Below are 144,179 nucleotides of genomic sequence, written 5' to 3' on the forward strand. Positions count from 1 at the left end.
CCAAAGATTTCCTCCACTCTCCTTCCCCAAATTCCCCTTTTGGCCACTCCTGCCCCTGGTGCCCCTCCTCCACTACCTACCTTCTGCCACTACCTCTGAGGACCTCATTTCTGGAGATTCTGCTCTGTTTGGGGAGCCTCTGGATTCCTAGTGCTCGTTTCCCTTCAATTCTGGCACCCTCCTTTCTGGTTCCTATTTCAATCTCTCACCCTGGATTCTCCTGATCCCATTCGATCTCATCTCCCACCCTCTGGGAATGGACAGCTTCCTAAGACAGCACTTTGAAAGCTACAGCTTATGCTCATCATCCTTTCAGGGACCATTTGGGTATCCATCACCGGTCAGTCCACCTTTAGTGCGCGCTCATAACTTCCACCACAGGCAGGTTTATCGAGTAAATGGAAAGAGATTCTATTTGGCGGAGTTAATGACTTTCCCTTTAGATTTCAGCAGTGCAACATTTTTTATTTTTTCAGCTAAGCGGTAGCAGATTGGCAAGTTCTTTCCTTACATAAGGTACAATTGGCAGCTCACCAAGATGGCTGGTTTGGCTGGGAGACAGACAGCATTGGCAAAATTGCGAGATCCTCACCCTTTTTCCAGTTTTTCCACCTTAGGGAGAGGCTCCAGGTTAGGAGGTCCTACCACCCAGTCTGTTCCTTCTAGTTCCCCTTACTTTCCCTGCAAACTACCCTAAGCCTGTGCAAAGCCTTTCTGATCTTCAGTACTTCTGGGTGAAGACTGTCTCTTGCCAGCTGTCAGAAGAGTGTAGAAGAGCCACTTCTTCCCTTCAAGCTTCCTTTTCTTCCTTTCTAGGTGTGCCCTTTCCTCCTTTCTTGTTTTTTCTCTTGATTCCTCTTTTCTTCATCAATTTCCAATATTCTAATTTTTTCCAATATACACTAATCAAAGGAGAATACAAACCTAATACCTTGGATGTTCATAGACAATTCATTTTTATAGTTCATAGACAATTGCGTCACAGAGTGCAATCAGAACAGCTCAGCTTAAGAGGCTGATCATTTGTTAGGATTTGCAGTTGGTAAAAGCAATGTCTCTGCCTATTGCTTTGGGTATCTAATTCAATTACACACTATTCAGCTATGTAGCACTTCAGACTACTGAGCCGGCTCACTGACTCATTCTACTCAGGCAGCAGTCAGCTTTTTAAGCAACGTGTTTCATTGGATGATATCTGCCTTCGCGCAGCTACTTGAGCCTTCCTACCATACCTTTTTATTCTACAAGGGAAAGGTGGATGTTTTTTCCAGAGCCTTTGCATCCTTTGGCTCAGGTCGGCCATTCCTCCTCTTCCATTCAAGCCCCAAGATTCAGGGGACTGGGTCCTCTAGGTTAGGTTCTGATGAAGTTGCTGTACTTCTGTATTTAGGAAGTTATGTACTCACCATAACGATCCATCTGAGTGGTGACTTTCAGTGATGGCACCCATCCCTCCTCCCTCCCTGGCCTGGCTTATTTAAAGTATTTATGCTGTTTTCGTGTACTGTAGTTTTTATTTTGTGCTCAAATCTGAGGTCAGTCAGGGCCGCAAGGGGGGGTTATGGGTAAGAGAGGAGCTAGAGAGCGGAGCCTAAGCTTTTTAAAGGAAATGGGCTCGATCCGAGGGTCGGATCCGATCGACACAGGTTGCATCGTCAAAGTCACCTACTCAGATGGAACGTTATGGTGAGTACATAACTTCTAATTATCACAAACCCTGTTATTCTAGCAACTTTCTATGTTTATAAGAGCAATATTTAAAATCTTTCCCTATATTTGGGCCCTTGTCCCCACATTTTGTAGATTTCTTGCACAAAGAGGTTGAGAGGTATGGCTAAAACAGACAGTGGGAAGGCTTCAACCCCACAAATAAAATTAGTATTTTCACTGAGGGGTACATTGACTGTTTGGTCTGTTGATGAAGAGTGGTGTGACTATTTTTTTGACAAACTAATTTTTAGCTCATTGTCTATTCAGGGAAAATTGCATATGCATACAATGCTGCAGAAGACTATTTTTGACAAACTAATTTTTAGCTCATTGTCTATTCAGGGAAAATTGCATATGCATACAATGCTGCAGAAGAGTTAAAGTCCTAGGAATACATGGTACTAGTAAAGCAGTATTAAAAGCAAACGTTATTTCTAAGTTGCTCGATTGTTGTATCAGATTACTGGAATAGGACTGATGCTGCAAGTAAAATGAGTCATTCTTGCCTATAAATCAAATTCACTGTGCTGATTTACACTCAGCCTTGCCTTAAGGGATGTCATAAAATGGTTTTTATATATATATATATATATATATATATATATATATATATATATATATATATACATATACACATACATACATACATACATAGAGAGAGGCAAAACCCATCTAGTTACAAGAGAATGTAGTGACTTCACCACTAGAATGCATGAAACACAGGTTATTTTATGCAGAACAACCAGTTTAATTGCTGGAAGATGTTCAGAAAGTAGCACTACTGACTACTGTTAACTGATTTACGGACTTAAGTTTGTGATGTTATTTCAAAAATAAACCATCACCAGCTGATAAATGTGATGGAACATTTTTTGGTAAACGATGAACTTTGAATATTAATAGGATATCCTAAAAGTATGCCAGAATATTTAAAAACTGACCATATTGCACATTCTTAACATGAAACAAATATTTTTTTTTTTGGGGGGGGATTAGTATATGATGTGTATTTGAGTGACCTGTTAACAGAGTTAGAAAATCATCATTCCTCAAAAGCTAGGCTAATAAGATCAAAACTCGATTAAACTTGGAACTCCTCCAAAATTATAAAGATTGAGAAATATCAAGACACTGCTTAATGTTGAAAGTTGAACCCTTGTAAAAGTTTAATAATGTTTGGGAAAAAATCTGTAATTGCATAAGCCATACCATTTTAGGGCATCAGCATTAACAGTTATTATTGCTAATGGGAAGGGCTTTAAAATGATCCTTTCAACATTAGCTTATATCTGTCTCTCTAGTATCAGTCCATTCTGGTAAGTGCTAGCCCATGTAAGAAGCACAAAAAATGTGGTCACATTTTAGTACATGTTGATATAGATATGTACACACATGCATATGACAATTGCAGGAAACCCTGTTTAATTTAAGCAGTACTGCATTTTTAACAATAGGGAGGAGAGGTACTTAAAAAAAATCACTATTATAAATTGTTCCACTGGATACTTGGGAACAGTTTTGTGTAATTAATTCTTGGGGGAGGCCATTAGGACTTGGCACTCTGAATGACTTCACAAAGGTCGAAACAAGAAATGAAAGCGTGAGACAGTAGATGGCTAAAGGTCTCAGTTGCCATTTACAGTCGTGTGCATGGAGCTGGGGGGTTCATACTAGGCTATCTGCCCTAGGGCATTTATAAGCCTAGCCAGAGTATGTTGGGCTTTCGCCACCCATTTTAAATTAATTTTGCTATGCCCTTTTTCGAGGTTAGTATACTGTGCCTCTGTCTAACAGTGACACAGATGAGAGTACAGTTGTTAGAATTTAACATATTACTAGACTGTATATCTTACTAAAGTTTTGCAACACTGTTTTCATTCTGTAGTATACTATGATTTTTACTGATATCGGTTAATAGCAGTCAAATACAAATCAATACCTTTTCTGGAATCTAAATTTTAATACATGCTTTAAGCATAAAGAGAAGAAGGCTTAACATTATTATTATAAATGCTATAAGCAAAAATCCCTCCTTTGCATTCAGGGAAAAGGTTGGTTAACCATACCCACTGTGAACTATCAACTTCTTTGGCATGTGAATATTCAGCAACTTTTCCAGTATTATCAAGAATAAAAGAGCAGCACTCCATTTAAATGAGCATGCACATATCCCATTTAGAAGTGGTTGTATAGCACCACACACTGCACTGCAGTCAGTTCTTAGGTTATCAAATTAGTAGACTCAAAAGTAGAATTACTTCCAGCATCTTAGATCATCTCCTGCATTCCCTGATTAACTTCACTGCCCCATAGGCAGGTACAATACCTGCTGCAGAAATGAACCTATCACCAAGATCCATGTGAGCAAGCCCTATAAAAGCAGCTTGTTGTACAGTATTATGATTTACCAAGGAGGCATCTATTTCACCAGTGGGATTACGAATTGTCCTTAGTGCCTCTCTTGGGATGAACATTGTGAATTTTTCCTTTCAGTAAAGCAGCTGTATGTCAAATATCTGGAATAACACAAGCAATATAACAAAAGAACAGACCAGTCTGTAGGTAACCATGAATAAGCTTGATTTCCACATCCGTAATATTATTCACATAATGTTGCCTTGCCCTCTATCCCCATCATAAATGTTCCAAGTCAAACTGCCAAGTACTGATTTTGATAAAAAGTGTTACATTTTTATGACAGCAAACATATCCTTTAGCAGGTCTTGCTAGTTCATACTTTCGAAGGAGGTTGCTAGGCTAATGACCCTAGAGTCCTTATAGGCCTAGGCATATTTATCCAGAGTTGCCCCAATTGTCAGTGGTTAGGTGAGTGAAGTTCACAGAGGGTAACGGTCTATGGTAGTTAATATTGACTTTCTCTGTCCAAGAGGGACATGGGAAGGATCCCAGGACTGAATTTCCTGTCACCCATCCATTGATCTAAGTTGCATTTGAAGCGAGTAAGGGAGGGACTCTGTTTCACGTGAACTGGAAGCTTGTTGCAGATAAGTGGCAGTCTCTGGAAGATTTATCTACTTCTCCAGCATGACCTGTTCATGTCTGAGGCTAGATTAAGATCCCTGGAGCAAGTAACCCTCCTGATGTTTGATTTACAAATGTGCAGCATTTCCATCAATGCCATGTCAGAGACTGCCCTATAAGCCAAGCACAAGTCACCTCTTAGCAACCTATAGGAGACAGTATACAGTGACAGGGCTTTCAGTCTTTCAACATAAACCTTGTTTTGCGTGCCCTGTAATTTCTTGGTGAGGTACATGCAAAAGGGAGTACTGTACTCAATTATTGGTCTGATGAGGGCAGAGTATAATGGAATTGTAACATCCTTAGAGCTAGATGCGATGGCTACTTATAAGATGTGCCACATAGGATTTCCTTACTACTGTGGATACGTGTTGGTCAAAAATTCAGATTGCTATCAACCCGAGTACCCACATCATGTACTATTGGGTCTACACTTGAGGTGGGGGGGATGCTGTCTATAATGTAATTAGTAGGGATGTTTGCTTTCCCAAAGGGAATAATGCTTTTTTTCCCATTTAGCTTTAATCTTTGGCACCAATCGTTTGTCTGCATTAACCCTGTCTGCAGTATACTAACATCACTGGGGGACTTAGTGACTGCTCCCAATTTGCAGTCGTAGGCAATCGTGGTCAGCCAAAGGCCATCCAAGTTTGCCTGGACTAATGAGAAATTAATTCCAAAACTGTGGTATGCCACTCTTGACTGGTCTTTTGCTAGAGGTGAAATCACTCACTTTGATAGTATGTGTCCTATCGGTGAGGCAGTTGGCTACCCATCTGGTAATGTAGGGTTAATTTCCCAATTGTGAGAGTTTATCTATAATACCCGAGTGGGGGATTGTGTCAAATGCCTTGGCTAGGTCAAGATGGGCAGTATGCATAGTCTTTCCCTGGTCCAAGGTCTTGGTGATCTTCAAAAAGTCGTCAACCATGTTTAACAGGCATGATATATCTTTAAAGAATTGAAACTGAGCTAGGTCTAAAGTCTGGAGATTATTTATGTCCTTCTTAAGAAGGTCCACAATGATTCTTTTCATTGCTTTGCAGATGAAGCTAGTCAAGCTTATGGGCTTACGATTCCCAAGGTCAGTTAATAGTCCCCCTTTGCACACAGGGATTACTGTTGCCGTCCTCCATTCTGTTGGAACATAGTCAGTTCTCATGCTGTAGTTAAACAGGGATTCAAGTGGGTCTGACAGGTCATGTTTTAAGTTGTATAAAAGGCAACCTGGGATGTTGTCTGATCCCACTGATGCCATGTTTTTGGCCTTGGACAGCACCAAGATGACCTGCTCTCAAGGTAATAGGCTGAGGAGTGGTGGAAGGTATACTTTGGAAGATGACTGGAGGGGACAGGGGTGAAGTGTGTTCCAAATCTGTCCGCTAGCAGGTTGGCTATTACCTCCGAGTAGTGCCATCTGTGAAGAAATTAGACACTGCCATTTGCGCTAGCATGTGTGGCTGAGTTTTTGTACATAATGTCAGATTAGCCTGTGTATTATATGCCAGCATGGCAAGCTATGCTATTGTAAATAAGTTCTTACATGTTGATTTATAATGTTTGTACAGAATGTTTTACAGACTTGAGCAGTGTTCCTTTATATTTCTAACTTTGCATATTTGTGAAGAAGATTCTAACTGCAAAACTGTCTCAGAATCAGCTGATCTGCAGATGAGGTCATCAGGATGTTGACAGTTGCTATGTGTTATTGTCAGAGGCTGAAAGACAGGAAGGAACTTTAGTAAACAGTTGTTAGTTGATTTTCAAAATATGAAGTGAAAATTAGTACTGAAAACGTTGCAACAGTTAAGCTAGTCTATAAAAGAACCTGCTGAAGAGTAGTTGTCCGTTACCATTTGCAGTTGTTCACAGTTATACTGTGTAGTGGATACCCAAAAGAACTCACCAAGAACTATAAGCCTGCCTTTGCTCTGTTGTAATAATTTAGTTTAGATCAGGGACAGTGTTCTTTAGTCAGACAGGAAAATTATAACTATTCAGAGTTTTTCCTGAATGTTGGATTTCTGTCTTTCGGTACTGATTCAACTTTCCTGGTGTTTTATATTTTAATAATTTGCTCATTATTAAATATTTTTATTAACTTGCATTGTGGCTGATCTGAGTGCACTTATACAACTTTGATAACTTCCCAGACCACTACGAAAGCCTGGCTGCTTTAGGTCATTTGCTACCATTTGTTTTAACATTTAAGTTTCATAATTGGACACCCCTTTAAAAGGGCATGTAGGCTGTCTGATTAGTGGCAGCAGGTTACCATATATTTTGGGGAAGGGGCCCAGCTGGAAATCTGTGTCAGGCTTTTCCATAAGTGTTTGGATGTGTGAGATTTAATTTATTTAAGTGTGAGTGTATCAGAGGTCTTAAACTGGGGCACAATGTTCTGAAGTGTGTAATGAGGAGTTGCATTAAGGGTGGACAGAAGTATACAGCCCAACCCCGGGTTATAAAGCATGTTCCTATTGTGCTCTTATGGGAAATTGTGAAATATTACTCCCGTTTATGCGACATTCTCACATTAGAGCCTGCAGTGAGGATTGCAGCTCCATAGTTACTGACTAGGATAGTAAGGGCCATCACATTATTGTTGGCAGTCCATTGGGGTTTTGCTTGGATGTCACACCATCCACAACCAGTTCAGCACATAGCTGGGTATTCCTTTTAATTTTAGATTTAGTTAAAGAATGCCTTTTGATTATCCTTAGCTAGGGAGGCTATTTTTGTTTTGTAATTAGCTCTGGAGGACTGGACAAGATCTCTAATTTGTTTGTTAAAGCTAGAAAGGGATTTCTTCCTCTGCTGACCCAATTTCCTCTTTGTATAGCCTGTTTACTTTAGGGGTCTAACAGGGTGGCTTGTTTTTTCAGCAAGACCTGGCTTTAATCCAGTCAGGTACAGCCAATTCTGTACAACTGCAAGTGGTTATACACGGCACTGGTGTGTCTCTGCATAGGAGTCCGTGTTATCTGCATTCTAGGGGGCTTTGAAACTTCTTAATCCATCACTGGGTAACAAATAATTTGTTTTTGAAAAATTCTTTAGTGTTTTTGAGCTTGATGGGGTATCTGGTCTTATGATTACATTGAACGAGACTGATTTATGGTCCAATCTTACCAGGGAGGGACTCACACGGGTAGGGTGCAATGCTGTCCCATGTTGGTAAGTACTGTGACCAGGACATTTGAGCCTCTTGTGTGTGCTGAATAGCTGCTCCAGAGCATTTGCATGGACAAAAACCAACAACCTCTGAGCCAGCTTGTTTGTGGTCACGTATGTTTCCCAGGTGATGGTAGGATAATTAAAACCACCCATAAGTAAGGTGTTGGGCTGTATGGCAAGTGACTCCAGGTCTGTGATATGCTTTTCCTGTTTCATGGTGGGGGACCTACAGCTAGTTATGATGTGGTAGGGGGCTTTGCCTATAAATAATTGGACATGGAATAGCTCAAGAAAGTCAAGCTGTTTGACCAGTCTTGAGGTGTACTTATCCTTAATAAAAATGGATACACCTCCTACTTTGGTTCTTTCATACTCAATTTGTGGTCTGAATGTATGGAAGGCATTGTAGCCCTGCATGGCTGGAGTACATTCTACACCTTTGAACCATGTATCAGTGACTGCACAGATATCAGCATCTTACAAAGTGAGTAGTGCATCCAGGGACTGCAATTTCTAGTTTAGACCCCTAGCATTAAGCAGCAATACCGTGAGTTTATCAAGAGAGGATTTTGTTATGTTGGGAGGTTATTTTGCACTGCCTAAAAAGGCAAAATAAGGGTGGCTAATGCCTTTGCCAGTATCCAAAAGCCTAAAGGAGACAAGTGCAGACCCCTCTCTGTCAAACTAGCATACTGCTTCCTGCTGTAATGACACTGGGTCCAACAGGCCTGGATTTTGTGGTTGGGTTGCCACTTAAGGTATCTGCCTTTCTTTCCTTTTCTAACTTAACATTTAGTCTAGGTTAGGGCAAAGGACCAGGCTTTGATTGGATAGGTTCTGTTGAACCCTGGTGGTGGGACCTACAGAATGTCTCTGACTGCCTGCATGATCCTCGCCTACTTCAGTTTCATAAGCATGGGCTGATCTTGGGGCTCAAACTGGAAATCCTTGCCAAGTGGGGCATCTAAGATCTCAGCTTTAACATGCTCACATGAGCTATTCTCTCAGCCAAGCAAGTCTTGTGACTATTAACCCTGTGGCAGCTGACCTGCTAGATACATCCAAAGCATCAAAAGACATTTCAAGGAATGTCTGGCAACTTGGGTGCTAACAATGCATAGATCTAGTATCTCTTTCTAGAGACCCTTACCCTCAATTCTCTCTGCTTTAAATTTCATCTTACCTGAATGGATTGCTGGTATTTACTATGAATTGGCAATTTAAGACTCTCACTAACCATTGTTGCTGATGCATATGTTTTTCCCCAAATCAGTTGTGAGCTCTGCTATCTTTAGCATGGGGGGGGGGGTTGTGGAAAAGCAGCCATAGGACCCACTGGAATCTAAAGAGAACTTCAGGATCTGCAACAGGGTTCTTACAGGTGCTTGTGGGACACAAGCATGCTCCAAGGTGGTCAGATTTCCTAGGGGCAGGGGGCTGGACGTCTGGCTACAAGGATATGTCTGAACCACATCTACATTCTTCAACACAGGAGAAATAAAGAAGATTTGGTCTCAGGAAGGCCAAGAAACTGCCCGGATGTCTTCTTGGACTGGGAATATTCCTAAGCCTCACAGTTAAAGACTCTCTAATCTTATGCAATGTACCTCCAAAAGAAAGAGCTCCTCAGGTGATGAGACTAAGGCAAAGTTATTTTCAGATTGTGTTGGCACAGGATCTGGTAAATGCTGGTTCACATATACCAACTCTTCTCCCGAGGAAACAGAGGACTGCTATGGGAAATGGTCAGGCTTTCAATAACAGGAGAGATTCCTGGAGAAGGGTATTAATGTCTGGATTTTAAAATCTATGAGATTCTCAGCTAGCCTGAACAAATCCTGCAGACAGGCCTGTGAGAATTGTGGCTTAGGCCCACACAGCTGCAGCTAGGGAAAATCGGTGACAGAATTCTTTGTCTTCAGGGTTTGGGTCTGTATTTGGGTGTGGTGTCACTTAAAATGGCCTCCAGTCAAAGGCCGTCAGCAGTGATCTGGATGTAGTCCCATGGCACCTCCTTGCAAACAAACACACAAGGGATGACACCATCTCCCTCAGTAACCAGATTCCTGGTATCAAAAGCCAGTGCCTGCCCAATGGCTCTGGGCTCAAATGATGCTGGAAAAGTACAGTTGTGTATACCTACCATAAATGTAGATGTTAGAGTGTCTTCACTGTTGCAGTCATAACTGTAGGGTGTTCCTGCCGGCAGGCAGCCCGAGGTCGGCCAGAATTCCAAAGTCTGGGTCCGGCGTCGGCTGTACCAGCAAGTACCCTGACGTCAGAACGCAGAGGTATAAAGCCGTCAGCCGACGCCATCTTCTCCAGCCTTTCTTGCCCCAGATGTCAGAAGCCCCCAGTAAACCAAAAGGTGTCCAATAAGGAAACACAAATACACCACAAAAGAAGTGGAAGAGGGAACAAACAAGAATAAGAGGGGATAGGTGGGAGGGAAACACCGACTGCAACAGTGAAGACACTCGAACATCTACATTTATGGTAGGTGTACACAACTGTACTATGTTCTTCGTGTTTCACTGTTGCAGAATCCCAAAGCAGTGAAAGAGGGAGGAGGCTATGCAGAAGTAGGGGCAGCAAGAAGACCCTGCAAAACAGCAGAGGCAAAGCCTGCCCTAGACTTAGAATACAGAGGGAGATTATAGTGCTTGGAAAAAGTATGCACTGAACTCCAAGTGGCAGCTTCCAAAATATCTTTGGTAGGAACTCCTCTGAGAAAAGCTGCTGAAGTGGCAGCTGCTCTAGTAGAATGACTCCTCACAGTACCTGGAATCTGTTTCCCATAGTGAGAGTAACAAAACCTTATTCCATGAGCAATCCATTTGGAAATAGTTTGTTTAGAAATAGCCTTACCTACAGAACTGGAGGCATAAGAGATAAGCAATTGATCAGATTTTCTGAAATCTTTAGTTTTGTCCAGGTAAAATCGTAGCTGTCTGTGTACGTCCAATGAATGTAAAATCCTTTCCCCTTTATTTTGAGGATTAGGAAAGAAGGTAGGAAGGTGAATAGTCTGATTTAGAGCCACTTTGAAATCACCTTAGGCATAAATGTAGGATTGGTCCTCAAGGAAACTCTGTCTTGGTGGAAAATAATATATGGTTCCACAGCCATGAGAGCTTGCAACTCTGAAACCCTTCTGGCAGAAGTCAATGCTAACAAAATAGCTGTCTTCCAGGATAAGAACTTGATATCTGAAGCCGCAGCAGGCTCAAAAGGAGGCAAAGTAAGTTTCTCCAAGACATAATTAAGATCCCAAGCAGGAACAGGAGGAGTTCTGGGAGGCCTTAAATTCTTAGCCCCTCTCAAAAATTGTCTCACCAATTGGTGAGAAAAAAATGGGAGGATCAGTGTTGAAATGAGCTGAGATAGCAGAAGCATGAATTTTGATGGATGAAAAGGAGAGGCCTTTAAGCAAAAGGTCTGAGAGGTAAAGTAAAATAGTGGAAATATCAGGCACAATAGGGTTAGAACCTCGGTCCTGCATCCAAATACAAATTCTTTTCCATTTAGAAGCATAAGATTTCCTAGTGCTAGGTCGTCTAGCTTCTAAAAGAACATCCAAAACTTGTTTGGGGAGAGCAGAAGGAATCAAAGGCCCTTGAAGAGCCAAGCTGCCAGACATAGGGTCTTGAGTTGAGGGTGTAGCATCTGACCCTGATGCTGGGACAGAAGAGAAGGGTTCAGAGGTAGAATCCAAGGAGGTTCCAAGAACAGGTGTTTTAAGGTTGGATACCAAAACTGCCGAGGCCAATTTGGAGCTATCAGAATGATTATCTTGGGCTTGTCCTGTTTTATTTTCAGTAATAACCGAGGAAGAAGAGGAAGAGGAGGGAAGGCATATCCCGAAAGGTTCCTCCAGCTGAATGACAGGGCATCCACTTTCCAAGCTGTTTTGTGGAAGGACCTGGTGCAAAGGAGAGGCAGCTGATGATTGAGATGGGATGCAAACAGATCTATCTGAGGACAACCCCAAACTGCAGTAATCTTGCGGAATAGGCTGGGGTCCAGCATCCATTCGTGAGGATCCAAAAGGTTACTGCTTAGGCTGTCTGCTAACAGATTCTGTTTTCCTGGAATGAATTGAGCTTGAAGATGCAGATTCAGATTTAAAGCTGTATCCCATAACTTCATGGCTAGTCTGCAGAGGGGGTAAGAATGAGAGCCCCCTTGCTTGTTTATGTACCACATGACTGTGGTACTGTCTGTACGAATCAGAAGAGGCCCCGGATTTAGATGTTTTTGGAAGGCTAGAAGAGCATTTTGAACTGCTAACATTTCCTTCAAGTTGATGTGCCAGGCTAGATGCTTCTTTGTCCAAGAACCCTGCTGGCAAAGATTTTGAAAATGAGCTCCCAAAGCATAATCTGATGCGTCCGTGGTTATGGTCTGAGAAGGTTGAGGCAGACGGAAAGCACAAGCCCTGGACCACCAAAGGAACTCCTTCTGGAGGCAGGGAATCAGTGGAATCATTGTGTCCAGACTGTGGTAATGCTGTGACCATACACTCTTTAGGTACCATTGAAGTTTTCTCATGTGAAGCCTTGCATTTGGAATCAACAGAATGCAAGAAGCCATGTAGCCCAATGCCTGCAGGAATTTCCTTGCAGTGAGCCGAGTTAAAGTAGCCAAGGTTTTGAAAATTGAGGCCAGCTGTAATTGTTTTTCTGGAGTGAGGAAGGCCCTTTGCAAGTTTGTGTCTAGAAAAGCTCCCAAAAAGATCATTTGCTGAGAGGGGATCAAATGTGACTTTTTTGTGTTCACTGAAAATCCCAGTATAAGGAGAAGACGTTGAACAAAATGCAGATGCTGAAGTAAAAGGTATTTGCTGTCCGCCTGAATCAGGCAGTCGTCCAGGTAGGGGTAAATTTGAATCCCTTGGAGTCTGCAATAAGCTACTACTGGAGCCAGGCACTTGGTAAAGACTGGGCGCAGTAGATAAACCAAAGGGCAATACAGAGAATTGAAAGTGCCTTGAAGCTGAGGTATTTCCTGCGTTCCTGCCTGATGGGAATGTGTAGGTAGGCTTCTTTCAAGTCCAATGTCACCATCCAGGCATCCTGGGAGAGCATTGGAAGAAGTTGTAAAGTAAGCATCTTGAATTTTGGAATTTCCAGGAAGGTGTTTAATACCGAAAGGTCCAGAATCAGTCTCCATGAATTTTGCTTTCTTGGAACCAGAAATAGTCTTGAGTAAAAACCTTTTCCCATCTCTGAAAGTGGAACAGGCTCTATGGCTCTCATGCCCAATAAGGCGTCCACTTGATTTAAGGCCTCTGACCACTGATGTTTTGGCAGATCTGGCCAACCGATAGACCTTGGCAGAGTATGAAAGTGGAATTTGTAACCTCTTAAAATCACGTCTAAAACCCATTTGTCCTGGGTAATCTGAGTCCAATTTTGGTAGAAAAGAGAAAGTTTTCCTCCAAGAGGGGCTTCCAGGCAAAGAGGACCTGTAGCCCAGCAGAGGGAGTCATTGGGTCTGCTTCCTTTGTGATTGAGATATGTCTTCACCCCTTCTAGGTGATGAAGCAGTCCATTGTCTGGACCTGTAAGAGGCCTGTGTCTGAGCTCGACCTCTGGGGCGTCTATATCTTCCCCTTTGAGGCCTGTCAGACGTGGGAAAGGACCAATTTTTGGAGGGCCAATTCCTGGAAAATCTAGGAGGCTGAACCTGTAAGAAATCTTTCACAGTCTGCATAGATTTTGCTTTTTCTTCCATCTTTTTAATAACCTCCTCAGCCTTGGATCCAAATAAAACATCATGCTGAACAGGGGCATCTAACAGTTTAGCCTTAACCTGCTCAGGTAAATTCTACTCACGAAGCCAAGCACGTCTCCTGATAACAGTTCCAGAGGCTGCGGCCCTGCAAGAAGCTTCCAAGGCATCAAAACCACAATGTAAACTATGTTTGCTAACTTGTTCAGTTGCATGCAATACATCCTGTAATTCATTGTCCTCTGCACATGCAGGAAAGGTAGAAAGCCTTTGCTTTAAAACAGACAAAAGAAATTGCTGATACTTGAACATGTGAAACTGGCAATTTAAAGCTCTAACAGAAAGAGTAGCAGAAGTATAAACCTTGTTGCCCCACCTGCCCAAGGCACGAGAATCCTTTTCAGAGGGAATAGGATTTTTAGATGAAGCGGCCTTAGCAGCCTTAGAACCCTGAGAAATAGTTTCAAGATCTGCAGAAGGATTCTTAAATAAGAATTGATGGGAATCAGGGACTCTGTAAAATCTATCAGGCTTAGAAGGAGCAGGCGGCAAGGAATCAGGATTCAGGTTAGCTTCAGAGAAAGCATCATCCACAATATCAAGTACAGGAGGAATAGCCAAAGGCCTGTGTTGAGGGAGAAGGAGAAATTCCCTAAGTCTCTTCTTGGAAGCAGAGTAATCCTGACCTTCCCAATGAAAATGCTCTCTCATCTCATGTAACGTTTCCCCAAAAGAGAAATCTTCAGGGGGAGAAGCAGAGGGTATAGAGTCCTCTGCATCAGAATCTTCATAAGGAGGAAAAGAATAATCCTGTTCAGAAGAAGAGACAGAAGACATAGAAGCCTGATCAGAGGAATCATAAGGTATATCCTGTCTAGGCCTTTTTTCAGGAGGAGGGTGAGAACCCCTAATCATTGTAAGCAAATCCTCAGCCATCCGTAGTAATTGCTTCTGAGTCTTGGGAGCTGTATCCGAAGCAGCTTGAGAAGAAACCCTTGGTTTAACAGGAGTCTTTGATTTTGCCTTTGTAGAAATGGTGATATGAGAAAGGCCTGAAAACCCCCTCAGAAGCCGGTACCTGCACAGCGGTTCCGGACCCATCTGAAGGAGAGACGTCCGAAGGTCCTGCAGCAGATAAAATACTAGGCCTAGATGGCTCCCCATGGGAATCCATGTCGGCCATCTGTTCCGAAGTGGCGGACGACAGGGGCTGCAAAAGTGCCTCACTGACGACCGCCGAACCCGAAGCTGGCTCCGGCTGCAAAGTATCCTGTTTGGACCTCGAAGGCCTATCCTTGTCCTTGCGTTTCTTTTGAATTCCGGTTGTCTGTAAGGTATCCAACGACATCCTGTAATTGAATCGTCTACCGAAGTAATTTAAGGCCCAATCGTACCTACGCTTGATAGTGCGAGAATTAAACCTGGCACAGAACCGACAGCAAGAAACGTCGTGGTCAGGGCCTAAGCAAGGTAGACAGTAAGAGTGGAAATCTTTGAGGTATTTGTTTTCCACACGATATACAATTATTAACTTTTTCTGACATCGGAGGAGCAAGAAAAAGATTCCCCAATGGGGTACTTAGCTTGAGAAGAGAAGTAAAAACTTAGAACCGATGACAATCAAAGCACGTTGTCCTGAATGTGCCAACCAACAACTTGCGAGCTGCTTTCCACCGCACGGCAAGAAAGACTGGAGAAGATGGCGTCGGCTGATGGCTTTATACCTCTGCATTCTGACGTCAGGGTACTTGCTGGTACAGCCGACGCCGGACCCAGACTTTGGAATTCTGGCCGACCTCGGGCTGCCTGCCGGCAGGAACACCCTACAGTTATGACTGCAACAGTGAAACACGAAGAACATCTGCTTAGCCCAAATGGACTTTAGCACTGCTCTAGAGTGGTCTGCTTAGGGGTCTCAGCAGCATGAGATGTCATTAGTGGAGGCAGTGAAAGCACCTCACCTCCTTCAACTTATATAAAACTTGGGAGAGTATCAAAAACAAAAATCATGTCATCAGCTCTTCTAGCACTCCCATCCTTGGGACGTTTCTCTCCTTTTTTGTAGCAGCTACGAATAGGAATCAGTGGACGCTACAGCAAATCTGGGACACAACAGTGAGCCTCTTCTGTGAACCTGGGCCATAAGCATAATCATTTCTAGTCTGAATGTCTTTGCAAACGTTCAGACTTATGCTTCACTGATTGTGAATTAAAGCAGGTGTGTTGGGGACACCTGGGCATGTCATGCTTCAAACCCGGGTAGATCAGACGAGTAGAAATCCCTGTTGGTAATTTTTTTTTCAAACTCAATTACTGGTACTTTTTTTCTGACATCTGAAGATCACTCATTAAAAAAAACGTAGTGCTCTCCAATGAGGTACTTACCTGAAAATCTTGTAGCTTCAGGATACTAAGAGAACTAAAGTTGGCTGAGGAGTGTTTTATGGTGCCAATGTTGAATGGGGTGGTATTCTCCAGACTGTGCGGGAAGGTGAAATTCTCTGGTATTCAGGTAAGCTTCAGGTTTAGCAAGTCATGAATTCCAAGAGTTATTACTGGGACAGTGAACTACGAAGGACATACTTAGTTACCAGGAGAGAATGAAAGCCCTGTCCTTGTAATACTGTATCTTAGACTTCCAGAGGTGATCTGTGCCTTGCTTAACACGCAGTTGGATATCCTGTGGTCTTTGACCTCAGTTATCTCAATAAGTCAAACAGTTCAGCTAATACTAGAGCCAGAGATATAAACCTTCATTCGCAGATAAAATGTGATGGATAAAGAGATTCATCATACAACGCATCCCTCTTCTCTGGAATAAACTTCTTATGTAGGTTAAACAATGTAATTCAATATCTTCTTTCAATCTAAACCCAAACTGGATGGGTGCTCTCAAGCCTACCCTGGGACTAACTGGCCTCTCCCTCCTTTAGGAAGGAGGTAAAGCCTCAGGGTAGATACTGGCTGTTGGATGGGAAACTGTGCTGGTGGCTTCCCTAACACTTTTCTCCTTTAGACATTTGTTTTTCGTAGCAAGCTCAGAGGAGGGCCCAGCAGATGCCATCTCATACATAGACCAACCATGGGACCTTGTTGTAAAAACCCAATTCTGCCCAATATTTTATAGTTCTGGAGTTAAAGCAAGCACACTGGGAACAACTGGGTACATTGTACTCTCTGCACAGGCAGAAAAGAGAAAACAAATGGAAGTCTCTGCACAGAATTTGTTTCAAACATTTAAGACAATTGTTATCTATCTCTTAACATCTACAACGTCAATAATCAGGAAAGGATAGAATGAACATTTTCCACAATAGGATACTTTTCTGGAACTCTGATTTCAAGCTGACCTGACAGACCTATGATGCAGAGATAATAAACAAGATGGTCACTGGATTTTTACAGTAAGAAAGTAATGAAGATGGGTCCGACCAACCACCCCTTATATCACCAACACTCTGACAGCGGAAGATGTAGCTGTCTTTCAGGCTATGGGGAAAGGTGAGAGAGAGCTCTGGTATTTAGGACAGCCCCAGGCTATTGCAGGCAGGAAATCCTAAAATACAGTACTGCATCATTAAACTACAAAGAATATCATGCCATGTTCTCTGCTGCCATTTGGATTACTGTGTACTCCTACATTTTAATGTATGTACAAGTTACAAACACTCAAAATGCTGTTTAAAACTAGCAAATGTCATACCACCAAGATGGTAGTCCAACTGTGACTAATGTTAGAATATACCCAAAATGGAACAAATGAGCTGCATTCCAAAATGTTACTGAATAAATTCTCACACTTAACGGGGCACACTGAATCATGACAGTATTAGTGAGGGAGGCTTTTAAGCTGGTTATACTACCTTTGTTTAAACAGTAATGCACCTGTAAAATTAATACACATTTATTGTGTGCCTGTGACAAAATGAGGTACTGCCAGCACAGCTAGCTGGAATTTTGTAAATAATTATATGTCATTTGTGAATATCAAACTGATTTATACAAGATGCTTGTGTTACAAATGTATTAGAACTGTGGGTCATACAAGATGCTGGTGTTACAAATGTATTAGTACTGTATGTCATGTGTACATCAAACTGACTTGTACAGATCTTTGTGCTGAAAAAGTATTTGTAAAGTGCTTGTGTTTGAAATGTATGCACAGTGTGCCTTACTGGAGAGAACAGAAATGTACATACACTGTTGTAACTGAATGTATATGTTTGGAGGGTTAACCTCACTCTAGCAAACATTAGAAAAATATCTGAAATTAAATCACTTTATAAGCTAAGCCATAAAGATGCTATCTCACAGGTTTCAAGGCAGCCAGAGACACAAAGTCTGTACCAGGAAGCTTTCTGTATTGTCTTTGGGGTGAACAAATTACTACTTTGAAAGCATGAGGTATGCAATTGTCTTAGGACTTCCAGCACCTGCCAAAGATTAGAGCATAAGCCCTTGTGTGTGTATTTTTACAGGTAAGTGCTAAGTCCTGCCAGAAATAATGTCATTCTGCAAGCCATCCCAGCAGTAGTAGTTTAGACATTATTTTGAGAAGTGTCTTAGTGAGACAGAGCATTCTGTGTTTGGTCTTGGGCCTGATAACAAGAACCACCATTCACCACATCATCATCTGCCTTGATCTAAGCAAGTTGTTCGGGTATAGTAACTCTCTTATTCAGTCAGGAATATAGTGACGCTTAGTTTAGATATTGTTTTTATTTGTGTGAGCCTATACTGAAATGTTATTTTAAACATTTCCTGTGGTTTTGAACTCGGATGCCACTGTGACTATATACTTACTATTGTCTTGTTCTTTTATTAAATATGTTGGTAAGCCTTTCATTGTGGCTGATCATTGTAGAGATATTTAAGTTCCGAGAGTACTGCATATTTATTTGGTGACACTGTGTGGGCCACTCCTAACAGCCTTGCTCTTGGTCAAAGTACTATTTGTATTAATATTAAATTTCACTCCATATACTGGGTACCCTTGGAACAGCCATAAGGTAGCTCACAGGTGCCAGTGAAGATTGAGGCTCCTTGATTACTGGTCCAGTGGTGGGTCATCGCACTGCTAATGGTGCTGTTTGCACCTGTGTCCTCAGTAAATGGGCAATATTCAATAAAAGACAACCTGAATACCAAGGCGTTATTAAAAAGCAAACAAAGTAAAATGAATGAACAGGTAGAGATCACACAACAAATTAGGTTATTAATGCTTTTAGTAATATGTAATTACACTTTATTCAAAAATATTATAAACCAACACAGCTGAAAGTATAATGTTCTGTTTTTACATATTCCAATTTGCTGTCTTAATTTGCATTTTATACAATGAAGTTCTTGTTGAAGCACAGCTCTAAAAGGACAGTTCTGTACATGATATGTTCAGCTTTCAAAGCTAAGTAGGGGTCATGTAAGTGTGAGAAGAGGCACAAAATTCATCAATTTCTGACTAGTGCACTAAGCATTTTCTTAGTTTAATGTTAACTGTTTTCTAATAATTAACACAAGAAAGGTGATGTGCTGTACCCCTTAGAAAACAGGTGACTTTCTCACGTGTCAAGACTCAAATTTCACACACACATCTGTAAATACAGTAGACAGTATCAGGAAAGTGGCCAACAGACTGTGGTCTTTACGCCAACCTGTCCACAGTATACCGCATCTGTGATTCTTAAAATTCCCCTCTTCCACCATTCATTATCTGCAATCTTTCATGGTGCCCACTCTCATCACTTCTGATGATGAGTTTCAGGGTCTCATCAATCTTCATTTCTGTGGAGGAACTGAGGGTCCGGAATGAAAAAATCTACAATTGTAAACCCTTCCTAATTAGAGTCTCAAAATATTTTGAAAATGCATTCAGATTCTGTACAGAAAAACTCCACTGCTGTCATAAAATTCATTCCCCTTCTGAACAACTTCAGTTTTGTCACCTACTCCGCTTTCTGCAAGTAGTTCCAATTCTTCTTCACATAGGACCATCCCATCCCATACCTCCTCGTTCTGAATTTCATTTTCCACTTCCTGTGGATCCACAAACTCATCTGAGAGTCTGTCTTGCACAATACTGCCTTCTTGCATTTTAGACTGCTTGAGTTTAACTCCACTGTCCATCAATGAGGCACTTGTTCCAGTTTTTATGGTCTGACCAACAGCTGTTGTTTGCTGTAATGCGGAAGTCATTAATGACACATTCAAACCTACCTGTTTCTCTTTATACACATTCATTTTAGAACGTTCTTTGTGCTTTTCACTGATAGTAACAGCTGTCTGACTGGCTGACAGCTGCTGCATTCCTGGAGGTAGCTGCTTCCTACGTTCACTTCCTGGGGCGACTAATTTTGTTTCTTTATTTACAGTGGCTGCTTTTATTTTGGAATCCTGTTTCTTCTGTCTCTCAAGCTCTGGTAAAAACTTGCTTTTTAAAATTCTATGTATAATATCAGGACTCACATTAAACCCTTCAGCCAGGCGTGCCACTGTCCACTCTTCTGGCAATTCCTGCTTTAAAAACCTGAGGACAAGAGTCAAGTAAATATTAAGAAGAACTGCATCAAAAATAATAAATACATTTTAAGAATGCATGTAAAATAATCCACATTTTAATACACATAAAAATGACAGTTCCTTCTAACTGTTCCATCCTCCCCCCAAAAAAACAATAATAAGCAGTTTAGCCAGCTCTGTGACTTTCTTATCAAACATAACTTCCAAAGGACTTGGCTTTATAGGTGAAAATTTATAATGTTGAGAAATTAAGGAATGTAACAAAAGAAAGACAATGAAGAATTCCAAACAAAACAGAAGGAAATGGGTGAGGCATTCATAAAAGCAATGGCATATGCAGAAGAGCTACTTTAAGGGAATTTCTCTTTCTATAAAAGAGAATGAAACAAGACTATGGGAAAGACAGCAAATGGAAAATGGATGAAAGTTGGGAAGATCAGAAGACAAAAAAACCGTCTCGCCCACTACGGCCTGTTCGCCTGTAAGCCCTTTCCAAGCCGCCAACTGCGGATTACGTCGGTCGGGGGTTGTCTCTCAACAGTTTTTCGTTTTTTTCATCAGCGTACATTTATTCCGGATCTACTCGACCCACCAAACGTTAAAAAAAGCGCGAAAGCCGACCGACGCGGTCGTCCACGGTCGGACGAAAACCCCCACGAAGCAGCGGGTCGAGTCTAAAAAAGTCTAATCCAAGCCTAATCCATGACTACTACCGAGACTACTGCTACCTCGCACCTTACTCTTTAACGGCACCCTGAAGTACTTGCTGTGGTTCCTAGTGATTTATCAGACACCATCCCCTTTTGATGTTCCCAGCCCTACCCTGCAGCCACCCCTAGCTGCAGCCTGCTAGGCTAAGGGCAGGCTATGGGCCAAATCTGTTAAATCAGTGCCTGTAAAGCCCAGCCACACAGGCCCTCACAGGCCCACTTCAAGTTCACAAATGCTTACTTTGGCAGAAGATTTATTTAATTATCTGCCCCAGACCCAATCTCCTCAGCCCCCAGACCCTCAGCCCCAGCAGAGAGAGAGAGAGAGAAGAGCCCCGAGCCAGAGTCCTCTGATGATTCAGATGATTACAGACTCAGACATAGACCAGCCAGAGGGCTTTTTTTTCTATGAGAGATTCATGTCCCTGAAGAATCATTCCTGCCTCTCCCCCAGAGAGGAATTTTCCCTTGGGAAAACTTACACACCATGAGAGAGAGGGATTCCAACAGGAGGGAAGAGATTTCAGATTCAAGAAAAGGCTGCACTTACTACATGCACTTACCACTAGGCCCCCTTAGCTATACCTCCTGTACTGCCTGTGACGCATTTAATGATGTTTCTGCTGCACTGCTTCTGATTCTCCAGCTCCAGCCCTGCCCAGATAGATTTTACAGGGTGCCAGACACTCATCACCATCACCACAAGGCCCCACTTGCAGATCCCCCAACTATATCCCAGGGGGGCAAGGCAGTAACCTCCGACCACAGCAAAAACCCTATTCCTTCTGAAAGGGAAATCCAGGTTAGAGAGATGGGGGAAAAAGTTTACACCTCTGCTTACATCTTCTTTCTGAATATCTCTGCTCAGCATGCATGAAGACAGGCAAGGGTCATTAGCCAATATTAATGCCCAATGTAAGACGTCTGATCTCAGTTTTGCCAAAGAAGAAACGCTCCTTGAATTTTATAAACTAATGGTGTACAGTGCAAAGGGACCTATTGGTATTCAACACCAAAAAGCAGCCGTGGAGACAGTGGTTTCAAAGTCCAAAACCATATAGAAACAAAACAAAAAAACACTAAGTAAACATGCCAAGCACTTAACAGTACCAAAATTCCATTTACTCAAGTCGAATAAATGGAATTTTGGTACTGTATGTGCTTGGGGTGTTTACTTAGTGATTTTTGTTTCTATACAACTTGTTGATATTCCCCATACATTTTTAGAAGAACTTTCTGAAAAAAGAAAGTACAATTATGTGAACACATTGGCCATAACCATATATGTTTAAGTAGTTTTCATGACATATGGGAAACAGCCACTGGAGACATCCACATAGCTGACAAGATGCCATAAACTCTGTGGATGGTGAGGTGCAGGCTGGCCACTCTTCAGCATTGAAACACAAGACAACATTCCAGATAAAAAGCACAGTCTGACTGCCCTATCCTCTAGTAATTTTTTTGCCACAGAACAGCTAAAGAAGATATGCTTGGGAGAGGAAAAAGTACCCATTGCTTGTTTATTAACAAGAAAAGAAATCATGCGTCTGTACACATATCAGTTGACTGTTATAAAGCCATCAGACTAAGTTACAGGAAAAAAAAAAAACATGGCGACCTCCCAAATAAAACATTCACTGAAGAAACGCATGCTACCATGACCTTTTGTAAAGGGAGGGTGGAGGCAAGACTCTCTCTAATGTATATATCCATTATCCATCTCCCTCATGAGCATAGTCATCACCCCTCCCTTTTCCCATTTTTCCACTTGGGGTCGGGGTGTCGTGTTAACTGTCGCCATCTCTCTTGATTCAATATTACACTCCTGCCTTCTTTGACACTCATGCCCGACGGTCGCAAATCTTCTCTCACACAATCCATACACCTCTTTGGTGAACTCCCTCATTCCCGCTTTCCTTCTTCCTGTCTGTCCCAAATCTTCTTCACCAGGATTGTCTTCTGCTTTTCTACACGTGCCCAAACCACCGTAATCTGTTCTTGTGGATCTTTTCTGCAATTGGAGCTACTTTAGCTTCTGCTCTTATGTCCTCATTTCTTCATCTGTGACATTGTGCATCCTACCACCCTTCTCAGGCACTTAATTTCTATCACCTCTAGCTTCCTCATCTGCTCTGCCTGTACTACCTAGGTTTCTGTATCCTATAGTAGTACTGATCGCAGCACTGTTTTATGCACCTTACTCTTCAGTTTCTTTGACATTCTGCCAGTTGGCTACAGCCCCTCTGAATTTAGCTTTGACCTTTTCATTTAGGTTTCCCTTCTCCCCAACTACCCCTTCTAAATACTTGAAGTGGTTAACCTGTTTCACTGTCTTCCCTTCCATCTCAGTTCTCATCTTCTTCTGATTTCCCCAATTTTGCTGCCATTACCACGGTTTTATTTGTACTTAGATGTTCGTCATGTTACCCTGCTGCAGTCATCACACTTGGGTTATCCTGTCGTCAGGCAGTCCCGCAGTCGGCCGGAATTCCAAAGTCTTGGTCCGGCGTCGGTTGCTGTCGCTTCTTCCCTGACGTCAGTGTGCCAGGGGTATATGTATATATATATATATATATATATATATGCATCCAACGCCATTTTCTTCAGTCTTTCTTGCAGCGCGGTGCCCAAAGCAGAAGCAGTTTGCAAGTGCCGGTCGGCCGACTCCTGAGATTTTCGAAGTCGAATTTCAGATCCGAAGTCTTCAATAAAGCTAAGTACCCCGTTGGGGAAACTTTTCTTGCCTCAGACCGATGTCAGAAAAAGTTAACAATTGTATTTCTTGTGGGAAGCAAATACCTCATAAGGATTTTCATTCTTACTGCATACCTTGCCTAGGCCCAGACCACGACATCACTGGTTGTAGTTTTTGTGCTAGGTTTAATAAGCGTACTATTAAAAGACGCTTTGACTTTGCACGACACTACTTCGGTAGAAAATTTAACTACACTATGCCGTCGGAACAATCGACTACCGGCGTGCACAAAAAACGCAAGGATAAGGACAGGCAGCCTAGACCCAAGCCAGACTCTGAGGCCTCGGCTTGTCCGGTCTCCGGTTCACCGGTCTTCAGTGAGGCTCCGACGCAGCCCCTGACTACCGCAGATCTGGAACCCGAGACCGCTTCAGAGCTTTTGTCGGAAAGTACTAGGCCGACGCAGCCATTTTGTTTAGCCCCTACCGACGACACTGCTGATAAAGATGTCGGTACTGCAGAAACACCTTTGGTTTCTGAAGGCGTCTTCAGAACGACGATGCTCATCATAAAAACGTATCCTAAGACTAAGACTCCTATTAAACCTAAAAAGACTGCACTTCAGTCTCCAGTTCAAGGCCCCATGCCTAAGAAACAGATGCTCAAAATGGCTGAAGATTTGATCTCTTTAATCAGGGGTTCCCAACCCCCAACAAGTGTCTATTTCCTCAGGCTCCTCTGAGGACCAAGATTATTCCTTCTCCCCTATTGAATATTCTGATGCTGAGGATTCTATTCCCTCAGCATCTCCTCCTGAAGACTACTCCTTTGGGGAAACTTTATACACTACGAGGGAACATTTTCACTGGGAAGGTCAGGACTACTCTGACTCAAAGAAAAGACTCAGAGTTTCTTTTACTCCCCCAGCACAGACCACTTGCCATCCCCCCAGTTTTAGACATTGTGGATGATGTTTACTTAGAATCCAGTTTTAACCCAGATTCTTTGCCGCCTGCACCAGCCAAACCTGACAGATACTATAGAGTGCCTGATTCCCACAAATTCCTTTATAAAAGCCCTGTTGCTGATCCAGAGACCATCTCCTAGGGTCCCAAAGGGGCTAAGGCTTCTATGGCAAAAAATCCTGTACCCTCTGAAAGGGACTCCAGAGCACTAGACAGGTGGGGGAAAAAGGTTTACACCTCAGCCTAGCTATGACGGCACTAAATTGCCAATTCCACATGCTAAAATATCAGCAATTTCTAATGTCTCAGTTAAAACAAAAAATTAGCACACTCCCTCAGCAGTCTGAATTGAAAGAAATGCAGGATCTCTTGCATGCAACTGAACAGGTAGGCAAACATACTTTACAATGTGGGTTTGATTCTTTGGAGGCTTCCTGCAGAGCAGCTGTCACTGGGTCTGTTATACGTAGGCATGCTTGGTTAAAGAAACAAACTCTGCCTGATCATGTTAAAGCAAAGCCTAGATGCTCCCTTACAACAGGATGTTCTTTTTGGAGTTAAAGCAGAAGTCGTCTTAACTCATTAACCCTGACTACCGTCTCATGGCGCCTCTGTGCTTAACACAGAGCACGCTGTGAGATGGTAGAAAATGCATATGTTTACACCAGAGTGCCTTCTCCTAGTGCCAGTGACTTTGCTTGCATATTCTAACTCCGCTCGTGAAAATTAAGTTGAAAAAGTAACTGAACTTTGTCAGTTACCTAGTTAACTTAAGTTTCAGAGTGGAGTTTCATGTTGTTCATGTGTAACTTTACTGACAGAATCGACTTGCAAACCACCCTGTATTTTCCTCCCAACAACAAGCCGATTTAGGTTGCATTTCATCAAGGAACACGTGTTAGCCAATCTGAGTCACCTATTTAAACACCTCCACCCCACTCCCCCGACTGTGTTCCTTCCAAATAAATAGAGGGTCTTAGAGTTGATATTCCCTTTGCTTTTCTGCACTGTGAGCACTTTACTTCTACATTCCTTTGCTTATCGTGCCGTTCCGGTAGTGTCACGGTCTCCAAAGAAAAAGCTGAAACCGAGAGTCATTGGTTTTTCACCTCCGAGCCTGCCCAATTCTTCATTATGGTAAGATAGTCTAATTATACAGCTGCCGTCCATTTTTTTTTCTCATGCTGTGGTTGTCCGGTTATAGACTGGCAGAATTGATATCCTGTCTACATTAGCTACTAGGCATAACTTTTGTTATAACGGTTGTACAAGCAGTATGATTTTATTCAGAAAGTTCGCTCACTAAAATGTTTACGGATACATGCATTAAAATCATGTGAACAGCTCGCAATATTTTGTGATGTATTCATTACATTTGTAGCAGAGATGCAGAAAGCTAGAGCTGTAACACTGCATATTTTACATAAATCGCCAGTACTGTGTCTATGGTCGGCCTGGGTTGAAACGGAGCCCTAAGGCAAACAGGTCAGTGGTGCTCTCCCCTATCTAGTTAGGAGCCCTACTTATTCGTGTCTTGGCGTGATTGCAAGTATTCAGTACATCTTTGTAAACCTTCAAGCTAACTGTGCTGTTTCTCATTTAGCTGTAAACCATGTACATTTTTTTTTCTTGCGCATCAAAAATTTATTAACGGTTACAACTGTGTTTCTCATCAAGGTAAGGCCTTAAAGCTCGGTGACTCCTCGTCTAAGTGTTTTGGGGATGTGTACTTTAGCTGCACCCTATGGTCTTCTAAAATGCATATTGCGTTGGTGGAAGATAAACGAGTTGCTGACATATCAAACTTTGGACCAGTAAACACAACCTCCGTCGAGTGAATTTTTTCCATACTAAGTCAAGATGCAGTAAGGAAAAGCAGGTACTCAGTTTTTCCATTGTACGGTGAAAAGGTCAGTAGGTCGTTTCCGATGGCAAACTGAAAAGGCAGTTTTGTTGCAGCGGTAATAGGTGATTGCAGCACTGATTTTGCATTTAAATGCATTATGAACTTTCGGCAGCTCTACTATGTTACGGTAGTATGTGTTTAATGGCAATATTTTCTTAGGAGAAGCTGTTTACAGTGGTTTCAGTCTTTGGCTGGATAGGTCAGATGTGGTGTAAAATAAACTGTTCAAAAGTGCTGCCATGCCTTATCATTATCTGTTCTGATTTCATGCGCATTGACATTTATATTTTCATGGTTATTTGATTCGCTTGCACTTGAAAGCAGGTACAGAGACGCACCACAGTTACAGAAATTGTGGCCTTGATGTACTAATGACCAATTTTATCTTAGTGTTGCCCAGTTCTGCCTTTATCTTGCGCTGCTGTCGATAGGCATACCCCTTGTCTTTTGCAACCCGTCGTGTACAGAATATTTTACTGGGTCATGTTTGTGATATGTAAAAGTAATGTATTGTAAGAGAGTTTTCATGAATGCTTCTCTTGATATGCTGCAAAGCACTTCCATTGAATTGCCGGAGAGGGGGCAGGCTGTGTCTCAAATTCAGGTCTGATGTGGATGTACGGGTGTGCAATATGTAGGAATGGTGAAACTGTCTCACCAGTTATGAGTGATGTTTGAGCCTAATCTGGAAATTACAAGAGCAAGTTTTTTTTTTTACAGATATAATTTTCTAACATAAATACAAGACTTGATATCATAGTATTAGATCAGTCATTTGGAATACAGTGTGAGCATGTATCACAAGTTAGTGATAGTGAAAGTCAGGAATATTTGTGTTTGGTCTTGTTGAGTCTGCTGGCAACAAAAAATAATGTTTTGGCAATTTCCATGGCTTTGCATAAAAGGCTAATCATAAAAATGATTAATAATGACATTGGAAAACTTTAGACACTCAATCCAACCCAGTTCGGTTTTGTGAAGGGAAGATCATGCCTGCCTGGTCTGGTAGACTTTGAGAAGTTCACCAAGGCAGTATACTAGAGCAGAACTCTGCATATTATTTACCTTGAGCTTTTGTTACAATACCTCGCTCTGGCATTAAAAAAAAAAAATCTCAGGATTATGCCTAAACCCATATGTTACACTCGTGATTGCAAGCTGTCTCTCAGGTAGAACCTAAACAAAAAGGCAACTTCTGGGAGCAGTCATAGAATCCCCTCAAGATGCTAATATCCTCTAGGAAGAGCTAATGTAGACAAATAACAGGTGCCATAGGCATGGTTTAAAAATCATTGCCACAAAATGCATTGTAGTACCCTGTTACCCCAGGAAACTGCCTCATGGATAACACACCTTAACAACAGATCCAATAGTCTAGGATTTGGGGAAGTATATGCACAGTAACATGGCTTTCAACTAGAACCTTTGTAACGTAGTGTGGCATCTTGATCTGTGGAATTCATTGGTAAACTGTACTTACCCTTATCAGACCCATCGTTTACTACAGTACCTCCTTCAGTATGCACCCAGCCAGGGTAATCCTATGGGCTAGGCTTGCAAAGGCTCCAAGGCCATTAGTCTAAGACCTATTAACTTATGTTGGTGGGTTGAAGGGGTTGCTTGGGTGAAGTGTTCATGCTGGTGGTTGCACGTACTAGGAAATGTTACTGAAGGCTTGCTTGGGGAAAAGTTTCATGGTGCATGTAGACCTAATACTAATACTAATTACCATACTAATGAGGATGTTGCTTGGAGAAATAATTGTGTATGAGGGAAGTGTTTGTGCATATGTGGTCTCTCTGCTGAAGTGACTGCTGGCCAAAATAGTTTACTGTGTCATTTTGGTGGATGCGCATACAGATTGCAAACAACTGGAGGGTTGTTGGGGACATATAGAAATTAGGTCTGCAAATTACATGGGGTTACATTACTTAGAATACAGCACAGAAATATAAATACAGTGCAATATACCAGCATATAAAACATCAGATACACCAGTCAGTAATTTATAGTTTAATGTAAAGTAAAGTAAGCAATTAATGACAAGAAATCACTTCTGCTTGTATTATTCTATTTGTGATTATACTCAGTAGTTTCATGAGTGAGATAAAAGTTATCCTTGACTACTGCCAGCATGGAGCTACCATATTTTTTGTGCAATTTTCCTGGCTTTGTCAGTCATGTGTGGAATTTAGGCTGGAGGAAGGGGTCAGTAAGTGATTCGTTTTGTTCTTGTATACTTGCACATACTACTGAAGGGGTCATTGCAGGGAATATTTCATTTTGGTTCTTGTGCATACTTGGACATACTACTGAAGGGGTCACGGGGGTGATATGTCAGTTTGTTTGTTGCGTGTATTTGTAAGGGCTGCTGAAGGGTTTATTGATGGAAATCTTGCATTCTGGTGCTTATGCATAGTAGGACAGTATGCAGAATGGGTTCTTCTGCTAGGGAGTGGTTACTTGCTAATTTTGAAAATTCAGCCTTTGTCCCACCAGATGTGCCCTAAGTAGGTCACAGATTCATATGGACTGTGTGTCATGTTTCAGTTTTGCTTTTTATACTGGGAAAACAGTAGGTTGGATGAGGCTACAGTTTTGGATTCATCCCACTAATTTTATCTTTGTTTCACTGTGCAAGGGAGAGCAGGCTTCTGGTGGTAATGACTAGGCCTTACATTACACCTGCACCAGGAATGTAATGAATGTCTACTCAACAGGTTATGTGCAGCAGTTATCACTTTTATCTGCGCATGCAGAACATTGCAGTAATGAAATGTATATGTGTATCAGGGAAGTGCTTGTGCATACATGGTCTCACTGCTGAAGTGACTGCTGGGCCAATTTGTGTCATTTTGTTGCCCGTGCATATAGAATGCAAACAATTGGAGGGGTTACTGGGGACACATAGAAAGTCAGTCTGCAAATTGCATTGGGTTACATCACTTCTGCTTGTATTATTCTATTTGTGATTATACTGCCTGAGTGAGATAAAGGTTACGACTAGGTGACTACGGACAGCATGGAGCTACAGATGCTACTGAGTCTGTGTTACATAACAGCTGCACAATTTAATATAATGAATGCCTACTCAACAGGTTATGTGCAGCAATTATCACCTGTGTTTCAGCATTCATACCTTTGGCAGTAATGAAAGGAAGGTCATTATCACATTAGCAATATGTGCAGTTACAATACAGCAGTTAGTCATTATCACTTTTCTGGGAAAAGTCTCAGCTGCTGTAACTGTTACTCACATAAGTAGAAGTCGTTATCACTTTGATGAATGCACAAGCCAGGTTGTGTTTTTTCTCTGCTTGGAGTCATTGTAAGCAACCCCCCTCATTCTTCATCAACTGCCTACCCTCCTAATATATATATATGTATGTACATATATACATTGGTCACACACACACACACACACACACATATATATATATATATACATATAAAAATTTTGGTGATTGTGCGTATCTCAACATTTTCCTGAAGGGGTCATTTGGGTGACTGTTTCACACATAGTAATAAAGATGTTGGTAGGGGAAATAACTCATTTGTGTACCAGGGAAGTGCTTGTGCATACATGGTCAGACTGCTGAAAATTGTAATACAGATACAGTGTAACAAGTATAGGTTATCTATAGCTCAGGTTTCAGTGATGGTTATTATAATTTGTTGTTTATGTATCAAGCTTTCAAGAATAATTTATTATCTGTTAACAATATGCACATACTGCATTGAGGAAAACTGATGGGTCTTATTGTAACCAGAGTGATAGTCAGATGCGATAACTGGAATTATTACTTTTGTGACTAATTCTCACATTGATGAACCAGATAGGTTTGCCATTTTTGCTTGTATTACTGTACTTCTGCTAGTACTCAGTAGCTGGGCATGTTTCCATGCTTTGTCAGTCATGGGTGGAAATTAGGTGGTAGGAGGAAGGGCTCAGTAACATCCAAGTGTTATACTATTTTGACTGCTTCTGAATGCATTTCAGTTTTGTTAGGACTCGGGTTATGGAAATTATGTTTTTCATATTTTGTTACATGACTTTGCAAGGGAGAATGTCAGTGTGCTAAGTAATACCTCATTTTGAAGACAGTATTGATAGTTCTAACATGGTAAAAGAATTGTGGCCGTATGTTGCACACACGCAGATATCAAAGCTTGTTTTGGATTTAGGTTATGGAAATTATGATTTTTTTCCATATTTTGGTAAATAACTTTGCAAGGGAGCATCTGAATGTGCTAAGTAATACCTCATTTTGAAGACCGTATTGATAGTTCCAACATGGTAAAAGAATGGTGCCTGTATGTTGTACTCATCTGCAAATATCAAAGTTTGTTTTGGATTTAGGTTATGGAAATTATTTCTTTTCATATTTTGGTACATAACTTTGCAAGGGAGCATCTGAGTGTGCAAAGTAATACCTCATTTTGAAGACAGTATTGATAGTTCCAACATGGCAAAAGAATGGTGCCTGTATGTTGTACACATGTGCAATTATCAAAGTTGGTTTCGGACTTAGGTTATGGAAATTATGATTTTTTTCATATTTTGCTAAATAACTTTGCAAGGGAGCATGTTAGTGTGTCAAATAATACCTCATTTTGAGGACAGTGTTACTCCTTACAACATGGTAAAATAAATGTGTCTGTGCTCTGTACACATGTACAGATATCACAATTTGTTTTGTCTTGTATGATTATGAGAATTATATTTCCAATACTTCTCATTATTATGCCCATATCTTTGCAAGGGAGCATAGGGCTCACACAAATGATGCATCATTTTGAAGCTGATATTCAGATGCACAACTTCTACACTGATATGTAGGCTCTGTCTGCTACAGGTAAGGAGATATTATGCTTTGTTTATTTATCAATTATGAGATTGACAGACAGGGGTCCAGGAAAGTAAATAATGTGGGAAGAAATAGCTAGGGAATTGTTATGGCTAGGCTTGTATAGGGCCTAGGGCTGATAGCCTAGTACCAACCTATGAACCTATAATATAATAATCATATTTCTGTGAATATCTCAAGAAAGGAGCATCACACAGTAATGGTTAAGGTATCATTTTAAAGCCGACATTCATACTAACAAATTAAATTAAAATTGCATGGGTCTGCATGGTACATTGACCAAGATATTGTGCTTTGCTTTTCCAAAAAGGTAAAAAATATGTACAATATCAATATTCCTTGCCAAATATTTAATAATGACTTTGATATGCACTATCAACATTTACACTGTTGGAAAGGTCAGTGTCTGCTGAACAACTTTCGTGTTTACATTTTTAGTCTAGCTCTTATAGTTAAAGAGTTATGAACATTTGTTTTCTGTATTGTATTAGAAATGGATTTTCTGAAAATGAGCTCAGGCTGCACTGTTGTTCCTATGGTGGAATTAAGCAGGCAGCTTTTTCAGAGCTGCTTCGGAGTGAATGAGTTAAAGAAAATGGAGGATAAGGCAAAATCTATGCAGACAGTCAAAGATTTTCTACAGGTACAGCCCCCTCGCTTCAGCAGAAATTGGCCAACAAAAAATTGGTCCTTTCCAGCTACTGACAGACCACAGAGGGGTAAATACAGACGTCCAAGAGGTAGAGGACAACCACAAGCCCAGTACAAACCTTGACAATGGGGCACTGCAACACAGAAGGGAGGAGAATGCAGGTCCCAGACTACCAGAAGGCAAACTCAATGACTTGCACCTCATTTGGCCAAACACTCTCTTGACAGCCCCCTTGGGAGGAAAACTCGCACTTTTTTCAGATAACTGGCACATTGTCACAAAGGACAAATGGGTCCTAGACATAATTTCATGAGGATACAGATTCCATTTTCACACCTTGCCAATGAAAAGAGGAATGCCAAACCTACCACAAAATCAATGGGCAGAGGCACAAAAACAAATTACAGCTCTCATGGACATGAGAGCCATTCAACTGGTACCTACTCAAGAGCAAGGCCAAGGATTTTACTCAAGACTCTTTCTAGTTCTCAGAAAGGACAATGCCTGGAGACCAATTCTGGACCTTTCAATTCTAAACACCTTCTTACAAGTACCCAAATTCAAGATGCTAACACTACAGCAGCTTCTTCCCATGTTGGGCAAGAAAGCATGGCTAGTAACGTTGGACCTCAAGGAGGCATACCTGCATGTCCCTATCAGACAAAGTTGCAGAAGATACCTCCGCTTCATTGCAGGTTCATCCCATTACCAATTCTCTGCACTGCCCTTTGGCTTATCTACTGCGCCCAGGGTCTTCACAAAATGCCTGGCACCAGTAATTGCATACTGCAGACAAAGAGGAATTGAAATATACCCATACCTGGACGACTGCCTCATCCAAGCAGAAAGCAAGGACATCCTCTTACAACATCTGGCTTTTGTAAAACATCTTTGCCTGGGGTACACAGTAAACGAAAAGAAATCAAAACTAATACCCTCACAAAATATGACATTCCTGGGTGCCAGCTTGAATACAACGGCCCAGAAGGCTTACCTGATGCCATACAAACTACAACTGACTCAATTTTTCAAAACAATGGCAACAAAGACCCAACTACCTGCAAGAAAAATTCTGCAGGCCTTGGGCTTCATGGCATCTTGCATACTACTAATACCATTTGCAAAGCTGCATATGAGGAAATTACAGTGGTACCTAAAAAGCGTATGGTCTCAACACAGCCACAGCTTGGACACAATAATATCTCTCATTCCCTGCCTACAACAGGAATTTCTATGGTGGTCACAGGCATGTCACCTCAACAAGGGTCAGCCTTTCACCTTGCCCCCAGCCAGGCAAACTATGACAACAGATGCATCGGACTACGCCTGGGGGGCACACATGGCAGGACAGTGCGTTCAAGGCATATGGTCTGCAGATCAAAGGAATCTGCACATCAATCAAAAAGAGATGCTAGCTGTACAGAATGCTCTGACAGCCTTCAAGAATCTATTACATCCAGGACAACTTACAATAAGGACGGACAACACCACAGTAATGTGGTACACAAACAAACAAGGGGGTACGCACTCCTACCCTCTATGCAGGCAAGCAATGACCTTGTGGAACACAGCTCTGGCTTACCAAGTTCAGTTACAAGCTCAATTCCTGCCAGGAAAAACACATTGGCAGACAACCTCAGCAGAAACATCATGGATCCCCACGAGTGGAAACTGGATCCACAAGTGTTTGCAATGATAACTCAAAAATGGGGCCTTCCAGACATAGACCTGTTTGCCAGTCGTCAAAACTATTAACTAACAAATTTTGTACAAGGACACTGCACCATCAAGCTTGGAAAGTGGACGCACTCTCATTCAGTTGGAAAAACCTGACAGTATATGCCTTCACTCCATTGCCTCTTCTCACAAACGTGCTTCTGAAAATCAGACAGGAGAGACCATGACTGATACTCATAGCCCCAGACTGGCCACTCCAGCACTGGTACCCACTATTGAGGAATATGGCCCAGGGCCCACCTTGGATTTTACCACAAATTGCCCATTTGCTCACACAGCAAAACAATCAGATTCTTCACAGCCAGCTCAAAACCTTAAATCTGGCTGCATGGCAAATCACCTAAACATCCAGCCAGCTCCTCTTTCCCAAGCAGTTATGGATGTTATTCTGGAAGCTAGGAGGCCCAGCACCAGGAAGGCCTATTCGGATAAATGGAAAAGGTTTTGCGCCTGGAACCAAGCTAAAGGCCAAAACACACTTCAGCCTCACATGCCTCAGATTCTACAGTATTTAACTGAGATGTTGCACAAAGGAATTTCTTTTTCTTCCATTAAAATCCATGCATCAGCTATTTCTGCCCACTACAACTCGGATCCACCCTTATTTTCCCATCCACTTCTAAGGCAGTTTCTCAGAGGGGAAAAAACATTAGGCCCCCCAGGAGAGCACCCACACCAACATGGGACCTCAATTTTGTTCTGGAAAAACTTAAGCTACCTCCCTTTGAACCAGCTTCTGCAGATCTATAGCCTATCATGGAAGACTGCCCTGCTGCTAGCAATAACTTCAGCTAGAAGAGTCTCAGAGCTGCAGGCACTAATGGCAGTGGAACCTTTCCTCATTTTCCATCAACTAATCTACGAACTAATCCTTCCTTCATGCCTAAGGTGGTTTCCAGTGTGGCTTTAAATCATACCATCCACTTACCCACCTTCTTCCCAAATCCACAGAACAAAGGAGAAAGACTCCTGCATTCCTTGGACATTCACAGGTAACTTCGTTACTACTTGGATAAAACTAAGGCTTTCAGGAAATCTGACCAGCTCTTTGTATCCTATGCTACAGCTTAACAAGGGAAGGTTATATCAAAACAAACCATTTCCAAATGGATAGGACATTGCATTCGTTTTTGCTATACCCATCATGGAAAACCAGTTCCTGCTACCATTAGGCCCCACTCTACCAGGGCAACAGCTACATCTACAGCCTTCCTCAGGGGGGTTCCAACCAAGGAGATTTTGGAAGCTGCACCTTGGAGTTCAGTACACACCTTTACCAAACACTATCACTTACCTCTTTACTCTAAGACTAGAGCTGGCTTCGCCACTGCAGTTCTGCAGGGCCTTCTAGCCTCCTTTAACCCTCCATAACTCCTCCACCCATCCTTAGCTTTGGGATTCTACCCAAGTGAGATGACTGCAACAGGCTAACACGATGAACATAGTACAGTTTTGTACCTACCATAAATGTAGATGTTCGAGTGTACACCCTGCTGCAGTCCAGGTTACCCTCCCTCCATCCCCTCTGATCTAACTGGCTAAATCTCTACAATACCTTCCTGATGTATTTGCTTATAGCTGGAGGGATTTTGTGTTTGTGCAAAAACTACTTAATTTGGTACTAATTACGGACCACCTTTTTGGGGGCACCGGACATCTGAGGCAAGAAAAACTGAAGAAAATGGCGTCGGACGCATTATATATACCCCTGGCGCACTGACATCAGGGAAGAAGCAACAGCAACCAACACCGGACCAAGACTTTGGAATTCCCGCCGACTGTGGGACTGCCTGATGACAGGATAACCCAAGTGTGATGACTGCAGCAGGGTGTACACTCGAACATCTACATTTTATGGTAGGTACAAAACTGTACTTTTCATCCCATGTGCCTTCAGTTTAGCATTCAATTCCCCTATCCTTTGCCGAAGTTCTTGCACAGAGTCTGCCTGTAATGTCATATTGTCCCCTCCAACCGGTTTGCTAATGTAGTCTATCATCAGTATGAACAGCAGTGGTCTCACAGCTGAACCCTGATGTACACCTACCCCCACTGGGAACCCCTCTAAGACCAAACACTGCTCATACTTGAGTCATTGGGTCCTTATACATAGGCTGCACTAATTCTACCAATGTTTCTGGGACTTTGAACCACCCCAGTACTGCCCAAATCAGCTTTCTTGATACCTTGTCATATGCTTTCTCCATGTCTAAGAATGACCAGTTGGCCTCTTTCCTCATCTCTAGCTTCTGTTCAAAAATCTATCTCACTGCAAGCATCCGATCAGTTGTGCTGGATCCTGATCTGAATCCAAACTGCTCATCTCCCATCTTACTTTTACTACTCTGCATATCTCTTTATCAGTCACCCTCTCCAGAACTTTCAAGAAATGTGACAGGAATTTGATACCACTGTCTGATAGAACAAGCTAGGTGTTGCCTTTGACCCCAGTGAGCAGACCAGTCAGAAAGCAGACTAACTACATAGCTGGCTAAGTTCCACACTTTTCACAGAACAAAATGCACTAAGCCAGCTATTTAGCTACAGTCTGCTTTTTGACTGGTCTGCTTATTAGGGACAAAGGCAACAACTAGCTGTTCTGTCAGTCTAATGCTGTTGGTCCTGTGTACATCTGGATTTTCTCACCTTGATTTCCCAGATTTTGGAGAAAGATAGGTAGTTGAATAGTTTGATTAAAGAAGACCTCTGAAACTTCTGGCATGAAAAAAGTCCTCAAGTGAATACTATCCCTGAAAGACCGTAATTGGCTCCATGTACATTAAGACCTGCATCTCAGAAATCCTTCTGTCCAAAGTAAATGCCACTGAAAGTGACATTTTCCAGGAAAGGAATTTAACTGAATAACAGAAAATACAGTCTCAGGGCACATAGATGTTCTCAACAAAATGCATCCCGAGACAGAATGCCATGAAAAGCAATAAATCTAAGTGCTGTTTGCAAGTGCCACAGAGTTTAAAGAATCATAACAAACAACCACAAATCCAACTAGTCTTTTTTTCTTTCTTTATTCTAAAGATCTGGTACCTGCGTATTAGCCTTCAAAGGATCACAGTATTTATATAAACATTAATTGGATCAATTAATCAATAATATTATAAATATTTATATTATGAATAATATATATAAAAATATAAACATTTTATATTATTTATCATCAAGAAATATTCCTAACACATTAATTTATCAAATTATCATATGCCTAATTCCAAGTTAAGTCCTAAAGGTTTTAAAGTATTATATTTCAGAATCATTCTAGTTTCTAGCTCCATTAAATTCATGTGTTAGGAATATTTCTTGATGATAAATAATATAAAATGTTTATATTTTTATATATATTATATAGGATATTCACTTTTAATATAAATATGTTTTTTTGCTTTTGTAATTAATTATGTAATAAATGTATATTGATTAATTGATCCAATTAATAATATATATAATACCGTTACTATGCAACATTAAATGGTGATCCTCTTTTGAAATAGTCGAGAGGTACATCTTTTTGAGAGAATAAAGAAAATTTCGCTGGACTAAGTATTGGCTGTTTGGTGTGTTTCAGAATTTAAAGAATCATAACCTAGTGTTCAGTGTCCCCCCTACCTTTTACACTTTGTTCTCCTGCAGTGTTTAGGCAAACATTCCATTTGAAATTTTAAAGGAAATTTCCTTGAGGTGTAGTTCTGCAGAATGGTACTGTTTACACTGAGCTAATTTATAAAGTTGCTGTCTGTGAGAAGATGTGTACCTGTACTATAACAGCCACCTTTTGTGACGCAGCAGTGGCACAGTAATGGCTAAAAGATACAATAATTTAAATAAAAAGTTTCTAGTAGCCATACCTTTGTCTCTTTTTGTTTTACCAGCATACATCCTGAATTGCTTAGTTGGCTCCAGAGCAGCTGATGTTCAAGTTAACAGCAGGCTAGTGGATACAACATTAACACTCTGCCACTTATGCCTGCCAACTGATCTCGGCTCTCTTTTAGTCCAGGGTGCTTATAAGAACAGTTCTGTAGCAGTATTTCCAACTTTTTTTTCAGAGAAACTTGAATAGTATAGAAGTGTTCTAAATGACCTCCATACAAATAATGATCAGAAGCATTACAACCAGCAAGGAAGACTGTAGAAGAACTCTGAAAGGAACACAGCATCCCATGTATTGATAATTGACATCACTGGTTACATTAGTTTGTCTTTTTAAAACTATATGATTATTTCAGGATTGAGACAGTGGAGTGACCCCAGCTCCTGTCTGCTTGAGTAGACAGACTTTTCTTAGCCACACTGGAAAGCCAGCAGCACTACAGCTCATTTTTAAGTTTCAAAGCTGCTGCCAACACCTGTGTTTTAGAAATATGAACAGCAGCATCTTATAATCAGCTAGTTTTGTCAATGACTGCAGCATTGTGATTTTACACCTATCATGTGTTCTCTCTACCTATATGGCACCCAACAATCACATGCTCAGATGTAGCACTTAGTTTTCATATTTTTGTCCATTTCTCTGGTAGGATACACGAGAACATAAGTTAGGATCTCTGGTGAACATGGTATAAGTAAGGGCAAGTTTTAAGTGATATAATGTGTACTAAGCACATATGCAGAGATGCAGCACTTTCTACACCCCTCAGGTTAAGAATATTAACATATTTGTTAACATTGATGTCAAGGAAAATGGCAACAGGATGGGAAGTTATGATATTAAGACATATTTCACATTTTTTATCATTCTAAAGTTGGCATGTATAAAATGACAAATATGACTGAGGACACAATGTATACCTCGTCACCTGCTGAGAAAATAAAATTACTTATTCATCAGATTATAAAATATATATTTCCATCTCTTTGTCCACATCTGAATGGAAGCAATGCAATTAGAAGGGAAAGGCAGCATTTTGAAGCCAAAATCTGGAAGGGCAAAATATTGACAAGTCATGATATCTACCTAGCATACCTGTAGCATCTTATTTATTTACTAGATTATGAAATTTACGTATGGTGCAGTGCATGTAATGTCCCATATGTCTGGAATGGAAGAGGTCAACATGACAAGAAAAGTACAGTTTTGTACCTACCATAAATGTAGATGTCCGATAGATATGCAACTGCAGTCATAACATATGGGTTGTCCTGCCTCAGGCAGCCCAAAGTCTGGGGGTCCGTCGGCTGATGTCACATTTCATTTTCTTCAGTGTTTCTTGCCCCAGATGCCAGGTGCCCTCCAAGGAAGACAAAAACAGGATTCCAAACAAATAAGTAAGCAATAAACAGATACACCATAACAGATATCCCCAGCTAAGAGAAACAGGGATAGGAGTGGACCCAAGGCATAGAGGGGTATGGAGGGAGGGAAAATCCGACTGCAGTTGCATATCTATCGGACATCTACATTTATGGTAGGTACAAAACTGTACTATGTCCTTCAAGAATGCAACTGCAGTCATAACATATGGGTAGAATACCATAGCTTAGCTGGGGGAGGAGGAATGCTCTAGGAAAGAGATGGTGTGGCAATCAAACCCTGCAGGACTGCGAAGCAAAGCCTGCTCTGGATCTGGAGTATAGAGGAGATTGTAGTGTTTGGAGAATGTATGCACGAGCTCCATGTAGCAGCTTCTAGAATGTCCTTTGTAGGCACCTCTTAAGAATGCTGTAGAGGTGGCTGTAGCTCTGGTGGAGTGTGGTCTGACATTGGCTGGAACATTCTTCCCATGGAAGGAATAACAAAATCTGATGCAATGTCCAATCCATTTTGAAATAGTCTGTTTTGAAATTGCTTTTCCTTGTACTCCAGGCTACAAAAGTTGATCAGGCTTCCTACTGGTCTTGGTTCTGTCCAGGTAGTAGCGAAGTTGTCTGTGAATGTCCAAGGTATGTAACCGTCTTTCCCCTTTGTTCTCAGGATTGGGGAAGAAAGCAGGCAGATGAATAGCTTGGTTTAAAGAAACCCTAGATACCACCTTTGGCATAAAAGTAGGGTTGGTTCTTAAGGAGACCCTGTCTCTGTGAAACATTATGAAACCCTTCTTGCTGAGGTAATTGCCAACAGGAAAGCTGTCTTCCATGAGAGAAATTGTAAGTCCACTAAAGCTGCTGGCTCAAACGGATGTAGAGTCAGTTTGTTGAGGTCCCAAGCTGGCACTGGAGCCTTTCTTGGTGGCTTAATGTTCTTGATTCCCTGAGAAATTGCCTTAGCAAAGGATGTGAAAGGGCGGATCGGTACACAGCGGATCGGTATTATATCTAGCTGAAATAGCTGAAGCATGTATCTTTATGGAAGAATATGAGAGTCCATTCTGTAGCATATCTGCCAGGTATTCCAGGATGAGTGGGATGTTCAATAATGATGCATCATGTCCCTTGCTGATATTCCAAATGCTGAATCTCTTCCATTTTGCTAAGTAAACCTTTCTGGTGGATGGTCATTATTCATGGGATCTCCCAGGCTGTTAGCTGCAGTGTCTGAAGGGTTGGATGCACTGTTTTGAAGTTGTGTTGAGTCGGTACCAGTGTTGTCTTGGCCAGTCTGTTTGATCTTTAGTAATACTGTGGTCATCAGTGGCAGAGGTGGGAATGCATAGATTTTAGGAAGTTCCAGTTGAATGAAAGAGCATCTATTTTCCAAGCTTGTGGATGGTATGTCCTTGAACAGAATTTTTGTAGATGATGGTTGAGGTGAGAGGCAAATAGTCTACTCCTGCCCCATGCCCATGTGAGTGAGTTGTGTGAATCTTGGGATGTAACCTCCACACTCGTGTGGATCTATGAAATTCAGCACATTGTCTTTGCCTGGGACAAACTGGGATTGTAACTGTATGTTTAGGCTCAATGATTTTTCCCAAAGATTCATTGTCAGTCGAATGGGTGCCCCTTGATTGTTTATATACCACATCACAGTGGTGTTGTCTGTCCGTATCAATAAATGGCCTTGCTGAAGTTGTTGTTGAAAGGCCTCGATGGCATGCATTAATGCCAGCATTTCCTTTTGGTTTATATGCAGATGTGTTTCCTTTGGAGACCATTGTCCTTGTGGTCATGGTCTGTGTTATCTGAGGTTTTGAATGACATACCTGTGTTTAATTCCTTTTGTAGGCATGTCTAAGTTGTTGCTGTGCTGAGACCATAGGCTTTTTTGGTACCATTGAAGCTTTCTCATGTGTAGTCTTGCTAATGGAACCAGGAGAATGCAGGATGCCATGTAACCCAGGGCCTGTAGGAATCTCCTTGCAGTCATCTGGGTGAGTTTTGCCAAACCTTTGAAATAATGAGTTAACTTCTCTTGCTTGTCTTCTGTCAGGTAAGCCATTTGAGAGGCTGTGTCTAGATTGGCTCCTAAGAAGGTTATTTGCTGGGATGGTTGAAGTCTTGACTTTTGGAAGGTGACTGTGTATCCCAGAGCCTATAGTTCAAGTTTTTGTCAACATCAATTTGTGGGTAAATATGGATCCCCTGGAGCCTGCAATGAGCAATTACTGAAGCCAGGCATTTTGTGAATAATGCCAAATGGCAATGCTGAGAATTGATAATGCTCTGGCCCTGCAAGAAATCTGAGGTATCTTCTGCAGCTGTGTCTGATAGGGACATGCAGGTATGCCTCAAGGAGTTGCTGAGAGTCAGCATTTTTTTGAACTTTGGTACTATGAGAAAAGTGTTTAATGCGGACAAATCCAGTACTGGTCTCCGTTGAGTTTCTTTTCTTGGAACAAGGAACAGTCTTGAGTAAAACCCCTGGCCTTGTTCTTGTTGTGGAACTCTTTCTATTGCTTTGATCTGAGCAAGCAGAGAAATTTGCTTGATAGCCTCTGCCCTCTGGTTTTGTGGTAGGTTTGGCATGCCTTGTTTTCTTGGTAAAGTATGAAAATGGAACCTGTAACCTTGATCTATAATGTCCAAAATCCATTTGTCCTTTGTCAATCTGTGCCAATTGTCTGAAAACAGAGATAATTTGCTTCTATTTGCTCCTTGGTCAAAGTCATTGAGATTGTGCCTGTGGGTGTGTCACTTCTTTGGTTTGCTGGCTGCCATTGTCATCCCCTGTAAGGACCTCTGTATTGAACTCTTCTTTGAAATTTTTCAGGATTAGGAAAGGACCAGTTTTTTGAAGGCCAATTCCTGCTGAATCTGGGGGGCTGAACCTGGAGGAAATCTTTGACCGTCTGAACTGATTTTGCTTTTTCCTCGATGGACTTTAACACATCTTTAGCATTAGCACCAAAAAGCTTGTTCTTTTCAAGGGTGCATCCAGAAGTTTTGCCTTAACATGATCTGGTAGAGGTTGTTCTTTTGTCATAGCTGCCCTACATGAAGCTTCCAATGCATCATATCCACACTGCACAGCTTCCTGCAAAGACTTCCTGTCTAAAGGATCAGGAGAGGCCAATGTTTTCTGTAAATCATCTAACAGGTAATCCTGATATTGTAACATATGAACTCTCATAGATAAAGTAGTGGAGGTGTAGACCTTTTCCCCCATCTCTCTAATGACCTAGCTTCCCTGTTGGAAGGCAAGGGATTTTTAGGTGGAAGCTGAAACACCTTTAGGTCCCTGAGAAATAGTTTCTAAATCAACAGCATGGGGCCTGAATAAATGGGAATGTGTTTCTGGGACCCTGTAATATCTGTCTGGCTTGGCTGGAGCAGGAGGAAGAGAATCAGTAACACTGGAGTCAGAATATAGATCATCCAAAACATCAAGCACAGGAGTGGCCTTGCCACTTGAAATGTTCCATGGAATCCTCTGCATCAGAGTCCTCATAGGTCTGGAAGAGCTCTTCCTGGCCAGGACAGAGTCCTCAGAATCATCTGAAGGGATAGGGTCAGAGGCCTCTTATCAGAAGGAGGCTGGGATCCTCTCGTGTTTCAGGAGTAGGCTGAGGTAAGGCTTTAGCAGCAAGGTGCTTGGTCTTGCTGGGAAAATCTATAACTGGCGCCGGAGTGGGTATCGCATCGAGTCGCCGGTGTCACGGTGTCTTAAGACAGTAAGAGTGGAAATCTTATGAGGTATTTGTTTACCACAAGACAGACAATTGTTAACTTTTTCAGTAATTTGAAAAAACTGCTTCTGCCGGCACGCAGCGGCAAGAAAGACTGAAGAAAATATGTTATGACTGCAGTTGCATTCTTGAAGGACATCAGCAAAAATAACCAATTAGCCCTAACACCTGACCTATTATGCAAGCACACATGCAGAGACAGTAATCAACTTATGACATTTATATTATTTTCATATATTTACCCATAACTGTAGAAAGATATATGGCAGTGTCAAGGGTAATACTTCATTTTGAAGCTGGCATCAGCAGGAATCAAGTGGCCCCCAAGATATATTTGTAGCCATATTAAAAGTGTTAATGAAAATTACTTCACAATTTATATCCACAGTGCTATAATGGAATACAGCAACATAATATGTGAAGTATCATTTCAAACCCTGCAGCTGTAGGGTTACACTGGACCCAAGGCATGACATCTGCCCTGCACAACTACAGAACCTTCCAACATTAAAAATACTCCATTTACTTACCAGATTATATGCAATATAATAATCTCCTCCTCTCCCTGTAAAAATAGGTGTACCTCAAGGGTCTATCCTAGGGCCTTTACTTTTTAATAGGTGGGTACTAGGCTAACTGCCTGAAGGCATTTATAAGCCTAGCCAGAATGTGTTGGCTTTCGCCGCCCCCTTAGATTAGTTCCCTGTGCCTCTGTCCAGCAGAGCCAGTGAAGTGATCCCAGAGGTAAACTTTCTGTTTCTCATCCACTCATCAAGGTTTCTTTTGAAGAGTGTTAGCGAGGAGCTCTACCTAATGTAGATTGGGATCTTGTTCCAAAGCATGGGAAGTCTCTGGGACAGGAATCTATCCCTCCAGCACATCCTATTTATTGTTGTGGTGAGGTTTAGATCCCTAGAGCATGTGGCTTGAGGGGATAAGGTTTTCTATAGGTGCAGCATGTCCATCAATTCTGGGTTGGACATGGCCTTGTTTGCCAGGCAGAGATCACCTCTGAGTAGGCGGTATGCAACAGAGTACAACTGGAATTTCTTCAGTTGAGCTGCACAGGGCATCTGTTTGAGGCCATTGATCCTCTTGGTAAGGTACTTCTGTGGTCTTTCCAGCTGTTGCAGGTATCTTGTAAGGTACATCCCAAATAGGGCGTTGTACTCCAAGATGGGTCTGATGAGTGATGAGTAGAGGGGCACAATGACCTCTTTTGATCTGGATGCGAACCCTTTTGTGATTAGGTGGACCATGTAGAAGGATTTTCTAACCACTTTGGCAATGTGATTATCAAAGGTGAGATTACTATCTACTTGAGTCCCCAGATTCCTTATTACGTCTTCCGTATTTAGGGGACTACCACCTATGTGGTAGTTTGTGGGTTTGTTTTTTCCAAAGGGGATGACTATGCACTTTTTGGTATCTGTCTCAGTGAGACCCTTCAGTTCGGGTCTATATTAGATGACCGAACGTTCCGATATTCGAATCATAGATGGTCGACATCATATGATCAAATGTCGGAAAGGTCGAAGGTGAAAGTCAATGACTTTTCATGTGCAGAATGGGAAATTTTCCCTTTCTGCACTAAAGTGCATTCTCGGAGTTGTTATATTTAAGTAGGGGGCGCAGGGGAGCTTGCCCCCCTACTCAGAGCGTTAAGGAAAGTTTTTTTTTTTTTTTTTTTTACATAGTCGATGTTTCAAACTTCCCTCATATGAGTATGCTCATGTGAGGTTTGAAGATTTGAAACTTCGACTATATAATACAGACCCATCAGCTCTATACCTATTGTCCTCAGTCATCTTTAGTGCAATACGCAGATGACTACAGTCTTCACCATAGCCAACTCTCCCTCTAAGCTCTTCTCAGCTACGCAGGCATATTTTAACTTAGTCAAAACATGGTTCTCCAACAACCAGCTCATCCTTAACCCTAAGAAAACAAAGCTGTTACTCTACCTAAAAACTTCAATAATATTAAACCCTCCTTCTCCATACAGTCCCTAAATAACACTCCCATTCAGACAGACTAAGCTCTTAGGCATAACCAATAGACGATCAGCTTAAATTTGACTTGCATGTTAATAACTGAAGCAAAAAGACTCATTCAAAACTAGGGCTCCTTTACCGTAACAAGAAATTCCTTATCTGTGAAGCCAAGATTACTCTCTCTCTTACCTACCTTCTACCCAGTCTAATGTACAACTCTCAAATTCATAGATTCATAGATAAATTCTCAAAAATTTTAACTCAACACTCCTGACCAAACTCGAATCTACCTGCAACAAGGTAGCTAGATTTGCTGCCCAACAAACCTTCAAATCCCATCACTGTCTCTCTCAAACACCTAAACTGGCTTGAGTTACCCCATCAGCTTCTTCTCCCTCAGCTCCAGACCATCCATTCTATCGTATACCAGCCTTCCTACTGCCCAGCACTATCCCCTCTCATTTCCCATTATTCTCCCTCCAGACCTCTCCGAAGCTCTAACAAAGACTTGCCACAAATCTACAAACCCAAGTCTAAATTTGGATGTAACATGTACAGCTATCACCCCACTATTGGCTGGAATAGGCTCCCACTAGAAATCAGGACCCTTACACATCCTAAACAATTTAAGACGGCCACCAAAGAGCACTTTAAAACTCACTGGTCCTACCACTGCACTCTCCCTCCTTAAACATCCCCTACTTCCCATACCTTAATCTACTTTCTGCCCTTAACTCACTGTTCTCACTAGCTCTCTCTAATCTTCCTTGACTACTCTTTCTACTATCTTCTAAAACCTATTAAGCAAATTGCCTCAGAGAAACATTCTATTGTAATTGTCTTGTCTTCATGCCATTACATTACGATAAAACTGTTTTTTTTTTTAACCATTTACCCCAAAAAACTACATTCATCTTAATGACATATTACTTCTATTTATACACCTTGAAAGAGCTTTGCTATACTCCTGATTATTGACACTGTAACATTGTGTTGCTACTTAATGCCTTGTAATAATCCTGTAACATTGCTGTTTAATGCTAATTTATAAAGAAAATTGTATAATATGTTGGAGCTTTTCTCCCCAGGCCTCCACTGAAAAAGGGCTCTTCAGCTCAGTCGGACAAACCCGGTCAACAAATGTAAAATAAATAAAAAGTGTGATATTTTTTGTTCATAACTTGTGTTTTTATTACTGTCACTGGAGCTTTTCTCCCCAGGCCTCCTCTTAAAATGGGCTTTCACCCAATCGGATGTAAACAAATGTTAAAAAAAAAAAAAAAAAAAAATCACCTCGAGAGTCAACATTTCAGCACAGTGAGTGGCACTACAATTTGAAGCTCGCAGCACTAACAATAAATAAGCCCCATGATGTATCTAGATCAGAAACATGACAAAATATTACAGCATGTCACCTTATGAATATTGTATTTTTCATGTTTCTGACCTCATCCAATATGAATATTGTATTTTTCATGTTTCTGACCACATCTCTGGAAAGCAGCACAGCAGTATAATGGGTTGTTTCACTTTAAAACAATCAGTAGGAACAAATTGGCCCCAGAAATGTCTGTCAACTTATGAAAATTATAATATTTTTCATATTTTTTCTGTAACTCTGTAAGGGAACATGACAACATAATGAGTAAGGCACCATATTGAAGCTAGTGGCTATATGGTCGTCACACTAGACCAAAGACATTTTTTTTTTCATTCTTCGAGTTTTAAAAGATTTTCGTTAGGGTCACTTAGTAAAAATTTATTTTGCATTGTTAACAGTGCAAATTGATTAAATCTAGACAGTTTGTGGAAGGAGCTGAGAAGTATATTTTTTATCTAAGCTAAGCAGAAGGGGTAAAATAATTTTTGGGAGCTACTACCACCCTGCAAGTGCCGTTGTACAATTATTTAAAATTTCTTCATTTACAGTTGGCAAGTTTGCGTTGTTTCTCGGCCTTTGCTCTTACTTGCCATCATTCTGTTTTACTTTAAATTTGCTTTTCTCAAAGCTTTTTTTTGGAGATCAAAAAGATCTTAATCAGGGACAGTTAAAGATTTATGATGCTGTCATAAGACTGTAAAGGGATTAAATCTAGCCAATTTTTGTGGGAGGGGCTTACTTAACATATGCAAAACAGGAAAGGGTTTAATTTTTGTGAGCTTCCTCCTTCTTCATTAATACTCTGCATACTTGAACTGCTTCTTGTCTTTTGTTCTTAATTCAGTTTGCTTTACTTTAAATGTGTTGTGCTACTTTATATATATTTTTTTCTTGTTTAAGATCTTGATTATGACTGGTTGTGTTAAATTATTGAGACATTTATATGTTCATTGTATTATCTGATTTTTATTATAAAAACGTTGTTCTCTTTTTACTTATATGGTCATGATCGTCCTTAAAAAGAGTTAGCAAACCAATGTACCTACCCAGTTAAAGCAGCGCAGACTTTCATTACACTGTTTGCCTACAAATGGATCAAATCTAACCGATTTGTAGGAGAAGCTGGGAAATGCCATTTTACATGTAAAAAGAGGAAAATGTTTAATTTTTGTTTCTCTGTGATTATTTTGAATGCCTTCATTTATAGTTTATATATTTGCATTGCTTCTTGATCAGTGCTACAGTTTTGTTCCAAGGAAGAGAAGGTGCAGAGAGACTGATTCCTACCTGCAAACAGCTATGGTGAGACCAGAACCAACAGCAGCAAGGCAGTTGCCAATAGACAGATCACTAGTGTTTCCCGTTCCTGGCAAACATTGCTCAATTACTGATTACTCATAACCCTTTACAGTGTGTACTGCAGTATCTTTCCCCTACAGCTTTGTGCAACTAAACAATGGTTTTAATTTGAAGCCTTGCTGTAATCATCCTAGTGTACAGTCCTATAGTGTATTGCATTATTTAGGTACTAGTGTCTAAAAATCACTCTAGTGGTTGCACTGTCCTGTAAAGTGTTATAACTTAGTGGCTGCTTTGCTTTTTCAAGCTATAGCTACTATGGCCAGTGCTAGTGACTACACGTCAGGATATTTTCCACACACAACAAACACCTGTAACTCTACACATTAGCTGCATACATTTAGCAATTCTGTCCTAAGGACTGGTGATTGTTCCACGGCAAACAAATCCAGCTATTCAATGCCTAGCATCTATGACCCTAAAATGTAGCTGCACGATATTAGCAGTTGTTAGTGTCAGGTGCTCATTCATTGGTATGATGGTGTTCATCTCCCAGCAGCATCTATTTTGTAGTGTGTGCAAGTGACCTGTATAGGAGATGCAACTCTACAAATGAGTTGTGTGAAATTATTAATTCGGTCTTTTCACCAAGTATTGCCAAATCTGCCATCTAATCAAACCTCAGAATAACATCATTAATACTTCACCAACAAAGTTTCAGTGTCTCGTACAGCAGTCTTTCTCCATTCCCTGAATACTATGGCCAGCCCTAGGCCTAAACCCTCTGGCAACATGGCTCAACAGTCTGCTATCCTTCCATTTGTGGCAAGTCTGATCACATCAGGTGATGCCCTTCTATTCCTATGTTGCAGTATTCCTTACATGCGGGATTCCCTGCCATAAACAATCCTGACATCCAGCCAATATACAAAGGCTTTTTACCACTGGTAGATACATTGCACGTAGGCCCAAGGCTGGTGTCGGCCATAAAAATGACATCAGCACGTACCATCCTCAGAACTTCTCTGGCACCAGTTTGAAAGACATCTTCGGCAGTCAGTCTGCTCGCCCGAGTTGTTGGTTGCTGTACAAGCCTGTTTGGATAAGTCCCCCATTGGGGTTTTTTCTTTTACTTTTACTACTGCTTTTCTGTCTGAGGTTACATGTCATCCAGGAAAGGCAACTGCCATTGTGGAAGACAAATTCCACATAAAGATAGCCATGACCTGTGTCTGTTTTGTTTAGGTCCTAACCACGACCTCAACTCTTGCTTGGTATGTCAGGCGTTTGTTCCCAAAACCTTGCCTAGCCACCTTCACTCTCTTAATATTTTCCTTGAGAATCAAAACTTAAGTGGTGAGTGCTTGACATTATGGAGAATACATCAGGCCCTTCTGCTGAGCCTGCCAAGAAGCTTAGGCCTGAAACTTCACCTGCACTTCCCATTCCAGATGACCCTCTCCAGGCCATTGAAGGCACAAAGGCCCATTTGGAATTTGGCTTGGATTCCTTGGCGGTACTGGAGCGGAAGCTGTTAGGGAGTCAGCCACTGGCAACATCCTTGGAGATGTTGCAGATGTCTATTTTGGATGAGCAGGGGGAACCTAGGCTCATTATATTGGAAAAGCCTCAAGGTATTACTCAGCTCTTGGTTCAGGATGAAGTACCGACAACTGTTATAGAATGCAGGCCTATGTCAGGTCCATCCAACTTCCATAAGGCTGCTGCGTCCCTTAAAAACAAACAAAAAAACAAATCTTCCAGATCCTCAGAAACTTGAGGCTGACTGGCAAGCCTTCACACAGGAATTATTTAATGCCTTTATGGCTTTGAAGCCTCCTACTGGTGTTTCCCTTCCTAGCCCACCATCTACTTCTTCCTCTCAGAAAAGGTTTAGGGAGCAAGTATTATCGGAGGATGAGGATTCCTTAGAGGATGAGTCTTTGACATACTCTGCTGAAACTTAGTATGCTCCACCTGAGGAGGAGTCCAATGGAACAGAGTCTCCTTGTGAAGATATCACCTTTGGAGAGACTATTGCTCGTATGAGTGAGTTTTTCAAGTGGGACTGCTCACAGGTTACAGATATGCAGAGGGAATACTACAATTTACTCCAAATGGATTCACCTTCTCCTTCTGCTGTGCCTCCAGTTTTGACAGCTTTTCTGGATGCTTTCACTTCTGCTTCTAATCGTCCACACTCTCAACCTCCTGCCCCCAAACAACTAGACAGTCCCCTATAAATACCCTGCTGCAGACCCAGTGGTTGTTTCTGTAATTACTGATAAGCCACCCAGACTTTTGCCTTCCGCTAAAACCATAGAAAGGTTGGGGGAAAAAAGTGTACACTTCTTGCCTTTAGGGCAACTAACTATCAAACCCATATAAATAAGTATGCTTTGGCTTTTCTTTATCAGGCCATTCAACTTCTCGCTGATCTTCTGAATTCAGATGTAAAGTCTCAGCTTTCCTCAGTTTTAGGGGCATTTTCCCAAGTGGTACACCACTCCATTAGATGCAGTTATGATGCTGCTGCTGAAGCATCTGCCAGGGCTGCTGCCTCTGGGTCTGTATTATGGAGGTACTCTTGGTTAAGGCTCCAAACGCTTCCTGAAGATTAAGGCCAATCTAACGGATGCACTATTAAATAATGCCTTGTTTGGTACTGCAGCTGCTACCTTGTTCAAGTCCCTGCAGGAAAAAGGTAAAGAGCTGCAGGATTTAAAACACATCTTTGCATCTTCAGTTCCCAAATATTACAGGAAAAGACTGCTTTTGTCAGGAAACAATCTCAAACTCCTTCCAGAGGTAAAAGGGATGGTCAGCAGACCTGCTCCTTCTAAACCCTCTCAGCCTTCTTCTACTCAAATGCATTTTTTTTCCAGACAACCAGGTTGCCTGCGACTACCTGGCTCCCTCTGGTCATATTTCCCTCTCTCAGCACCTTGCTCTCTCCCTTCCAGTCTGAGAACATACTCACGACTCATGGGTTATATCCATTACCCACAACGGATATTTAATGGCCTCGAAAGCTCTTCCTCTTTTCATGTTTCATGGGAATTTCTCAACCACCACGAGAACAACATCTTTTCTTCCCAAAGGTGCTCCAAGTGTTAATATCTCAGAGGAACTGTCCAAGAAGTTCCACTGTCACAAAGGGGAAGAGGGTTTTACTCAAGGATGTTGCTGGCTCCCTGGAAAGATGGCCCATGGAGACCCATTCTGGACCTTTCCCACCTAAACACCTTCCTAAAAGGTCCCAACCTTTCACATGCTTTCGCTCCAAACTCTGTTTCCTCTCATTCTTCCATGGGGCTATTTGGTCACCCTGGATATCAAGAATGCCTACCTACATGTTCCCATTTATTCCTTTTACAGAAAGTTTTTAAATTTCTCTGTTGCTTCCTCACATTTTCAGTTCTGTGCTTTGCCCTTCGATCTCCCTATGGCACCAAGGGTATTTACAAAAGGTTTAGCTCCTGTAATTGCTTTCTGCGGACTCCAGAGTATACAGGTCTTCCCCTATCTGGCCAACTTGTTGCTACAGGCACTACTCCTTAATACTTTGTATCACAATCTCCTGTTCATTTCTACTCTTCTGCAAAGGTTGGGATTCATGCTCAGTTTCAAAAAAATCCATGTTCACCCCTTCACAAGACCACGTCCTCCTGAACTGCAGGATTCTGACAGATCTCATGCTGGCTTTTCTTCCTCTTCAAAAAGTCCTCTCTCTAGTCAGTTACTTCCAGGACCTTCTCCCTCTGCAGTCTTTGCCAGCTAGGGAGTTTCTCAAGCTTATATGCTTTGTGGCTTCTACTATTCCCATGCTACCTCTTGCCAAACTCCACTTGAGAAATTTTCAATGCTACCTGAAATCAGTTTGGATGCAGCATGTTCACCCACTGGAGTTTGTTGTCAATCTACTTCTTGCCTAAAGAGGGATTTTCTTTGGTGGATTCCGCAGATTTTCAGAATCCAGGCATGTCTTTACATCATCCCCTACCAACTCAAGAATTTTTCACAGATGCCTCAGACATGAGTTGGGTGGGAAACTTTTACATTCATGAAGGTACAAGGCCTGTGGTCTCTACACAGGAAGGAACACAAACCCAAAAGAGAGGCGGGCTCGTTTGCTGGCTCTTCAGGCTTTTCATACTCTTTTTCATCCAAGACCTCAAACTGTTTACAGACACCACAGTTCTATGGTATGTAAACAAACAAACGGGGAGACTAAATCATCCCTTCTGTGCAGGCTAGCTCTTTTGGCATGGGAATTGCCAAGTCAGTACCAAGTCACTTTGCAGGCAGTGTGCATCTCTTCCACTAAAATGTTGTGGCAAACAATCTCAGTATGTCCAGGACTCAATTCCACAAATGAATGCTTTACAGGGATGTGTTTCTGGACATTCTCCACCTGTGGGGTACATCTCAAGTAGATCTTTTTGCCTCCCTTTTGAACAGACAACTTCCAAAGTTTTGTGCCAGAGTTCCAGGTGCTCTGGTATGGAAGGTGGACGCCTAATCAGTCTCTTGGAAGGGGACGCTTCTCTATGCATTCCCCCTTCCCTCTTCAGTTCTGCTGAAGATTCAACAAGCAAACCAAAAATCTTGCTGGTGACTCCATTTTGGTCAAGAAAACACTGGTTCCTTTTTCTTCTGCATTTGGTCAAGGGTCATCACAAGTTACTTCAGAGGGAGGCTCTCCTCACACAAGACAAGGAATCACTCATTCACCCTCAGTTGTCAACTCTGCAACTCACACTGTGGGTGATAAACTTTTGATTCCTTTTAGACACCTCTTCAACAATGTGCTTAGGGTGCTGCAAGAGGCCAGGAAATCCTACTTATCCAAGTGGAAGAGGTTTTCCATCTGGTGTCTTTCTTGTAACCTAGACTCACTAAATGTGGACATTCCTTTGGTTCTAAGTTACTTGTGTGCACATTTGAAGGCTGGGTTAGCTTATTCTTCTATTAAATCTCACCTTTCAGCTATTTCTGCAGACTGCCTCTTTGACCTCCAGACTGGAGGTTTAAGGTGGCCTTCACATTAGACCTCCAAGAAAACCTGCTCCATCTCCCTGGGACCTTAATTTTCTTCTGGAAAAGCTAGTGTCTCCTTTTCAGCCTGCAGCAACAGATACCCTGCAATAGTGTATGTGGAAGACAGTGCTTCTACTTACCATTACTTCAGCCAGAAGGGCATCTGAACTACAAGCCTTGATGGCATTTCCACCCTTCCTAGTTTTCCATAAGGACAGGGTTTGCTTGCATACCAACACTTCCTTTATGCTCAAGGTTGTGAATGAGTTGTCGTTTAATCAGTCCATTAACTTGGCCACCTTTTTCCCCTCTCCACAGTCTTCCAGTGAGAGGATCCCACACATCGGATGTGCACAGACAACTCAGATTTTATTTGGATAAAACTAAAGCTATCACGAAATCTGATCAGCTTTCAGCTTTTTGTGTCTTCATCCCAGGTCTCTGGACAGGCCTGCTTCTAAGCTGACTATTACTACTTGGATTTCTAAAGCAATTTCCTTTTTTATGTTTTTCATGGTAAGAGCCCTTATTCTCCTGTTAAGGCTCATTCTACTGGAGCTGTAGCTTCCTCTGGTGCTTTTTTCAAGGGTTTGGATACTTCTTTCATTTTAGAAGCAGCTACTTGGACTTCTGTGCATATCTTTACTAAATATTACAAGTTGGACGGCATTTCCAGATCCAGAGCAGGTTTTGCTACAGCCATTCTTCATAGTTTTTAGAGAGTGCCTCGGCTCCTTCCTCCTCCCTTTTTTTTCTCATGAGCTGTGTTACTCTCCTTCATGTAAAGAGTACTGAAAAATAGGAATAGAAGGGCATACAATACTGTGTAAAATCTTACCATAACCATAGATGTCCTCCTCTTCCATGTTGCAGTATTTTATCCCTCCCACCTTCCCCTTGGTTCGTGTTCTTTCTTTGGATGTGTGCGTCCTCCTTTTGTACCCTAGGCTGATGTTCTTCCTGGGGCATTCAGTTCTGAGGATGGTATGTGCAGACGTCACTTTTATGGTCAACACCAACCTTGGACCTACATACTACGTCCTACATACCCTAGCAGTGATAAAAAGGCTTTTGTATACTGGCTGGACGTCGGGATTGTTTATGGCAGGGAATCCCTCATGTAAAGAATACAGCAACGTGGAAGAGGAGGATATCTATGTTTATGGTAATAATTTACACAACCATTCTTTCTATGGCAGTGCAGCAACAGCTTTATCTTACTAACTTTGTACCGTTTCTACCAATAAAGTACAACCTGTAAAAAGATGTAAATACTGAAGAAAAACTAATCAGTTTTTTTCATAATATCTTTGTTACCAAACTATTCTAATGCATCAGAATCACTCAGATACTTCTTATAACATTTAAATACGTTTTTCACAAAATGGCCTACATGGCACCAGACACAATGTGATTTTCTTTTTTTGCTTTCTTGTCTCCTTCTCAGAATCTATTTCGAGTCCCCTTTGTATGAGTCATGCTATACATAAGGAAGTGATGTCGCCTTCCTACTCCATTAAGATACAAGGGCAGCAGTGTGAATCACAGGTGTCTTGTGCAACTTCTGCAGCAGGAGTGCTTACATTTTATTCTTGAATGGCCATCATATACATAAGTTCATAGGTAGGTACTAGGCTATCGGCCCTAGGGCCTATACAAGCCTAGCCAAAAGGTACTCTGGCTTTCGCCACCCAAGAAAAGTATTTTCCTGTGCCCCTGTTGAGCAGAGCCACAGAGGTGATCCCGGGGTGAATTTCCTATTTCCCATCCAATCATCAAGATTTTTCTTGAAGAGTGCTAATGAAGAGCTTTGTTTGATATAGACAGGTAAGTTTTGTTCCAGAGTATGGGAAGTCTCTGGGACAGGAATCTATCCCTCCAGCATGTTCTGTTTATTGTGGTGACAAGGTTCTGGAGCATGTAGCTCGGAGGGATTGGGATTTCTTTAAGTGGAGCATGTCCAACAGCTCTGGGTTTGACATAGCTTTGAATGTTAGGCAGAGATCGCCTCTGAGTAGACAATATGCGACAGAATAAAGCTGGAGTTTTTTTGAGATGGTCTGCGTAGGGCATCTGTTTGAGGCCAGTAATCCTCTTTGTGATGCATTTCTGTGGCCTTTCCAGTTGTTGTAGATGTCTTGTGAGGTACATACCAAAAGGGGCGTTGTACTCTATAATGGGTCTAATGACTGGGTCTAACAGAGAAAAATAAGATCCTGGGATGGTGTAAACACGGACTTCTTGAAATTGGTGATGAACTCCAGATTTTGAAAAAGACAAGTGGTAAAGTAAAGATCTTGTAGAAGACTGCTGGGAGAAGGAGCCTCAGTAAGCACTTCATCTAGATAAGGGGATATCTGTATACCTCAAAGCCTGCAAAAGGCAATACAGGAGCAAGTCACTTGAAGAATACCCTTGGGTCAGTAGAAAGGGCAAAGCAGAGAAGTGAAAATGGGAGGAAGAAACAGAGAAATATAAAACTTTCCTGAAAAAAGGTGAATAGGGATGTGAAGATACGCATCCTTGAGGTCTAAAAATATCAAGAAGGCCTAGGGAAGAAGAACAGGAAACAAAGTCTAAAGAGACAACATCCTGAAAGAAGAGGACCCTGAGAAAAGTGTTGAGGAGAGAGGTCCAGAATAGGTCTCCAAATCCCCTTCTGAGGGATCAAAAAACATCCTAGAGTAAAAACCTCTTCCTGTTTGTGTGGAACAGGTTGAATGACGCCCTGATCCAAGACGGAGTGCAAAACCTCTGAGAAAGGAGAGAATTGGCCTGAAGGAGACTGCAGAATGCCTGGGGGAGGGTACATATCATGAAATACCCCTGAGAAATGATAGACAGCACCCAAGAGTCTGAGGTGATCTGTTGTAAATTTGGGAAAGAGAGAAAAGCAGAGAGACAAGGGGACCTGGCAGTGGGAAACAGGAGGCAAATGTCAAACAGAAATAACCTTGTCCTTAAAGGAAGGCTTCTGAGAAGTAGTGGTTTAATAGTTTCATAGGTTAGTACTAAGCTAACTGCCCTTGCGAGCCATTTTAAGCCTAGCCAATTATCCCTTGTGAGACTCAAACCCTGCACCTTGTGTTTGTAAGACAAACACCTTAACCATTAGGCCACCCTCCCAACCCCAGTGGACTTAGCAGGAGGAATACGCCTGGACCCCTTCTCACCCTTGGGAGGTTGACGAGTCTGCCTATGAACAAAGGCAGATTTAGAAGGGGTAATTCCTATGAAATATGGACATACAGGAGACAAAATATATGCTCGAGTCCTGCATGGCGTCACTCATATCCTGGAAGGACTTTTGAAAAAGTTAGCAGTAGCTGTCCCAAAAAGTTTATTATTACCCAGAGGAACATCCAAAATGTTTGGCTTTAATATCATTAGGCAAGGCCTGAAGATGAAGCAAAGAATAATGCCTCATCACAGAACCAAAAGCAGCAGCCCTGGAAGATGCATCAACAGCATTGTAACTGCATTTTATGGAGTGACGAGCAACCTAGGAAGTAGAATCAAGTAGGGAAAGAGCTGAAGCTTTCCCTTCTGAATAAGGCAAATCAGACACAACCTTAGTTACCCGAGAAAGGAGAGCAAAGTCAAACTTGGTCATGTGAGTTTGATAATATAACAGCCAAAAATGACAAAGTGGCAGCTGTATATACTTTTTATCCAATCTTTCCATGGCTTCACTATTCTTAGCAGAAGGAAGGAACTTAGAAGAAGGCAAAAGTTTAGAACACTTATAAGTCGAGACTGAAAGTACAGCAGGGTCAACAGGACATTTAAGCAAGAACTTGCAGTCCTCAGGCACCTTGTAAAACCTGTCAGGTTTCTTAGGGGCTGGGAGTTGAGAGTCAGGAGCTTCACAGGCACCAGAGTGTCCAAAAGTGCTGCCAACACAGGAGGAACTGCAGATGGCTTAGGAGACTCCATTTGTAGAAGTTCATAGTACCTCTTTTGGATGTCAGAGACCTGGGAGTAATCCCACTTAAAGTACTACATCATATGAGCAATAGAATCCCCAAAGGCTAACTCTTCCAAGGCGGTATTCGGGCTCAAAGTATCCTCTTCCTCTGAACCATAGTCTAGAGGAGAAGGAATTTGAGAGTAGTATGCAAGGGATTCCTCCCCAGAATCTAGGTCCTCATATCGGGAATTCAATTCCCTTGTCCACCTAACAGGAGTGGAAGGCCATAGAGGAGAAGGGACTGACACACCTTGAGGAGGCTTCAAGGCCAACATGGGATTAAAACAAGCCTCTAGTAAGATCCTGCTACTCATGTTGGGGATCTCTGTCAATTGCAGTAATATGCTTGGTCTTTTGTTTTTTATTCAGTGAGGCATCTGCCCTATCAACCCTCAGTGGTTCCGTCCCTCTGTGGGATTCAATGATCACAGGAATCTCTTCCCAAACTAAGACTTGAGGAATCCCCATTGGCCCTTCAGAAATAATCAACTGCGGTTCCCCCTCAATGTCTGAGAAAGTGTTTGAAAAGCCTCAGATGACATGAGAGAACTTGAATCCATGCTGGCCTCTGACAGAGTTATGGTAAAGGAATCCACTGCAAGCACCACATATTCTTCAGGGGTTTCACTAGGTTCTAGAAATATGTCCAGAGAAGTCTAGACAGCAACTGGATAACACCTAGACTTTTTGGCCTTCTTCTTGGAAGACAGCCGTCTCTCTGGAGGGGAGAATTCTGCCATACCACCCTGAGCCAACAATTTAATATGCTGGTTCTCAAGTTATATGGAGAGGGAAGAAAAATAACTATGGAGTGTCTTAGGGACAAATGCTTGACAGAGCACTGCGTATGGACATGGGAAGCACCTAGGCAAAGAAGACACTAGTCGTGATGGTCTTTATGAGGACTCTGCCTCTCACACTTACTTGTGTTTGTCATCCAAAAAGGAAAAATGCACCAACAATACTGAGGAAAAAAACAGAGAAGAAATACAAACGTGGCACTTATCTGAAGACAGCTTGGTAACCAGCATAGCAGACGGCCAATTCAGACCATTTTTTAATGGCATTCAGACTGGCAGTAAAGTAGTTCTGGGTAACTACATCCATATGTCTCCTTTATGCCCTAAGCAGGGAGCATACGTGTGACATATGGTGCCTATAACATCCAAAGGCTTTGGTATACTGGATGGACGTTGGGTTATATTTGGCAGGAGATCCCTTCAGTGAAGAATACTGCAACAATGATATGGAAGGACCTCTACGGATTTTGCCATACCTGTGCTATGTCATGCAGAAGATAAATTCTTCTGCCACAGTATGCGAGAAGTTCAGCTTAAGAAGGGTGGGTGGGATTTCCCTTCCTTTGATTCTAAGGAAAGGAAATATATGTTTTGTACCTACCATAAATGTAGATGTTCGAGGATCAAATCTTTCTTGCCCCAGCCCCTAGAAAGAAAGGAAAGGAAAAAGGAAAAAAAAGGAGAAAATAAATAAAATCCCCAAGGAACAACAACAAACAAGGACCCCAAACCACAGAGGGAACCAAGGGAGGAGGAGGGAAAGGGGACTGCAGCATGATCCTAACATCCATCTACATTTATGTATGGTACAAACAAACTACTGTTCTTTCTTCGCCTCACATGCTGCAGTCAATACCTGGTGGGTAGAACAAAGCAAAGGAAAAGGGAGGCTGGCAAACTAAAAAAGCATTAGGGCTGCACATGCCCTGTAAGACTGCAGTGGCAAACCCAGAAACTCTATCCTTATGGAATATCAGAAAGGTTCAACTGCCAGAGAGCCTGCAAATTAGATACCCCTTCTAGCAGAAGTAATGCAAAAAAAAGGCAGTCTTCCAAGACAAAACTTCAGAAATTGCTTAAACAAAGGAAAAGAAAGGAGGGTCACAGGGTCAGTGAGCAGAATGGCTGCAGCATGAACCTTTCCAGAGGAAAGGAAAAAACCCAAACCCTAGTAAAGTAGTAAGGTTAAGCAGTGTAAAACTCAAAATTAGTACAGACATCCGAAACCTTTTTTGTTTGCTCCAAAGAAAAAACACCCTGATTGGACAAATGGACTGCTTGCTGGGTGGCACAAGGCTGAGGCTCAGGAGGAGGAACTCAGGGCAGACTTGAATTAACCAGTGCTGGCTGAATCCAGTGCTATTGCGTGGCTTAAAAATGCGCTAAGTGCTCCTGAATTACTTATTCAAGATTACCTTAGGAGGAGGAAGAAAAAAAGGAGAGAAAGGTTGAGGAGGAAAGAAGATAGAGCATTCACTTTCCTGGAAAGATAGAGCATGAACTTTCTTCTTTTTTTTGAAACATCTTGTGCAAAATTTGGTAGTTGGAAATTTAGATCAGTAGTGGAGTTCCCCCCAGCAACTGATCTGCCACTGTCACCTGTTATCCCAGGATCCACTTCAACCAATCTGCAATAGGTCTGCTGGAGTTCTCTGCTCCTGGCAGAAAAGAGTGAGTTGAAGAGTCAGATCAGAACTCAGAGCAGTCTCCCACAATATCATAGCTGTCTGCAAAAGAGGTGTAAGAATGGGTGCTTGTTGATGCTGCCACAATGACTGTAGTGTTGTGTGTTTGTTCAACACCTGTCCTGTGAAGTAGGCCCCTTGAAAAGCAGGCAAACTGGACTGGACTGCTAACATCTCCTTCATGATATGCATGCAAATGCTGTAGTCTGGGAGGGAGGCTGTGTGTCTTGAATCCCCATTGAATTGTGCTCCCCTCCCAGCCAGGGAGGCATCATCCGCTATGAGGATCTCTCTCTCGCCTCGGTGTCAGCAGAGAGTCCTTTTGTTTAGGTGACATTCCTGTGCCCCCCCAAGAAATTCCTTCTGGATGCAAGGTATTATCTGAACCAGTGTCCAAACCGTGTGGCAGTGTTGAGTCCATACACTTTTGAGATACCATTGTAGCTTCCTCATATGCAGTTTGGCATTGGGAAGTACGAACCTAGGACAGTACTGAGCCATACTGGAATTGCTGGGAAGCAAGTGTTTTGTTTGTTGTTTGTCAGAAAAGCCAAAGCCATCTGAGAGGCTGTTCTCAGTCTCACACCCAGAAATCACCTGAGTGAAGGAAGGTACTAGACTTTTGTTTGTTTTGTTCACAGAATACCCTAGGCACTTTAAAAACCATAACATACTACTGATATGTTGAAACTTTGTCTCTTTGTCTTGCAAGAAGAATCAGGCAATCCAGATAAGGAGGAATTTGTTGTCCCCTCAGTCTTAAATCTCCAGCTGGGCCTGATAGAATGTGAAGATAGGATAGGCTGGCCTCCAGAGTGAGTTACCATCCATGATCTTGCCTTACCAGAGGCAGAAGTTGCTGTAATGTAACATCTTGAACTTTGGAATGTCTAGGGTATGTATTGAGAATGGACAAATCCAGAATTGGCCTCCAAGTGTTTCAAGATACAGGTCACCCCTTACTTAAAGGCTGACCCCTGCCCCTCACCGAGAAGATTGTAGCAGGAGAAAGAACCCTCCGCGGTCGAAAGAACCCCTGACCAGGTCTGCCCCCCCCCCTTCTGGACTGAACCCTAGACTGAAAAATCCAAAGAAGGTAAAGACATCCCTCTTGCAGGCCAATTCCTGCTAAACTAAACTTAGGGGCTGCACTTGCAAAATTCCCGCCTCGCCTGCATAGCTTTATCTTTTCCATCTTTTTTTTTCTTAACAAAAGGGGAAACTAAAAAAAAGAACAGGAGAGATTGAGGAGGAGCATCCAAAATGCTTAAACATGCAACACAATTTTTTTTTGATTATAAGCCATGTAATAACAATAACTGAAAACCAGTCAAAGCCACACCCTGATGAAGCCTGAAGGGCACGCCACACTACAAGGAAAGAATTTTACTAACTTGATCTGAAGCATGAACCAAGTCCTGCAATTCAAAATCCTGAATATCCTCAGCTGAGGACTCAGAATAATCTGAGGAATGCGCAAATGCTTCTGCTCTGCTTCCGCGGCGCAAAAAAGACTGAGGATATGGATATGGCGTCGGTCATGCGCTACTACTAACGCACTGACGTCAGCTTCGGGCGCCCATGACCGACGCCAGCCTAACTCTTTGGTATTCGGGCCGACCGAGGACAGCGGACTACCCACAGGTTATGACTGCAGCAATGTGAGATGAAGAACATTATATGTTATGTGCAGGCTGCTCATACCTAAACAATACTGGAACCATACTGTAGGGAGATTAGCATCCTAAAGGATGCATAGGAGAGGGTGGATTTTTCTTTTAAGAAACAAAGGCAAAGTTCTTGCACCAGTCCACTACCTTATCCAACACAGAACATCAGTCACAACATACCACCAAAACAAATAATGTATGCAGAGACTGCAAAATAAATAAGAAATTAAATTTCTAAAGTTTCCTAGAACCCACTCCAAAAGACATTAGCCTCCAGCGTACAAGACAACACCTGCTCCCTCATCTACTCACAGTGCGAAATTCACATAGCACACCCAAGAGGCATTAGAAAAGCAGGTCTAAGCCCATAAAGCCTACTATGTCTGCTTTCATACAGAGGAGTGCTACTCACAGGTGCATCTACAGTTAGGTATACATAATCCATACCCACTAGAATGGTGACTAAAATCTCTTTGTCTGGTGCCAGACCATGCGATGTCATAAGGGTCCTTACCAAACAAATACAAGTAAGATCTAGTAGTGGCCCATGTGGGAATAAATGGCCTAGTGCACACATCCAGAAGGAGATGCAGAGAGACATGATGGAGCTTATTATTCATGTGGTAAAGGCAGGGAAGTCAGTGTCCTTCAGTAGTATCTTGTCTTCACCCAAAATGATGACTAGGTACCAATACAAGACAACTGGCTTTAACAATTAGCTAAGTAATCTGTGTCATTCTGAGAGGATCCACTATGTGTTAGCTTTGGATAAAAAGGTAGATAAAAATTAAAATTATGAACTCACCATAACTATGTATCTGTGTTGTCCATTTTCATTTTTCAAAGTATGGGTCTTGGATCCAACTCTCAGATCCAACTCGGCCAACTTCTTTAGATTCTTGGATCCAACTCTCAAGCTCCTCCCATTACCTCTAATGCCCCTTACTTGCCAGATTACCTCAGATTGAGTTTGCTGCTGCTAAATATGCCAGAAGGCATAAATATTTAGAATAATAGTTATAACAAGAAACAAGAAAGAAACAGAGCAGGGGCAAAACTGGGAACAATGGTTCCGATATACCTCATCAATTCACTCCCAAAGGATAACAAGGGGGAAGGAGGGTGGGGAGTTGAGGAAGAATGAAAAATGGACAACACAGATGCAGAGTTATGGCGAGTATGTAACTCTACCATCTGTTGTTATAATTTTCATTCATTCCTCAACATATGGGACAGAGTCCCCAGCTATGATAATCTTGAGTGGCCCTCATGGAAGGATATTCCAGAGAACAGCAGAACCAAAGGCAGCCCTGTTCCTGGATAGGATGTCAAACTTTTAATGAGCAATAAAGCATGGGAAATGGACCAAGTGGCCAAAGCACAAATGTCACCAATTGAGCTTTGGCCCAAAAAGCAGATTATGTAACCATGAATCTAGTCGAATGAACTTTTGGGATCTAGGTAAGGAAAAAAAACTCAAAGAATATGCAGAGGAACTGTAATCTGTTATTCACTTAGCTAAGGTAACTTTAGAAACTGGTTTTACCAATTTGTTTCTAGAGGTTTTTCAAAATCCTTTTGTTCTACGTAGGTAGAAATGAAGCCGTCTATGTACATCTAAAAGATGTAGCATGTATTCTCCTTTATTGACAAAATTTGGAAAGAAAACTGGTAAACTGATTATTGACTCAAAAACAACTTTTATCAGGACGGAAGGGTTTGTACTTAATGTCACTCTGTTTTTGTGAAAAACTAAATAAGGCATGCCTGGAGTTCAGAAACCTGCCTTGCTGACGTAATAGCAATAAGAAAAACTGTTTTCCAAGAGAGAAATTTCAGGTCTACCTTAGCCAAAGGTTCGAAGGGGAATTGAGTTAAAGTTTGTAACAAAATGGTAAGATCCCAGGGTGCAGTACGGTCTCTCACTGTAGGTTTAAGTAGAAGAGTACTCTTCAGAAAAGCCTTACAAATTTTTGAAGACACTACAGGAAAAGCATTATGTCCTATGTGGTAATTAGAAATGGCTGCACATTGGACTTTTACAGTGGAAAAACTGGCACAGTCTTGAAAAATTAAAGCCAGAAAATCTAATATAGCAGGAACTGGAGCTGTGAAGGGATCCAGCTTTCTTTGTTCTGCCCAGTATGAAAATCTCTTCCATTTAGTCTTGTAAATCTTTTTGGTGAAGGTTTTTGACAGGAGGATAAAATCCGACAAACTGGACAGGAAAGCCTGGACTGTCTAGCTGTCACTGTAATTGGAGAAACCCTGCAGTTAACTTGAGGCATTGAATGTATGGATGAATCATTCCCGAAGGGTGCGACAGTAGATCTCAACTGGGGTGCAGTGTACAAGGCAGACAGGCAGACAAGACCACAGGAATGGGAACCACACCTGCCAAGGCCAGAAGGAAGCAATGATGATTACCTTGCTCTTAAACCATTGTGATATCTGGAGAAATTTGGGTATTAAGGGAAGGGGAGGATAAGCAGAGAGGAGACAGGGGGGCCAAAAATGGTCCACGGCATCTCTTGGTGACTTCCCCTGAGGGGGAATTAGTGCAAAGAACCTGCAGCACTTGTGGTTGAGGGGAAGAGGCAAAGAGGTCACAGCAAGGTTGAACCCAGTGATGCAAAATCATTTCTGTGACTACAGAATTGAGAGATCACTCATGTGGCATCAGGATGGATCTGCTGAGCTTGTCGGCCAAGACAATGGATCTCCCTGGAATGTACATTGCTACAAGAAAGCGGTTGGATGAGATTGCTCATTGCCAAACTCTCACTGCTTCTCAGCAAAGGGGGTAAGATTTGGTTCCCCCTTGTTTGTTGGTGCACCAAACCACTGACATGTCGTCTGTCTGGATAGCAATCGTACCTAGAGGGAGAGACATCTGCAAGGCCTGCAATGCTAATAGGACCACTCTCATCTCCAAAACACTGATATGCAGTTTCGTCTCTTCTGGGTACCACGCACCCTGAACAGTCCATACCAAGAAATGCCCCACCCCACTTCAACTGGGTGGCATCCATGGTCAGCGTGGCTTTTGAGGGAGGAAAGATAAATGGATGTCTCTGACAAAGCTTACTGGAATGGATCCACTACAGTAGGGAATCCTTGCAAGCTCGCAAAATCTTTATAGAATACCTTCGTGGATGTTGAAGCATCTACCATTGTACTGACAAGGTCCACTGGAGAATTCTCATGTGGAAGAGAGCCATGGGCAATAGGGTGATCAAACCTAAGGCTTGGAGAACCAATCTTGCAGGAGGATAGAGACAGATCTTTTGTGAGGGCTTCTGTGAAAAGGGAACAAAGTATCCTCTGGATATGATCCTTTGCACCCAAGAATCTCTTGTGATGGCTGTCCAGGTGTCCGAGTACAAGGAAAAACACCCAACTGCCTCCACAGAAGAACAGTCTGGCCACCTTTCAAGAGCATTGGAAGGGCCTGTCCAAGAAAGAATCTAGAGACTCTTGGTTCTGCAGTCCCCCCCCCCCTCTGCTGCAAAGACAACATCTTCCGTTATTACTTCCCCCTCTGCTTCTGGTAAAAAAAATCCCCATGCAAGTCCTGAAAAGGTCTTTGAGATTTTCAGAACCACATCTTCTTACCACCATGCTGATTCCTAGAGAAAGGTCTTTGTGAGGTAGAGAAACGGATTCCAACAGCAGACAAGGTCTTTCCATCTTTCTCACTACAGGAAAGTGTGTCTTTAACTGTGCACCCAAACAGGGAAGATCCATTAAAAGGAGCACTGATGAAAGAGGATTTAAAAGGACTCCACAAAATCACACAGTCTCATCCAGGCACGTCTCTTTACAGCTATGCGTGAACCAATAGTCTGTGAGGAACCTTCAGCGGTGTGAGATATTAACCTTATGGACGTGCTGGACATATGTTGTAGGTTGGCCAGTTAAGAGGAGTAAGTTTTCTCTTCCTTCGTCAACATGGACCCTGGGGGTAGACTTTCAGAGTTCCTTGATCATGTTCCTCTGTAACCTAATAACATGTGCCAGGTAGCAGAATGACCATAAGACCATAATATATTATATAATGACCATAATGTCCATAATTTGGATGGCGCAGTGGTGCAGCGATAGCATTGTCGCCTCACAGCAAGAGGTTCTCCAGTTCAATTCTCGGCTGGGGTGCCTTCTGTGTGGAGTCTGCATGTCCGCCCTGCATTCATGTGGGTTTCCTCCAGGTGCTCCATTTTCCTCCCATGTTACAAAGACATGTGTCTGGAGCATTTCTCCCTGGGCTTTCTCTGAAAATTGGCTTTGTTCCAAGTTGGACTTTCCCGGTAAACAAATGTTAAATAATAAATAAAACAAGGCAAAAGTCGCTAAGGCATAAACACACTGTCCATATCTGTCAAAAGCCCTAGACACTCTGTTAGAAGGGTGGACAGAGGAAATCTGTTCGGTTAGCTCCTTTTTTGTGGCTGCCACCATAACCTCAGCATCTACAGGTATACCCTTACTCCAGTACTGCCAGTCTTTGGAGGCTCCTAGAATCTTGTCCAAATGGCAGTGGATAGGCTCCATGGAATCTTCCTTCCATGCCCGGTGGAAGATAAGGTCTATAGGTCTTTTGATGGGGGTGGAGGCAAGGTAACCCAAGACGTAGATGGGCCAGACCCAAAGCCTTTCAGAAACAACAACTCTTCTTGGGAAGTCTGGGAAGTGCATTGGGAGAACCAACCACCTTTTTGGTGTTGGATCTCTAAAATGTCTCCTAAGGAGATATCCTCTGGTGGTGAGCTTGGGGACTCTTCCCCCTAATCAAAATCAGTGCCTTTAGTCAAAAGACTCCTGAGGGGAATCTAAGTGCCTCCTCTTGTATATTCTCTTTCAATAGACCTCTTCAGTGGGGTGTTCTGGAGAGGTATCAGAAAAGACGGTGAGTTCCTGAACAGGAACGGTCTGGAAGCTCTTACGGGCTTGTCCCTGTGGAGATGGGTGAAAAGACTTAGAACTGAAATCCACTGGGGGAACAGGTATAGGATCTGAGAAAGTGAGAGTGGAAGATTCCCTGGGATGGGAGAAAACCTCTCCACTAACTCAAAGCCAGAGTGTCCAGAAGAAGTAGAAACCAACCTCACCAGAGCCAAAGCTCTCGGCTCAGCCAGTTTTCCACCTCTCCCTAATCTCCCCTCCTAGGAGGGAGTCGAACCAGAGTTGTCCAGCATTGAGACCCGAGGGGAAGTGATGGCTCTGAAAACCTTCAAGTCGAAGTCAACTCCCCCTCCCCCCACCAGCACTGATGCTTTGGCTCCGAGACTCATCCTGCTCAGTAGGGATAGGTGACAAATGGGTCAGGGGAAATGGCGCCAAAGGATGAATCTTCGGATCAGACAGCAACTCTCAGCACTCTCAGATCCAATGGTTCCAAAACTATGGGTTGATCGGAGAAGGAGTTACTGTGGGTGTGATGGTGGCTGAAGGCTCACAGATGGAGCCAGCAACACTCCCATCTGGATTTGTGCTCTACAAAATTTCCTCATCATAATGTCTACATCTGCCAGAGAGAGACTACTGGAGGACCTGAGTGAAGAAGTTGTGGAAGGAGGGCAGGACAATTTCATGGAGTCAACTGTAAAAACAGAGACCCAAGTCTAGGAGACACCGGTTCTGCAAAAAATTTTGGACTCCGGATCTGAGGAGAGTTGAGCACAAAGGTTGCTGGATCTGACACTTTTTTGACTTTTTGGAGGGCAGCTCTGAACTCAGAGCAGGTCCAAGAGACTGCACAGGAGAGTGTTTCTTGTGCTCCCTAGACTCTGAAGACCTTAGCTTTTTTTGCGAGGGTTTGAGCCCCAGAAGTAAAAGCAGTTGAAGAGGAAGAAGCTGGTCAAAGGCCCTTCAGGACTAACTTATCATACCTACCATGGATTGCCTTCAAATTGAAGCCACCACAGATCTCACAAGACACCTGCAAGTGAGAAGGGCCTAAACAATATATGCACGCCCTGTGGGCCTCAGATTGGGGTATCTTATGCCCACAGGAAGTGCACTTCTTAAAGCCAGTAGGCTTGTCAGCCATACCAATGGCCGCACACTAACAAACGGTAATCGGAAGAAAGAGAAGAGAGAAATGCTACAAGATATTGAAAAACAGAAAGGGAAAAAAAGAGTAACTACCAGCAATAGTAGAAAGAAAACCTAAAAGATATGGAAATAAAACAGAGTACAAACAATTGTACAAAAGGTTATCTAAACAGAATTCCAAAGGTAAATAAGAGTAAAGAGAGGAAGCTAAATATAGAACAATAGATAACAATAGGAAAAGAAAAACTAAATTCTAATTTTACTCAAGCACCTTAGAGCTTGAGAGAACGCAATCCCCACCGAATCGTTAGAGGAGCAAACGATATCTGATGTAATCTAGCAAGTAAGGGGCATTATGCATAAATGTAGGAGCTCAAGAGTCGTACCCAAGAATCTAAATAAACTGGCCAAGTCAGATCAGAGACCCATACTTTGAGGAATTAATGAAAATTACATCATCAGAAATACCAGTTTCACCAGGGATAGCTTACACCTGTCATGTCAGGGCTTATGCATACTGGCTAAAGCTTTTGTTTCCCCCATCATGACTTGTTTAAACAGCCTCCCAATGGACATTCCAACACAGAAAACTCAAACTCAGAACTTTGGACAACATCGAAGAGGCACTACTTAATGCTAGGAGTCTAAATATTAGGAAGCCAAAAATAGAGGCCCTCCTGCACCTCCCACACATTCATACCTGTGTAGTTACTGAGACATTCCTTTAATGCAATGACAGCATTCCACTTATATAAGGTTTAGCGCATATAATGCTTTCACGCCTTTTAGAAATTACAGGGAGTATATGTATGTCAGAAACGCCATCATTTCCCATCAAATTACTCTAAATTGGAGAGCCTAGAGATCCAAATCACCCATGACAAATCCAACTACTACCTCCTTTCTAGCGATAGATCCTTATCAATGTTCCCAAAAGATCATGAAAATTACCTTGTCATCAAGGAGTTAAGTATCAAACCAAATGCCATTTTACTAGAAGAATTCAACTACTCAGGCATGGATTGCTACATGTATAAACCTCTAAAAATGAATATTCAGAGCACTTCCTAGAATATGTTAATATCAATGCCATTTAGCAATTTGTAAAACTAATAACTAGAAGTTCTATGGACCCAGGTAATTATAGACTCTTCAGACTCCCCAGTAGGGTTGCCACCTTTCGTTGTGGCCAAAACCAGGCATAGGCCACACCCCTTGCACCTCACATAATCCCACTCATCTTCTACCTCATTTCCAACCCATTTCATGACATCATCACCACATCGGATGAGGGAAAATGCCCTCATTTTCCAATAACGATGCCTTTTTTCTGCATATTTACTATGCTTTTTGTAAAAAAAAAAAAAAAACATAGTAAATTCACCGATTTAACAAACTCCAATAGTTTGTTTCTTTTTTTGAAACGGAGATTGTAGTGTTTTCCGGACTACTGGACAATCAGTTTAATTTCAGGACAGACTGGGGAAAAAAAACGGATAGGTGGCAATGCTACTCAACAGCCTTATATTCAAAGTCCAGAGAATGTGTCACAGCAGAACTAATTAATGCAGACACGTGTTAACTTGTCTGATCTAAACCCAATCAATTTGGCTTTGTAAAAAGCAGCTTACAGAGGCTAGGGGCAGTGATCACACAGTGCACACTGCTCATCTTGAATTTGATCAAAGCTTCTAACACTCTCTCTCTATGCTGGCATTATTAGAAAAATTGATCAACTTAACATTAACCCCTATTCTTCCTGACAGTTTTTAAATTGGCTATTCAACAGATCCCAAATTGTGAAAGTTGCTTGAGCCCTCTTTGAATGTAAAATTGTAACCAGTGGAGTATCACAGAGCTAACTGGTGGGCCCTCTCAGCTTTGGCATTTATTTTGCCAACATCCAAGCCAATATTCCAGAAGTGTGGTTGATCAAGTCTGCTGATGACTGCAAGCTGGCCACTTATCTCCTCACCCACAGATATTAAAAAACTCCAGCAAGGGCTGAAATATGCACATACCTGGTATACAACAAATGGTCTCATGCTTAAAAAAAAAAAAAAATACATTATAAATGGTATTCTCATCAGATAGACATGGTCATAACAGACCTGGATATTTATGTGAACAACTCTCTCATATTTGATCGTCATGCTTCCTCCAATGGTGAATAAACCTTCTGTCTGGTTGAGTTAATTTCCAAGGGAATCTTCCCAAGATCCAAGGATGACATCAAACCACTGCATTTATCAGAAACATTAATAAACAGAATACTTCCCCCTTTGGTAGTACAATTTCAAGTATATTGCTTGACTGGAAAAGTCCCAAAGATTTCCAACAAAGAAAATGAAAACACTTCAGGTATCTCCACAGATCAGCATAACTCCCCTTCTACACAGTAGCCTACCAGATATTCCAAGGTGACCTTTGTGTGGCATACTGAGCCATGAAAGACCCAAACTTACCTGACCTACTACTCTGCAAACCCAGCAACTCTACAAGTACCCACACTAGGGACCTAAAGCTACACTGACAAATAAGACTCAAAGGGACAGGTTTCCAGTTTACTGTACTTCCAGCCTACAGAATATGTTACCTCTATAGGTCAAACAAAGTACTCCCTTAATTACTTTCAAGGCTATTCTTGATGACTGGGACAGGTAGACAAATTTATTCCAGGGTTATCATATGCGGCTCAATTTGAGAGGTGAGCACTATTAAGTGCTCGAAAAGTGTGACAAGAACTTTCAAGTGTTTCTACTTAAAGATGTTTACAGCTAGGCATATTATGGTCCCTATGATTGCTTACCTACTACTGTTTCTATGACATCTGCCTAGTGTAGCCTTCAGAGGTATAACAATTTGTTAATCGGATTATGAAAGTTGACATTTTTCATATTTTCTTCTATACCTATGCAAGTAAACAACAGCATTGTTGATGAGGCTTCATTAAGAAAAGAGCAAGAGGTTATACTCTTACAATTCCCTGTTGGGGTGCCTGCTGTATGGAGTCTGCATGTCCTCCCTGCGTTTGTGGGGGTTTCCTCCGGGTGCTTCAGTTTCTCCTCATATTCCAAAGACATGCAGTAGGTGGACTGGACAGTGTAAATTGGCCATAGATGTGAGCATGCATGCGAATGAGTTGTGTGGAAGAACTACCATGGCAGGGCTAGCCACCAGGCGGTGTAAGCCTTGGCTCTAGATGACTGTTACTGTTGAAGTGACACCCTGCCCTCATGTGCAAAATGGGAACAGAGGATGTGGATAGATGGATGAATTATTAACAAAACAGTCTCAAGGCATCACAGACACAGACACAGACACACACACACACACACACACACACACACACACACACACACACACACACACACACACCTGCATACAGTTCATTATGCAAACTGTATCATTTTTGCTATCCCTAAAAAGGAACATGGTAATGATAATATAATGGGAGATGCTTCATTATACCTCAGTAAGCCAACAAGGAACAATTCAGGATAACATTTCATTCTGCTACCAATGTCCAAACAAATCACCTACACATACTATGTTCATATATGGTACAGTTATATTTACCAAGATATTGCCACTTGTTTTAAGACATAATTTGTGGTTATTACCAGTTATTAAATCAGACTTCAGAGCTGCTATGTCAGCAGCTGTACAACTGCCAATCTCTGTACACAGTACAATTCTTTTTCCATTTATAGTTTCTGCACAGCTTTTACAATTCAAAAGGTGTAAACATTTGTTTTGATTTTTTTCCTCTTCATATGATTTTTCCCCCTGAGGTTCCTGACCATCAGGTCTCCCCTCAATAAGAAAGGTCCCATTTATTTCTCCACTGTGAGGTTTATACCTAGAGCAGTGACAACAGCTACTTGATGGCAGGCTGTCATTCAGGCAACCACAAGGATGCCTTGTCCTCTCAACAGCATACCGCAACTAGAGCTCGTGGACAGTCCAAACCTACTCCTTGGGTGGTAGAATGTATGAAACACATAACCATGGTGGCTCTCAATGCTCTCACTTGTGAGTACAATCTTCCACACACTCACTATGAAGGCTACAACCTATTGGTGGCTTGTTCAGCCTAACCTCCACTTCTGGGCCACCCCTGCATTACCAGCCCTCATCCAAAAGACAGCAGCAATGTGTGCAGCTGAATCTGCCTCTCCCACCCAGGGTAAGTTTACCTATCATCCCTGCCAGCACTGTCAGTCTTCTGAACTAATAGTCTAACGTGGGCCACATGGGACAAAGTTGAGGCTTTATCCCTGTATGCCACCGGCACTGGCAACATTTCTTTCAAGTACTGGCTCAAGGGTCAGCCTCTGAGAAATAGTGCAGAATTCACCATTATCCTATGGGAATGGGCACTAGCCAGTATTTCTAAACTCTTTGTGGTGAATGAGCAAAAGAAGCTTATTCAAATGAATCTAAGGTTGTTTTTTTCTAAGCCGAAAATGCTGCTTGACACCGTCTACATCACAAAAACTGAGGTACACATAATTTGCCTAGCTATGTTCGCAAGACTGCTATAACTTCTCTTAGATATGCAAACTGCTGCTCTGCATAAAATAAGGTTAACATACATTAAGGAAAGATGTACAACATACAACATATATTATGCAACAAATTAGAGATTAATATTGTAATAACTTAAGATCAATAAACATTTCTTAGTAGATACAAACACATGAGCTTGGTGGCATGATGAAATGAGTAACAGAAGTGGATGAAGGGTAGAACAGTTGGTTGAGAGAGGAAAGACTTGCCTAACCAGCGGTACATTTAAGTGACAATGCTGTTTGTATCACAGTATGCAGAAGAGTATAGTGGCATCACAACTCTTCAACTTACTCTGCTTCAAGCAGATTTACTGCTAACTAAAGTGCCGATATCTTTTTCCTTTACATGTTAAAATGCACTGTGCTCTCCTGCCCTTAACAACAGATAAAGGGTTATCTGATTTGGGCTCCTACCATTGCAAACCCAAGGAAGGACTATAATAAGCCATGGTTTCCCAAATAAGCAGAGACATTGCCTTCATTAGTAAGTCTCAAGTGAACACCTGTACCTAATATTACAGCAGATGCAGCAATCAAATGTTAGACCAATAGTAATGGTGGAATAGTCAAGGTGACTCTTTACCCTAAATACCTTGTTTTTCTGCTGGGACTGTGAGCGTAAACCTGGCAGGGACTTTGCTAATTGCGGCAAAACTAACATAATTTGCTACTTGCTTCCTAACAGTAGGGCTCACTTAAAGTAGAAAATAAATCTCTCCTCTCTTCAAGGTAGTAAGCCCATTTCCACGTTTTTTTTTTTTTTCTTGCCTTGAGCTCAAGAAGCTACAGGCTCAGAAATGTACCAAAAGATCCACAGAAATATCTACTTTAACATGGCCAGAAATCTAACTATCTAGCTTCAACAATGGACATTTACAAAGAAATGCAACTGGTCACCACTGAAAACCATCTCTCCTTCTGTTTAGAAGTAGCAGTCATATAATTTAAATGCCAGCTTCCTCAATAACCTTAACCTCCTGGCACCACTCTGTGTAAATAGTGTTAAGGCATCAACTGCTGCTGGCTAACAAAGTCCACAAAACGTATGAAAGCTGGAGACAGGGCCTGGACATTGTGGCACAAAGAATCAACCCAACCATATATTGTCTACTAAAAAGCCTTGCCAAGAACCACGTAATATTCTCTTCTTAACTTGTTAAAAGCTATTATACAAACATTTTCATCTTTTGTATTTCCATAAAGTAGAGCATCCTCATGGATGGTGCCCTTTAACATTTCCTGGTAGTCGGGCCATTACTTTATTTCATACAGTCTTTCAGAATTAAACTATTAATTATTGCTCCAATACATTTAGACCAGCCCAGTACTAAGATTTACTCTCATTACACCCGAGTGCTCCTCCAGGCATTTCTACAGTTACCTCCTACTGTGCCTCTAGGTGTCAAATATTGCTTGTTCATACTTGCATTAATAATTCCAAAACCATGATACATACAAGGTATCAGAATATTTTATCTTGAAGCATACATGCTGACAAATACAACTGAACTGATATTTGACCTCTGTCAATGAGTACTTGTTAGAACTGTAAGGTGATAATTTTAAGGCTCAAGCCACACCCACTAGGAGTTAAAGGTGCACACTCAAAATAGATGTACTTGAGAGAATGAGTTATACCTTCATTTGTAAACCATTTTAAAAGTCCTTGTTTCCATACTGAACAAACACATTCTACATTCATTCCAATACCAAATTTACAATTTAAGCAGCAATCCACTTCCTCTTTTTGTTACGCTATACAACAAATTTCCTATAGCTTACATTTTCTACCACTTTTTCCTGTTACGCACGGTTCTTCTAGGGCAGGGTTGCTACCACAGTTTCTACTCATTTTAGTGCGTTTTGCCAGTTTTCCTAGGTGGCAAACTCAAATCTAATTCTTTAACATTGCTTACAATCTTGCAACTTGTTTATCTTAAATTCCTCTAGATCCTTCCATTTCCTAGTTATAATTTGTTTTGATGCTAATAGGACTAATCATGATAGTCACTTTATATGATGTGGCTTATAGGTAGACTACCCTAGCTTACAACATTTGAGAGACTGAAGAAGAAGGGTCCAGAAGCCCCTGAAAAATGTTCCTAGCCAAGTCTCATCTAGTCCTAGGGAAAGAATCAAACTTGTAGTACTTTTGTAAAAGTAAGTTCAGAGTACCAATTAGCTGCTTCTAGAATCCAACCCTTTCCAAAAAGCTACAGATAAAGTCAAGGCACAGGTAGAGTGGGTCTTGATCCTGCTTAGAATAGTTCTGTTGTGATGAAAATAAGGGTAATAGCCCGAGACAACCATTTGGAAATGGTCTGTTTTGACCCAGGTTGTTTCCTTACCTTCACAAGAAATGAACAATTGATCAAGAGATCGGAAAGATTTTGCAATGTTAAGATAGTACCCGAGTTGTCTGTGGACATCCAAGGTGTGCAGAATCCTACTTCCCTCATTTTCCGGTTCAGGAAAGAAAACAGGGAGATGGGTAGTTTGGTTTAAAGTAAACTCTGATACCACTTTAGGCATAAAAAAGGACTCGTTCTCAAAGAACTCTCTGTAGAAATGAGATGGGGTTGACTCATCATATGGTGCATACATCTCATACACTCTTTTTGCTTAAGTCAGAGCAATCAGAAAAACAGTTTTCCCATGTTAAGAACCTCAAGTCAATCAGATGAGCTGGCACAAATGGAGCAAGTGTTAGCTTTTCTAACACAGAAATAACATCCCAAAGGAGAAGCCACCTATTTTCTTTTGAGGTCTCTTATGACAAACCTATTTCAAAAACATATTGACCTTAGAATGCCCTGAAAGAGGAGGATCAATTGACAGACATGCTGAAATGGCCAATAAGTTAACCTTCATGGAGAAGCATGAAAGGCCATGGGACAGTAATTCACAGAAATACTGTAAAATCAGAGAAACGCTAGACCTGAATGGCTGCTAACTAGAATGCATCCATTTGCTAATATATGATTTTTAGTAGTAAGCTTTGTTGTCTCCATTAATATCTGCTGCATGCACTCAGTAACTAGGTGCCTAAAACGAATTAAGCCCCTATCATCCAGACAGTTAGTTGAAGTTAGCTGGTGTCAGGGTTGTATCAAACATTACTGTACTTGTGTGTATACAGCAATTTTATGAGGAAGCTTGTGCTAACTGCCTATAACCATTTCCAAAAGAAAGGAAAACCAGTGTTGCATAGGCCAGACGTCACCACAGTGATCCTGGGGGATTCCTTCTGAATCTTCAGAACCATCCTGGATATCAGTGGAAATGGATATGGGAACATTCTTGTCAAAGGAAAAGAAAAGGCATCTGACTTCCAGGCCTTATTGCATGGAGTCCTGGAGCATAATTTTGTAGGTTAATTGTTTAGAGGGGTGGCAAAGAGAAGAACTCCACAAAGTTGGATCAAATCTTGGACAACCTCCTAATCTAGTTTCCATTTGTGAGGGTCTCCCTTTGTCCTGCTCAGCTTGTCTGCCACATAATTTTGCTCTGATGAGATGTAGAGTGAGACTGTGCTGTAAAGCTATATCCCAACCTAACATGGCAAGTCTGGAAAGGACACAAAACCTAGGTTGACCACTGCTTATTGATGTACCAAGTGACTGTGGTATTGTCTGTAACACCATGAAGAGGTCCAGTGGATCAAAGATTATTCAGATAATTGAATGCCTTGATCAGAGTAAGCATCTCTAATATTTATACCCTTACCTTTGTCTATGGTATTCCACACACCTTGCTCTTTCATCCCCCCCTGAAGCTGCTCTCCAAGTAAAATTCAAGGCATCTGTGATGACTGACCTCTTTGAAGTAGAGAGAAAGATGGGGAGACCTGAGATTTAGCGAAGCGTGCTGTTTCCATCAAGTGATTTCTTTTCTGACAAGCCCCAGAACTAGGATCTAAAAAGATAATGAGTGATGGTGCTGGGAACAAAGAGTATGGAGTCTTGCCATGGGTATCATGAGAATCATAAAAAATCCATGAGACCCAAAATGCTTTGGTATTCCCTTGCAGAGAGTGAAGTCAGAGTAGAAAGCTAAAGAAAAAGATCTAGATATAGATCTATTTTCCCTGTGAAAGAAAAGCTCTTTGAACTGAGGTGTCTAGCAGACACCCCAAGAACATCGTCCTGTGTGGAGAAGTCAAAAAAGACTGTTAAATGTTCTCCTGCAATCCCTCCTGCAATCCCAGCCTGTGTAAGAGATCTCTCATCCAAGTGAGAGATTCCTGACACTTTGAAAAAGACTCTGCAAAGCTGAAGCAAGTCATCTAAATATGGAAAAATGTGCCTACCATGTAGCCTGCAATGTCCTACATCTGGAGCTAGACACTTTGGAGAACACTTTTGGTGCAGCAGACAGCCAAAGGGTAAGGGAGAGAACATAAAGTGATCCAGACACAAAAAACCTTAAGAATCACCCAAGTCTGGATGACTAGGGATGAGATAAACATCTTTTAAACTTAGTGTTACCAAGAAACTAAGTGAGAAAGAGGAGGTAACAGGTTGTGAAGTGACAGCATTTTAAACTTGGGCACCATCACAAATAGGTTTAGGAAAGAAAGATCCAGAACTGGTCTCAACTTGAGTATTTTCTTTGTTTGGCACCAAAAACGTCCTTGAATAAAAAACAAACCAAGGAAGAATTGGCTATATCACTCCCCGAGACAACATATGTTGAAGGACAGAAGGAAATGAAGAGTCTGGTATGGTGGACAAGGAATCACTCCCTGGGAAGAATTTCCTCCCACTGCCATCTGAAAACTTGATGAATGACCTTCAGAACCCATTTGTCTGAATCTGCTGCCAAAGACAGAAGTGGATATTCAGACTTTCTGAAGGGAAAGGGGGCTATCAGTGTGGAATGGAGGACAAGCTCACAAACAAGTCATTCTGCCTTGTTGTACTGTTGGGAAGGAGTCCTGTATTTTTTGGAACCCCCTTGCCATTTTTTCTTAAACATCTTGTTTACCATCTTATTTTCTTTCTTGATAAAAGATTGGATGAGATATTAGAGAATCCCTTAGAAAATTTGAAAAAGGAGGGCTGAAAAAAATCTTAGAAGATTCGCTATCCCTGTTCATTGCACTTTTTAATAATCTCTGCAGCACAGAGACCAAAACCTAATCAAATGAAAAAAGGTACTCTGCAGCAAAGGGACCAAAAACTAAATAAAACCAAAAAAAAGGCAAGAAGTATGTACTTATCAGTAATGTAGGGAAAAGGAAATCTGCCCATTCCCCACTGCAGTGCGATCTTGGAGTTGGTATGTGGGGATGGGGGTGCACCCCACCCCACGCACACACATATAAGGAGGGTCCAGTGTTCATAGAATTCTCCTCATGTGGAGTCTGCGCCTGACACATCCCACTAATTACATATACCAACTCCAAGATTGCACTACAGTAGAGAAAGGGCAGATTTCCTTATCCCTATGTTACCGATAAGTACATTTTTCGTGCCGTCTTCCTTATGTTGGCCAAATATGATAGTTCAATGTAATTAAATTTACAATCATGAGGCCTTTCATTGCAAAAAACTTTTGATGTTGTGTGTGTGATGAATGGCCATTCAGGGAATGTGCCATTCGATCACTAAACATAACCCCCAGCATTCTACAAAGAAGAATGGGTTTGTGGCACTAGTAATGAAACTACCTATTTTGTACACCTGCAGAAACAGCTGAAACAAGAAACTTCAGAAAAGAGGATTCAGCAAGAAAAATGTGTTCCATCTTTTCAAAGGACCAAAGACTATCTCAGTTTCAGGGAGGTAGGGTAGTTAAAGGTAACTTCAGTACTCGGCAAAAAGTGTATACTAGAAATTCAAGAAGCAATGAATTTAAAGATGCCAGGTGTTAGTACTGGTTTGATTAGCAGAACAAACTTCTGAATAAACAGAAAGGTTGATTTGAGATAAAAGAAAATAAATGAGGTAATTTACAGAGTTAGATGAAATGGAAGAAGGCCATAACAGATACATACCATTACTATCTTGAAAAGAAATGAGGTAATCTAAACGTTTAGATGAAATAACAGAAGGCCAGAACATATCACTTGCCTGAAAGTGTGGAAGGAAGCACAAATCACTCAAGTTACCTTAACAAAACAGATTAGGGAGTCTGTTATAGCAATAACCCACGCCTGGGTGTGGGTAATGCTGGATTTACCCACGGTTGGCGTGGTTTAGTCCCGAGAAGCCCGAGGACCAAACAAAGCCAACCGTGGGTAAATACAGCATTACCCACACCCAGAAGTGGGTTATTGCTATTATACCATGACATTATTTAAGAAAAGAAACTATTACTTTTCTTAAATAATGGCATAGTATAATGCCTGTTTACTGCCCTTCCGCAGATGTCTGGCATCCACGGCAGTTCTGATGTACTGCGCGCCTGCACAGTACATCAGAGCTGTGGGCAAAAGCAACGGAGAAAGCAAGATCTCCGTTGCTTTTTTTTTTACTGTTTTCGCTATGTTAAATGGGTTTAACATAGCGAGACAGTTTTAAAATAAGCAACGGAGATGTCCGTTGCTTATTTTAAAACTGTCTCACTATGTTAAACCCATTTAACATAGCGAAACAGTAAAAAAAGCAACGGAGATCTTGCTTTCTCCGTTGCTTTTTTTTTAAAAACCTGTCTTGCTATGTTAAATGGGTTTAGCATAGCGAGACAGCTTTAAAATAAGCAACGGAGATCTCCGTTGCTTATTTTAAAGCTGTCTCGCTATGTTAAACCCATTTAACATAGCGAGACAGTGTTTTAAAAGTAGAGTTATACTAATGGAAAAAAGTCCGGGCGACCGGACCTTTTTCCATTAGTATAACTCGATTTACAATGTGCACGCTGGCCAATCAGCGTGCACGTTTTGGGGGTGTCATGGCATAATAAACAATTAAACAACCCCTAGGCCTACAGTTTGTGTAAATAGCACACTGTGCAAGCCACAGAAACAAGAACGAAGGGAATTTCTGCTATGGAGCAAGAAGGTACTTTCACAACCGTCTGGAAAAATAAATCCCAGTCATTATGGCTACATCTTGTACATCTTATTCATAAAGCTCTGTTAAGCATTATTTGATTTTTCCATCCATGTTCTGCCATCATTAACTGTTTCTTGAACTAAACACACACACACACATTATATAAACATTATATACATACACACATAACACACACACATTATATATATATATATATATATATATATATATATATATATATATATATATATATATATATATATATATATATATACACACATACACACATATATATTTATATCTTTTAGCATATTCTTGAATATATAAATATGTTTTGTTCCTTTTTTATGTGATCCTACTCACAAGGCTGTGCCTATAAATGATCCATTCAGATCAGTACACTACCCTGATAAACAAATATAAATAACATAACAATATTTAAAACAATCTAATTCAAAACTATGTTAAGACTATTCTAGAGGAACAGGTGAATACACAGTGCTACAGCACACCAGAACCCCAAACAAAGGCCAATGGGAAAATAGTAAAGAAAGTGGACACAATTCAGGAGTCCCATAGCGAGTGTAGGAGCACCATACTGTTAGTCCTAGGGATTGAGTGAATAAAACGGGAACTGTGGCGATTGCGGGGAACACATAGCTGTAACTATGGAAGGTGACAGTGGACCAGTGCATGGACTGGAGAGACTAGTAGAGAGGGCTAGACTGCACTAGGTGGGCAACAGCTATTCAAGGGTGAATGCTGCACTGGCCTGATTCTACCCACCACAAAAGCATGTTTTTATTTTATTTATTTATCTTTTATTATTATTATTATTTTCTATTTTTAGCATAAATACCATCCAGCAGGCATAAAACCAATGGTTTTAAGCAGAGTGGGATCAACTCTAGCACAGAGTGGGAGGTCTCATCAAATAAGAATACAAGTGACCCTAATGTAAGTAAATGTCTATGACCCAAAAATGTGTACATAGTAACATAAATAAATGTGTATGCGATGCAAGACTGTGCAGAGCACCATTTTCTTCTTTCTTTACTGTGGAAGTTTAAAGTGACTGTGAGACAAGTTTTATTTATTTTTTTCTACAGAACTCAAATGAAAGGCCAGCTTTAATTAAACAATGTATGTGGCCTAAACATAAAGCATGCGTACTAAATACAAACAAGACTTCAGAATCTCTGGTTCCTTGGCAAACTGTCCAGTTATCTCAACTTCAGATGGCTCTGTTTTTCCTCTGCCTTTTAATTAGATCTCTGCAATCATTCCTTTTTATACAACACCTGTACTTAACTGCCAGTGATAACCCTTTAAAGGGAAATCAGGGTGGGGTGCCGGTTACAATTACAGACAATGCAGAGAATCCAAATCTAAATTCTTTGAACAATCATTCACACACTTTAATGGTGAAAACCACCGGACTATAGTAAAATAAATAGCTTCCATTTCAATTCTCAAGCAGACCAAGCTTAATATGCACAATTACAGACGAATATGCAGAGTGTGGTGCTGCGGTAGTGTTGTCGCCTCACAGTTAGACGTTGCTCGTTCGATTCTCAGTTAGAGCGTCTACTGTGTGACGACGTGCGTGAGTGGGCGTTCCTTCGTTGAAGGTTGTGCGTTAGCCCCGGCAAGCCAGCACGTAAAACTCTACTGCCAATCATTAGCGGACCGGAGTTCCGCTGTGGCGATCCCGAACTGGGAAAAGCCGCAAGATACACACACAGACGAATATGCAGAGTCCTTGAATGTCAGTAGCCAACAAGCAGAGCTTAAAATGTCAAATCTTGACAATTTCTGTAGTGTGTGGACTTGGGAAAAAAGTGCTAGCATAGATTCTGCAAAGAGGGAGCATATACACAGACACATGCATACACGGGTTACATTCTAGTTGTCAAAAGACAACTTGCTGAATGGGAAAAAAAGAGCTGCGTCAGCTGATGTAACAGCTTTTTTTTTGTTCAAGATCACGGTACAGTAGGGATCAGGGATTTTGCCCTTTCTCCACTATAATGTGAACTTAGAGTACATTTATGTAATCAGCAAGGAGTGTGGTGGTGCAAGGGGATCCCCCGCACAAAGTTTTTTCTCTGGTAGGCAGCTGTTCGACCAACTGTGGTCAATCAGTTGCCTTTCGATGTTTTAACTTTTTGATTTACTGGCATACACACACACACACACACACACACACACACACACACACACACACACACACACACACACACACACACGGTTTAAGAAAAAGAAAAAAAAATGTGCAATTCCACTGTATCCAAGTGGAGTATGGGTTGTTCTGAAAGCTACCGATCAATATGCTTACCGCACAAAAGCTAATTTTCAAATACAGTTGGCAACTAAAAATGACAAATGCTTGGCAACATACTGTACCTCTGACTTCACAACAAAAACAACAGCATTGTTACTCATTTCTTTGTACATATGGCCTGGAAGAGGGACAACAAGGCCTAACAAAATGCTGCTCAAAGACAAGGAGTTTATGCTTAAGTCCTTGGTTTCAGAATAAGCCCAAGACCACTGAAAGGTCAGCCACTGTGATAAGTATCTGATGGAATTTTGTCCTTTCCATATGAGAGGGATTAGGAGGAAGTTCCACGAATAACTTGTTTTTTGGTAAAGGCGGTGGTGGTGACCATGGTGTTCAATACAGGTGCTCTAGGGATATTGATGGTGTCTAGAGAGCCAAGAAAATACACGCAAGCAAAGATATGCTCTAAAGCACACGTATGCACATCAGGGCCTAATAAAGTTAAAAAAGACATTGAGGGTTCTAGAAGCATTTCCCAACTATTCTACTAAGACAACAAGATCATTGCCAAATGTCATACTTGAGGCCTCCACTCATTATTTACCCTGACAAGAAGCAGTTTAAAGAATGTCAGGAGTAAGTGGTGACACAGTTAAACTTCTTGAGTATCACCTAAAGGATGCAGAATCTGTAAGGCAAGAATGGGGCCGGGAGGGTGCAGCATTAAATGGGGGCAAAAAGACAAAGTGAATGAAACCATTATTAACCTAACAAGAGGATGAAAGATACTAGTCCCCTTGATTTTCTAACAGTAATTTGCAACAGAAACATGTATTTTACAACTTTTTATTACAGAATGATAAAGAAACAGGAGACTGGTTTAACTATTTCGTATGTGTACAGTCACAATTTCAATACATACAACTGAATATACTGCACTGTGCCTGCCTCACCGCCTTGACTACACTGTTTCAGAAAATATGGATTAATAAGAAAAGTACCTGATTTGTTTTATTTCCTGCCATGTTAGTGTCCTCTCTGGTGGGCCACGTGGTTCAAACTCTCTTCTCATTCTGTGGAACAGAATTGCTTTCTGCCTCCTTTTTTCATCCCTAAAGGACATAAAACAAATACTCAGAGATAAGTCACTTTTTTAGTCTCAAGAGAGTTTGCCCCAATATTTTTTTTTTCTTTTTGGCCATGTCTCCAGCTTTACAGCCCATCAAATTAAGATACCACCTCAAATGTACAATACAGGAAATGTAATTTAAATACAAGTCTTGATGGAGAGACTGGAAACAGCAAGGGAAAATGACTCTGCACCACAGTATAGATAAATAATGTAAATACTAGAAAAAAATCTGCACATACATATGTGTGTGTGTATATACACACACACATAAATATATATATATATATATATATATATATATATATATATATATATATATATATGTACATAATACACACAAACATGCACCACTGTATAGATAAATAATGTAAATACTAGAAAAAATCTGCACATATATATGTATGTATATAATACACACACGTATATATATTTATATTTACATTTTTTTATCTGTAATACTGATGGCTTCTTCTATCGGACTGTTCAAAACCGTGTGTCATGCGAAATTTCTCAGTTGTCACTTTCTTCCATCATGCCATTACATTCAATCATAAAGGAGATCAAATCAGATTGTAGCCTATCAGCAACTAGTGGTGAAGAACTGAAGTTTTATGATCTTTTTTCATACACTCTTTTGCAGTTTATGTCTGCTCATGGAGCCAACTGCAATTTCCACAAGAGTACACATAAGCAATTCTTCATATCAATTTGAAGAACTCCTTGCACTATCTAGGCAACAAATCTACAAAAAGTTTCATACAAGCAATATAAAAATATGCGCTTCTGTGTAAGGAAATGGAGAAAAAGCTGCTCTGTTCAGGGAGCCTGTGGCAAAACTAACAAGGCTACATGCCCTAATCAAACAGCATAGATTTATCATGGGCACAAAATGGAAAGCAGCTATCCAAGAACTCTTAAGAGTCTCTGTTGAGGGACAGGTTACAAATACACCTCTGAACAAAAACCCTGATCGTGGGTTAAATAAAGCAATGAGGTAAACCAGTCTCCTGTTTCTCACTGTCCCTTAATAAACTACATTCAAATAAGAGTATCTGAGTGCTCACTATTAAAGACAGAGTATAGCTGGAGCTTTTTGAGTCTGTCCATACAGGGCATGTGTTTAAGGCCCAGGAGGTATTTTTGGGGCCTTTCCGGTTGTTGTAGGTGTCTAGTGAGGTACATGCCAAAATGGGGTGTTGTATTCTACAATATGTCTGATGAGTGACAAGTAGAGAGGGACTATGACATATTTCTTCCTTAATGAAAAACCCTTTGTAATGAGATGTGCCACACAGAATGACTTTCTGACCACAGTGGCAATGTGGTTGTTAAAGGAGAGGTTGCTGTCAACCCCTGTCCCCATATCTCTTATCACACCTTTGGTGTTTAACTGACTATCGTCAATGTGGTTGGTAGTTCATGGGCACCGAATTTTTCCCAAAGGGAATGACTATGCATTTTTTGGTATTCAGCTTAAGGCCATGGTTCTGGCATCAGTCATTGGTCACAGTAAGGCCTTTTTGAAGAATGTCTACATCAGTTGGAGAGTCAATAACGGATCCCAGTTTGCAGTCATCTGCAAATTTGATCAGCCAAAGTCCCTTTATATTGGCTTGAACTTCAGAGAAGTAGATGCCAAACAGGAGAGGACCCAGGACCAATCCTTGTGGGACTCCACTTGTAACTGGTCGGTAGTCAGATCTGGAATCTGCTACTTTCAGTGTGGCTTCCATCAGTGAGCCAGTTTGTGACCCACCTTCTGACATAGGGGTTTACGCCTAGTTTAGTGAGTCTATTTATGATTCCTGAGTGAGGGATGGTGTCAAAAGCCTTGGCAAGATCAAGGTAGGCTGTGCGATCTACCTTGCCTTCATCCACAGCTCTGGTGACAAACTCAAAGAAGTCTATCAGGTTGAGCAGGCATGATCTACTTTTCACAAATCCAAACTGCATTCTGACTTTTTGATAGGACAACCCTGTGTTGACTTAAGGGACCAACCATAAACTCTAGAACCTTACCAGTTTAATCTTAGTCCTTGACCCCTAACCCCATAAACTTGTTTCAGTGAACTGCAGTGATGATCTAAATTAGGTGTATGAAGTTGGATTAATACAATCTGCAAATGAATACATATCAAGAGAAGGAAGCAGATTCTATATTTAATTACTTTATTTATTTATTTTACATTTGTTGACCCAGTTTGTCCGACTGAGCTGAAGAGCCCTTTTTCAGCGGAGGCTCGGGGAGAAAAGCTCCAACATATTATAAAATTTTCATTATAAATTAGTATTAAACAGCAATGTTTCAGGATTACTACAATGCATTAAGTAGCCAATGTTATACAGTGTCAATTATCAGGAGTATAGCAAAGCTCTTTCAAGATGTATAAAAAGAAATAATACATCATTAAGATAAATATAGTTTTTGGGGTAAGTAGTTACAAAAACCTGATTTTATCATAATGTAGTTGCATGAAGGCAAGACAACTGCAATAGAATCTTTCTCTGAGGAGATTTGCTTAATAGGCTTTAGAAGACAGTAGAAAGAGTAGTCAAGGAAGATTAGAGTGAGCTAGTGAGAAGAGTGAGTTAAGGGCAGAAAGTAGATTAAGGTATGGGAAGTAGGGGATGTTTTAAGGAGGGAGAGAGCAGTGGCAGGACCAGTGATTTTTAAAATGCTCTTTGGAGGCTGTCTTAAAACTGTTTAGGAAATGTAAGGGTCCTGATTTCTAGTGGGAGTCTATTCCAGGCAATAGTGGGGTGATAGCTGTACATGTTACATCCAAATTTAGACTTGGGTTTGTAGAAGGTCTTGGTTACAGCTTCGGAGAGGTCTGGGGGAGAATAATGGGAGATGAGAGGGGATACTGTTGCCAGGCAGCAGGAAGGCTGGCATAGGACAGAAGGAAGGCTGGCATAGGACAGAATAGATGATCTGGAGCGGAGAGAGAAGAAGCTGATGTGGTAATTCAAGCCAGTTTAGGGGTGTGTGAGAGTGAGAGAGAGATGGGATTTGTAGGCTTGTTGGGCAGCAAATCTAGCTACCTTGTTAATTTTTATAGGTAGATTCAAGTTTGGTCAGGAGTGTTGAGTTAAGATTTGTGAAAATTTAAGAGTTGTACATTAGACTGGTGAAGTCTCTAAGAGAGATGAAAGGGCTTATGAAGTGTGTATTGTTTTATTAAAAGTTTTTTTATTTTTCCACACTACTGAGTCCGGTCTTTTACTACTGTTTTTTTAGTCGTTCTGGAGGTTTTGAGAAGTAGGGAGTGAACCTAAGTACTTTTACAGGAGAGTGATTACTCAAGGTGTTTGGTAGGGTTTCAGGGTTATGATATTTAGAAGGATTAGATACAAGTATCCAGTCAATAAGAGTACTAGATGTGTGACAGTTGTTTGTATGAGTAGGTTGGGAAATTAGCTGTGTAAAGCCATATAAATTAATACGAGTATTAGAGTATGGATTACTGAGAGTTAACCAGTTAATGTTGCATCCCTAAGGATGATAGTTTCATTGAGGATATGTTGAGAAAAGTATGAAAAGAATATTTTCGAGAAAAGGAATATAGATGGCTGCTACTGTGACAGTGGTGTGGTCATTGACTAAGTCAAGCTGTCAGTAGTTCAGCATGAGAAAAGGATGGGATCAGTTTCATAATACTTGCAAGAGTGAGGTGGTTGGAGTACAGGATGGCTACGCCACCCCCCTTTTTTGTTTTGGCAATCTATGCGGAGTACATTATAACTAGGGGGGAGAATGTCTTTATCAGAGGTTTGGGGTTTTAGCTAAGTCACTGTCAGGGTGATGACATCAGGGGTGTGGATGGCTATCCAGGCATGGATTTCACGAACTTTGTTTAGAATACTATGGGTGTTCATACAGTAAAAGGAAATAGGTTTGGTTGGAGAGGATGAGTTTATTAAGTAGGGAGAGGTAGAGTTATGCATGGTGGGGTGATGGATGGGCCCAGGATTTGGATGTGTGTCTCCTGATAGAAGCAGGGCTACATGAAGGTGGTAAAGTTTGAATTTAAGCGGGTTATAGGTCAAGTACTTGGTCTTGGTTTTAGATGCTAAAGATTGAGGGGGAAGAAGTTTGATTTTAGGGAGAGGGATGTTCATGGAAAAGATAGAGGAGGAGAGTGTAACAGAGTACTGCATAGATGAGAAGCAGTTAGTATGGGGATTAGTGGGATCTCTATGGAAAGAAGACGTAATGGAGGCAAGAGGAGAATAGAGATGGTTGCAACAGCCATGGCCTCTTGTTTTATTTTATTGGCAATCATCATCACTGTTTCTCATTTTATATGGGGTCAGAATGTTACAACATAACCAAATCACCTAGAGTCAGATCAGTCAGGAACAAAAGCTTTTTAACAACTGGGTCAGTAGATGAACTGTATTACAAAAGCAAAATATAACAGAAACCAAAATGACTTAGCAACTAAACTGCTCAATCAGATTGTTTCCCATCCTCAGAAATGCTGTTCACTGCATTACAGGACATTAAAAATGTTAGTTCCCCATCAATTATGGAACAAGATTTTTAAACACCAAATTCGTCAGCCAACTCTCAATAAAAATACTTTAGGCACAACTTTTCACAGTTTGTTAGAATAATGTTCAGACATGCCCTTCTTCAGTCTCATCTAAACAAGAATTCTTGGACTTTTGAGTTAACTCTTCACTGGTACCAAAGCCAGTTACACACTTCGAAATACGACTATCATTTGTTAAATTATAACAATATTATACAAAGTTTAGAAACCAATGACTGTCAGGATCTTTCAGAAAAAGAAAGTGACTATGGATACCCCAAACTGAAGAATATTTTAACTCAAATCAGTCCTGTATGGCATAACTCTTGGAACAAATATTAAAAATCTCCAATTCCTACATTGGTGGATCATGAAATTAGTTGTTCTTTACAAGAAAGAAAACACTGAACCTTTAAAATTTATAAAACAAATATGGTACAAGATGTAATAAATCTAAACTGACTAGCATTACAAAGAAATTTAGTTGCGTTTTATGGAGAAATCTAAACGTGAAACAGGACTGTCGAGTTGCTCTCAAAATTACAAGCTATTCTACCAATACATTATGATGAAATCGACACTAACACAATAAAGATGCGTTACAGTCAATGCTCTGATGTTACACAATCCAAAAGATATTGTGAAGGAATTTAATAGGTACTCTTAATTTAAACTTTATCTTCTGCCCAGCAATTACAGAAAGTTGTACCTATAGCTTATTCATTGCCTAATTACTCAACAATCACTGAAGAATCTATCAAAAAAATCCCATGGCAGAATTAGAAGACTATCCATGGGACTTTATAACATTCCTGCCAACTTAAATGCTAACCATATTTCCTGCTTTGAAGCTGTGCATTTTAAAATATGCTGCCACAGACCCCAACACTTGCCTATTTGTACACAGATCAGTAAAAACGTAGTAGGAAGTTTTAATCTACCAGGTCTTACTGTCGGTAACTCTGTATTTCTTATCTTTTAAGTTACAGCAGAAGAACAAATACAGTGGTGCGATTTATAATTTGCAGGCAACTAGGGAAAACAGTGTCAGAAAAGCATGGACACAATTACTAGAATAGGATTAGCACTTTCATTTATACCAATTCGATAAACTTCTTCAGATTGGTATCTGAAGAAGTTTATCGAATTGGTATCTAATTGGTATAAATAATCCTATTCTATTAATTGTGTCCAGGTTTGGTGTTTTATTCTGGAGTTTGTTTTAGTGTCAGAAAAGCAAACAAAACTTCTATGGGTGGCATATGGATTTTGTGCTGTTAAGCAAGAGTACTTTTTCACCAGGATCTGCCTGTATATTAAATTTGCAACTCTGGAATGCTCAGTGACTATTTGGGGTTTCCTTTGCTCTAATCCAATTTTCTTTATGTGATAAAATGATGGAAAAGTTTTCTTAGGGTTTGGTAACAGATGCAACTGCAAACTTGATGTGCTAGGTGTGCCTTGAGGGCAGTAGTGAACAGAGAGAGGTTCTAAAAATGTCAGGTCCATGACTGAACAGTGCTCCAGACCACTGAACTTTGTGCTGACAAAGGCTTTGTTCTTGATAGCAGGAGAAATGTGGAAAAATAAGACTGACTGTGAGTTACAGGAACAACAGTATTCAGATATACAACATGAAGTAACACGACACTTGAGGACAAGGCAATAGCCCATGTGTAATAAAAGGAAGTGTAGGAAACATCAGAAAATCCAAATAGAGATTAAATAAGATACAAAAGGATTTCAGAAGTGTGATGCACTGGTGGCTGAACAATGACTGGATGAATTTAGCAAGAACCTACATATTTGGTGTCTGTAGTGTGCATTGGAGGCACATATTGTCATTTTCAAGGAAGGGTCCAGATCAGCTGTTTTTTTGTTAACGACGAAGTTCCTGGAAATCTCATTTGAGGTCGCAGTCACTCAGGCTTCTGATACTGGACGGGCAGAGGGGCACAATGCACCTAAAGTTAAACAACTATAGCCTAGCTTGCCTTGACCTAGATTTCACGGTGCTTCAGACCAATTCCTCTCCCAGGCTTCTGACAATTTAGTCCAGCTGATTTAAATTTTTATGCTATTATTTAAATGTAAGGGGCCAAATATGGAGATGTACATGGTGTCTAGGGCCTCTTCTAAAAGCGAAGGATGAGTCCTACAGACAAACCTGACTTCCTGTTTTGGAAGCTAATGGTTTGACATATGTAGTAATTTTTTCCATCGGCTGAACTAGGTACATGTAAAAGGTAGCTTTTTTGTATTTTGAACCCACATTTGAACCTCATTTATTCATTTAATACGCTGTTACTGGTAAATGTCCGCATAATCTGGTGCTTTAGTCTGTGGCAGGATTGCAGTAGTGGCAGTATTGCAAGTTGTAATCCATGGTTTGTGCTTCAGTAATTTTTACTGCTGTATACACCTGCTTAGCTTTGCATTCCAATGCCCGTTTACCTTGCTACTGGTTTTCCCCTGTTCTTTTACAGTATGCTCTACTCCCCACTGAGACATTAACCTTACAGTTTCTGAAATTCTAGAAATTTCTCAACCTTTTCTTGTGGTTTTAAAATGCTGCATCTCTGGCTTCTTTCCCTTATGGTATTCTGACTTCCAAAGTCCCCCCCTTTCTTTGCTATTGTAACCTATTTAAAGTACTTTCCCACCGATTGTTTTCCATATACCTATAACACTAACAGCCCACCCACAAAACCAGTACTGCACCTCCCTTACTACAAGTTATCACCTGCTCATTTTCCCAGAACTCCCACCTGCTTAGCACCCTCAACAAACATTGAGGGGGTCCCAAGTTAACTCTGACCCATCCTTGACAACGATTTTTTTTTATTTTGCACTTCTGTTAACTGTTTAGAGAGCTACTGTTTTATTTATACTTTATCTGTTGTTTTTTTCCTTTAAATTAGTCTAAAAGTCCCCAAGACTTGAAATTGTCTTGCCATGGTAGTTTAAGTTGTTTTGCTGTAACATTACACTCACAAACAATCTTTCTTGGTGTTATTACAATAAAAAAGTTAGCAGTGCCCTGTACAGACACAAAGACTCAGTACAGACACAAACACTCAGAAAGTTCTAGCTATAAAATGTCCCTTAGAACCAAAACATGTAATTTAGTGTGCCTAAAACAAAGCCATTGCATAGACAAGCTTATAGTAGTCAGTTCGCTCAATAAACAGCACTACCATCAAGCACAAGCTAACCTAGTCTGGTGCCAAACCCCAGAGACCACCAAGGAGACCTCTGTATTATCAGTCCACGACCTACAATAGCCCACCCAAATATAGGTCTGGACAACATGGATATGCAATTTCCAAATGTCTCTGTAACCAGCTTGGTAGAAATGGTCATCCTCAGACAATGCAGCATTAGTCTCATGTTCACAGACAACCATTTAATCCTTAAAAAACAGTATGCGAGAGTTGCACATAGACGACTTTACTGGAGGTGAAAATCTTGCATAGAAACAAGGTTGTCAAGAATACATATACTAATTCCACTAGACAGTGTCCATCACACATACACCAACCTATGCTGAGGCATTAAAAAGCAATCTTCCCAAACCCCACAGACCTCCTTAGCCTAAAAACAACAATGCCTATATTCTGCAAGCTTTAAAACACTCACCAATAACACCTCCAAACACCGCACCCACATCTACACGCAGTGAAGCTCCAACCACAAAGTTCTTAAAGCAAGCCAACACATTACCCAGGACTTTTGTCATAGGGGGAATCCACTGTACAACACACAGATGCCCCACTCACCAGACTGAAGAAAGAGAAGATAATGGGCAGTTGCTTATCTTGACCGAAGATCTACAAAGTTATGCACACACTCAAGTCACTACACCACAGGTACCATTATGAATGTTATTGTCCATGTGGGAGTTAACAGCCTGAGAAGTACTTCCCTGGACTATATGAAGGCAGAAACAGCCTGAGATGTACTTCCCTGGAGTACATGAAGGCAGACATTGTTGATCTCTTTGAATATGTGATTCAGGCAGGTATGTGCCTTGCACTGAGCAGCATTCTACCTTCACCAAGGAATATATGTCACAGATTGACTTGAATAATTGGCTTAGTTTCTGGAGTCTTTCCACAGGAATTCAGTATTTGTCATCAGCATAGGATATGGTTAATAGACCACACCTGTCTTCCCTAGACTTCTGAATATTGGCCAAAACTTTATCCTCCCCCTTAGAGCTTTTATTAGGCAATGCCACACTGACAAACCTACTAACATTGCAAATAAAATCCAAAGAAAGCTAAAGGTGTTACACTCAATGCTGGGATCCTAAACAAGAAACTCCACACCCTACAAGCTCTCCTCACACTGGAGGACACAGATATTTGTGCAGTTACTGACACATGGCTTATTTCTGCAGAAAGTACTCTGAAGTGCAATGCTTCAGTGCCTTCCACATATTTAGACCACCAGCTGCACAGAGGAGGACAAAAGGTGGAGCAGTCTCAATCTACATTAGCAACAAGCTTAACTCTACATTGGTTAAACAGGACATGCCACGATATTTATCTATGTGCACATCACCACAGACAAAGTCCCATACCATATCCTAGAAATCTACAGGTCACCCTCTCTGCCCCTAAAATCCCATAGTTCGTATCTAGACCTACTGGCGATACTTACCCTATTCATGGGGGACTGCCACTCTATAAACTGGGACACGCACACTGCCTCATACTCACAGGGGCAACAAATATCATTGACCAGATACTGCACACAGCCTCCACAGGTTTATACATACTAGATCTGGTACTTCTCAATATGGGAGACTACTGCCCCCACACCATGTCACATCTTCACTGGCAAGGTCGGACCACAAAGCTGCCTCTTTCAAAATACAAATCAACTCTGCAATTTGCAGAATCTGCAATCTCCTGTACACCCTGTAACAGTTAGGAACCATTCCAATGCAAACTAATTCATATTAATCAATATTTTATTAAAATTCAATACCCCTCCAAGATTTTTGAAGAAATTTATGAAAATATTTGGCATGAAAGATGTGAATTCAGTAGTAGGAGTCCAGAGTGAATTTACATATTATTCCCCAAGATACAAAAACTGGGCTAGACTAGAAAGAACTTAGATTTCACAGGAACACGTGCATTTAATTGAAAGTTTTGAAACATATCCAATTAACTCTTTCATATCACCTGCCAATAATAACTAAAATAGAAACACAAGGTAATGAAATAAAAGTGAGACACTAGCACTTTTCCACCTATCTGTTGAAAAGGGAGGAATTTAAGGAATGGGTAGTGGAAATTACTTGGGAGTTAGAGAAAATACTCAGGAGTATAAGAAGATATGCAGAGTAGCAGAATATAAGATGGGAGATGAGCAGTTCAGATTCAGATCAAGATGCAGCACAACTGACACAATGTTTGCAGTGAGACAGATAGCTGAGAAGATGCTAGAGATGAGGAAAAAGTCCAACTGGTCATTGTAGACTATGTACAAGGACCCAATGATTCAAGTATGAACAGTGTTCGGTCTTACGGTTCCCAGTGGGAATGGGTGTTCCCCAAGTTTCAGCTCTGAACTCACTGCTGTTCATACTGGTGATGGACAACATTAGCAAACAGGTCAAAGGGGACAGCTCAACAAAGTTGCTGTATGCATACGACGTGGTATTACAGGCAGACTCTGAGCAAGAACTTCAGCAAAGGATAGGGGAATGGAATGCAACACTGAAGGCAAATTGGATGAAACTAAGCAAAGATAAGACAGTGGTAATGGCAGCATATTTGGGAAAATAAGAAGAAGCTGAGAATTGAGACAGAAGAGAAGATAGTGGAGCAGGTTAATAACGAGTACTTGGGAGGGGTAGCTGAGGAGAAGGGAAGTCTAAGTTAAGAGGTCAAAGCTAGAATCAGAGGGGATGCAGTCAACTGGCATAGAGTCTCAGGTGTAGTCTATGACAGAAGAATGCCAAAGAAACTAAAAAGTAAGATGTACAAAACAGTAGTGCGATCAGTACTACTCTATGGTACAGAAACCTGGGCTGTAAAGCAGAGCAGATGAGGAAGCTAGAGGTGATGGAAATGAAGTGCTTGAGGGCAGGATGCACACTGTGGGACAGAAGAAGAAATTAAGACACAAGAGCAGAAGCCAAAGTAGCTCCAATTGCAGAAGAGCTCAAAGGAGCAGATTATGGTGGTTCGGACGCATGTGCAGAAAAGCGGAAGGTAATCTGGTGAAGAAGGTTTTGGACAGACAGAAAGAAGGCAAGAGGAAACAAAGACTTCCAGAAAAGAGGTGGATGGACTGTGAGAGAGATCATCTGCAACAGTCAGGCAGGAGTGTCAAAGAAGGCAGGTGTGACGCATTGAACCGAGAGAGATAGCGACACTTAACGTGATATGCCAACCTCATGTAGAAAATTGGAAAAAGTGGGCTGAAGATGATGATGATTAGAGAAGATAGAAATCTCTTCTGAAAATATAGCTAGGGAGTGGGATAAAATTAAAGTGGAATTTAAAAACAGGGTGTAAATAAAAAAGATATGATTAAGAAGTAACACAAAATATTTAGAGGGACTGACAAATGCTGAAGTATTGCAGAATAGAGGTGAATCTCACAGACAAGAAGCAGAGCAATTACAGAATGCTAAACACAAAATAAGGGATTACCTCGACAATATGCATGAGTTTAGAAAGACTGCAGTTAAGCAACTGTTTTTTTTTTTGTTTTTTTCTAATAATAACTCCAGAGCACAAAACTTTTAGCACAATGACTCAGCAAGAGAAAGTAGAAAGAGGTACTGCCAAGCTTGGTGAGCCTATAACAAAGGAAGATAAGAGATCTGGTAGTGGTACTAGAAATATTTAGGAAATTTTATGAAAGTCTGTAAAAAACAGAGAAATAGGGAAATCAAGAAAAGGTACAAATAGAAATGTTTATGGAAGAATTAAATATGCCAAGGTTAGAGGCAGAACAGGCTGTACTAATAGCTGAGATAGGAGGAGATGAAATAAAAATGGCGCTGTATAACCGATCAACAGGAAAGTCCCCAGGAATAGATGGCATTCCTGTGGAGGTTTGGAAGCTAGGAGGGAAAAAAAACTGATAAAAGATCTGGAAGCTTTTGCTTGACAGTATTTTAAGAGGAGGAGTAGCACCAACATCCTGGAAGAAAGCAGTGGTGGCTGTAACACCTAAAGAGGATAGAGACCCATCTGATCCAGCTTTATACAAGCCCATTTCAATCCTAACACATGTTTATAAAGTGTTTATGTCTAGAATGGCTAAAAGATTGGCAAAGGTGATGCCAAAATTGATATATATAGATAGATGTGGTTGTATGAAGGGGAAGCAAACATTTGACAACATTAACAGAACATTCATGATCCAGAGGGAAGCAGAATGTAAGAAAATGCCAGTTGTTGGTGGGTCTTGATGCAGAGAAAGCATTTGACAGACTAAGCTGGGACTTAATAAGCAGAGCAATGGAAGCATTTGCATTCCCTGATAAAATTATAAGGTCAATTAAGAGGATATATGAGGGATCAGAGGCGAACATTTAAGTGGGTGGGTTCCTCTGAAAATTTGTGCAGCAAAGGAACCAGGCAGGTGTGTTCTCTTTCTCCTTTGTTATTTGCATTATATTTAGAAGCATTGGCAAAGAAAATAACAGACTCAGAAATTCAAGTATGTAATTGGTATGGTAGTCAAGAAAAGCTGGCTCTATTTGCAGATGATATTATCTTATACCTAATAAAACCAGAAAGGACATTTCAGCGTTGTGAAACATTTTGAGGCAGTTGTACATCTTTCCTGGATACATAGTTAATGAACCTAAAACAGAGGCTATAGCTGTAAATTACGTAGCCACACACAAAATGGTTCAGAAATATCCACATTTATGAGGCCATCATAAAATGAATTGCTTAGGAGTACAGATTAAAATTACTTACTTAGGAGTATGGATTAAAAAAAAATGCTGGTATGGCATCTAAGGATATGTAGGAAGAGACTACACAAAAGATAATACAAAAACTGAGAAATTGGAGGCTACGTTATATGGATATGGACAGCATGATACAAGCAGTTAAAATGCTTTTAGTCCTTTTAATTTTATACACAGGTCAGGCATATTTTTATCTACCAGAGGAGAAGTTGTGGACAGCAATTAACAGAGAGATGAAGGATTTTATCTGTGAGGGGAAGATGGCAAAATTCAAGTGGGATAAGATAATTCTTCCAATAGAACAATGTGGTTTGGGATTACCGGATTTAAAGGGGCATTTCAGAGCTACACAGTTGAGGCACATACAGATAGCACAAGCAGAAATCTATAATTCAAAGTGGAAAAAAGATGATGATGAAACAGGGGGAAGCTCACGAAACAAGGAGAGACTGGAATTTTGGATGCAGACCTTTAAGGAGAGTAACTAATCATACAGAATATTAAATTCACAAAATAGCAGGAGGTCTTCTAAAAACTAACCCAACACGGAAACCGAGAAAGGAGATTCTGCCAATGGGGATGACTGCAAGTAGGGATACAGACAATAGGCAAGAGGGAGCTGGAATTTTTGGAAAAAATGGCAAAAAACAAGGTACCTGGAGCAAATAATTAGAGAGGGAAAGGTATTAGATATTAGAATGGGAAGAGGCCAAGAATTCATTTGGACTGCAGGCTAGAGAATGCCTTCCTTATCTAGGATTGATATCAGAGTATAGGCAAAGAAAAAGAAATATGGGGATCCAAAGTGAAACCAGCACTGGTAGACTTTCGAGTAGAATCTAGAACAGAAGCTTCTATTAAAGGAATAGTTACTAGAGTATATAAAATATTGCATGACAACTACAAGAATTAATCAGAGGAGGTTATAAAGGATTGGGAAGACAGACTGGATAAGCAATTCACAAAGAAATAATGGGGGATATATGTATGTCTACCAAATATGCAACAAAGTTTAGGAAGATTTATGATCTTTGCTTGGAAGCGTTTACATAGGTATCCCAAGTAGACTCCAAAAATTTTTTCCTCAAGTAGACAGCAAATGTTGGAAGTGTGATGGAAGAAAGAGTTTAATTGAGAACATATTTTCTGGGAGTGCAATGAGTTGGCAGACTTTAAAGATTCCCTGCAGACTACTCTGTCAGACATACTGGTTGAGCAAATTGGTGTAACTACGGTAATCATTTTCCGAGTTACGATACAGAATCAGAATTGCCTAGACATAATAAGGCCTTGCCGTGTCTAATTATGGTGGCTGTCAAAAAATCAATTACTAGAAAATAGAAATTAAAGTCTAAACCAACTGTAGTAGAAGTAATGAATACAGTAACAGAGATAAAACAACTGGAATTGGGATTTTTTAGAAAAGGACAGGAGCAAATTGCATACAAAAATGGGAATTTTGGGGACAATAAATGCAGAGGAATGAGATTTTATAAAGGCAGGTTTTGAATGAGCTACATGTTTGACGACAATGACATATATAGATATAGATAAGTCATGCACCATGTTTGCAACTAAAATTATGTCACTATGGTTTGTTTTTATTTATATAAAATGTATGACTGCCTTTGTCATACCTGATTTTAATAAAGATGATGCTTCTTTAAAATAAATAAATAGCCCTATTCAATGCGGACTATAAGGAAATGATTACCTGTTTAGACCATGAGGATATTCCTTTGGCAATCAGATAGGTAGGTTAAATAAGCTAATAATAAATGATAGCAATAAAATAATAATAATAAAAATAAGGGCTCCTCCCCACACTTCTTTATGGTGCTCCCATCCTTACTAACCTTTAGGCATCACAAAAATTGAAACTTGAACAATACTACAACAAATTTATTAAATTTGCAGCAAATACCCTTTTAGGACCCACCACTGCACAGCACTAAAAAGCCTTAAGTGGCTAGAACTACCCCATCAACTAAAATATACACAGCTTCTTACCACCTGTACAATTATCCAGAATCCATCTGCTCGTCCAGCACTAAATAACATTCTACACAACTATATTCCTAGTTGGTCATTACGATACAAGGACCAAAAACTCCTCTGTCCACAAACCTATCAAATCTGCTGGGCATTGTCTGTACTTGCACTATGTTGCTAAGGCCTAGAATGCTTCATCTCTATCCTTCAGGTCATTACCCTCCCTCCCATCCTTCAAAAATATTCTGAAACACTTCCTAGCCAAAAGCAGTCTCTCTTCTTGCTCAACACCAGGATAAACTATATCCCTAAATGTGAACAAATACCTCTTCATACCTTACATCTCCTTACTCTCTTTTCTTCTCTCACTTCCGTACTTCCACCAATTTCTCTCCCCTGGCTTCTCACTTCGTACTACAATTCCTGTTTGTATTATACTAACTTACCTTTAATTTCTCTATAAACTGGCTACACTTTTTCTATCGAGTTTTCATATAACTTGCATTTATTTTTAATCTATGTTGTCATATTATATCTAATTTGGTATAATTTTTTTAATCTGTATTTGTTTTTGTATTACTTTTAAAGACTGTAAAATTACTGTTCTTAAAATGTTCTGTAGTACTTTGGAGCTTTTCTCCCCAGACCTCTTCTGAAAATGGGCTCCTACCCAGTCAGACCTTCCTGGTAATCAATTGCTGTCAAATAAATAAATAAAATAATTTCCTGTCAATTGCTGTCACCTGATGGTCAAAAGACAGAGCTACCATTTTAGCTCGGCAGATCCTGTTTGGGCGTCCTGCAGACTACCACAGCATCAGAAACGAGAAGGAGAGACTTTTTGCTGATTTAAGTATTTTTTTGGCTTTCTCCTAGCTGTGTTTGCTTAATCGCACTGTAGCCGTTTTACTGTTGTTTTCTGATGCATTTTAATTTAAAATCATTTTTACTGTGTGGGCACGGGTCTACTACGGTTGATTGAAAACTCACTTGATTGAAAATGAAATTACTAGGACCACTTCACTGAAAACTCATTTAGTTGAAAGTCATAAATGGCCTTTTCCCCACTGTAGTGCGACCCTGGAGTCAGTATATAAAGTAAGGTGGGGTGTGAAGCCCCCCACATATCGTGGTTATATATTCTCTTTTGGAAAGTCATTTATTGCACTTGTAAGTATCACTGTGTACAGTTTAAAATGTTTATAATTTGTGGGGGGCTACGCCCCCACACCCCCCAATGTGGGGGGGATGTGCCCCCCACATCCACCCTTACTTTATATACTAACTCCAGGGTCACACTACAGTGGGGAAAAGGCCATTTATGACTTTCAACAAAATGAGTTTCAAAGAAGTGAGCTTTCAGTGAACTGGTCCTAGTAATTTCATTTTCAGTCAGGTGAGTTTTCAATCAACCATAGTAGACCTGTGTACACTTGTTTTTGCTTAAAAGTTATAAAATTTACACTGCATTTGATTCTGTAGGCATCCCACTCAAGTGTGACTGCCTTTTCTATGCATTGCTACTGTTTAAACTGCTTTTTACTGCCTAAATCTCAAAAAAAAAAAAAAAATTTCTGTACTGCTGTTTTCCCGCCCTTTCTTACACTAGAATAGTCCAGATCCTAGATCTGTTGGTTTCAGGACTTTAGTGTATTTTCTGAGTGGTCCAGACCTTGCTGTGCCAGTGGGAGGTCTTTCTGCTCATCAGTGAGAGGGTTAGCACTAGAGCAGTCTATCTGCCACAAGAAGATTGTCTCCAGCTCTGAAAAGTTATCTTATTGGCCATTTTGGGCTAATTTCAATCCTTTTCAAGTTTCTGAGTTAAAAACACGTGTTTGCGTGGGTTCCCGCATCGTGCACCGCCATGGGGCTACGGTTAAACTATTCCAGGTACCAGAAAGTCTGCTCTTCAAAATTTCCTTTACAACCAGTTGCTTTCTCAAGTAGCAGCACTAAAACCTGAATCCCTGTGACTAGCACTTGCCCGAAACCGGCTGGAAAGCACTAGTAAACCTTAACTGATAAAGCACTCATCTCTCCTTGTTAATAAGGAGAAAAAAAAATCAATCATAGGCACTAAAAAGCCTATAACTACAAAGTGCCTAACAAGGAAAGGGGAAAAACAGCCCTAGCACTACATAAAACTGGCATGTCCGTGAGTCAGCTTCCGGTGATTTATCCTGTCCACCTGGTGTATCTGGGCATACTGGGGCAATGTAGCAATTGCCTCACATACATAGACAACCCTCTCCTCCTACCACTCAACACTGCACCATGCGAGAGATGCACTTACATAGCCAAACTGGAAGCAAAGCTCTCTCCAGCCAAGATTGTGCTAGACAGTCAGGAGGAGAAGGTAACACCTGCACTACACCACAAGAAACACATTGCCCCTCAAAACCCACACCATCAATGCCCAAACATAGCAACACCAAACCCACATATGTGGAGGCCCTCAACATTAACCTGCCCAAGAAATAATGCAATCAAACACCAATCACAACCAAAGAGACACACAGCCCACAATACCAGTGTGCCAACCAACAACAGAATCTAAGGCAAGACAACGTACCCAACATTTTAGTCATAGGTGACTCCATAGTCAGGCACACTGATGTCCCACTAACCAGGCTGAACAAGGAGAAAGTTACAGTCAGCTGTCTGTCGGGTGCCAAAATCCGCCACATAACACACACACAAGTCACTCCACAACAAGTACAAATATGACTCTGTCATTGTCCATGTTGGCGTGAATGACTTGAGAAGCACCTCCCTGGACTACATGAAGAGAGACATGGAAGAGTTCTCAGATCATGTTTCCTAGGCAGGTATGACCCTAGCCCTGAGTAGCATCCCGCCTTCGCCCAGAATGATACCACAGTACAAAGACAAAATGACATGGGATAACATGATTGACAAACCGCGATGCTTTGCCAGAGATGGTCTGCACCTATCGCCCCTGGGATTCAGGATACTGGCTAAGGCTCTTGCCACCCCTATAGTGCCTTTTTTAGGCAAGGCTCAAAGGACAAAACTCCTAACGTAACGGACACAAACATGCAAAATCTGAAGGTAATGCTACTCAATGCTAGAAGTCCAAACCTCAAAATGCACTCTCTCGAGGCACTCCTAATAATGGAGAACATCGATGTCTGTGCAGTAACTGAGACCTGGTTCAAGGCTACAGAGAGCACCCTGGCAATACCAGGCTACAATTCTTACAACACCTTTCGGCCACCAAATCAGGACCAAAACACTAAAGGTGGAGGAGTGCACACATTCATCAAGGATACTCACACCTCAAGGCTAGTTGCCCAACACGATGCATCTGAAAATTCTCCAGGTGCAACTAACACTAGGTAAGACTGCAATCCAAGTTGTAGCTTGCTACAGATCCCCCACCATGCCCTAAGATTCTCACCACATCTTTCTAAACATGCTGGAAAATATTAAGATACAACCATATACCCTAACACTGGGAGACTAACTACTCTGCCATTAATTGGAAAAACTTCTCGGGTACCAACGCCTTTGTCCAACGCTTCTTGGAATTCATAAACTCCAATGCTTTGGATCAACTAATCCATAGTCCCACCAGGGGCTCCAATATCCTAGACTTGGTCATTACCAACATGGGAAATCGATGCTCCACACCAGTGGTCACCCCCTCGTTGGTCAAGTCTGATCATAAGCAAATCACCCTTGATCCACATACCACCCCATCCCCCAGTAAGGATACAACCATAAAAAACTTCTGCAAAGCCAACTTCATGCTACTCAAGTCAGAAGTGACAAACTTCATGACACCCATGATGACAGGAACCATAGGTTCGACTGCTGAATCCTGCACTAAGGCACTGTATGAGCACATCCACTCATGCATGAATCGTGCCATCCCAAACAGAACCAAGACGCACTCCTCAAAAAAAAAAAGAAAGACGATCTGGTGGTCCCCAACCATAAACAAACTACACAACAAAAGGAAGAAACTGCTACAGAAGAGAGGAAAATCCCAGGATGCAAAAAACTCCCTCATCAGCCTCAGTAAGAAGCTGAGATCCCTCATTAAATCCTCCAAAGCCAACTATAAAAACAAAATCGCCAAAGATTCCAAAGACAACCACAAGGCATTCTATAGCTATGTTAAGAATCTAAATGGCAATGCTCAGATATGCTCTGAGCTACAACAGAATGGCACTAAATATACTGATCCCAAAGACATTGCCAATATCCTGGAAGATAGATTCAGTGCAACTTCACCCCCCTTTCACCCCCTAAGGGGCCCTTCATAATACCAGTAGATTGTCAAACCCCGGTAATCATGACCTCACAAGTAAAAACTGTACTATAAAAAGCCAAGAATACAGCTTCCATGGGACCAGATGACATCCCGGGCTGTATACATGAACTGCAAAATGAACTGGCACCTCACCTAAGAGTCAAGTTTAATCACAGCCTCACCTCAGGCTTCGAGCCCAATGAGTGGTGGACAGCCACAGTCATCCCACTCCACAAGGGGGGATCCATCCTGGATCCCGGGAACTACCACCCAATCAGTCTGACGAGCCTGATATGCAAGGCTATGGAACGCATCATCATGGAGCGTATGAACAAAGACATTGGCAACCTTCAAACACTGGACCCAACCCAGTTTGGGTTTGTGAAGCGCTGGTCGTGTCTCCTGAACCTGATTTGATTTCTTCGAATCAGTCTCCAGAGCTGTGGATGAGAGCAAGACGGTCCACACAGCCTATCTGGACCTTGCCAAGGCCTTTGACACCATCCCCCACTCTGGAATCATAGATAAACTAACCAATCTGGGCATAAATCCCTATGTCGCAAGATGGGTTGTTAACTGGCTAACTGACAGAACCCACACTGTTAAAGTAGCCGATTCTAAATCCAGCTCTAGACAAGTGACAAGTGGCATACCGCAGGAGTCAGTCCTGAGACCACTGTTGTTTGTCATTTACTTCTCTGAAGTACAGGCCAACACTAAGGGACTCTGGCTGACAAAGTTTGCAGATGACTACAAACTGGGAGCCATCACTGAATCCCCTAAAGACGTGGATATCCTACAAAAGGGCCTTACACAGACAGATGCTTGGTGCCAAAGCCACGGACTCAAGCTCAGTGCCAAGAAGTGTACAGTAATCCCCTTTGGGAAAAACCAAGTACCCATGAATTACTACACAGGTGGCAATACACACCACCAAAAAATGTGATAAGAGACCTAGGAACACAGGTGGACAGCGGTCTCACCTTCAATAACCACATCGGAAGGAAATCCTTCTTTGTGGCACACCTCATCACTAAAGGCTTTTCATCCAGAAAGAGGGAGGTCATTGTCCCTCTGTACTCATCCCTTATCAGACCCATTATAGAGTGCAATGCTCCATTTGGTATGTACCTCACAAGACATCTGCAACAGCTGGAAAGGCCGCAGAAATACCTCACTAAAAGAATCACAGGCCTAAAGCAGATGCCCTATTCTGACCATCTTAAAAAACTCCAGCTATACCCTGTAGCATATCGTCTACTCAAAGGCAATCTCTGCTTAACATACAAGGCGATGTCCAACCCAGAACTGCTGGACATGCTCCACCTAAAGAAATCCCAGTCCCTCAGAGCCACATGCTCCAGGGATTTGAACCTTGTCACCTCAATGAATAAAACATGCTGGAGGGATAGGTTCCTGACCCACAAACTCCCCATACTATGGAATAGACTGCCCATACATGTCAAGCAGAGCGCCTCCTTGGGCCTCTTCAAGAAAAACCTTGACAATTGGATGGGTGATAGGAAATTCACCCCGGGAATCACATCAGTAGCCCTACTAGACAGGGGCCCAGGGAAGTAAATACTGTAGGCAGAAATATCCAGGGAACTGCTACGGCTAGGCTTGTATAGGCTCTAGGGCCGATAGCCTAGTACTGACCTATGAACCTATGTACCAGCCCACATATCTAGGTCACTGACAAATTTTTCATTGTGTATTGTAGTCATGTGTTGGCTGCGCAGTATGATGAGGAGAGGGATTGTCTACCAAAAGTGATACTACACTTGTAAGCATTTAATTTGATCTTATTTTTAGTACACCAAGAGTTTACTAGGGAGAGTCCATTCAAAAGAGTTTTGATGTCATGCTGTGACTTAACAAAAACTTCCATTTTGCAGTCACCTGTAGACTGTTAGCCAGAGGTCTTGGCTGTCCACTTGGAGATCAGAGAAGTCTCTTTTTTCTTTTGGCTGTCCCCATTAGGGGTCACCACAGCGGATCAAGTTTCCATTTCTTCCTGTCCTCTGCATCTTGCTCTGTCACACCAACCACCTGCATGTCCTCTCTCACCACATCCATAAACATTACCTTAGGCCTTCCTCTTTTCCTCTTACCTGGCAGCTGCATCCTTTTCCCAATACACCCAGCATTCCTACTCAGCACATGTCCAAACCAACGCAATCTTGGCTCTCTGACTTTGTCTCCAAACCGTCCAACCTGAGCTGACCCTCTAATATACTTATTCCTAATCCTGTCTACCCTCATCACACCCAGTGTAAACCTCAATATCTTTAACTCTGCCACATCCAGCTCTGACTCCTGCCTTTTTGTCAATACCACTGTCTCCAACCCATATAACATAGCTGGTCTCACTACCCCCTTGTAGACCTTCCCTTTCACTCTTACTGGTATTAGTCTGTCACAAATCACTCCTGACACTCTTCTCCACCCATTCCACCCTGCCTGTACTCGCTTCTTCACCTCTCTTCCACACTCGCCATTACTCTGAACTGTTGATCCTAAGTATTTAAACTCATCCACCATCGCCAACTCTATTCTCTGCACCCTCGGCATTCCTCTGTCCTCCCTCTCATTCACACACATATATTCTGTCTTACTCCTGCTGACCTTCAATCCTCTCCTCTCTAGAGCACATCTCCATCTCTCCAGGGTCTCCTCCACCTGTTCCCTACTCTCACTACATATCACAATGTCATATGCAAACATCATAGTCCACAGAGACTCCTGTCTGATCACGTCTGTCAACCTGTCCATCACCACTGAAATAAGAAAGGGCTCAGAGCTGATCCTTGATGTAATCCCACCTCCACCTTAAATGCATCTGTCACTCCCATTGCAGATCTCTCCTCTGTCACACTACACTTGTACATATCCTGTACCACTCTTACATACTTCTCTGCCACTCCCGACTTCCTCATAAAATACAAGTCCTCTCTAGGCACCCTGTCATATGCTTTTTCTAAGTCCACAAAGACACAATGCAACTCCTTCTGACCTTCTCTGTACTTTTCCATCAACACTCTCAGAGCAAACATCACATCTGTAGTGCTCTTTCCTGGCATGAAACCATACTGATCACTAATCACCACCTCCCTTCTTAACCTATCTTCCACTACTCTTTCCCATAACTTCATGCTCTGACCGATCAGTTTTATCCCTCTGTAGTTACTACAGCTCTGCACATCACCTTATTCGTAACAATCAGTACCAAAACACTTTTTCTCCACTCCTCAGGCATCCTCTCAGTTTCCAATATTTCATTAAACCATCTGGTTAAAATTTCCACTGGCATTTCTCCCAAACACCTCCAAGCTTCCAAGGTATGTCATCTGGACCAACAGCATTTCCATTCTTCATCCTCTTCATAGTTATCCTTACTTCCTCCTTGCTAATCCGTTGCACTTCCTGATTCACTATCCCCACATCATCCAACCTTCTCTTTCTCTCATTCATCAGCCCCTCAGAGTACTCTCTCCATCTGTTCAACACACTCTCCTCACTTGTGAGTATGATTCCCTCATTATCCTTTATCACCCTTGCCTGCTGCACATCTTTCCTAGCTCGGTCCCTCTGTCTAGCCAATCGGTACAGGTCCTTTTCTCCCTCCTTAGTGCCCATCTTTTTATACAACTCTCCATACATCTTATCCTTTGCCACCTCTCTTTGCCATGCACCTCATCTCCTTATACTTCTGTCTACTTTCTTCATCTCTCTGACAATCCCACTTTTTCTTCGCCAACCTCTTTCTCTGTATACTCTCCTATACTTCCTCATTCCACCCCCAGGTCTCCTTGTCCTCCTTCCTCTGTCCAGATGTCACACCAAGCACCTTTCTAGCAGTCTCCCTTACTAGCTCTGCTGTAGTTACCCAGCTGCTCAGTAACTCTTCACTGCCACCCAGTGCCTGTCTTAACTCTTCTCTGAACTCCACCTCACAATCACCCTTTTTCAATTTCCACCATTTTATCCTTGGTGCTGCCCTCACACTCCTCCTCCTCTTCTTAATCACCAACTTCATTTTACAGACCACCATTCTATACTGCCTAACTACACTTTCCCCGTCACCAATTTACAGTCTCTAATCTCCTTCAAACTTATTTATTTACATTTGTTGACCTGACTGGACGTAGGTCCATTTTCAGCGGAGGCCCGGGGAGAAAAGCTGCACAGTTAAAATAAACAGACAGTAGTTACATTGGATTACATAGCGATTAACACACTGGCCCTCCTGCATAGGACATAGTCCACCTGTGTGCAACTCCCTCCACTCTTGTATGTCACCCTACGCTCCTCCCTCTTGTTAAAATACGTATTCACCACAGCCATGTCCATCCTTTTTTCAAAATTCAGAGAAGTAAATACCAAAAAAAGGAGATGTTCTAGCACCAAGCCTTGAGGGATACCACTTTTCATATCCACACTTACTGATGGGGCACCTTCAAATTGCACTATGTGGATTCTGTCTTTTAGCCGCGCAGTTACCTTTTGTATGATGCCATGGGGAATGGTGTTGAAGTCCTTCACCAGGACAAGATACACCATGTACACTGCATGGCCACCATCTACAGTCTCTGTAACCCTTTTAAGGAAGTTTGCCAGGTTAAAAAGACAAGATCTACCCTTCACAAAGCCAAACTGTTAAGGGTCAATTCAAACAAGAGTCTTGATATCAACGTTTCTAAGGTCAGTTATAACACACTCCATGTTCTGCAGATAAGGCTGATAGGACTTTAGCTAGCCAGGTCAGATGTAAGGCTACCCTTACAGTGGGACATCAGTACTGCAGTGCATCATTCATCTGGGATGAAACCAGTAACTAAACTTTAGTTAAACAGCTTGAGGAGTGTGTCTGCAAGGACATATTTGACACTATTATGCAACCAAGTATATAATATGGAGTAATACATAAAGATACAGTCAAAAGGATTGTTGTACATCAGAAATCTGACAAAACCATGCAACTCACATGTTTTTTTCTTATCCAGATGTTACAGTGTTATAAAATGTTTCAAACCTTGTTGATAAACCGGGTTATGTATTTAAATGGGGCAGTCCCTAGTTTTCAGCCAAAGATGGGCTGAACAAAAATTGAGCTGTATCTTTGGAGCTTTCTTCCCCAAAAATGTTTTCAGCCAAAGATGGGCTGAACAAAAATTGTGGTTAAACAATGATATTCATTCTTGCTCTTCATTTTCTTCCTGCATCTTTTCACCACTCCCTAAATGGCCAAGACTACAATATAACTGTGAAGGAAGTAAAAGAATTAAGCTGATAGTCAGAAGGCTGCTTGGACCTCAGAAGCTCTAAGATTCTAGATCATGTGAGGTACATTTTATAGCTTTTCCCCATCCTTTTGTTGCAATTATAGCCTGGACTAAAACCACAACTAATTACAGAAATCCAGTCTTATTTTTCTTTCAACGAAGAAATAAGTTGCGCCCAAGGCTTAATGATCAAAGTTGACAAAATGCAGTTTCCAATGAAGTAAGAAAATAAATGCTTGCAAAAATATATGAACTATATCTTAAAATACTATGCGTCTTCCTGTATATATATATATATATATAAAAAAAAAAAAAAAGGACAGTCACCTTTTGGGTATCCCTTTGTTATTAGACTGGGATAAAAGTGAATGAATAAGTGGCCTCAATCATATATTTCAAGTTGCTGATGTCACACACTATACAGCTTGCCTATTCAACCCACTCCTAAAAGACAGCTACCATCTGTTTATCCATTTAACAACCAGAATATACCAACACAACACATTTTAACTTATTGATCACAGATGTATATTCACAATTTCTCTGTACCCCTTTCCCCCCTAAATTAACCACCTGTATACACGTCTGATATCTGATTGTGATAAAAGAGAAGAGAATAAAAATTATCACAATTAGGTACTCCAGCCTAGACCGTACACTGCCTCTTTAACAGCTATATGTTGTGTGCATACTTGTGAAGTATGATTGTGTGACAGGTTAAAAGAAATGACTACAATGTCACAACACCACAAAAGCCACAGTGACCTTCTGTGAATAGTACGTCTTAGGTTTAATTGTTAGGAAAATTAGAGAAATAATGACCACACTTTCCTCATTCCCAACCAAGTTATAGCGACTTCTGTGCACACATCTGCGGTTCGACTGTGAGAAAAGCTTTTAAGAAAAATAATAATCTCACTGTTCCCAGCCACCACCATCCACACACACAAGCTATAGGAACTTTCTGTGCACACCTCTGAACAGGGACAGTTGTAGAACAGGTGGGTCCAGGGTAGAAGCCCTCAATATGCCTGTGCTAGGATCTAAATGTTCTACGATGCATCTTATTTTGGAAAGATAATGACTTGTAGCGTAAGGATCACTTTAATTATGCTCTAAATTTGGGGGAAAAGGCATGCTTGTTGAGTATCTCTTACTGCTGTTAAGCTCTAGTCACTCAATGGAATATTAACAGAAATCAGTGGTCACCACAAAATAGCAATGGGAAGCTGTTAACCACTTTCTTTGAATTTTTTTTTTCTAAACTCTGAATTAACAGCTTCCTACCACTCTTTTGTAGTGCTATCTACCTATGTGGCAGGGGTTAAGAGTGTGTTACAGCAGTATAAATCTCAACTGTCCAGATTTTTTCCCCAAAAATTCACTCTATTCCTCAGAAAATTTTTGGTTTTCTAGAAAATTACTGGGATAATTTGAGGAATTAAATTAGTAAAGTCATACATTTGAGTTTCAGACATCATATCCTTTAGAAAAATGCATTTTAATACGTACCCTGCTATTCTAGCAACTTTCTAAGTTTATAAGAGCAATATTTAAAAATCTGTCCCTATTATTGGACCTTTGCACCCCCATTATGTCAGGCTTTGTACAGATTACTTGGGGTAAGATGCCGAGAGGTGTAACTGCACGTTTCTCTTTAACTTTTGAATATATACTGTTCCGTGATCACGTACCATGCATGTGCAATATTAGCTTCACTTCTACGCTTCCAAGAAATTTCTGTGCAGTGATTCAAAATACAGCACACGTTTACACTTGTGTCACAGACACAATTATGTTATGGCAGTTGACAGCTAAAAATAAATAAACTGCATATTCCGGTATCCCTGTACTTACCGGATCTCCTCCTGCACTGCTAGCTCTAAAGGGTCAGTTCCAGAATCTTCAGAGCCCATCTCGGAATCAGAAAGATGCTGATTAAACTCCCAGTCCGGAAGGTTGCGTCTCGAACCTTTACCTTTCAGACAGCATGTACTACACGAAAGATTTCTAACTGCCGTGGTGACCTTTATCAAAGGAAAGCAAGTAGGACTGAGGTTCTGGCATCTTGAAACATAACGGGTAATTCCTTGGGTTCGTAAACAACAGAAGCTAAAATTTTCAATAAACAAATTTACAACAGCAGAATTCATGTTAGGGTTACGTTTCGCCTCTTGAAAAAGACAGAGTGACCATATACCACTTAATTTAAGGGCCCTCGTTAGATTACCATGGTTGAAAGGACCCCGCTGACGTTACGGGGTGGAGTTAGTCATTCGACCCGAGTGAACTTCTCCTGTTGTTTTGCTTTTCTTTTACCGAACCTGTATAGAAGCATAATTGTTTTTATTTATTGACTCATTTGTTGTAAATAAACGTATATCAGTACTTTATTGGTTATGCAAAATGGTTATTTATTCGAGGGTGATTGCTGCATTATTATTGTTATGCAGGAAACGAGTTTTTTTTTTTGCTTAACCCTAGCTAGTGTGGGAAAATTTGTAGTTTTTAAACTTTAATTTTTTTATTACACTTTGGGATATGGGAGGAAACCTACGCGACCACAGGGAGCGCATGCAGACTCCACACAGAAGTCACCCCAGCATCAAACCGGAGAACTTCTTGCTGTGAGGCAGCAACGCTAACTGCTGCACCACCGTGGCCACAGTTGAAGTGAAATTAATGAGAAACAGATGGTAGCCATTAAAGTCATAATCAATTATGCATAAATGCCACAATTTCGTTTTTCCTCATGGGGGTGGTAGTTGTGTGACTTTTATGGCCTTGGCTGCTGGTGACATCAAGGCTTAATGGTCAACTTCCTCACAGTTTCCTTTGTTCTCTGGTTCTAATGATTATATGACCCCCCCCCCCCCCATATAATTTGCACCTGGATGGTCTCCCTCTAGAGGATCCCTGTTGTCTAAAGAGGGGTGCAAATCCATCATGTTGCTTCACAGAGTGGGGCTAGACCAGGTTATATCCTAGTGTGTTATGCTGTTTTCTTCAGTGTGCTGAGAGATGTCCATAAGTAGTTACTAGGCTTGAAGTCCAGGAGACCACTGAAGAGCCTAGCCAAAATTCCCAGTTTCCCTGCAGTCAGTATCTGGTTAAGTGACTTACTGGAGGTCACACAATAGGCAAATGGGGTCTGAGGGAATCAAGTCAAGTCCCACAGGAGTTACAGCTCACAACCTTTGCCCTCTGTGCCAGCCATACTACTCAGATTCTTAACGTAAGAAATCTGGACAAAGTGAAAAATAATGGGGGGCAAAAATAGGGACATATTTTAATTATTGTTTTTGTGATGAAAGGAGGTACTACCAGCACAGCTAGCTGGAATGTTTTAAATAATTATATGGCATTTGTGAATATCAAACTGATTCATACAAGATGCTGGTGTTACAAATGTATCAGAACTGCATGTCATGTGCATATCAAACCGATTTGTACAGACGTTTGTGTTGAAAAGGTATTTGTAAAGTGCTGGTGTTTGAAATATATGCACAGTGTGCCTTACTGGAGAGAGCAGAAATGTATATGCACTATTGTACTAAGAAGCCTTCTGTATTGTCTTTGGGGTGAACTAATCACTGCTCTGGAAGCATAGAGGTATGCAGTTGTTGTAAGACTTCTAGCACCTGCCAAAGATATGAGCAAAGGCCCTTGTGTGTGTGTTTTTTACAGGTAGGTGTTACGTCCTGTGAGCTTCCAGTAGTGGGGTTTTGCATGGGAACTAGAATTCAGATGACAAGAAGTGATGTCATTCTGTAAGCTATCCCAGCAGTAATATTTTAGATATTATTTTGAGAAGTCTCTTAGTGAGACAGAGCATTCTGTATTCTGTCTTGGACTTCTATATCGGTAAGTCCAACTCCTCTCGCATTACCCACTCAAAAGGCCTAAATCTAATATGCAACATCAATAAAACATGCTGGAGAGACAAGTTTGTCTCCCAGAGGCTGCCCCTCTTCAAGCGCTACCTTGATGAGTGGTTGGGAAACCACAAATATGTCCCAGGGGTTCCACCTGTGTCCCTCATTGATAGGGGCAACATGTGCTGACTGAGGCTTCTTTTTTGGGGATAAACTCTTAGCTAGTCTTGTAAGGGCTCCAGGGCCGGTAGCCTAGTAACCTCCTATGGTCCTATGACCTGACAACAAGAAGGACCATTCACCACATCATCTGCCTTGCTCTTTTGGGAATAGTATAATTCTCTCAAATTTAGACAGGAATATAGTGAAGCTTAGTTTAAATATTATTTTTCTTTATTTGTCTGAGCCTGGCCTGCAATATTATTTTAAATATTTCCTGTGGTTTTGAACTGATGTCACTGTATAGTGTTTACTTGTTCTTGTATTATGTATTATTGAATATATTTAAACCCTTCATTGTGGCTGATCTTTGTAGAGACATTTAAGTTCTGAGAGTACTTGCATATTTATTTGTTGACACTGTGTGGGCCCAATAGCCTTGCTTTTGGTCAAACTACAATTTGTATTAATATTAATTTCACTCAGTATATTGGGTACCCTTGGAAGAGCCTTAAGGTAGCTGGCAGGAGTGTCTGGTGGCAGCCACCTACTTTATAGTCTGGCAGAAGGGGGCATAGCTAGTAAACCTGTGTCAGCCTTTCCCAGGTGTGTGTCTGTGTGTGTGTAAATCAAATCTCAAAGTGTGTGTGTGTGTGTCAGCTACTTGGGCAGGGACACAAAGCACTGGTTGGACACAGATGGTGCTAGAGTCCTTGGCTTGAACACTCAGCTGAGATCTCAACTGTATAGCTGTGCTAGTGGGGAGTCTTATTGCGGATCTGGAGAAAGAGGGAAAAACTAGCCCTAGACTGACTGGTGTCTGTGTGCTCTTAAGGGAAATTGCACTTGATGCAGAGAGCTGCATCTGGAAATACTGTGTGTGTACCTGTTATCCTTCTAGTGACTGTCCCCCACAGGTGCCAGTGGTGAGAATTGAGGCTCCTTGATTACTGGTCCAGTGGTGGGTCGTCATAGCTTTTATAAACTTAGATTTTACTAAAATAATAATTTTTGCACTAGCATGCTTTTTCTAAAGGATATGAAGTCTGAAAATCAAACCTTTATTATTTAATGACTTCATTTCTCACTGATTTGCCAGAAAAAAAAGAAGTTATGTACTTACCATAACATTCCATCTGTGTTGTCGATCTTCATTCTTCCTCAACAAGTGGGTTTGGATCTGATCTGTTGGATCCGACTCAGCCATTGCTAAAGCTCGAAGCCACTGAGTCTGTCGAACTTCCTCCTTACCCACAATGCACCTAACAAATTATCTCACATCTTGTTTGCTGCTACATTAGTGTAGGAAGATTAAGAGATTTAAAGAAAAGCCACATCCAGAAGTCATATATAAAAATAAGTATATAGAGACCTTGTAAATACTCGTTCTTCCAGAAGCCATAGAGTTGACGAATGAAGATTGACAACACAGATGGAATATTATGGTAAGTACATCTTTATCTGATGTTGTCAATCTTCAGTCTATCCTCAACAAGTGGGACAACGTCCGTAGCTACCTGTGTCTAGGTTGGACTCGAGAAAGGATATTCCTGAGCATAAGAACCAAATGATGCCCTACTTCTGCAGACCAGATCCAACTTATAATATGAGTGATAAAGGTATGGGGAGTAGTCCAAGTTGCTGCTGCACAAATATTGTCCATGGACATTCTTGATTGAAAAACTGTGGAAGTAGCCATGGAGCTAGTGGGAGTGTGCTTTCAATGGATGTGTAAGAGAAATGCCCAGTTTAACATAGACAAAGGAAATGCAACTTGTCAACCACTTTGTTAAGGTAACTTAGTTTTTCCCGATGTTGGTTCAGAGAAAGAAATAAACAGTCAGCTTTATTTTTCTGTTCACAATTGTCTATGAACATCAAGTAAATGTAAGAGATATTCTCCTTTGCTGGTAAACTTGGGGGGAAAAACATGAATCTGTATTAGAACGTCAACAGGGCAAAACAGCAAACGCCATTATGTCAACACAACTTAAGTGAAACCACTAAATCTTGACTGGCCAAAACAGTGATTTTTTTTTCCCAGGGAAAAAACACTGGGTCAACAAAAAACAAACGAAATGACAGACAAAATAAAGTGGGGGGCTGTGCCCCCCCTACTTAAATATACCAACTCCAAGATTGCACTACAGTGGAGGAAACAAAAAATTCTCGACAATGGCCCAGTGATTTTTTTCCCTGGGAAATAAATTACTGTTCTGGACATTTAAGATTTTGTGATTTCGCTTAAGATGCATTGACATAAGGGCGTTCGCTCTTTTGCCCTGTCAACGTTCTAATATAGACCCAAAAACGCTGGTAGATTGATAACTCTATTAATACTGGATTCTACCACCACCTTTGGAAGAAATGACAGATTGGTATGTAAGGTCATGCTTTCTTTATAGAAAATCAAGTATGGAGACTTAGCAGATAATGCTTGGATCTCAGAAATTCTTCTTGTGGAAGAAATGGAAACCAAGAAAATTGTCTTCCATGTAAGATATTTAAGGTCACAAGTAGCTGCTGGTTCAAAAGGAGATTGTGTGAGAAACTGAAACATCAAATTTAAATCCCATGGAGGATTAGGGTCTTTAAATGGAGCCCTTAAAAGCAGGGCCCCTATTCAGAAGGCCTTGCTCAATTTATGAGAAGCTATGGATGCGCTATTAAAACCTGTATGGTAATTTGAAATTCTTGCTAATTGTACTTTAATGGTTGAAGAACTAGCACTGTTTTGAAATAGGTGTGCAAGGAAATCTAAAATGTGATTGATGGGAGATGAAAAGGGGTTAAGATTGTGTTTCTGAGCCCAAAGGGAAATTTTTTCCATTTACTGGAATGTTTTTCTTGTCAAGGGTTTATGGGAAGACAAAATTATATGTCGGACAGGTGATGAGAGCATAGTTTGTCTGGCTACCAAGGGAACTGGAGAAGCCAAGCAGTTAGCTTGAGGTTTAGTATATCTGGGTGTGACATGCCTTTCGGGTGAAACAGGAGGTCTGGAGTAGGATTTAGGTTCCACAGTGGTTGACACAGGTGAGGACAGAGGAAGGGAAACCAAATTTGCCAAGGCCTGTAGGGGGGAATAAGTATTACTGTGCTGTTCGACCTGGCAGCTTTATGCAGAAACTTTGGAATCAGTGGACTTGGTGGGAAGGCATAAAGGGGATGGGGGAGCCAATAGTGAAGTAGAGCATCCCTTGGTGACTGCCCCTGTGGTGGAATTAGGGCAAAGTAGTTGTTGCACTTGTTTAGCAGAGAGGCAAAAAGATCACAGCATGGCTGGTCCCATTGACGGAAAGTCTTGTTCTCCACTTTCTCATTGAGGGACCACTCATGTGGAAGAACTTACCTACTCCGTTTGTCCACAGTCACATTAGATTTCCCCTGAATACGTGCCACTAAAAGAAAGTGGTCAGAAGAGATCACCCACTGCCAGACCCTGCGAGCTTCTCGACACAGTGGGTAAGATTTGGTTCCCCTTTGTTTGTTGCTGCACCAAACAACTGACATGTCCATTTGAATCGTAGTCATCCCAGAGAAAAGAACATCTTGTAATGCTCACAACGCCAAGAGCACTGCTCTCATCTCTAGGACATTTATGTGCAAATTGGCCTCATTGTGTATCACATACCCTGGACTGTCTTCCCCAGATAATGTCCCCCCCACCCAATCTGGGAAGCATCCGTGATAACTATGTCCTTGGGCTGTTGGGGAATGAAGGTACGGCCATGAAGCAGTTGGTTGGATTGGATCCACCAATACAGATATCTTTTGCAAGTCCTGGTAATTCTTATCTGGTACATTGACTGATGAAGGACTGACCAATGAGTAGCCAGTATCCACTGAAGGATCTGCATGTAAAACCTGGCTAATGGAACTAAGGTTATAGCCGCTATGAGGCCTAGAGTGTGGAGAACTGTACAGGGTTAAATTGAGGTGTTCTTTACAACTTTCTTGACCTGTAACCTTATTGTTTGAACTCAGTGTGTTGGAAGGGAAGCTATGGAAGACTTTGTATTGAGAAGTGCTCCAATAAATTCCGTTGGCTGAAGTTATGATTTGCTGTAGTTTATGGTTATTCTTAGGAGAGTACAGGTGTGACTACCTGATCCCTTGCATGTATGAGTTGATGTCTGGTCGTAGTAGTAATTAGTCAGTCGTCCAGGTAGGGAAACACCCAGAATCCCTGCAGTCTGATCTAAGTTGCTACTACTACTGCCATGCATTTGGTGAACACCCTGGGGGCTGTGGTAAGTCCAAAGGGCAGTACTCTGAATTGGTATTGACTGGCTCCCAACTGGAAGCATCGGAACTTTTTGGATTGTCTGCTCAATTTTATGTGGTAATAGGCATCCTGAATATCTATCAAGCACATCCAGTCGTCCTTGCCCATAAAAGGTGGGCATGCACTGAGGTTTGTGAGAAGGTGTGCTTACCCTCTTGGAGGCACACTCTTCTACTGTCACACTTTTTATTTATTTATTTTTTTACCCTGCTGCCTCACTCAATGCAACTCATTCTCCATTAGGAACCAGAACAGAAGGCAGAACCATAGCTAAGTTATTTGGCACCCTGTGCTATTCCCCGATCTGGTGCTCCCCTCAATTTTTAAGTTGTGGGGCAAAAGAAAAAAAATAATAAGGCAGTTGAGGAAATTAATAAAAGCTTTTCTGCTGTAAAACAGAAGCAAACTGCTTGGCGCAAATGTAATGAGCAGCTTGTTATGGTTAAAATACTACACCTGAAACACTTCAGCCTTTTTTATTTATTTTTACTTTTTTAAGAGAAACATCTTTATTAAATTATCGCTTATGACAAAGGCAATCATGCATTTATATAAATAAAAACAAACCATATTGGCATATTGTTAGATGCAAACATTTATACACCACCTGTAATCTATGGAGACATTGTCATTCAATTCCTGTATTTCCTTAAACCTCATTCCTCTCCAAAACATTATTCTGCATGGATTGTTCCCACAATTCTAAATTTTTTTTTCTATGTAATTTGCTCCTACCCTTTTCTAAAGATCCTAGTTCCAGTTGTTATCTCTTTTACTGTGTTCACTACATTGGATTAGACTTTGATTTCCATTTTCTAGTAATTACTTTTTTGGCAGCCACCAGAATAGCAAGACCTTACTGTACTTAAGCAATTCTGATTTTGTATCATAGCTCAAAAAATCATTTCCTTAGTTACACCCATTTGCTCATACAGTGTTTTTGTTAGAGTAGTCTGCAGGGAATTTTTAAAGTCTGCCAACTCATTACACTCCCAAAAAGATGTTTTGAATTACCTCTTTCATCCCCATCACAACTCCAATATTTGCAATCTACCTGGGAAAAATTCTTTGGGGTCTGCTTGAGGTATAAGAATACCTATGGAGACATTTCCAAGCAAATATCCTAAATCTTCTAGACTTTGTTGCATATTTGGATGTCATACATATGTCCCCTCATTGTTTCTTTGTGAACTGCTTATCCAGCCTCTCTTCCCAATCCTTTCTAACTTTTCTGATTGAGTCCTATAATTATCCTACAATATTTTATATGCCTTACTAATTATTCATTTTTTAACAGCAAGTTTTGTGCAAGCTTCTACTAAAAACGCTACAAGTGATGGCCTTTTATTTAGGATCCCCCTATTTCTTTCTGTTTGCCTATACTCTGATATCAATCCTTGATAGGGAAGGCAATCTCTAGCCTGCAGTCCAAATTAATTATTGGCCTCTTCCCATTCTATTACCTTTCCCTCTCCAATTATTTGTTCTCAATACATTGGTTCCTTTGCCAACTTTCTCCAGTAAATTCCAGACCCCTCTTGTGTATTCTCTATACCTTAATTGCAGTCATTCCTATTGTCAGAATCTCCCTTCTCCATCCCCAAGTTGGCTTAGTTCTAAGAATATTTTCTGCTACTATATGAATATAATATTTTGTATAGTTATTGATATTCTCATTAAAGATTTGCATCCCAAATACCACGCTCTCCTTATTTCTTGAGCTCCACTTACCATTTCATCATCATAGCTTTCTGCTTGTGCTCTCTCCCTCTCTATAGATATGTATGTATAGGAACATTAATTGTGTAGCTCTGAAATACCACTTCAAATCAGGTAATCCTAAACCACCTTGTTCTATTGGAAGGATCAACTTATGCCACTTGACTCTTGCCCTCTTCCCTTCACAGATAAAATCCTTCAACTATCTATTAATTGCTGTCCATAACTTCTCCTCTGGTTGATACAAATATGCCTGACCTGGGTATAAAACTAAAGGGACTAAAAACAGTTTCACTGCCTGTATTTTCTATCCATATCCAATAAATCAGAGCTTCCAGTTTCTCAGTCGTTTTATCTTTTGTTTAGCCTCTTCCCATATAACCCATGACAGAATCCTTTTTAATCCATACTGCCATGTACTTCATTTTATCATGTCCCCATAAATATGGGTATTGCTGAACCAATTGTGGGTACATAGTTTACATCTATTGCCTTTGTTCTATTTTCATTAAACATGAAAATATTTCAGAATGTTTGTCAACACTTAAATGTCCCTTTCTGGTTTTATCAGCTGTAAAATAATATTGTCTCAAATAAAGCCAACTTTTGTAACTACCATAGCAGTTATATCCTTGAATTTCGGAGTCCCTTGTTTTCTTTGCCAGTGGTTCTAAATATAACACAAATAAAACAAGGAGGAAAGAGAACACCCCTGCCTGGTTCATCTGGTCAAGTAGAATTTATCAGATAGGAAACACCCACTTTAATTTTCATCTCCATCCCCTCATATATCCTCCTAATCAATCTTATAATCTTTTTTTTCTTTTTTAATTAACCTTATAATCTTATCAGAGAATGCAAATGTTTCCATTGCACTACTCATGAAATCTCAGCTTACTCTGTCAAATGCTTTCTCTGTATCAAGACTCACCAACAACAGTGGTGTTTGCTTACATTCTGCTTCCCTTTGGATCATCATTGTTCTATTAATGTTGTCAAATATTTGCCTTCCTTCCACAAACCACACTGATCCATATCTGTCAATTTTATAGATTCATAGGTAGGTACTAGGCTGCTGGCCCTAGGGCCTATATAAGCCTAGCCAAACAGTACCCTGACTTTTGCCACCCAAGAAATTTATTTTCCTGTGCCCCTGTCAAGCAGAGCCACAGAAGTGATCCCCAGGGTGAATTTCCTATCTCCCATCCAATCATCAAAATATTTCTTGAAGAGTGCTAATGAGCTTTGTTTGATATAGATAGGTAGTTTGTTCCAGAGTATGGGAAGTCTCTGGGACAGGAATCTATCCCTCCAGCATGTTCTGTTTATTGTGGTGACAAGGTTTAGGATCAAAACACTAAAGGTGGAGGAGTGTCCACATTCACCAAGGATATTCACACCACCAGGTTAGTTGCCCAACACAATGCATCTGAAATTCTCCAGGTGCAACTAACACTAGGTAAGACTGCAATCCAAATTGTAGCTTGCTACAGATCCCCCACCATGCCCCAGGATTCTCACTACACCTTTCTAAACATACTGGAAAATATTAATATACAACCAAACACCCCAATACTGGGTGATTTTAACTACCCAACCATTAACTGGGAAAACTACTCATGTACCAACACCTTTGCCCAACGGTTCTTGGAATTCATAAATTCCAATGCCCTGGATCAACTAATCCATAGTCCCACCAGGGGCTCCAGTATCCTAGACCTGGTCATTACCAACATGGGAAATCAATGCTCCACACCTATGGTCACCCCCTCATTGGTCAGGTTAGACCATAAGATAATCACCCTTAACATCCACATCCCACCCCCACCCCCAAGTAAGGAAACCTCCATAAAAAAACTTCTCCAAAGCCAACTTCATGCTACTCAAGTCAGAAGTTACAACTTCATGACACCCATGCAGACAGGAACTGAAAGTTCGACTGCTGAGTCCTACACTAAGGCACTGTACGAGCACATCCACTCATGCATGAATCTTGCCATCCCAAATAGAACCAAGATGCTCTTCAAAAAAAAGAAGCCAAACTGGTGGTCCCCTGCCATAAACAAACTTTACAACAAAAGGAAGAAACTGTTGCAGAAAAGAGGAAAATCCCAGGATGCAAAAAACTCCCTTACCAGCCTCAGTAAGAAGCTGAGATCCCTCATAAAATCCTCCAAAGCTAGTTATGAAAATAACATTGCCAAATATTCCAAAGACAACCACAAGGCATTCTATAACTATGTCAAGAATCTAAATGGCAATGCTCAGATATGCTCTGAGCTACAACAGAATGGCTTTAAATATACTGATCCCAAGGATATTGCCAATATCCTGGCAGATCGATTCAGTGCCAACTTCACACCCCCCTCTCACCCCCTAAATGGCCCATCTCAATACCGGAAGATTGCCAAATTCCGGTAATAATGGCCACACAGGTAAAAAATGCACTCTCCAAAGCTAAGAATACAGCATCCATGGGACCAGATGACATCCAGGGCTGTGTACTACATGAACTACAAAATGAACTGGCACATCACCTAAGTGTCATGTTTAATCGTACCCTCAACTCAGGCTTCATGCCTACTGAGTGGTGCACAGCTACAGTTATCCCACTCCAGAAGGGGGGATCCACTTTGGATCCTGGGAACTACCGCCCCATCAGTCTGACGAGCCTGATCTGCAAGGCCATGGAACTTATTATCATGGAACTTAAAAACAAAGACATTGGCAAACTTAAAACACTGAACCCCACCCAGTGAAGGGCCGATCTTGTCTCCTGAACCTGATTGACTTTTTCAAATCAGTCTCCAGAGCCATGGACGAGGGTAAGGCAATCCACACAGCGTATCTAGACCTTGCCAAGGTCTTTGACACCATCCTCCACTCTGGAATCATAGATAAACCTACAAAGCTGGGCATTAATCCCTATGTCACTTGATGGGTTGCCAACTGGCTTACTGACAGAACCCACACTGTAAAAGTAGCTGACTCCAAATCCAGCTCCAGACAAGTGACAAGTGGAGTACATCAGGGTTCAGTCCTGGGACCTCTCTTGTTTGGCATCTACTTCTCTGAAGTACAGGCCAACACTAAGGGGCTCTGGCTAACAAAGTTTGCAGATGACTGCAAACTGGCAGCCATTATTGAATCCCCAAATTATGTCGATACTCTACAAAAGGGCCTTACAGAAACAGATGCTTGGTGCCAGAGCCATGGGCTCAAGCTCATTGCCAAGAAATGTATAGTTATCTCCTTTTGGGGAAAATAACATGTCCTCATGAATTACCACATAGGTGGCAGTACATCAAACACCGAAAGTGTGATAAGAGACTTAGTGACACAGGTGGACAGAGGTCTCACCTTCAATAACCACATCACCACAACAGACAGGAAATCCTTCTATGTGGCACACCTCAACACTAAGGGCTTTTCATCCAGAAAAAAGGAGGTCATTGTCCCACTGTACTCATGTCTCATTAGACCCATTATAGAATACAATGCCCCATTTGGTATGTACTGCTCAAGACATCTGCAACAACTGAAAAAGCCACAGAAATACCTCATTAAAAGAATCACAGGCCTAAAGCAGATGCCCTATGCTGACCAGCTTAAAACACTCCAGCTATACTCTGTTGAATATCATCTACTCCGAGATCTCTGCTTAACATACAATGCCATGTCAAACCTAGAGCTGTTGGATATGCTACACTTAAAGAAATCCTAATCCCTCAAAGCCACACGCTCCAGGAATCAAAACCTTGTCATCACAGTAAACAAAACATGCTGGAGAGATAGGTTCCTGACCCAGAGACTCCCCAGACTCTGGAACAGACTGCCCATACATGTCAAGCAAAGTGCCTCTTTGGCCCTCTTCAAAAGGAACCTTGATGATTGGATGGGAGAAAGGAAATTCACCCCGGGGATCACATCAGTCGCCCTGCTAGACAGGGATCCAGGGAAGTAAATAGTGTGAAAAGAAATAGCCAGGGAATTGTTATGGCTAGGCTTGTATGGGCCCTAGGGTCGATAGCCAAGTACCAACCTATGAACCTAGAGAGTGTAGCTTGGAGGGATTGGGATTTCTTTACCTGGAGCATAACAGTTTGGCATCACCTTTGCCATTCTTCAGACATTAAAGACAAAATAGTTTATAATCATGGTTCAGAGTCAAAATGGGCCTGTATGAAGCAGAAGCTGATGGGTGTTTACCACCTTTAGGTATTAAGGTACAAAAGAGCAACCAAGAAAGTATCAAAGGCCCAAAGTGGTAAAAACATAAGAAACAAGTGAAAAAACCCACTCGGGCCATCACGGCTGAAGCAAACACAAATTTTATTGACAGGGATAAGCGCTTTCAAGTCGTGCAACTCTTCTTCAGATCCATAAAACACACTGATAAAATAATGCATTTAAAAACCTCCAACAGCCAATGAAAATCAATAGAATGGCCGATGCCCCCTTAAAATAGGTTTTACAGGCATAACACCATTTAACCCAGCTAGCCAATCTGCTTGTAGATCTATCCATTTAAGTTCACTAAATTCTGCCTGATGTTCAATATCACCACCTGTCTTACTCAGTATCTATATATGCAGCATCATAAATGCAAAGTAGTGCTCAGGATTATTCATAATATGTTGTGCAAGTGCATTATGTTTTACATAATCTTATGTCCGACATATGCTGTAAAATTCTCTCTTTTAACATCCGGTTCATTTTACCAGCATAGTACGCCGTATACTTCAAGCACCTAGCAAGATAAACCACATTCTGGGTGCGACATGTGGCGTAAAGACAAGATTTGTATGTTCTGCGAGTGGTAGGATGACAAAAATAATTCAAGCCAGAGATGTGGCGGCACCCTTTACACGACATACATGGGTAGGTGCCTATCCTGTTCTAATTGGCATATTGAACCCATCTGTATCCATATCCCTACATAGTAGGCATTTCAAATTCAATCCATTCCTAAAACTAAACAACGGAACTTCACCAACAAGTGATTTGATATAGTCATCAGTTTGCAAGATCTTCCAGTTCCACCTCATTATATCACAAATCATCCGAGCATCACAATTATATTTTAAGATCATCCTTGGATAATCACATGTAGTCTGTGTCATTGTAGAACAATTCTGCAGCCTTAGTCCATACCATGGCTTCCCCTTGGTTGATCTTAACATTCTACAGGCATTCAAACCTCTATCAACCGTCTCTGATGAATATCCGTGTTCCACTAGTTGATTCTGCAGTAGACCCATCTCATTATCAAAGATTTCATCTACAGTACACAATCTGGATGTCCGTTAAGGACTGTCCTTTAACTATATTACCAAAAATGTGCAGTGGGTGCATGCTCTCTCTCATTAGCAATGCATTCCTACTACTGACTATAAATCCAGTTTAATCTTTATTAATTAATCTACTATATCTCTTAATCTTGTGGTGAAAATGGAAGTAAATATTTTATAGTCTACATTTAATAATGAAATAGATCTATATGAGGAGACTAACTTATTATTGTTTCCCTGTTTACGTACTGGTGTGATTACAGAAAATTTCCACGAAGGAGGAATTATGTTGTCACCCTGAATTATCCTGAAAATATCACTCAATAATTCTAAAATATTTAATGGAAACAGACTGTATAAATCCATACTTAAACCATCTAACCCTGGAACTTTTACATTTTTACCCTTTTTTAAAGCTTCTTTAACTTCTATCAGGACAATAGGTTTATTCAGCTGAGATATTTGTTGGTCATTTAGTTTATAAATAAAATTTTTCTTTAAATAATTGTCAATTTTGTAATCATCAGGATTATTACTTTTATCTTTATTAAGATTCTCATGGAACTTTTTAAAAATATTAAGTATTTCCTCATTATCTAAAGTGAGCTTATTATTTTGAGGATTTCAGATATTATTGATTTGTGCTTTTTTGCTTACATCTTACTTCTGTTGGCTAATATATGTAGATTTTTAAGTCATTAAATAAATATGCAGTTTTATTTTTTCTAAAGCTATCTCCACTGTATGTGTTAACACTGTCTGATATTTTGCCATTATTTTGTAATGATTTTAGTATTATCTTGTTTCTTTGTTGTTCAAACCTCGTTTTGTGTATTTCATCTTATATTTCTAACAACTCTTTATCTCATTTTTCATTTTATTACTAGCCCATCTTCCCATTCTATCTTTAATATACATTTTTAAGGAGTTACATAGTATGACTTTACTAACCTTACCATTATTTTTCAAAGATAAAAAAAAAAATCCTTGATTTGTTCCTTAAGGTAACTCTTAAATTTTTTTAATTAATTTCATCATATATACTGGAGTTCTATAAATAATCTGAAAATTCCTTATATCCATTTCTATATTACTACTGAGTGCATTATGATCAGATACAGGACAAGGAATAGTTTTAAAATAATTCATTTTATTAAGTAAATCTATAGAGGCATACATCCTGTCAATTCTAGTTTGTGTCCCATGTGCATAAGAATAATGAGTGATGAACAATGACTTATCTTCTACCTTTACTAGTAAATCAACTAAATTATTTTTAGTAATCCATCTATTTAGCACTTCAGCTGGTGGCAGCATTTTACCTTTCTTCTGTTCACTTGTATCTTCAATACTGGATATGCAATTAAATTCCCCTGATAAAATTAAACTATCCTTCCAATGACTTTGTAGTAAGTTTGTGACCTTTAGCCACTCTTGCACCTATTCCATTGCTCCAGTAAAAATTAGCTAATGTATAGAGTTTGCCATTATATTTAATTATTACAAATGTATACACTCATTTAGGATCATTAAAGGATTTCATGACCTTAGGTATTATAGTGGATTTTCTCCAAAGTATAGCAGTTCCGCTCCTCTTTTTGTTAAAAGAAGCAGATGAAAAAATTTTATAACCTAAGATGTTAAGTTGTCAATCTCGCCTTCATTCTTGCTTGATGGGTTCGGAGCCGATCCCTCGGCTCCGACTCGGCACTTGCTAAGCTCGAGAGTCACTTTTACCAGCTCGAGGCAGCCCCATATCCCATGATGCAAGGCGGTAAGTACCCAGATCTCGTTTGCCGCTTCGCTTATGAGGTCCTCCTTTTACCAGCTCCTGGTAAGTGATTTACTAATTCGCTAATTTAGCCCCTTTTAACTTAAAACCCTTTATTGTTAGTTTTATTTAGTTTTAAACATTTTCTGACAGAAATTTGTCTGTCTCTTCTTATTTTTTTAGTCAGACTTTTCCCATCCCATCCCCCCCCCTGTTAGGGTGTGTGTGTGTGTTTTTTAGTTATACCTTTGGGTATATTTAATTTAATTCTTTGACTGGTGTGTGTGTCTGTGTTTGCACCATGTCAAAAGAAAGGGTCTCAGGCTTTAAGAAGTGTGACTCGTGCTGTCAGAAAATGTCTCTGACAGACGGTCACACTTCTTGCCTGTACTGCCTGGGGCCTCTTCACCTGCAGGACTCCTGTGCTATTTGTCATTCTTTCAGCCAGAGAGTCCTGCAGGAAAGAAGGAATAAGTTGATACTGAGGGGCCTTCTTAAGCCGGAGGGCTCTCCGGCTAAGTCGGCTCCATCCAAGACTACCAAGTCTTCCAAGGCCCAGGCTTCTGTGTCAAAGCCTGCGGCCTCGGCTCCGACTCGTTCTGAGTCGAGATCGGCTCCGGCTGGAGCCGATTCTGGCTTAACTAAGCCTTTGGCACCGATGGCTATCGGTGCCGAATCTGCATCGACCACTTCAGTGTCGGCTCCGATCGGTTCCGACCACCATGTGGCTCAGGCATCGGTGTCGGCTCCGATCGGCTCCGACACCGTTACTTTGTGGCTGTATCGGCTCCGGCTGGGGCCGATGCATCGAGGTTACCTGTCGGCTCCGAGTTGTCGGCTCCGACAGGTTCAATAGCTTCATCGGTTCCGATGGCTCCTTCGAGGAAGAGGTCTAGGTCTCCTTCCTTGGAGCCGATACTTTCGGCTCCGGCTTCACCTCTCCTCTCGGAACGGAGCCATCGGAGCCGATCTTCAAGGTCATCCAGGCTTTCTGACCATGACTTAGAGAGAGTGGTCAGTAGATTACTCAAGTCACAGGCACTGGCCCAAATGTTACATAGTCCGTCTCAACAGACGACTATTGGTCCACACCCCGTTGCAGTTCCTCCTTCAACTCTACCCCAGAGCTTGGGTTGGAGTCTTCGAATGGTTAGTGCTACGGCTGAGGGACGGATACCCCCTTCTGTTCCTTCAGCCTCTACTCTTATCTCCTCTTCGAGACCTTCCTTAGAGGGATTCGGTGGCCGGGCTTCCATGGTCTCCTCCGAGGGGTGAGTGGCATCGGACCCTTGTCCCAGCCCGCTCTTCCCCTTGAGCCTCGGCCTTGGTGAGCTCGGCTCCATCTGCCTCGGAGACTTCCCTTCGGTGGTCCCTGGAGTTCCTAGCTCTTGAACGGGTTCTCTCGGACCTGCCTGGGAGGGAGCATTCGAGGTGATGAAGAGTGTGCTGGCCACTGGTATCAGCCAGCAGTCTGTTCCCTTAGCTCCTCCCTCTATAGTGCCTGTTGACATCTCTGCCACTTCTCTTGCTACAGGACCCAGGGATCCTCCGCCTCAGGTTTCCCCATTGGGAATTTCCCCTCTTCCGAGGATTCTCCTGATGTTTCGGGAGATCCTCCTAGGAAGAGGACTTGTAAGAAGGAAACACGAGACTCCCCGAGTCTATCACGCCAGATACTGACTTTGATGAGTCAGAGGGATCCCCAAGATCCCCTCTGAGGATGTCTCCTTCTCAGACATCCTAGAACTCCTTAGACAGAGGGAAACTGGCCCACCAATAATCCCTCTGAAGAAGTTTTTACCTTAGGTGTTTGACCGGCCTTCCCCTGGCTTTTCCTCACCCCCTTAATGGTTATTATCAATCATGGATCTCTTGTTTTAAGCCCTAGGTCTGTTATCCTGCCTTTTATAAAGCAATTCTACTAAGGGTGTCCCATCCATGTGGAGCTCCCATTTCAGATCTTCAGATCATTTCGGTCGACATCTCCAATAAGATTTTAGAGATGCACAGAAAAATAGCATGTTTTCCGCGAGTAAATTCTAATTCGCTATATTCTTCACAGATTGCAAGGGATACCTTAAGGACTTAAGTATCAGATCCTAACACAGGCAAAAAATTGTGAAAGTAATCAAATTCCATTACAACTCTCACCGACAAGTTAGATGTAGGATGGTGCCCGGACAGGTGTGGTCTTAGGGAAATCCTGAAGCATGTGATTGCAGATCCTCTAGGCTGCATATCAAATTCCCTTTGAGGTAGCTTTTTTGCCCTAGGTAAGACTTTACCAGTGTGGCAGAGGGCAAGACCTTCTTAAATTGTACTTTACAACAACCTTAAACCCCTTAGGATAAGTGAATATGTGGTCCGTCAACCCAGATTGGTGCCTTAATCATGGTCGTTATCCAGATTAAGTTTTAACAAATTACAGGGCCTAGAGGCCAGGGGTCCAAAATGGATGAGTTGAAGGCCCTTAAGGCCTTCGATCCTTATTTCGGCTCCTCTGAGACCAACGGAAATTGTCACTGTCCCTATAACCTGGCACCTTCACAAACTTAATGTTCAGTGATCTTCCAACCTTAATGCTGATTCAACCTTCCCTCAAGAATCCCTTCAACAGTTCACAAATTGCATTGTGAATATGCAAAAGACCATTCCCATTACGCCATTAAGCCCCCCAATGTAAATCATTTTAGACTCCCCCAGCACATCCTCAAAACTACCAGTTACTTCATAGTCCAAGACCTAAATCAATTCTTTTTCAATAACCACTCACAATACCCTGTAAAATACAAGTCTTTTACTTATTTTTCCCAATTTTACATGCTTACTAACATCCTAAATTGTTCAGACACAGCTAAAGGAATCATTTTGATAAGAAATCTGGGAACTGGTTTACAAATTTGGAAAATGTATCCCCAAAACTGCCCATTCTCAGATCCTTAGTTTATGGGAAAGATCTTTCGGTCCTAAAGCCAAATAGAAAACTCGGAAACAAAACTGGGAGCCTTCAAATTTACATGCCCAGTACAAGAATTTCAGCCAAGTCCCATCCATGTGTGCTTGAAAAGATTACATGGATTACTCCCGTTATCCAATTATAAGAATAGAACATGGACTCCATTTTGCAGGTAAATTCCTCAAAAACTTTTAATAGCTTCGCAATCCTATGTCACTTGCCGATAAGATATTCTTAAGTTGACAGATTCGATCCACATGTGGGGTCAAGAAAAGTTGTATCGTAAGAACCTCAATCCTTGAAACTCCATTCGAATAAATCTTTACTGTAATGGAATGGGGTCCTTTAAATGGTTCTGTGCCAAGCATTTCTCATGTAACAACATCTTTAAGGCTCCTCACAAATTCCCCTGAGGGAGCTTGTTTGGCGCGTAAGGAATCTTAGTAAAGGTTTGATGGGTACGAGACCTTCAACAGAAAAATGTTCATCTTCATCTATCCTCAATACAAATGTGAAATGTTCTAATCCCAAGTTCACGCGATTCACTGTGCTTACCCTACATCTATTCAACAGTTCACAAGCTTTAGAGCAAGGGGTCAAAAAACATGGCCCCCAGTTAGCCGGTTCTGCAACTTTGTCCCTAGATGTAGCCCGTTGTCTCTGGATCAGTGGGAAGATTATTTTTGTGCCAGAGCTGCATTCCCTCACTCAAACAGATGGGTACATCATCATTCCAGGGTTCATTTCTTAAGAACTGGTTTTTAAAATTCCCTTGAATTACCACGGTTCCAAGTAATTGCAAGTTAAACTTCAACACTAGAAATCATTAGCCATTCACACTGGTTCAGCTGGATTATAAGGTTCTTTTTCCCAGAAGCCGTACTTCACTATAGATAAGTGACTCAACAAGTTTCAGAACTTCGAGGTACTCATCAATTATGCCCTTCTTCAGGGACACTGGAATTGCAATAGATCTTCAGGATCCTTTTATCTGAATCAAAATTAAGGAAGATGCATCCTTGGGGTCCCCATTTCCATTCAGAGCCTTGCCCTTTGGTCTAACAGCCCAGGTGTTACAACTGGCAGGCACGGCTACTAACGTCAAGGTTCCAGTATTTCGTATTTCACATCCTTTAGCACACAGCATCGCTTTCAGAGGGATACAATTAATCTCTGTTCATTTGGGCACTATACCCGAAAGGAACATCTTATCCCTTCCATTTCTTAATTTATTTGCAACTTACTATTGGAGTCATACCTTACAGATCAGCAACTTAGAATTCTATCATTTAAGGACATCTGTGCTTTAAGAACTCCATGCTTAAAAGTATTATTCATGTGGGCTTATTCTTCCAGGTTCAAATTAAAACCTTCTTCAGTGATGCTTTACAGATTACACAATTCCAAGTCAAGATTCTGGACACAGCTGAAGATCATTTGTTGGGGATCACACTCCTAGGTTCACCAGAGCTTTTACACTCCCCATAGCACTTTTCCAGGGATGCCTCCCTGAGGGCTGGGGGTCATTATCAGGGCAGGATGGTTCAGGGGGACGTGGAAACCGTTCGAGTACCATCTGCACATAAATGTCCTGGAGATGAGAGCAGTGTTTTTAAACGTTGCAAGCCCTCAACGACTTTCTTCCCGTAGGGACAATTGCAGTCCACACAGACAACATGTCTGTAGTTTGGAATATCAACAAACGGGGCGGAACCAAGTCCTCCCCCTTGTGTCGAAGCGCTCAGACTATGGCAATGGGCGATCTCCTCTCATCGGTTTCTGGTAGCAACCCCCTGGGAAAACCAACATTTAGCGGACAGTTTGAGCAGTGCTATTCTCATGCCTCACGAGTGGTCTCTCAAGCAATCTATAGCGGAAGTGATTTTTCTCGAATGGGGGCGGCCATGTTGCGATCTTTTGCTACTCCCCAAAACAGCAAATGCCAGACTTCTTCGCCTCTTCCCCAGGCCACCCCCCAGAGACGCTCTAACACAAGAATGGGCCCAGGGACTTCATTATGCCTTCCTCCATTTCCTCTGATCCCTCAGGTTATCCAGAAAGCTACCGTTTTGAGAGCCAAATTGATTCTCATTGCCCCTTAGAGGCCTCGACAAGTTAGGTTCCCGTTCCACGATCATCACCTTTTGGTGCAGCCGGGGATCTGGACCCAGTGCCAGATCTTCTGATTCACCAATCCCGGGCAGCTGCACCGGTCAAACCCTTATCTCAACCTCACAGCATGGTTGCTACACTTCCTTCCTTAGCCAGGCTTCCTTTGATCTCTAACCCAGTTAGAGACATCAAATACTTTTTAAAATCCTCTACCAGGAGGATTTATACAAGCAAATGGAAACGTTTCTCTTATTGGGCTAAGGCCAAAAATATTGATCCTTTACTGCCCCTGTTCAGGCAGTCTGGACTTCTTAGCAGAGATTTTTCATGCAGGCTCCTCTTCTTCCACAGTCAGAGTTCAATTGGCTGCTATTCCCTTTCAGGGGGTCAGATCATAATATTATGTCCCATAGGCTCTGCAGGGCCTTCTTGAAAGGAATTTTCCTACTAAAGCCTCCAATCAGGAATCCTCCTCCTCAGTGGGATCTAAATTTAGTGCTGACATCCTTGATTCTTCCCCCGAGCCAGCTGTTTCTTGTTCCCTGAAATTTCTTTCTTGGAAAACTTTACTCCTAGTGGCTCTTACCTCTGCCAGGAGGGTGGCTGAACTTCATGCTCTTCGGTTCGACCCCCTATTTGGTTTTCACAAAGACAGAGTATCTTTGAGAACTAATCCACCTTTTGCCTAAGGTCGCTTCAAACAATTTGAATCAATCCATTGATCTCCTGTATTTTTCCCAAAATATTCAGACAGAGCTGAACAAAACTACATTATCTTGATGTCCACCGTCAACTAGATATTTTTTGGACAGAACAAAAAAATTTTGAAAAACTGATCAACTTTTTTTTTCCTATGCGGGTAATAAAAAAAGCCCTCCTGTTTCTTAAGTGACCTTGTCCCGATGGCTTTCTTGGTCATCTCTGAAATTTATCTGCTCAGGGGGAAAAAAGCTGTGCTCAAAACCTAAAGCACATTCAACTAGGAGCTTAGCTACTTCTACAGCCCTTTTAAGCTAGACTTCCTTTAGACACTATTTGTGCAGGGCCCCTTGGGCCACCCCCACACTTTTGTTTCCCATTACAAATTGGATTGGCCTCCAGGGACAGAGCCAGTTTTGGCTCTACAGTCCTCAAGAGTTGTTCCATTGAGCCACCCAGGATAGAGGTGCTAGGGGGGCCCGGGCCCATCCAAAAATGAAGGGAGATTGACAACTTAACATTAAGAAGTTATGTACCTACCATAACGTTTCCCTGTTAGTTGTCTTCTCCCCCCTTTCCTCCCCCCTTCCCCGGCCTGGACAGACCTTTTATAAGAAAATAATTCAAGCCAGAGATGTGGCGGCACCCTTTACACGGCATACATGGGTAGGTGCCTATCCTGTTCTAATTGGCATATTGAACCCATCTGTATCCATATCCCTACATAGTAGGCATTTCAAATTCAATCCATTCCTAAAACTAAACAACGGAACTTCACCAACAAGTGATTTGATATAGTCATCAGTTTGCAAGATCTTCCAGTTCCACCTCATTATATCACAAATCGTCCGAGCATCACAATTATATTTTAAGATCATCCTTGGATAATCACATGTAGTCTGTGTCATTGTAGAACAATTCTGCAGCCTTAGTCCATACCATGGCTTCCCCTTGGTTGATCTTAACATTCTACAGGCATTCAAACCTCTATCAACCATCTCTGACGAATATCCGTGTTCCACTAGTTGATTCTGCAGTAGACCCATCTCATTATCAAAGATTTCATTTACAGTACACAATCTGGATGTCCGTTAAGGACTGTCCTTTAACTATATTACCAAAAATGTGCAGTGGGTGCATGCTCTCTCTCATTAGCAATGCATTCCTACTACTGACTATAAATCCAGTTTAATCTTTATTAATTAATCTACTATATCTCTTAATCTTGTGGTGAAAATGGAAGTAAATATTTTATAGTCTACATTTAATAATGAAATAGATCTATATGAGGAGACTAACTTATTATTGTTTCCCTATTTACGTACTGGTGTGATTACAGAAAATTTCCACGAAGGAGGAATTATGTTGTCACCCTGAATTATCCTGAAAATATCACTCAATAATTCTAAAATATTTAATGGAAACAGACTGTATAAATCCATACTTAAACCATCTAACCCTGGAACTTTTCCATTTTTACCCTTTTTTAAAGCTTCTTTAACTTCTATCAGGACAATAGGTTTATTCAGCTGAGATATTTGTTGGTCATTTAGTTTATAAATAAAATTTTTCTTTAAATAATTGTCAATTTTGTAATCATCAGGATTATTACTTTTATCTTTATTAAGATTCTCATGGAACTTTTTAAAAATATTAAGTATTTCCTCATGATCTAAAGTGAGCTTATTATTTTGAGGATTTCAGATATTATTGATTTGTGCTTTTTTGCTTACATCTTACTTCTGTTGGCTAATATATGTAGATTTTTAAGTCATTAAATAAATATGCAGTTTTATTTTTTCTAAAGCTATCTCCACTGTATGTGTTAACACTGTCTGATATTTTGCCATTATTTTGTAATGATTTCAGTATTATCTTGTTTCTTTGTTGTTCAAACCTCGTTTTGTGTATTTCATCTTATATTTCTAACAACTCTTTATCTCATTCTTTCATTTTATTACTAGCCCATCTTCCCATTCTATCTTTAATATACGTTTTTAAGGAGTTACATAGTATGACTTTACTAACCTTACCATTATTTTTCAAAGATAAAAAAAAATCCTTGATTTGTTCCTTAAGGTAACTCTTAAATTTTTTTAATTAATTTCATCATATATACTGGAGTTCTATAAATAATCTGAAAATTCCTTATATCCATTTCTATATTACTACTGAGTGCATTATGATCAGATACAGGACAAGGAATAGTTTTAAAATAATTCATTTTATTAAGTAAATCTATAGAGGCATACATCCTGTCAATTCAAGTTTGTGTCCCAAGTACATAAGAATAATGAGTGATGAACAATGACTTATCTTCTACCTTTACTAGTAAATCAACTAAATTATTTTTAGTAATCCATCTATTTAGCACTTCAGCTGGTGGCAGCATTTTACCTTTCTTCTGTTCACTTGTATCTTCAATACTGGATATGCAATTAAATTCCCCTGATAAAATTAAACTATCCTTCCAATGACTTTGTAGTAAGTTTGTGACCTTTAGCCACTCTTGCACCTATTCCATTGCTCCAGTAAAAATTAGCTAATGTATAGAGTTTGCCATTATATTTAATTATTACAAATGTATACACTCATTTAGGATCATTAAAGGATTTCATGACCTTAGGTATTATAGTGGATTTTCTTCAAAGTATAGCAGTTCCGCTCCTCTTTTTGTTAAAAGAAGCAGATGAAAAAATTTTATAACCTAAGTTATTTAAACATTGCATATCATTATATATCAACTCAAGCGAGTCTCTTGCACAAATATAATGTCTCCTCTTTTTAATTTTAGATATCTCATTAATATTTTCTTTTGTTGTCATTTAGTTCATTTATATTAATAGATAATAGATTAAAACCATCCATACTGTGAATTTAAAATGATTTCTTTTAAAAGATAATATGACATTTATCCACCATATTAATTTAATTGAAGAATACTGATAACCAGTAGGGCTGCCACGGTTTAAAAATAATTTTAATAAAATACAACAGACAGAGGATAAGTGCTTTCACATACTGAACACTTCATCAGATCTTAATACACATAATCAAATACAGGTGAATTAAATGCACTTAAACAATCAATCAAAGAAAACAATCATATATCATACCCAATCAAACTACCAATTTAATCTAGTCCTTTGAGGGCCAGTTTTAAACATACATTGACAATGATGCCTGGATATTGGTTTGTAGTCTTAGTATCCACTGTAATTCTACCTTTTCCAAATAATGAACATCCCCTCCCTGAATGTTAACATTTATACACTGTAAAACTTTAAATGAAAAATGATGACCTACAGCTAAATTAATGTGTTTGACTGGAACATTATTTAGGTTGTTGGTGCTAATATCATACAAATGTCTACTTATAGGTCTCAAGCTGCTAATAGGCCAAAGTGGAACACAGACCATAGCAATGTATGACAAACAGTCAAAATGTGGAACATCCTATTTTTGCACTGTGCGAAAAGTGTACCTTGACCATGGTCCTGGCCTTTCAACCAAAATATACCACATGTAAATATTTAATAATATGCACACACTCTTGCAGACAGACATTTACATGTACATACACAGATGCAGAATTAAAAAGACAGTGGGTCACTGATATAGAAAAACTCACATACACACACACACACACATACTTGTCATACCTCTCAACTGCTCAGAATTTTGCAGAATGCCCAAATTTTTGCCTCATATTTTTGGTCTGTTCCTCATAAAATATGTAGTATTCTGGCAAATGGCAGAGGAAAGAAATAATAAAATAATAACAGAAATGTCAGTTTCAGACATCATAGCCTTCAGAAAATGTATGCTAACATAAAACCTGTTATTCTAGCAACTTTCTAAGTTTAAAAGAGCAGTATTTTAAATGTTGTCCCTATTTTTGGGCAACTGTCCCCGCATCATGTTTGACTTTGTCCAGATTTATTGTGCTAAGTGGTTGAGAGGTATGCCTTAATGTTGAGCCATTTGTGCCTGTATCCACAAAAATCAAGACGTGTGTGTTTTTTTTCCTCTCTCGGTTACAAATCATTTTAGACTCTTCCCCAGCACATACCTCAAAATCCTTATTTTCTCATTGTTGCTAGTGCTTGCACCTCCATGTTACTCGAAGCCAGCATTCTACTAAAACTCAAACTTCATTCTCTTCTGAATGAACCCACTTCATCAATATTCACTGTACAATAACAAAGTCTTTTTATCTTTATTTTTATGTCACCCCGAATTTTGTCCACATGGCTTATATCATAACCTCTATCCATAAATTGTTCTGTTAGTGTATTCACAGCTTCAAGGAAGTCATCTTCGTTGGTATATAGCCTAGGTAATCTGGTGAACTGGCTTTTAACAATATTTGGAAAAATGTATCCGGGGTGCATACAACCATAACTGAGCAACCCATTCCTCCAGCATTCCTTACGATATAATTTGGTAGAAACATGCTATAGAGTATTCTTAATGAGTTGCACATCCAAAAAATCGATCTTACAATCAGAAAAACTCAGGGTAAATTCAAAAAATTCTGTAGTGGAATTCAAATGTTCAACAAATTGACACAGTAAAGAATTCCCTCAAGACCATAAAAGAAAAACACCATCCACAAAACATCAGTAGAACATGACGTATTGTGAAAAGTACTATTACAAATGTGCATTAACTCCCAGTTATACCAAACAAGGTTAGAGTAAGAATTAGCAAATGGGGTGCCCATGGCAACACTCCATTTTTGCAGGTAAATATCATCCTCAAAAATACATTATTATAAAAAATTAGCTCTAGCAAAGTGCATATTAAGTTCACTGTGTCAGTATTAAACTCACTCATAGTAGTTAATATATTCCTAACAGCATCTATCCCACATTAGTTGGGGATAGAGGGAAAGAGGTTCTTAACAATGTAACTAACAAGCAATCCTTAAAACTGTTACAATTAAAAATAAAATCATTTAAATCTGTCAAAAAATGATTGGTGTCCTTTAAAACAATAGGTATAGTCATTAAAAAGTATTTCAACTTCACTTCAACAAACATTGACAGGGGCTCTGTGACCCAACGACCCCCTGCAACAATGGGATGCATGGGGGGGGGGGGTTGAAGGACCCTTATGGATCTTAGGTAATCCCTTAATGATGGGTACAGTAGGACAGACCACACATAAAAAATGGTAGATTGTCTCATCTATAATCCTGCACATTAACAAATCTTACAATGTGTCATGTATCTGTCTCGGCAACCTCTGAACTGCTGAATAGTCAACCTTGGCATAAGTCACATCCTCATTCAACATGTTCATCATGGCATTGTGATAGTCAATGGCATTCAAAACAACAATGGCTCCCCCTTGTTAGCCGGTCTGATGCATAAATTATGATTGCTCATCAAATTAACCAAAGCTTTTTGTTCAGAGTGATTTAAGTTATAAAAACATTTTTTATGGGGAGCATATAGTGCATGACATGTCTTCCTCACACAATCGAAAACATAACTCAACATTAGGGGGCAGTTGTGGATTAAACAAACTGGGTCTTTTTAAAAGCATGGTGGAATTACTCGACTGGTTGCCAAACATTAACTTCAGTGAAACATTGCAAGCAAACATATGCAAATCTAACAATATGTCACTTACACTGGTTGATCTGGCTGGTATATAGGATAAACCCTTGTTTAAAACAGACAGCTCCTAAGCATTCAACTTATAAGATGACAAGTTCACAACTAAGTTACTCAACATCATGCCCTTCTGGTAACTGAAGGCCCTTCTGCTGATAACTTCCTTTTCTGCCAACCCCTGCTGTTGAATTGCGACTTGATGTTGGAGTTCACTTTTATCTGTAGAGGTAAAAAAATTAAAATTGAAGGAAGAGCGATCCTTGGGTCTAGCCCCAGCCACCTCATACTTTAAACCTTCCTGGTCTGATGGGAGAGTAGAGGTGTAAACAGAAGCACTTCATACAACACACACACGTTATTCATCAAACGTACATTAGCGTTTTCGTCAATAGTAATGATTTCACCATTTAAAGGTATAGAAGCTTGAGTCAAAGGGGTGTGTCAGATGGACCAGGAATTGCTTCTACATGTTTAGGTCAGACAAAATATGACCCAAATGGAAAGCATTATAATCCCTTTCCAATTTCTTAAGTTTAGTTTGCTGTAGCTTGAGCTCATATGCACGTACGTTAGAAAAAACAGTGTCCAGCAACTGAACAAATCTCTCACCTTTAAACCGAAGCTTGATGTCTTTAAGACATGCTTCCACTGCCAAAACTAGTTCATCTTCAATGGGCTTAAAGAATTTTAGCAGCAACTTGCCATAATTAAAACTGAGTTCAGTATTAAGTTGCTGCCACCTTTTAAGCAGATTAGCATGCGCATCTCCATGCATAGGTATGCATAGCACTCGCATGACTCTAGGGATGACTTTTAAAATGCAGGCAAGCCCCTAAATGGAGGCGTTGCCACTGTAGTCTTTTCAATTTATATAAATTATGTTCAAGATCTTTAACGGCAAGCAAAAACACTTAATCATCAGAGACCTGCTGCTGTGGTCCATTATTGTCTCCAACTTGAAGAATAAGCAGAAGATTGTTGACTGGTCGTATTAAATCAGTCCATCTCTGCTGAAACTTAATAACTGGTGGATTGTAGTCCAATTCCACTGAATTACCAACCATGTGGTGCCATGAGCCATAAGAACCAAATAATATCAAACAAAGAACAGCAACAAGATAGCACCCAAACCCGTAACTGGAAAACAAGAAATAAAGAATAGTAATAACCAGTAGGGGTGCCACAGTTTAAAAATCACTTTTAATAAAATACAACAGACAAAGGATAAGTGCTTTTGTGTACTGGCTGCTTCATCAGATCCTAATACACATAATCAAATACAGGTGAATTAAATGCACTTAAATAACCAATCACAGAAAACAATCATATATCACACCCAATCAAGCTACCGATTTAATCTAGGCCCTTTGAGGGCCGGTTTTAAACATACATTGGCATTGATGCCTGGATATTCTGGATATTTGTTGTCTTGTAGTCTTAGTATCCACTGTAATTCTGCCTTTTCCAAATGATTGTTATCCCCTCCCCTGATGTTAACATTTATACACTGTAAAACCTTAAATGAAAAATGATGACCTACAACTTCATTATTGTGTTTGGCTAGAGCATTATTTAGGTTATCTAATCCTATCTTTGATCCTCTTTACTGTTTTCCCCACATAGAAACAAGAACAAAAATCACATGTGGCTAAATATACCACATGCGTTGTAGAACAATCAGCATAGTGCTTAGGTTTACACATAAAATTCAAATAGGGATGCTGAAAAATCTGTTCTTAAGAAATTACACTACAAACTTTACATGCACGACATGGATATGTGCCAATTCTGTGTGTATTAGAAACCAGTTGTGATTTAGGATTACAGAGCAAGTCTTTGATAGTATGACAGTTTTTAAAAGTAAAACTGGGAGCATGCCCGACGATGTCGATCGTGCGCTTATCACTGGTCAACAACAGTCAGTTCTTACGAATGATGTCACAAGTTAAGTTCACATCATTAGTATATTTAGTAATAAACCGCAGTTTACTATGATGTTGACCCCTTCTGTCATTCTTTTTGTATCGTGTATTAGTATTACCCATAAGCCTCTTGCTGTCACCCTAAATTTTGTCCACATGGCTTATATCATAGCCTCTAACCATAAACTGTTCTGTTAGTGTATTCACAGCTTCAAGGAGCATGCCCAATGATGTCGACCATGCACTTATCACTGGTCAACAACCATCAGCTCTTACGAATGATGTCACAAGTTAAGTTCACATCATTAGTATATTTAGTAATAAACCGCAGTTTACTATGATGTTGACCCCTTCTGTCATTCTTTTTGTATTGTGTATTAGTATTACCCATAAGCCTCTTGCTATGTTACCCCGAATTTTGTCCACATGGCTTATATCATAGCCTCTATCCATAAACTGTTCTGTTAGTGTATTCACAGCTTCAAGGAAGTAATCTTCCTTGGTACATAGCCTAGATAATCTGGTGAACTGGCTTTTAACAATGTTTGGAAAAATGTATCTGGGGTGCATACTACTATAACTAAGCAACCCATTCCTCGAGCATTATTTACGATATAATTTAGTAGAAACATGCCCTAGAGTATTCTTAATGAGTTGCACATCCAAAAAATCGATCTTACAATCAGAAAAACTCAATTTAAAATTTAATTATATATGAGAGACTAATGTATTCCTCTGACACTATCTTGACATTCCAGATTTTTCTGAATTATTCCTTTCTGCAAACTAAACTACTAAAATTCAGAAATAATAAAAACAAGTCTGCAACTATAACTGTATATAATACTAGTAAAACACAAGCTACCTGGATACCAAAGTTCCCAGTCTGCCTATTAAATAGTTAAACTACTAAACTATTACTCTATCTAGCAACACCTAAAAATTCATCCAAAAAAACTAGCCAAAAGCTACTATGACTTACAAATAATTAATATAATAATATATATAGGTCAAAATAACAAGAGACTATTAATTTAGTTATACATTTTACCATTTAAAAGTAATTCCCCCATTATTACATACAAGTTTAATAATCCTCTTCTATTAACCATCGGCATTAAATAATCTAACAAATATTATACTATATACCTATTTATATAGTTGTACTATAAATCACCCATTTAATATTCCTAAATGATGAACTCATTCAACATTATTATAACTAGATCTCTAAATAACACAGTGAAATCTGAAGAGGTAAAGACTTCTGCAGACTTACAGGTCACAGGTAGTCTTATCATACTAAACTACAATATAAAAAAAGAGATCAATGTACATATATAAAGAATGAAAGCGCTGAAATACACTTGTTCTACATGTTTCATTTTCCTAGCTGATTTGTTATGAAGTTTGTTTTATGTATTTATCATGTCAAAAGACACACACACACACACACACACACACACACACACACACACACACACACACATTTTATAGCTTTAACAAAAGCTCTAAATTTGTTTTTAAAGTACAGTTTACTAGATTTCAAAATTCTGTAGTACTGTTAAAACATTAAATATGAAAATACTAAAAAATAGCTAATTAAACTACTACTTAAAAATATGCACATTACTGAGGTCTAAGAGAATGTATTTTCTATGGAGTAAAAAAAAAGAATTACAATCTGTATTGCATTCAGAAGTTGCAAAGTGTTCAACTTAAATCCCATTCTCCTTTCCCAGATTCAAACATACTGAAAAATCTGCTTTACTTTCTATCAAAATGAATGTACTGATTCAGCAATAAAACACTCACATTTCAGCTCTGACTCATGAAATGAGTTATTTCAGGTAGTAATATTCAACATGTAAAAAGCTTCAAAGTTCACATAACTAAGCTTCAAGTTTCAGCTTTTATATTATTTTGAATTATACAATGACTGAGCATTAGCATTCAAAAACATGCACACTAATTGGTCAGACCAATCAGAATACCCAATGTAAAATCCAGCAAATACCAATATAAAAAGTCTGGTTGCCCAAACGTTTTTCTATTAATATATGCTACGGTTCAGGTCGAGAAGTATGAAATCTGAAATCTGGATAGTTTAGAGGTACGAGAGAAAGAGGGATGGGGCAAAAATAAAAGGAAAATTAGGTACATTATGCAAAACTAAAGAAACGTACCTGATTTCTTGTATTTCTGCCCCATCTCTCTCATACCTCTGAAATACCCAGATTTCAAACTGTAAGAAAAAAAAAGAAGGAAAGAAGCAACAGAGATTTTCCTTTAGCCGTTGTTTCCTTTCCAAAGCACTGATGTACTGCATAAACATGGGAATGTAAGCCCCATATGCATGTGCAGTACATCAAAAGGCAACAGGATGGCTAAAGAAAGCAGAAGAAAATACCAGAGAGCCGTTATACAAAGACATTATTTAAGAAAAGTATTTTTTTTCTTAAATAATGTCCTTGTATAATAGCAATAACCAACTCCTGGGTATGATATATTGAAGATTTACCTAGGGTTACCTTTCTTTAATCACTCAATCTTCGGCCTTTGATTAAACCACATGAACCATAGGTAGATCTTCAATATACCACACCCAGTCATTGGTTATTATTATAATACTTTAGATGATTTTCTATGTAAAGTATATGAGATCATGTACATTCACATTTCTGTCATATGCAGGTATATGCAAAAGACATCTTTCTTAAAAGCAGTTTGTTATTGAAATATATTTTTGTCCTATTTTTCCCCTAATATTCTACCTTATTCTATATATCTTGTATTTTTAAAATCTTCCAACAAAACAGCTATTTAGTTATCAGTTCTCTATTAAATATTATAGTATGTATACATATTTCTTAATTTACTGATATTGCTCTTTTATTAATCTTACATTGTAGATACTGCATTCCTTGTGTATATGCACATTCATAAGATGTTTACTGTTGTTAATTCTAATATTACAAGCAATCTTGACTATATATATATATATATATATATATATATATATATATATATATATGTATTGCTCTTTTATTAATCTTACATTGTAGATACTGCATTCCTTGTGTATATGCACATTCATAAGATGTTTACTGTTGTTAATTCTAATATTACAAGCAATCTTGACTATATATATATATATATATATATATATATATATGAAATAATTCCTGCTTATTTAATTTGAATATATGTGTTTAGCCATTGTGAACTGCTGTTCTGATCTAAGCTTTACATACCGACATCAGAATCTGGCTAAACCATGTGAAAATGACAACTCACAGCATACAGCAGCTGCTAATTTCCTCTCTAAGATTCTCATTCTTAGAATAAAAAATACAAACACCAGCAGCCATGAATATTGTAGATTACAATGTTGCTATTGAAGCTATGTTGGCTAACTGTGAAGAATATAGAAATGTGCCTAAGTCTGACATACTAAATAGTTATGGAATTATTTACAACACTTCATATGATCTTTTGATGAATGGTGAAATCAGTAATGAAGTTTTTGAATGTTTGTATGTGGAGGATCCCAAAGTGAGAGTTCTATTTGGGATCCCCAAGCTTCATAAAAGCATTATAAACCTCCCATTCAGACCTATTATTTCTGCCTCCGAGAGATGTACTGATTGTATTTCCATGTTTTTAGATTTTGTTCTCAAGCCCTGTGTACAAATTTTGTCTTCCTACATTGCTGATTCATGGGACTTTTTGGACAAACTCAGATTATTTTCTTTGGAGAATTTTACTTTGTTCACAGTTGTGCTTTCCCAATTCATCTGTATTCCACAGGATATCAGTATGGATTTTATCAGATGGTTTTAGGGGAAATATACGGATTTACATAATAGCAGGATCAATACCTACATGGCACTTTTAGATTTAGTATTGGTAAACAACTATTTCATGTTCAACAATTGTTTGTAAAAAGGGAGTTGCTATGGGGGCTACTGTTGGCCCCACATATGCCAATTTAGTTTTAGGATGGTGGGATCTAGAAATTCTGCCTAATATTCCATTTTTTTGAAAACATTCTGTTTTATAAAAGGTTTGCAGATGATTTCTTTTTTATAGCTAAAACTAAAGATTTTGATGTTATGGATTTTGTGAATTCTTTATCTCGCAGTACCTCCATTTTAAAATTTGTGTGTGGTGAAAAAGGTTTCCTTCTTGGATGTTAACATTGAATGGACAGCAGTGACCAACACCTTCATTAGTAGTAGCCATCGGAAAAATTATTTCTGTAGTAGTTATGTGCATTATAAGAGTAGTTACCCCAAGGTCATGAAAATGAATATCCCATGAGGGCAGTTCATTAGAGTATCCCGTATGACTGTTGATGACAGTACCTTTTTGATGGAAGTAAGATTCATCAAATGTTTATTTTTGGATAGGGGGCACCCTGTGGAAATATTGGATGTAGCAGCCCAGGAAGTTATTTCTAGGATAGAAATCAATTTACCTCCAATTTTGAAAAAAAGGTTTCTTAAGAAAGATGACCACAAATATGGTATGGAGAGTGATGTAGGTAATTAAAGGGGCTCTACGTTTTGTTTGGGTATGAGCACGGACAACCATGCTATACGTAAAATAATTGTTGACAACTGGAAAGTTATTACAGGTAACAAAGATTTAATGAAGCTGTTGGGTGATGGTCCATCCTTTGTTTATAAGAAAAATTATAATATCAAATATATGTTGGAAAACGGGAGCAAAAAAATGGACTTAGGTGTAACAGGCTGCAGCAACCCGGGTATGCACAAGTGCTTGGGGTGTAGAGCCTGTAGGTTCATACATGAAGGCCCTTTTGTTTCACTTACACATTTAAATCACACTATACAAACACCTGGTAAGTTAGACTGTGGTGTGACAGGTATTGTGTACATTGCTATGTGCTCTACTTGTCCAGATTTTTATGTTGGAATGAGTACAAGGAGTTTGCAAAAGATAATTCAGGAACATCAGTATGCTATAAAGAGTAAACATTTGAATAATGTTTTGTATAAGCATTCTTTGCATTGTATTAACTGGAAAAAAATTACTTTTTCTGTCATTGAAGTGGTAAATCAGGATCCTAGAGGTGGTAATTATAAGAATTTGTTGAACAGAGAGAAGCTGAATGGCAATTTCACTTTGCATATTATATTCCACCTGGTTTAAATGACACTGTGAATATTAAGTGTTTTTTAAAAAGCAGGAAAGTGACTAAAAATTTTTTGGTGCTGTGTTTTAATGTTTATACACTTTTTAAGTCTTATTACTGGCCTTTTAAGAGTCAGTTTAATTCATTTAAGCCTTTATTAGTGTCTCATTTTGATTGTTTTTTAAATATGTTTAGTAGTATATAACTGAGTCTGTATTTGTACATTGAAATCTGTTTCTGAAGACGTCCTGATGACGAATAGCGACTAATAAATTTCAACTGCGCTAAAAACTATTCAGTGGTTGTCTTGTGCTGCTTGGTGAAGAATTTTGGTTTTGAGTTTTCTTTCACCAGCTGCCAAAGGTCACCCAGGGGAACAAACTGCAAGTGTAAAAACCAAAAACTTCAAGTAACCACCACAGCTAAAAGCATACGTAGTTTATTAAAAATACAGCAGGATAAGCTCTTTCACACAAAGTGCTTCTTCAGATCCATATAACAAACAAACATTGCACTTAAGTTTAAATATCTTAGCAATAATAAAACAACCAATAAAAACTAATCAATAAAACAATTACGTCACTGATGTGATTTGCATTTCTTAAGAACAGGTTTTAAAGGCATAGTAGTATTCCTGGTTATTTATCTGCTTGAATTCTTGCTATCCATTGCATTTCAGCTAGTTCTACTCTATTGTTAATATCACCCCCCCTTTATTATCTAATATCAGTTGCACTACTGTAAATTTAAACATGTGCCCTTCATTATTGGATATGTGCTTAGCTAAAGCATTAAAAAGATAAATTTTCCTAGATAAACTACTACTACATAATACTACTATAAAGAACATATTATGCAACATTTAGGTGACATCAGGAAAATTAATCTTGGTAAGATCAATGTAAGATACTTAGCCCCACCCAGCTGCTCTAGGGCCTCATCTGTCCTAGGCATGGAGTAAGCATCTGACTCTGTGTGACTATTTAATTTCCTGTAGTCCACACAGATCCTGGTGCTGGCATCCTTCTTTGGCACCAGCACCACTGGGGAGGCCCAGGGACTGTTGGAATCTTGAATTACTCCTAGTTCCAATATCTCCTGTACCTCCTCCCTCAGAGTCTGTTTGACTCTCTCAGGCACTCTATAAGAGGTCTGCCTAATAGGCCTTTGGGATCCTGTATCCATCTGGTGCTGCCCCAGGTGGGTGCACCCTGGTTTCCCAGTGAACATGTCCCCAAATTCCTGCAACACCGCTCGGATTTCTCGAACCTGGGTAGGAGATAGCTGCTGGGACATTGCTACCCCTTCCACTGAGGTATCAGCCCAAGCCTCACTGAGGAGATCAGTCCCCAGATCTCTCTCAGACTCATCCTGCAATCCACTGCTCAGCACAAGGGCCTCCCTATCATGATAAGGTTTCATTATGTTAACATGGTACCATTTGTGCCCCTGCCTTCTGCCTAGCAGTTCCACCATGTAATTAACATCACTTACCTTTCTTGCCACCTTGTAGGGTCCCTCCCAAGCTGCTTGCAGCTTGTTGTGTCTGACAGGAATGAGAACCATTACCTGTTGCCCCACAGTATACTCTCTACCTCGAGCAGTCCTATCATACCACACCCTTTTCTGTTGTTGGGCTTCTGCCAGGTTCTCCTGGGCCAAGTCCATGAGTTCCCTGAGCCTTGTCCTGAGGTTTAGGACTTATGCCACAACAGATTCCTTGTGAGACTCACACTCAGCTTCCCACTCATCTCAAATTAAATCTAGAGGTTCCCTCACTCTATGCCCACACAGCAACTCAAAGGGTGAAAAACATGTGGATTCCTGGGGAACTTCTCTGTAAGCAAACAGATGGGGCAAATATTTGTCCCACTCCCTCTTAAACTGATCTGCAAATGCCCATAGCATGGACTTAATTGTAGAGTTTAACCTCTCAATAAGACCATTAGTCTGGGGATGGTAGGGGGTGATCTTCATGTGCTTCACCCCCACAGGACTTCCACAGCAAGTCTGACATGAAATTGGCACCTCTGTCAGTCAGTATTTCTTTTGGGAAACCTACCCTGGGGAAAATCTCTAACAAAGCATTTGCCACCTTCTCTGCCTCAATGCAGGACAAAGCCACTGCCTCAGGGTATCGTGTAGCTTAATCCACTACCACTAGGATATACTTTTCTCCTGTGGAACTTTGGGTACTCAGAGGACCCACAATATCCATAGCTACCCTCTGAAATGGCTCCTCAATCAGAGGCAAAGGCATCAAAGAAGCTCTCACCTTGTCTCCTGCCTTGCCTACCTTTTGGCACTGCTCACAGGTTCTGCAGTACCCTGTTGCATCTCTGGAACTTAGGCTCTAGGCACTACCAACTACTGTACTCATTCACCTTCTAGCCCTCCCTCAGGGGTCCACTCTCAGTATAGTAACCCTCTGTCCCAGTATACAGATTCCCCCTTTTCTTGAGAATCAGGTGCCTCCCTAGCTACCTGCCTCAGGCCTTTCAATGTAGGGTCTGAGAGCTGAGCCTGTCTCAACTCTCTCCTTGTAACCCTTCCCAGCTCCCCTTCCACAGGAAGTCTGGCATCCTGTGACAGTAGTGCCTCACTGTCAGCCTGGGTACTACTACTCACCTTTACCTTTGCAGTTACTCTGTCCAAGGGACCATCAGTACCCCCAAGCAGCTGTGGCTCACTTTCAGTCTCACTGCTACAGGGTAGCTCCCTCCCTGAAGTAACCACCTCACCAGTCCTGGCTGCAAGTATGCAGTCTGTTTGAGTCTCCTCCAGGCTACCAGACCAACATGCTTGTGTCCTAGCCTGACTGTGTGTAACTGCATAAGCACATGGTACTGCCTCATCCAAATCCTTCCCTATCAGGACCCTTCGGTACCCCTGTTGTCTCAAGGCAACCTACTATTGGCATTTCCTCTTTCCCACTTACTGGCTTC

At 40.7% G+C, this 144,179-nt stretch overlaps 1 protein-coding gene across 1 annotated transcript; it reads right to left on the bottom strand.

Annotated features, from left to right (window-relative positions):
• Window positions 1–18,874: 18,874 nt before the first annotated feature.
• On the bottom strand, window positions 18,875–107,926 carry NGRN (neugrin, neurite outgrowth associated). The gene is made up of 3 exons (XM_044078282.1): window positions 107,515–107,926; window positions 81,482–81,592; window positions 18,875–20,185 (listed from the first exon to the last, which is right to left on the bottom strand). Exons 1-3 carry the CDS (start codon window positions 107,808–107,810, stop codon window positions 19,531–19,533), a joined length of 1,062 nt encoding a protein of 353 aa, XP_043934217.1. The 5' UTR covers window positions 107,811–107,926; the 3' UTR covers window positions 18,875–19,530.
• Window positions 107,927–144,179: the final 36,253 nt, after the last annotated feature.

Source organism: Protopterus annectens, chromosome 7.part0, assembly GCF_019279795.1.
Source record: "Protopterus annectens isolate FY-2018-M chromosome 7.part0, PAN1.0, whole genome shotgun sequence".
NCBI classification, from domain to species: Eukaryota; Metazoa; Chordata; order Ceratodontiformes; family Protopteridae; genus Protopterus; species Protopterus annectens.

Excerpts from the sequence above, each read along its gene's own strand:
- NGRN (XM_044078282.1), bottom strand. The coding sequence starts at position 107,810 with ATGAATTCTGCTGTTGTAAATTTGTTTATTGAAAATTTTAGCTTCTGT. Across the intron at positions 81,593-107,514 it reads GCAGTGCAGGAGGAGATCCG|GGATGAAAAAAGGAGGCAGA; the intron begins GTAAGTACAGGG and ends TATGTCCTTTAG. Across the intron at positions 20,186-81,481 it reads CAGGAAATAAAACAAATCAG|GTTTTTAAAGCAGGAATTGC; the intron begins GTACTTTTCTTA and ends TCTTGTCCTCAG.